At 44.7% G+C, this 110205-nt stretch overlaps 1 protein-coding gene and 1 long non-coding RNA gene across 3 annotated transcripts; both read left to right on the top strand.

Moving 5' to 3' along the window:
* The first annotated feature begins 2154 nt into the window (after positions 1–2154).
* On the top strand, positions 2155–8761 carry LOC134929388 (uncharacterized). 2 transcript variants are annotated; one of them, XR_010178531.1, is made up of 4 exons: positions 2155–2357; positions 3485–3627; positions 7649–7739; positions 8489–8761. It is a non-coding gene; the product is annotated as an uncharacterized LOC134929388 (long non-coding RNA). The 2 variants fall into 2 exon arrangements; XR_010178530.1 differs by lacking the exon at positions 7649–7739.
* A 4944-nt stretch (positions 8762–13705) lies between these two features.
* Positions 13706–88613, top strand: LOC134928375 (carbonic anhydrase 3-like). The gene is made up of 7 exons (XM_063924050.1): positions 13706–13868; positions 24687–24884; positions 39505–39623; positions 63746–63838; positions 66097–66159; positions 82504–82659; positions 88434–88613. Exons 1-7 carry the CDS (start codon positions 13829–13831, stop codon positions 88551–88553), a joined length of 789 nt encoding a protein of 262 aa, XP_063780120.1. The 5' UTR covers positions 13706–13828; the 3' UTR covers positions 88554–88613.
* Positions 88614–110205: the final 21592 nt, after the last annotated feature.

The following is a 110205-nucleotide window of genomic DNA, read 5'->3' as shown; positions in this document are numbered from 1 at the left end:
ATTACCGGAAAGAAGTACAGCGGCAACTCTCTGATCAAAACACATACAAAAAGTTGACTTTTGACCCCACCACTAAATTTCAAAAAGAACTTGGAGTCGTGCTACAAGAAGCTGTTAATTCAAAATTGATTGATCAACCCCTACAGGCAGCCTTAACACAAGCGGATCCTATCATCCCAATATTATATACAATTCCAAAGATTCATAAACGCTTGGTGGACCCGCCTGGGCGCCCAATAATATCAGCACGGGGCAGCCTATACCAACCGGTCTCTCAATATTTGGACATGTTACTCCAACCACTCATTGTCAATCAACCTACACACTTGAAAGACACCACAAATTTCCTCAATTTACTTCTTAACTTCAAAGACATTTCGGAAGACACCATTATGTGTGTGATGGATGTGGAGAGTTTGTATACCTCCATACCCCACGATGATGGCCTATTGGCAATGAGAGAATTCCTGGCACAATATATTTCAGAATTAGAAATGGATGTTGATTTGTTTCTGAGACTATTGGAACTTATTTTAAATCGGAATTATTTTATGTTTGACGGCTACTTCTATTTACAACAAGCCGGCTGTGCCATGGGATCAGCGGTCTCTCCGTCATATGCCAACATTTACATGTTTAAACAAGAGAATCGTATGTTTTTCTCCGGGCAGTATGCAAACAACATTCGGTTATTTTGCCGGTACATAGATGATCTGTTCATGCTGTGGGATGGGGGCCCTGAATTGTTCATCTCCATGATGCAAGAGATCAATAAGATGGCTAATCCGATTAAATTTACATACAGATGGAACAATCAAACTATCTCCTTCCTGGATGTAACAGTTAAGATCTTTAACAAACAGATATCTACCACAGTTCACAGTAAAGATACTGATCGCAACACCCTTCTTCTAGCCAGCAGCCACCATCCGCCTCCTCTAAAAAATGGTCTTCCATACTCGCAGATGTTGCGAATTGCACGTATTTGCAGCGATACCCAAGAACTTTCACAACAATTAGATCAAGTCCTCTACAAGTTCCGGGATAGAGGATACAACTTGAATAAACTCCAACAGACCAAGAATCGAGTTATGGCTCTCAATAGATCTGATTTATTACAAAGCACCATGAAAGAACCAAGAACAGACGTTTTTCCATGGATCACCACATTCGATACAGCAAGTGCCCTTATTCCAAAAGCCTGCAAAGCGCTTTGGCCTATTGTATCCACGGATCAAACGTTAAGAACCTTCAAAGAAGTACGACCGATGACCTGCTATCGCAGGGGACGCAATTTACGGGACCTTTTGGTCCATACCGACATAACCAGTTCTCCCAAACGCTCCAATTATGGCAAAATGGGCTGCTTTAGATGTCCAAAGTGTGAAACATGTAAATTTCTCCTTACAGGTTCCATCTTTAAACACCCGCATAATTCTACAGAATACAGAATCAGACACCATTTGTCCTGTGATTCTCGGTTTGTAGTTTATGTGCTTATTTGTCCGTGTAAGCTATACTACGTAGGTATGACTACACGTAAATTCAAGGAGCGAATGGCTTTACACCGTTCTGCCATTAAAGCCGCTATAAATGGCAAGCCTAACGATCAACCTGTTGCTACTCACTTCAGAGATCATCATCATCCTTTGTCAAGCCTAACATATATGATCATCGATCAAATCCCTCCACCCAACAGGGGAGGGGACCGTACCAAGACACTTTTACGTCGTGAAGCCTCGTGGATTTTCCGTCTCAACACGGTAGCCCCCAACGGCCTAAATGAAAGAATTATGTGGAACTCTTTAACATAAATGTATTGATGTTATTTCATTACCATAGTTTGCACACTTAGCTCGTTACCCACAGGTCACGGTCCAGCGAGGGGGTGCTCCCCTATATTAATTTTAATACACGCCTTATAATCTTGTTGGATACACCTGTGGGTTTCAAATAGATGTGAGCTTTTTTCCTCAGTGCATGAATACATAATTACTTTTCTCCCTAGGAATCATTGGCGGTCATAATATCCACTGGCCTTTGCTACTCATGTCACGTTTTTTCATGTTGTGTTTTATGTAGTTTTAAATGTTTTTCTATTGTCACTGGGTGTATGTTTATGTCTATTCTCCCCACCAATGTCTCTTACAGAACACGCCGATCACAGGGACTCGCATCAGAGCGGCGCCTAGCAACCATAGGATGTGTATGGGGGTTGCCTAGCAACCGCAGGGACATGTGGAGCTGACGTCACACATATGCGACACGCCCCTTCCGTCCCGCTGACGGCGCCCCGGCTTCGGCGTGCATCTGGAAATGAGGAGGAGGGGGAGATATGGACGATTCAGGGATATAAGGTAAGCCCTTCACATGTCACTGTTTGTATGATATTTTCCTGACGACGGGACTTTGGGTCCCGAAACGTTGAATTAAACTTCAGCTATTTGAAAACCCTGCAGTGCCGTGTTTTGCTCTCTCTGCCAGGAGAGTATCTAGAGGACTATATATATATATATATATATATATATATATATATATACCGTATATATATATATATATATATATATAAAATATTTAATTAATGTAAAGAATCAACTGCTATATATCACTGTAATTTAGTCCATATTTATCCAGATTATAAAACAACATTTTTGGTCAAGCAGATTAGTCTCATCACTCAGTGTCCGTGTTAGTAAGCTTATTTGTAATTAGCATGGTGAAGTCCAGTCTTTAATAGAACTTGGTTAGTATAGTGTTAGGCAGATTAGTCTCCACCGTAACATACCATATTATGGCATCTAATATCCAGCTATCTGAGTGTTGACATTCTGAATGTATAACGTGGTCTCTACCTGTGCTTCCTGGATTTGGTACCGAATGCTGTTTATTGATTTAACCTTGGCTTTGATATTGACAACTTTTGTATGCTGCTTGCCCTGACCAAGGAATTGTTATTGGACAGCACAATTTGTCTTTATCGCTTACACTGCAGTTCCTCTTAGAACCATCGCAGACATAAGGCCTGATTCAAAGATGGAGGCATGTTGAGACTGTTTCGAGAGAATGTTATTTATGCCATTACTGAATGCCTTTGAATTATTGCACTAATAGGTCTTCATTGTGTTTGCTGATATATGATATTGTTATATTAAGTGTATAACGGCCACAGAGTGTGTTGCTATTGGGCTTTACAGTTATGTGACCAATTATTCTGGGTGTACGTACAGTATCATAGTTACCTATATAGTGTACAGTATCAAGAGTATTTATTATTGGAAAGTATTTTGAATATTGTATCTTTGGAACTGCACAGCTTATCTAACAATGCCCCATAGGGTTGCCCATAACAGAGGCCTAGATCTAAATTATTTCAGAATTACAGTAACTGTGGCCTATACGAAGTTACAAAATTGTAATATTGTTTTATTATAAACATAATATTATTTTATTAAACATTTGCTAATTACTCCTTTACCTTAAACAGTTACAGTGACTCAGTGCTGCAACTGAATCAATTTAAATGTCACTTCATTTACTGGTGTCTACTGTATATCTGGGATTTGGGGTTCTCTGTTCCTCTGCCATGCTGTGACAGGAAGACGACCAAGAAGAGCCTTCTAAGATCAGGTACGTTCCACTCTATATTCAGCACTCACCACTAGGGGTGTCACTGTATTATTGCCTAGTATATTTTATTATAGACCTGATTAGTGTCCTGATTACTCTCTCAATAATACAACACACATTGAAGTCCTGACGGCATCCAACTACTGATAAGCAGAGAAAGCTTTAACATAGTTACAGTAATAGATCTGGGCTCTCCTGCCTTTACAGTACAATGGGGGTAATTCTGAGTTGATCGCAGCAGCAAGTTTGTTAGCAATTGAGCAAAACCATGTGCACTGCAGGGGGGCAGATATAACATGTATATAGAGAGTTAGATTTGGGTGGCATGTGTTCAACCTGAAATCTAAATTGCAGCGTAAATATAAAGCAGCCAGTATTTACCCTGCACAGAAAAAAAATAACCCACGCAAATCTAACTCTCTCTGCAAATGTATATCTGCCACACCTGCAGTGCACATGGTTTTGCCCAACTGCTAACAAATTTGCTGCTGCGATCAACTCAGAATTACCCCCAATGTCCATTATTCAATATTAGACCCTTAGGGGTGTATTTACTAATGGTCGATTTTGAAAGTCTTTTATTGATTTCAAATTGATGGAAAACAATCTAAACTGATGTTATGTTCCACACATTTAAAAATGGGATGCGACAGCCAGAATATTGACAGTGGGATCTCGACAGTCAGAATCCCAAAGGAACCCGCTGGTAAGTACGGGAGTTAGGGTTAGGCACTAGGGGGAGGGTTAGACTGCGGTAGTGGGGGAGGTTAGGGTTAGGCTGCGGGGGGGGAGGATGGCTATGGTTAGGCTGCGGGAGCGGACGGTTAGGGCTGTGGTGGTGGGGTAGATTAGGATTAGGCTGTGGGAGGGGATGGTTAGGGTTAGGCTGCGGGGGGAAGGAAGGCTAGGGTTAGGCTGCGGGAGTGGACGGTAAGGGTTAGGCTGTGGTGGTGGGGGAGGTTAGGATTAGGCTGCGGTGATGGGGGAGGTTAGAATTAGGCCACTGGAGGGGAAGGTTAGGGTAAGGCTGCGGTGGTGGGAGAGGTTAGGATTAGGCTGCGGGAGGGGACGGTTAGGATTAGGCTGCGGTGGTGGGGGAGGTTAGGATTAGGCCGCAGGAGGGGAAAGTTAGAGCTAGGCTGCAGGGGGAGGAAGGCTAGGGTTAGGCTGCGAGAGGGGATATTAGGGTTAGGGTATATTGGTGGTGGAGGTTAGGATTAGGCCACGGGAGGGGACGGTTAGGGTTAGGCTGCTGTGGTGGGGGAGGTTAGGATTAGGCTGCGGGAGGGGACAGTTAGGATTAGGCTGTGGTGGTGGGGGAGGTTAAGATTAGGCTGCGGGGGGAGAACAGCTCTGGTTAGGCTGCAGGAGGGGAAGGCTAGGGTTAGACTGCGGGGGGAGGAAGGCTAGGATTAGACTGCGGGATGGGACAGTTAGGGTTAGGCTGTGGTGGTAAGGGAGGTAAGTGTTAGGCTGTGGGGGGAGGAAGGCTAGGGTTAAGCTGCGGAAGGGGACACTTAGGGTTAGGCTGTGGTGGATGCGGAGGTTAGGGTTAGGCTGCGGGGGGAGGAACGCTAGGGTTAGGCTGCGGGAGGGTACAGTTAGGGTTAGGCTGCGGTGGAGGGGGAGGTTAGGGTTAGGCTGCAGGGGGAGGAAGGCTAGGGTTAGGCTGCGGGGGGAGGAATGCTGGGGTTAGGCTGCAGGAGGGGACAGTTAGGGTTAGGCTGCGGTGGTATGGAAGGTTAGGGTGAGGCTGCAGGGGGAGGACGGCTATGGTTAGGCTGCAGGAGGGGAATGCTAGGGTTAGGCTGGGGAGGGAGGAAGGCTAGGATTAGGCTGCGGGATGGGACAGTTAGGGTTAGGCTGCGGTGGTAAGGGAGGTAAGGGTTAGGCTGCGGGAGGGGACGATTAGGGTTAGGTTGCGGTGGATGGGGAGGTTAGGGTTAGGCTGCGTGGGGAGGAAGGCTAGGGTTAGGCTGTGGGAGGGGACAGTTAGGGTTAGGCTGTGGTGGAGGGGATGTTAGTGTTAGGCTGCGGGGGGAAGAAGGCTGGGGTTAGGCTGCTGAAGGGGACAGTTAGGGTCAGGTTGCGGTGGCATGGGAGGTTAAGGTGAGGCTGCAGGAGGGATGGGTTTGGGATAGGCTTTAAATAATTACTGGGATCCGTCTGGATTTTGACTCTTGGGATGCTGCTGTCGGCATTCTGACTATCGAGATACTGACTGCTGTGATTTCATACCCAAGTAAATATACCCCTTACAGTACAAATAACCTTACTCTGTATATAACAAACAATTGTAATTACTGTTGTTATTTTCTGGACTTAGTAAGTTAATATTAATTAAATTAATATTAAAATGCTAAATATGTCTATGTTTACTGAACATGTTGTGATAGAATTATAGTGTCAAATATTCAAGAAAGACCCCTTCACATAATGGACCTGATTCTGATTTGGGAGTAAAGCAAATCAAACAAGTTACTTTGTCTCTGGAACAAACCATGGCCCTCATTCCGAGTTGTTCGCTCGCAAGCTGCTTTTAGCAGCATTGCACACGCTAAGCCGCCGCCTACTGGGAGTGAATCTTAGCTTAGCAGAATTGCGAATGAAAGATTCTCAAAATTGCGAATAGAAATTTCTTTGCAGTTTCTGAGTAGCTCGACACTTACTCTGCCACTGCGATCAGTTCAGTCAGTTTCGTTCCTGGTTTGACGTCACAAACACACCCAGCGTTCACCCAGACACTCCCCCGTTTCTCCAGCCACTCCCGCGTTTTTCCCAGAAACAGCAGCGTTTTTACACACACACCCATAAAACGGCCAGTTTCCGCCCAGAAACACCCACTTCCTGTCAATCACACTCCGATCACCAGAACGAAGGAAAAACCTCGTAATGCCGTGAGTAAAATACCAAACTTCTTAGCAAATTTACTTGACGCAGCCGCAGTGCGAACATTGCGCATGCGCAGTTAGCGGAAAATCGCACCGATGCGAAGAAAAATAACGAGCAAACAACTCGGAATGAGGGCCCATGTTGTAATGCAAGGGGAGCAAATACATTTATATATGTTCGGTGCAGGATAAATACCTGCTGCTTTTGCATGTAGCCTACAAACGTCACACAGCTTTATTTTTATACTGCAATTTAGATTTTGGTTTTGACACACCCCACCCAAATCTAAATGTCTCTGCACATGTTACATCTGCCCCACCTGTAGTGCAGCATGGTTTTGCCCAGGTGCACATTACTTGCTTTTCTTTTGGCCTTGCTTCCAAATCAGAATCAGGCCCAACACATCTACTCAGTTGTCTCTGGAAATGACTTTGAAGTGTTGACAACTCTGAGTATAAACTGACATAATGGCCCTCATTCCGAGTTGTTCGCTCGCTAGCTGCTTTTAGCAGCTTTGCACACGCTAAGCCGCCGCCCTCTGGGAGTGTTTCTTAGCTTAGCAGAATTGCGAACAAAAGATTAGCAGAATTGCGAATAGAAATTTCTTAGCAGTTTCTGAGTAGCTCCAGACTTACTCCTACAGTGCGATCAGCTCAGGCCGTTTCGTTCCTGATTTGACGTCACAAACACACCCAGCGTTCGCCCAGACACTCCCCCGTTTCTCCAGCCACTCCCGCGTTTTTCCCTGAAACGCCTGCGTTTTTCCGCACACTCCCATAAAACGGCCAGTTTCCGCCCAGAAACACCCACTTCCTGTCAATCACACTCCGATCACCAGAACTATGAAAAATCTTCGTTAGGCCGTGAGTAAAATACCAAACTTTTGTGCTAATTTACTTGGCGCAGGCGCACTGCGAACATTGCGCATGCGCAGTTTGCGATAAATCGCTCCGTTGCGAAAAAAACTAACGAGCGAACAACTCGGAATGACCCCCAATGTTGGGATTTTCCACACTTTCAATTAAAATTTTGACAAAATTTGTCTTTTTTTAAGAAAGTATAAGATTGAACAATTTCAAAGAAAAATTAGTTTATTTATTAATTACAAAATGTAAACTTATTTCCCCAGACAAACATTGACTACAAAACAGCTGCAGCCCAAACCAGCAATAACTTATCTGGGGGTATTACAGTGAATCTCTGTGACGTTGGAATGTCTAGTTAAGTACCAACTTGGCAGCTGTTCACTAACTGCTCGAATTCCATCCCAAAACTATTCTACACTAAGTCAATGGCTTGATGAGTTTATTCCTAGTAAAGCCATCATCGTCTGCTATATGTCACCAAACATAGTGATGTTCTTGTTTCTAGAATTCCTCCCTGTACAGAGGAGCCAACATGTCTGCCTCATTGCCTCACTGGACATGGGTGCATGGGCTGGATTATAACCCAAATCCCCCTGAATACCATGCTTTGGTTTAACATATAACCAATTTGTAAACAGTAGCTTTTCAACACCTACAGTAAAGCTAAAGTAAAGAAGTATAAACCAAATGATTATAGACCAAATCCAGTATATATTTGTGTTCCTAAAAGCAGAGCAGCAAAAATAAAAGCTTATCAGGATATATTTAGAACTAAAGCCTAAATAAGGCTAGATTGTGTATGATATTTATATTCTGATGCTCTATGCAGTATTCAGCTCAACTATATAATTCATTACTTTTTGCCATGAATGATAGTTTTCTGTCTGACAAATGCTCAAGTGTCCTTGAGCAATTCAATTTGTGGGAAGGGGAACTTCTGCCTGACAAATGCTAAAGAGAGCAATTCAATTTGTGGGAAGGGGCTCTTCTGTCTGGCAAATGCTCAAGTGAGCAATTCAATTTGTGGGAAGGGGCATCTCATATGCGGAGTTATTTGGCCACATGCAGGTAATGGATTACCAGAACTACATTAATGTTTACAGACGGAGGCGACAAGGGGAGAGGGCCAGTGGTGGATTCAAAAGGACTCACAAGCTGAATAAACCTGCTGCGGTGGTGCCTAGGCCAGATTCAGCCTGGGACACTGTTGCTTTTCTAAAAAGCTAGCCCACCGCAACCCTGATTCATGGTGAGAGACATTTTTTCCATTTGCACATTCACCTTCTAACTGGTCCAGCCCCACAGATGCACTTTATTTGTGTATGTTCATGTCAGTATTTTGTGTTTTAATAAAAGTTTGTACATTTTAACTTTTATTTGGCCTATTGGTTTGTTGGCCGGGAAATCCCTCTAAACAAAAAGGGATACATCTTTTAATATTTAGCGCCAGTGCAAACTACACCATTTTCACTTGCTTTTCGGTATATGGAATTTATGTGTTTTTTCCCTGGTGTGTAGAAGCAGGGCTGCTTATATTTATTTGCTGCGCAACATTGCGGTTGTACACCCATCTTCTTTTGCCAGAACTACATTAATAAAAATAATTATGAGATAGAGTTATCTGATTTAGCATTTAGCATTTAGTGCTATAATAAAAGTAAAGCAAATAAGCTAATGACCATTAATAATAATGTATAATTAATATTATTAGTTAAGCAGAGATACCGTACTGTATCTGCTATGACTGTTTATTTTCAACCATAAACGCAGTCCCTATAGGCTTCTAAGGGGACTGCAAAATTGGCAAATTTTCAGACCTTGGCCTCATTTACTAATGGCATCTTTAGATGGCATTAGCCAGTGTAGCCTATAGGGTACATAAATGCATTTTTTTCAGAGAGAGATCTGAAAGGTCTTGCCTTTACCAGTATGGGCTCTTATTAGAGCCTGTGCTGGTAGCGGCATGGCCTTTCAGACCTCTCTGAAAAGCGGCATTATGTACCCAATATGTACCCCTCAACAGTAGTAAATTGCACTGAAAAACAATACCAAATTGCCTTGGTACATGGGGGGTCATTCCGAGTTGATCGCTCGCTAGCTGTTTTTAGCAGCCGTGCAAACACTATGCCGCCTCCCACTGGGAGTGTATTTTAGCTTAGCCCCTGTCCCCCTGCTGTAGCCTAATTGTATCCCCCCACCACCACCCACAATGCCTAACCATAACCTCCTGACGACGCCTAATCCTAACCATCCACATTTCACACGACAGCATTTCAAAGGTTGACAATGTGGGCATATCGACATTCCCAGGATGTTAACATGGTGCCTGCTGACGTGTTGAACCATGTAATAGGTTTTTTTTTTTACTAGAGATGTAAAAAAAGAAGAAAGAATACTAAATCTTTTTCTGGGGCACACTTTATGAATATTTTGTTTGAATAATTATAAAATTAAAACAAATTTTATTAATGAAAACAAATTTAAAATACAAGGCTTAGTGCGACATATCTTGATAAGCCTGGCTAAACGGCCAATATTTATGCGAAAATATAAATCAATATTAATATCCGGTTACCCCTTACATTTAATCTGCATACACCAATAAATCAATTTGGGGGGAGGGGGGGGGGGGGGGGGATCTGGTCGCTCAATTCACCACCACTCAAAAAAGCAACATATATAAATTAATGTTGGAGTTTACATGTTGAATTACTGACTCATAATTTAACGTTTCACAAACGCATGTAGATATCAAAAGAAAGCATGCATTGTTCCTGATATTATGTCACAAAAATTACAACATGATATGTATATCAGCCTTGACTCAGACAATCATTATTGCCTGAATTATCTGTGCCAATAGCTGAAACGTGATAGACAATTATCACTTTGCATAAATGTCCCTCTTATATATTTCCCAAGATAAAAGTATTATACTTCATTCAATACCCCAACATAAGCCGTTTTGCTATAGGTATTCCGTATAGATATGAATTTAATAGGTATGCATGTTGTCATTCAAAACCAACCCCGTTGATCGTATTGTTGCAGAAATTCAGTATCGATAAAAAATTGATTCAAATGGTATCCAGTATAAACTGGAGTGGAATAGCAAAGAACGGGATGCAAGGGAGTAAAGGGTCTTCTGCTGTCCTGTATCTGTTGCCACATCTAATACAGGATGAGAGAGACACCTGAAATCCCACCCTGATGTGAAAAAATAGAGAAGAGCTTGCCTCTGCTGTTTCTTTGGCTGCACAGGGAACCCTGATACCAAATATTGTGGTAGCGCAGGGTATCCCGGCTGCCGAAATGAGAGAGCCCGCTTACATCTCTAGTAAAAAAAAAACCCTATTGCATAGTCTTTTGACTATTTATCTGGGAGCACCACCAACCAAGCGCGTTTGCAGAAATTGAATAGCCAAACAGCCTTATGTTGGTTTATAATTATATGACACTTTATCTTTTCCAGTGCTGTTTTCAAAATCCCCCCTTTTTTTGCTGACGTGTTGAACCATGTTGACATTCTAGTGTCCATATTGTGAATGTCAACATGGTAATTGTTGACAATGTGACCAAATATACCTTATGTGGATGTGCTGCTCACTTACAGTATATAGTACTACTTGGTACTACTGCTTCCTACCCTAGGAGTGCTAAATGCCATTTGCATCCAATGCCATCTTTTGGTAATAAAAGTTGGTGTTTTGCCCACCTGTATCCATTATTGCAAACATCTTCTCTGCTACATACAGTATTTGCGGATACCCATCTTGTGTGAATCATTTGCGTCCAATGCCATCTCCTAGTATTAGGAAATGCTGGTCCCTCTGTATCATTTTTGGACACTGCCACTGCTCACAATGCTCCTGATTTAGGGTTGGACCTACAGATGTATCATTTTCATTTCAATGTGCCTTCATACACATTATGCAACCATAAGTCTGGCATATAAAAATTTCTGCCCCAAAAATGCTAAACTTGTCATCATCAACACCAAGCTTTGCACACAATTCATCTAGATCATGGGTTTTGAAACTTGGTCCTCAGGACTCCAAAAAGTTCATGTTTTCTGGTCTCCTCACAGATTCACAAGTGAAATAATCAGCTCCACCTGTGGATCTTTTAAAATGTATCAGTGAGTAATGACTACACCTGCTGGGTGACCTGGAAAATGTGAACTGTGTGGGGTCCTGAGGACCGAGTTTGAGAACCACTGATCTAGATGCAAAATTAGCATTTCATAGCTAATATGCTTCATGACGACACATGTAACACAAAATAAGATGCTCTCAAAGGGGACTGCATCACCTGCTCCACCCTCCCAATAACTAGTACCCTTTTCACACCGCAAAAATAAATAACCCAGTATCAACATGGTATATTGCCGGGTCAACATGGGTCGCTGTGCGGTGTGAAAGGGGACCCAATCACTGCATAGGGAGAGGCAGTGCAGAGATGATGTCATCTCCCAGCACCACCTCCCCACCCGCCCCTGATGCCAGCTCCGCCCCTTCCCGCGATATCAACAGTGCAGGCAGGGGCAGTGTGATGCTGGGTCCCACCAGGGAAGGACCCATTTCCAATTCCCAGGTGGGACCCGGCATTGCGGTGTGAAAGGGGCATAGGTGTTGTAAGTGTATGATACTGTATATGCAAACCTGCACAGGGGCAGTACTGGTATATCAGTTTTGCAGCAGCAGCACGGATATATACTGTAAGTGGAGGTACACTAATGTGCAAGCCTAAATGAGACTTGGAGGGCGGGGGGGGGGGGGGGTTATAATAGGGTGTGAGAATCAAGAAGTGAGAGATCTTGTGAGAAGAGATTTTGTGAGAGTTCTCCTGTTTATTTATACCCCTTTTCCACTAAAGCACGGGTCGCAGCCGTGTCGCCTGACACGGCTGCGACCTGTGCTACAGCCCCTTTTGAACAGCACTCACCAACCCGGCATATTGCCAGGTTGGTGACGCTGCTACTGACGCGGCAGGGGCGGCGCTGGGAGATCACATGATCTCCCAGCGCCGCCCTCCCTAAACACTGTGAACGGGAGCCGTGCCGCCTCGACACGGCACCCGTTCACACTAGACAGCTAGCCGGGTTGAACACGTGTTCTACCCGGGTAGGATTCCGGGAATTTGCCGGGGAACCCTTTTCCACTAGGGCAAAACACGGGTAAATGTGCGCCCCCGCACATTTACTCGTGTTTCTAAGAGCTAGTGGAAAAGGGGTATTAGTGGCAATCTCTCAGTTCCAGATTCTCACACCTTATTTCATTCCCCCCAATGTCAATATAGTAATTGAGAGGTCATTTTTATAGAAATATTGAAATAAATACAAATTTTAAAAAGCACAAAATAACATGATTTTTTTTAGCCTTTTTTTTTAGCCATTTTTTAACAAATTACCTTTTTCTATTTCATGTGAACCATATGCAACACAATAGCCTATTGAAAATTACTGCTGCTAAATTTGCGCAGCTAATTGAATAGTAAAAAAAAAACTAGCGGGCCAGCCATGTTGACTTGCTTTGCTAATTGAATATGCTCCTATATAAACATAGAAACATAGAATTTGACGGCAGATAAGAACCACTTGGCCCATCTAGTCTGCCCCTTTTTTATTTTATCCTTTAGGCAATCTCAACCCTTTTTTAACCTTAATTCTTTGTAAGGATATTCATATGCCTGTCCCAAGCATGTTTAAATTGCCCTACAGTCTTAGCCTCTACCACCTCTGATGGGAGGCTATTTACTGTACCTATTAGTAAATGTTACATTGTGTCATTTAATATTGAATAAATGAGTACATAAGTTTAGTGTCCCTTTAATTATATTGACACGTTTCATTGTCCACATTGTGAGGGCTCAGTTAACATAGCTACAACAAGCAAATGTTATTCCACAATGGTCACCTGGAATCCAGCCAGCCAATTGTTATTCTCTGGAATATACAGTATAATGCTGGTTCCTATCTGATGCATGCATTCTGGTTCTAGTTCACCCTTTATAATGACAAGATAACCTTATAAAAGTTCTAATCATGTAAGTGCTAAGCACTTATAGTATTATCTGCTTGGGTGAGACATTCTATCACATCAACTGCGACGGTTCAGTTACTGTCGGAATGTCAGTGTCCGTGCCTGAATGTGGCTGGCTCAGTGATGTACACTTGTGATCAGATTAGCTTTACATCTTCTGCTCTATTCAAATGTGAGAAGGGATCAGCATATCTTGAACTTCATCCCACAGGGCACGAGGGCTTGTTAGTTAGGATAACATTGTCATTCTCTGATCTGCAACCAGCAAATAAGGGAGGGAGGCTGGATAACCCCAGTTTTAGCAACAAGGGGTGGTAGGAGTCTATAAATGGCACAGGAGACAGAGCAGGGAAACAATCAGTACATGATTTAATACTTGTAACAAGGAGACGAAGAAAAGTGATGTCACGAAGACATGAATGGGGATACGCCATGTGCAATGGTGAGTACTGTACATCACAACGTCTTAGGTTCACTTAACTGGCATGGTCAGATTTCATGCAACTGCGCAGTCCCACCCTGTCCCCCCGTTTTTGACGAGGAGATCCGTTCTGCAGATGTGCATAATATAATGTTTAAATATTTCAAAAAATACTTTTTCAACTTTATTAAATAAAATACATTTTAAAAAACAATGTTGTTAACGCTTTTGAAGGGAAAAATCGTCAGTTAAGTGGTTTTAATACACTTTGGGGGAGATTCAAATGTTTGAAAAGTCAGTTGGTAGTCTGTTATTTTCCTATCTAATAGACAGGAAAAAACAGACACCCAGCCGACTTTTCAAACATTTGAATCTCCCCCTTTAACTCAGTCAAGATTTACTTTACGGCAATTTACTAATACTTGCTTCTTGCGTAAACTTGAGCAAGAGCGTAAATCCAATAAACACACTGGGCTAGATGCGTCATTGCTTGAAGAGTGATAAAATAGAGAGAAAAAAAGTACCAACCCGTCAGCTCCTAACTGCCATGTTGCAGGCTGTGGGGCAGCCTGGAGAAAGTGATAAAGCAGTGATAAGTGGAAGGTGATAACGCACCAGCCAATCAGCTCCTACAGTAAATGTCATTTTTCAAACCCATAATGATTGGCTGGTGTGTTTATTACCTTATACTTATCACTGCTTTATCACTTCCTCAGGTTTAATACATCTGCCCCTGTATTTGAAAAATGACATGAACTGACTGGCTGCTACTTTTTATCCTCTAAAGCTACACTTTATCTCTCTCCAAGGGGTCTATTCATGAAGCAGTGGGGAAAAAAAATGAGCCTGTGGAGAAGTTGCCCATGGCAACCAATAAGCTGCACCATAAAACTGCATAGTATGCAAATTATACATGTTACCGCAACACTGATTGGTTGACTTTGGCAACTTCTCCACAGGCTCACTTCTCCACACTTTTCACTGCTTCATGAATAGACCCCCAAGTGATGACACATCTAGCCCACTATGACACATGTGTGAAACATTTGTTCATTGCTAATAATGTCACATTCATTTTGCAGTTTATGTATAATCCGTTTCTATCATAGATATATTATTACATCTGTTTAAGGCCCTCTCTTATTTTAAAAACACAGCCATTACTGTTACTTGCTGATTCCTCAATCCCTGCAACGTCAATGCTAATAGATGGTAGTATTATTACAAGGCCGCCTACTGCTCTCTAGCTCGGCCATATCTATGGTACTGTTTATAATGCTGATTTTCCAGGTTTTACCTTCTTTGCATGTTGATTTAATAATTTCAAAATGTAAAAAGCAGTGTAGGTTTGACATAGGTTATGCTAGTACCTCCCTTGGGGGAGATGTATCAAAGCTTGGAGAGAGAGAATGTTTAGAGAAATAAAGTACCAACCAATCAGCTCCTAATTCATTGTTCAAACAGCCTGTAAAGTGACAGTAAAGCTAGGTACACACTATACAATTATCTGTCAGATAATCTGCCAGATCTAGCTGGTTGGAATGAAAATCTGGTAATGGATGAGAGCAAATGACAAGCTATCATTTGTTCCCAAACACTGCAAAACTGTCAAAAACAGTCGTTCATCCAAGTTGGTTAAATTTGTATTTAACCAATTTTCTCTTACGTCCTAGAGGATGCTGGGGTCCACATTAGTACCATGGGGTATAGACAGGTCCACTAGGAGCCATTGGCATTTTAAGAGTTTGAGAGTGTGGGATGGCTCCTCCCCCTATGCCCCTCCTACCAGACTCAGTTTAGAAAATGTGCCCGGAGAAGCCGGTCACAGCTAGGGTCTACAGAGTTTCTCTGCTAAAGTTTATTTTAGATTTTATTATTTTACAGGGAGGCTGCTGGCAACAGCCTCCCTGCTTCGTGGGACTAAGGAAGGGAGTAGTGTCTGCCCTGCGGGGTCTGAGCCACTATCTCCGTTGACAGGACACTGAGCTCCTGAGGGGATAGATCATTCCCCACCACAGGGGATCGGTCACCACAGCAGCATGCCGCCACCCCCTTACAGAGCTGAAGATTTGTGGCGAGTGAGTCACCGACACCCCCTAGCAAGCGGGGAGCCAGTGTGAAGATGGCGGCATCAGGGTAGGAGCACAGTATTAACTGCACTCTGGAGGCTCAGCGGTACATAGTGCGGCGCTGTGAAGGGCGCCCTGAGACAGCGCCTACACCCTACACTGGTCACACAGCCTGTCGGGGTCCCCGGATTTCAGCCAGCATCAATTCTCAGGCCAGTATAATCCTAAAAAGAGCGGGAAGACAGCGCCATTTTGAGGGCGGAGCTTCTCCTCAGAGCAGACCCAGCAGTGTTCAGCTCCATTTTCCTGCCTGCACAACGCTGTCAGTGAAGAGCAAGTCCCTCCACAGCAACTCCAGCTATCTATCACGGTACCAGGGGGTTGTAGAAGGGGGATGGGGAGGCTGCAAAACGACTGTGCAACCTATTAAGGTGCACAGTCAGTGCTGATAGGGGGTCTCCCTTTATATTAAAAGCGCTGTGTGTGGGTTGGCTTCAATCTCTGTGTCTCTCTTTCCATTCTTGGGGGTGAAACTCTGTATGTCCTCCCATGTATGTGTGTGGAGTGTCTGTGGTCTCCATTAAGCAATGTCCAGGGACTCTGTGTCATATGCTGCAGAGGATATGTCCTCTCAGGATGATCCCATTCCATGTAATCAGGATTGCACTGGTTTAGCACAGATTCCAGCAAGGGAGCCTGACTGGTTATCCTCTATCAAATCTATGATTTCTCAGATTTCAAATAGGGTTGCACAAAATTAATCTGCAACTCAGGCTTTACAGAACTCTATGGCAGTCTGGCCCAGTTCTGGTACATCAGGGCTCCCCCGCTGTATATTCACATAAGCGTGCTCCTGCTCAGATCATGCAGGATGATACCGATACCGATTATGATACTGCAGAAGGTGATGGGGATGTGTTGCGGGGGGCTGCATCGCTTGCAAAAGGGGTGCAATTGATGATAGAGGCTATTAGGGATGTGTTGAATATTGCTGATACAACACCCGAGCAGGTTGAGGAGGCTTACTTCACTGTAAATAAGAAAGCCTAGCTAACCTTCCCTGCGTCAAAGGAATTAAATGCTATATTTGAAAAGGCTTGGGAAAACCCGGATAAAAAAGTGTTTCCTTTCCTGGTAGAGGATAGGAAAAAATGGGAAAACCCGCCTATTGTTGATGCGTCAGTATCCAGACTCTCAAAAAAGGTTGTTTTACCTGTTCCAGGATCTACCACCTTGAAAGAGCCAGCTGATCGTAAAATTGATAATACATTCAAATCCATGTACACGGCTTCTGGGGCAATCCTACGTCCCACTATTGCCAGTACTTGGATTGCCAAAGCTATAGTAAAGTGGTCAGGCACGTTACTTGAGGACTTGGATACTATGGGGAAATGTGATGTTGAATTGTTTTTACGTAACATTCAGGATTCGGCAGGATTTCTGGTAGAATCCATGAAAGACCTGGGTTCCATGGCTGCAGGGATTTCCTCCATGTCAGTATCAGCTCGTCGAGGACTGTGGTTGCGCCAGTGGTCTGCCGACGTGGAATCCAGGAGAAGTGTGGAGACCCTATGTGATAGGACGGTCCCGTACGAAAGCACTCGCCGCTTTCGCGTCCCGTCTCCTGCGCACAGATTGGAAGGTTAGGTCACACGAGGCCTGACCACATAGGGGATTCCCGCTTACCGTCAGTAACCGCCTGTTACTGACTCCACCCACTGCGCTGTGGGCGGGTTTATGCTGCCACCACCAAACTCCTAACCTGCCGTGGCGTTTGGAACCACGGTTCTGCTCTGTATGTGCCGACGCACTGCCTTACCACACCTGTGTGGTGTTGACGAATCCCCACTAGCCACTTGCTAGGCCTCTACCGGTAGCTGGCGGAAGGCGGAACTTGGAGACGTTAGGTGCTTCCCTGGACAGCCGGAGGACGGGGCTATGGTTGGCATAACCCTGTAGGTCACAAGATGAAGCAATCTTCTTGAGGCAATGATGTTTTATTTGCTCAATAGTTCTAAAGAGAACTCTTCCCTATTGCTAGGGGCAACAGCATACAGCAAGATGTTCCAGCAGAATAAGATGATACAACTACAACCTGGAGGCACACAGGCCTCCTTTTTATGTCAATTTTCCACACAGTACCACAGGGGGGTAAGCCCTCCCTGTCTTCTCCAACCAATCAGGTTATTTTACAAAATACCAATAAATAAATTACATTTCAAAAGGAGATAAGTGCAATAAAACAATATCCTCCTTCCTGTCACCCTGACAACGTTTGGTATCAGATTAACATTCACTATTGATAAATTTATCACATAGCTTCAAAATACAAATGTTTCTGTCTCATTCACATCTCCAGGCAAACCCAGTGTTTGAGATTACAACAGGAAAGGCTACAATACAAACAAACAGTCTTCCTTCCTGCATCTGCCATTCAGGGTTCGTATATCAATTAAATCAGGTACATGAAACAGGTCCAAAGCCCATAGACCCCGTGATTAGCATCTTTACACATCAAAAGGTTTTGTCATTCACACCTCTCTGCTAGGACAGGTCCATTAGCATGCCACTTCCTACTGACAGGAGATGATTATTCAGACATCTATAGTAAGTGCATTTTAAAACCAACACAGCTTACACATTCCTTCTAAGTGCTGGCATTTGCATTAAATATAACATTGGTGAAAACACAGTAGTAAATATATTTTTAAATACCCGGTGCCTAGCACCCACACTACATTTAAAGATGGCGTTTAGCACGAGTGCACAGTTTAAAAGTGGCGCCAAGCGCCCATTGTCCTTGAATATGGCGCCGGTCACTGAGGGTTAACCCCTTCAGTGCCGCGCCGCCATTGTCCACGTGGGCTGGAGTCTCTCCGGCCACACTCTACCCTACACAGGTCAGGCTCTCTTTGGGGAAGCATTAGATGCGTGGATCTCCACGGCTACGGCTGGTAAGTCACCCTTTCTTCCCTCAGCTACACCAGCTCCGTAGAAACCCCTATTATTCAGTTACATCACAGCCCTTTCAGTCTAACAAGCCCAGAAAGGATAAGCCGTCCAATACCTTCTTTTTTGGGGGGTGGTCGGCCCAAGTTCAAGAAACCTGCCGCAGCAGGTTCCCAGGAACAGAAACCTGCTTCAGGTACATCAAAGTTTTCCGCATGACGGTGGACTGCACGCCCCGGAGGTGGGGCCGGTGGGAGCGAGACTCAGACATTTCAGTCATGTCTGGGTGTCCTCTGGCCTGGACCCCTGGGTGCGAGATATTGTGTCCAAGGGGTAGCGGCTGGAATTTCAAAATCTCCCTCCTCACCGATTTTTCAGATCAAGCTTGCCAGCTCCGCTGGCAGAAAGGACTGTCCTGCAAGAAGCCATCCAGAAGTTGGTGGAGGCACAAGTTATTGTACCAGTACCACCTCATATGCAAAACAAAGGTTACTATTCAAGCCTTTTCGTGGTACCAAAACCCGGTGGTTCGGTCAGGCCCATTCTGAACTTAAAATCACTAAACCCCTTTCTGAGGGAGTTCAAGTTCAAAATGGAGTCTCTAAGGGCAGTGATTTCAGGTCTGGAGGAGGGGGAATTCCTAGTATCCCTGGATATCAAGGATGCGTACCTCCACATTCTGATTTGGCTGCCGCATCAAGCTTATCTTTGATTCACTTTGTTGGACTGTCACTTTCAGTTCCAGGCCCTGCCATTCGGGCTTTCCACAGCACCGAGGGTATTCACCAAGGTGATGGCGGAAATGATGATTCTCCTCCGCAGACAGGGGGTGAACATAATTCCGTATCTGGACAATCTGCTGATAAAGGCATCGTCCAAGGAGAAGCTATTACGGTCCATAACACTCACGACCCAGCTTCTCAGGGAACATGGTTGGATCCTGAATCTTCCAAAATCACAATTGGAACCAACCAGGTGGTTGTCTTTTCTGGGAATGATCCTCGACACGGAGGTGCAGAGGGTGTTTCTCCCAGAGGAAAAAGTGTTGGTGATTCAAGGGGAAGATGGTGGCCTCTTACGAGGCTCTGCAATATGGGAGGTTTCAAGCTCGGCCCTTCCAACTGGATCTCCTGGACAAGTGGCCAAGATCCCATCTACACATGCACCAGAGAATACGTCTGTCGCCAAAGGCCAGGATTTCACTCCTCTGGTGGCTGCAATTACCTCACCTTCTGGAGGGCCGCAGTTTCGAGATTCAGGACTGGACCCTTCTAACCACGGATGCAAGTCTCTGGGGCTGGGGCGCAGTCACTCAAGGGGAAACCTTACAAGGAAGGTGGTCAAGTCTGGAAGTCTGCCTGCCGAAAAACATTCTGGAACTAAGAGCCATCTACAACGGTTTTCTCCAAGTAGCCCATCTTCTGAGGAATCAGGCCATTCAAGTGCAGTCGGACAATATGATGACAGTGGCTTACATAAACTGACAGGGCGGAACGAAGAGCAGAGCTGCAATGGCAGAGGTTACAAGAATCATCCTCTGGGCAGAAAAGCATGCATTGGCGCTGTCAGCAATCTTCATTCCGGGAGTAGACAACTGTTATGCACACCAGTGCCTGCAGGAATGTACTGGTGTCTGAACGGTTATGCACACCAGTGCCTGCAGGAATGTACTGGTGTCTGAACTGTTATGCACACCAGTGCCTGCAGGAATGTACTGGTGTCTGAACGGATAGGGATGCAAAACAAATGAACTCACAGACAGACTGGGGAATATGACATTACGTACACAGAAGGTGATAGGGTAACAAAATAAACACAAAGTGAATAGAGAAGCCCAGAGGCTAAGAAACTGGGTGTCTCCCTATTATTAGGAATGCTCAGATGAAAAAAGCAAGATGTTGTGTTTTAATACGTAGAGAACCCGAAATGCTGTTGCTAAGGGCAACAGCAAAACCCTAAAGGGTTACCAACGGGTGTGGCAGTAAACTCCTTGGTCAGAGATGGAATGATAGACACAAGGAGAGTCTCCACAATCCTAATCCTCACTTGCAGTGCACAGGTTCAGCTTACTGCCACTAAACTGAATACCTGAACACCTTGCACAGTGAGACAGGATTTAGGCAGGCAGTCTGAGAATACAGCCGCAAACCTGCTAAGTTCACAGAGTAGCAAAAGAACCCCAGCAGGTTAAACGACTGACTCCAGTCTTACTGCTAGGTCTGGATTGGCAGAGTGTAGTACCAAATCCCCAGGCCTATTTGCAGTAAGCAACAACAAATACAAAGCTACACAGTACTGGCTAACTTTCAGGAACTGACTAACCAACAAAGATTCAGCAGCATCTGCTTAACCTAAGAAGAGGCCTTATAAAGCAGGTGCTGTCCACGCCCCACTCAGACCTCACAGACTGTGAGCACAAAAACCAGCACCGGATCCCCTGCCGTGCACAGAGCCTGTAACCACTGCACAGCAAAAGACCCGAACCGGAGTATCAGCTGCGCTCAGGTTACTCCGCTAGCACTTGTCTCCCGGTTGCCATGACGACGTGGCAGCACAGGGCAGGAGACCCTAACAACAACTGGGAAGCGGACTTCCTCAGCAGACATGATCTCCATCCAGGGGAGTGGGGTCTCCATCCTGTGGTGTTCAAGGAGGTGACAGATCTTTGGGGCATATCCCAGATCGACATGATGGCCGCTCGTCTCAACAAGAAGCTTCGGCGGTATTGTTCCAGGTCGAGGGACCCACAAGCAGTGGTGGTGGATGACTTAGTGACTCCATGGGTGTTCCAGTCGGTGTACGTGTTTCCTCCACTTCCACTCATCCCAAGAGTTCTAAAGCTTATAAGGAGAACAAAGGTTCAAGTGATCCTCATTGCTCCAGACTGGCCAAGAAGGGCTTGGTACATGGATCTTCTGGATCTAGAAAAGCTGAGGCCTCTTCCTCTTTGGGAGGACCTGCTGCAGCAGGGGCCGTTCGCCTATCAAGACTTACCGCGGCTACGTTTGACGGCATGGAGGTTGAACGCCTGATATTAGCTCAGAAGGGCATTCTGAACAAGGTTATTCCTACCCTTATACAGTAACGTTTAAACATTACCATCGTATTTTGAAAATATATGCATCTAGGTGTGAGTCCAAGAAATTTCCTGTGGCAGAGTTTCAACTGTGATGATTTCTCCTCTTCCTACAAGCTGGTGTGGATGTGGGACTGAAGTTGGGATCTGTGAAGGTCCAGATTTCGGCCCTATCCATTTTCTTCCAGAAACAATTGGCTACCCTCCCTGAGGTTCAGACCTTTTTGAGGGGAGTTCTGCACATCCAACCTCCCTTTGTACCACCTGCGGCGCCTTGGTACCTTAACGTGGTGTTGCAGTTCCTCCAATCGGACTGGTTCAAGCCTCTACAGGAGGTTGAGGTCAAATTTCTTACGTGGAAGGCTGTCACGTTGTTGGCCTTAGCTTCTGCTACACGTGTGTCGGAGTTGGGGGCTTTGTCCTGTAAAAGCCCATACTTGATCTTCCACGAAGATAGATCTGAGCACCGGACACGTCAGCAGTTTCTTCCGAAGGTTATGTCGGCATTTCATATCAACCAACCTATTGTGGTGCCAGTGGCTACTGACTCCTCAGTTTCATCAAAGTCCTTGGATGTTGTAAGGGCTCAGAAAATCTATGTGAAGAGGATTGCTCGTCACAGGAAATTGGACTCTCTGTTTGTCCTATATGATCCCAAGAAAATTACCCCTAAGCAGACGATCTCTCGATGGATCAGGTTCACTATCCAACATGCGTATTCTAAGGCAGGCTTGCCGTGTACTACGTCTGTCAAGGCCCACTCTACTCGTAAAGTGGGTTCTTCCTGGGTGGCTCCCCGGGGTGTCTCGACGTTACAACTTTGCCGAGCTGCAACTTGGTCTGGGTCGAACTCGTTTGCAAAGTTCTACAAGTTCGATACTTTGGCCTCTGATAATCTGAAGTTCAGTCAATCAGTTCTGCAGGAGCCTCCGCGCTCTCCCTCCCATTCTGGGAGCTTTGGTACATCCCCATGGTACTAATGTGGACCCCTGCATCCTCTAGGACTTAAGAGAAAATAGGATTTTGGTTACCTACCGGTAAATCCTTTTCTCGTAGTTCGTAGAGGATGCTGAGCGCCCGCCCAGTGCTTCGTTTTCCTGCAATTGTTATCTAGTTCAGTACAACTTTGTTGTTAGTTGAGTACTGAATTGTTACTTGGTAAGTAATGTTTCAGCGGTTGCTGAGTTTTCAAGCTAAGTTAGCTTGATGTGCCTTGTATGTGTGAGCTGGTATGAATCTCGCCACTATCTGTGTTAAATCCTTCTCTCAAAGATGTCCGTCTCCTCGGGCACAGTTTTTAGACTGAGTCTGGTAGGAGGGGCAAAGGGGGAGGAGCCAGCCCACACTCTCAAACTCTTAAAGTGCCAATGGCTCCTGGTGGACCTGTCTATACCCCATGGTACTAATGTGGACCCCAGAATCCTCTATGGACTACGAGAAAAGGATTTACCAGTAGGTAACCAAAATCCTATTTTTATGAACAACAGGTTTTGTTCGTTTTACAGTGTTTGGGAACAAATGATAGATTGTAATTTGCTCTCATCCATTACCAGATTTTCATTCCAACCAGCTAGATCTGGCAGATTATATTTGACAGATAATTGTATAGTGTGTACCTAGCTTCAGACACTCATTGGCTAGTAATTTATTAATCTCTTATTATCTCTTTCGCTCGCTAGCTGCTTTTAGCAGCATTGCAAACGCTAGGCCGCCGCCCTCTGGGAGTGTATCTTAGCTTAGCAGAATAGCGAACGAAAGATTAGCAGAACTGCTACTAAATAATTTGCTGCAGTTTCTGAGTAGCTCCAGACCTTCTCCTAGATTGCGATCACCTCAGTCCGTTTAGTTCCTGGTTTGACATCACAAACACGCCCTGCGTGGCATGCCTGCGTTTTTTAGCACACCCCCTGAAAACAGCCAGTTTCCGCCCAGAAACACCCACTTCCTGTCAATCACACTACGATCACTCGAGCGATGAAAAAACGTCGCTCGAGCTTGTGTAAATCTACAAAGTTTTGTGTGAAAGTACTTAGCGCATGCACGCTGCGTACCATGCGCATGCGCATTTTTGCCGTTTTTTCACTTAATCGCTGCACTGCGAAAATCGTCAGCGAGCGAACAACTCGGAATGACCACCTGTGTCATAATCCCTTCATGTTACTTTGGTTGAATTTTCCTCATCTTAATTAGTCTGCAGTTCTCTCTGTTCTCTTTTGGTATTCTCTGGAGAGTCCATCCATAGACCTTATGTTTGGTACCCTTGTAGTATTCTATATATTTTTTTCTCCTGTTACTCCTTATGATTGTCTGAGGAATGTGAGCATTATTGTGTCTTTCACTTGTTTTGTACCTTTCCTTTCCCTTTTTTCTTTTTCTGTACCCCATACTTCCCTGTTTGAAAACCTTCATGATAATGTAAAAATCTTATTTAGAACTAGAGTTAACTGCAAAACTCTTGAGTCTATAATTATCCAGCATTAGTCAAGTAGGCTGACCATATTATCCCTTGAACCTGGGACACTCATGAATTACACAGGTTTTGTGGCTGGCTGACTACAAGCCTGCATTTCACCTGGTTTTAAGCAGCCACAGAACCTGTGTAATTCATGTGTCCCAGGTTAAAGGCATTATTTGGTCAGCCTAAATCAAGCAACATACAAAGGTATGGCCCATGTCTTAATTTTCATTTTGTTATTTAGAAGTGCTGTCCTCAGTCAGATTAAATATTTTTTTTTATATTTTTAGGTCCAGACATGTGGCCTGACTACTTCCCATGTGCTAAAGGAGAGCGTCAATCCCCTATTGAACTTCACACCCAGTATATTAAACATGACGGCAGACTGCGACCATGGACTTCCACCTATGTCCCTTCCTCATCTTTAACTATTGTCAATGATGGCGTCACTGTTAGGGTGATGTTTGATGATTCTTCAAATAAATCAGGTGACCATTTTATTGTGTTCTATAATAAGGATCTTGGAAAAATATACATTTGGGATAGTGGAAAGAAACACAAAACAGATTTTCCCCACCACACCAAGAGTCATTAGCAATACGATTTGAAAAACTACATGGTAGTAGATAATTCAGAGATCTTAGTTATATTTGCAACAATATGGTTAGCCTCCAGGCCAACGTCAAGGCTTCTCTGATACTGGGGGTCCATACTCTGCATGATAACAGTCCCTACATCCCCGCTGCCTCTGTCCCTGCTGCCTCTCTCTGTTCCTACTGCCTCTGTCCCTAAATCCCTGTTGCCTCTCTTTGTCCCTACTGTATGTCCTTGCTGCCTCTAGGAGGGCACTAGAGCGAGAAACTTACAGCTTTCACGGCAAGTAGAGTGACAATTTTTTTTTATAAGACTTGAGGGATGGGATTAGGAGATTAATGTTATCTGTAGTACAGTATGGTGGTCACTAATGCTGCCTGAAGTGTATAGGTTCACTAATACTGTCTATAGTATATGACGGTAACTAATGCTTTCTATAGTATATGACAGTCACTAGCCCTGCCCCTTCCAACACAAGACCACACATATTTTCTGGGCACGTGCAAAGAGTCCCTCATTTGGGATTTGGGGTTGGGGACCAGGGGACCAAGGTATACTGTTGCACCTGGACCCCCCACTCACTAGTTCTGCCACTAGGGTCAGGGATGTAGAGTAGGGTATAGAGGGGACAGTTAAAATACTAATCCCAAGTACTTAGTACACCATTATTGAATTAAGATGCAAAATACAGGAAAAAGTAGGCAATCTAGGTAAAAAAAAGAGAAAGAAAAAAGGTCAGAGATTCAATTGCTCCACTTGGTCTAGAACTGGCCCAGCATCTCCCCTACCGATATGTACCTTTGCCCATTGTCTCACCAAGTGTGCCTCTGAACTCCCTCCCTGTGACTGCCTCTAACCCCCCTCCCCATGACTGCCTCTGTCCCTGCCTCCCCATGTGCACCTCTCATCTCCCCTTCCCATATGTACCTCTGCCCCTTGCCTCACTAAGCGTGCCTTTGACCACCTCCCCATGAGTGCCTCTGACTCCTACTTCCCCATGTGCACCTATCATCTCCTCTCCTCCCTATGTACCTCTGCACCCCCTCCCGATGAGTGCCCCTGACCACTGCCTCCCCATATGTGCCTCTGACCTTCCCCAAGCATGTCTCTGAATCCCTTCTCCATATGCTCCTCTGATACCATTTTTCCATGTGTTCCTCTGCGGTACTGCGCAGGAGCGGTGTCTATGCGTGTCTTCTTAGTCTGTTCTCTGTGTCGAGAGGATGTGCCTGAGTATCTAGGCCACATACCAGAGACTGGGTTGTGTGCCAGGGACTGTGCTATATACCGGAGGTATTACAACCCCACTGTGTCACCACCGATTACTATTTAAGGGTCACTGCCACTAATATATATATATATATATATATATATATACAAACAGAAAGTTCAGCAGTCACCAAAGCAAGCTCACTTATTTTCACAACATCAATAAATAAATGATGGGGGTTTAGTTAGTGAATTGGCCAATGCACGGAAGCCTGCAAACCGAGCGGTTTGCAGGCTTCCGTGCATTGGCCAATTCACTAACTAACCCCCCATCATTTATTTATTGATGTTGTGAAAATAAGTGAGCTTGCTTTGGTGAGTGCTGAACTTTCTGTTTGTATATTTTTAAGTAGGTGGCCATGGGCTACATGCACCCCACCCTATGAGTGGTGAGTGCAGACACTGCACCCCGCTTCTGGGGTGGTGAGTGCTGTGGTTTTATATTTGTTGGTATATTGTAGGGTTTAATCTTTGGTTAACTCATATTAACTGTGGCCACAAGCTTTGTTCATGCACCCCTATGCAAGCCCAATTATCTTAAACCTGAGTCAGCTGTTCTTTAGTAATTTATCAGCCAGTGTCAGTTGACTAGTGTACCTTTAAAAGCCATGGAGTATTTGGCAGATACACAATAAACCAAGTGGGCATATTTGCAGTTATATTATGTGTGATACAGTTGCTAAGTTTTAATTTTTGAGACTCTGTGATAGTGTAGTGTGATGCCCAGTATCTGCCCCCTGACTCCTGCTGGCAAAACCTGCAGCTAGGGGCATCTTTAGGGCATCAGCAACCCAGGACTGTGAGGGTTAAGGGACTGCCCTGGTGCCCAACAACCACGCTGACGGAGCAAATACATGGAGGGCACTAGGACCCCGTTTTACAGGGAACAGGTCCTGCTGTGTGGGGGGGCCTGGAAATGCGGGGATTGGCCACAGGGAAGAGCGGGAAGAGAGGAGGCGGGACTGGCGCCAAGGGGAGAGAGACGGCGCGGCTACAACGGGAGAGAGCCGGTGGAACAGCGTGGAAGCTGTCAGTGACGGGTCGTGCCGGGCGCCCTGAACCTGTCCCCAACTTTGCCCACCGTCGCGAGGAGCGTGTGACTGCCACTGAGGGCCGGAAGGAACCGCCCGCAAGAGACGGAGCCTCGCGCCGCTTACCACCGCCGACATCAGCGGAGACCAGGAGGCGCGGGTGCGAGCGCCGGAAAGGAGAGAGGCACCGGGCAGCTTATGTGCAGGGACGTGCACTGCTGCAGCCGGCCGATCCGAGGGGAGAGAGAGCTGTACACGGGTGCCGAGGAGAGAGCGGAGCTGGGACAACAACATTGGCAGCAACAGGTACTTTCTTCTCCCTGGTCCCACAAGAAATATAGTATAGGGATACAGGGACCCTATTCCAAGCCAGTGTGTACCCCAGCAGCCTGTGCCCTGCCAGCCGTCCCTTGCCACCTGAGAGACGTTGTACCACTCCAAGATTATCCCCGCTGCAGCATCAGGAATTTCGTAGCAAGTCAATCCCTAGCCCGCATTCCCTTTGATATATGCCCCGATACTTTGGCCTATCACTGGAGTTGCCGACTGGGACAGTGTCACAAACCACAGCAGACCCCAAGTAAAGGCAAGGTGTGCCCATCCTGTCCCCTCACTGAGCCCTAACAGGGGGTGTTTCAGCCGGACTGCCCGTACCCTTACGTACTTTCTAATTGGAACCTTCCACCCTATTGTTCAGCCAGTTGAAAGGCAAAAGCTTCCCTCCTTGAGTTACCTTACTGGGCGGACTTGCATTTGGACTTCTCCGGATGATATATATATATATTGGGCCAGCGACCCGCTTTATTGAGTTCATAGTGCCACCTAGTGGCGTGTTCAACGTACTGCCTGTGTATTCACGAAACCTTCTGTTCTAAAGGCCCTTTTGGGGACGTTAGAGTTCTGAAATGTATTTGTGTCATTATTATGCCATGTTCATATTACTGTTGTGCATGATATGTGAGAAATGGTAAAGATCTTAACTGAAAGGTATTAGGGTCACCAACCAAAAATCCCGTTTCCCTGAACGGGGAGTAGCCGTTGTTATAATAAATCTTTGTTACCGCATCCCACCGTAGTGATCCTTACACACTTGGGGTTGTCCGTACTGGGGTATCTCCGTCCTTCTGCCCAGGTCCCGTACAGGTGTCCCCCGCAGATTCCAACAGGCTCCGCCCGAGCAGGAACTGGACAACCGGGCCAGCAGCAACAGGACCGACACAAGACTTCAGGTACGCTTCACCACACATCACACTAGGACATGCATGTACCTTGGCGAGCGGTTTGCAGGCTTCCGTGCACTGGCCAATTCACTAACTAAACCCCCATCATTTATTTATTGATGTTGTGAAAATAAGTGAGCTTGCTTTGGTGAGTGCTGAACTTTCTGTTTGTATATTTTTAAGTAGGTGGCCATGGGCTACATGCACCCCACCCTATGAGTGGTGAGTACAGACACTGCACCCCGCTTCTGGGGTGGTGAGTGCTGTGGTTTTATATTTGTTGGGGTATATATATTGTGACAAGAACACTGGGATAGTGTTTGAGGGCAGGTATGTTTGTCCCAGGTTCTTGTCTTACATGTATTAGAAAAATGAAAACTTCTAGGAATATGTTTTGTTTTGTTAGAACCTTTTCAGTTTGTTGGAAAATCTGGGTAAGGGCCCTGAAAGAGAGATGGGGCAAGTTACAGACATTGGGCCCAGTTCGGGTCTTTGGCCTCACAGAAGGCTAATCAGGCTTTCAGCTGTGTAAGAGTGTTATAGAGCTGCTGGCCTGATTAGGGTGTGCAGACTGCCTGGGAAGACTGCAGGATCTCTGTGAGAGAAACACGCTCCTGATACAAGTAAGCTATACAGTGCTTACTGGAGAACTCTGTGGGTTTTTTGTTTAGTGATAGTTAGGAACATCTTGTGTTTAGTTAGTGCCGGACAGGCAAGGTATTTTCTTTTGGTGTTTGTTTTATTTTCTGTATAATAAAACTGGCTGGGGCCAGTTGTACCAGAACCTGGACTTGTGTTGTTCCTCAGCTGCTGCGTGCTGCCATATACCCCAGGAAACGGCACCTTGCACCCTTACAGTGTTACAACTTGGTGGAGAATGCGAGCATGCCGTTCTGCGCATAAGTGAAAGCAGCAGCTTTGTGAGGCCTGCAGAAAATGGTGGTTTATGCAGATACAGCCCAGTGTGAAGTTACTGAGACTCGCCCTGAGGATTTGATATATGTCCTGGGTGAAAGCAGCTACAAAGCCACCTGAAAAATCTGTTGACATGGAGGAACTGCTTAAAGCCTTGCTGCAAGCTACAGCGGCTCAGCAAGAGGCCAACAGACAGCAGCAGGTGGCAATGGAGGAAAATTGGAGACAGCAGCAGGTGGCAATGGAGGAAAATAGGAGACAACAGCAGGCAGCTGTTGACGAACTTTACAGGCAACAGCGTCAGGATAGAGAGGCCTTAACAAAAGTGGTGCAGAGCCTTGCTGCCCGGATTGGAGATGTGGCCGTCAGTGCTCCGACCAGCTCTAGTTCTATACGGGCCAGTCACTTCCTGCAGAAAATGACAGAGGCTGATGATGTGGAGGCCTACCTGACCACGTTTGAAAGGACTGCCGAGCATGAGAACTGGCCGAAAGCACAGTGGGCCAGCCTGCTGGCACCTTTTCTGTCAGGTGAGCCCCAAAAAGCGTACTTTGATTTAAGCCCTGCTGAGGCTCGGGACTATGATAAACTAAAGACTGAGATCCTGACCCGCCTGGGAGTCACACTGTCAGTACGAGCACAACGGGTGCACTGTTGGGTATACGCCATGGAGAAGCCGCCTCGCTCCCAGATGCACGACCTTATTCAGCTAACAAAAAAATGGTTACAGCCAGAGACATTAACTGGTCCCCAGATGGTTGAAAGAATCGTCATGGACCGCTACTTGAGATCTTTGCCCATGGTCCTGCGCAAGTGGGTGAGCCATGGAGACCCGGGTACTGCTGACCAATTAGTGGACATGGTAGAGAGGTATTTGGCAGCAGAGGAACTACTGATGACCACCCAGCAACCCATAGATCCTCGACAGCGCCCTTCAGTAAAGACTGGTAAGACTGTTCCGTGGGAAAATGTTGCTGGGCGGTTAAGAGAACGCAAGGCTGGAGAGACTGTAAACACTGGCCCTGGAGACAGGCCAATGGGGCTAGAATGGTCTATGCTGCCCAAACGGGTTGATAATCATGTGGTTAAATGTTTTAGGTGTGGTATGCCAGGTCATGTTATTGCCAATTGCCCAGTCACGCAAGAACCCATGCAATGTGATGCTGCCTTTGAATGTCGCAGAATGTCTTTCTTTGCTAGGTTAGCCTGTACTGTGGTACCTTCACCTGAGCTGGAAAAACAAATGTGTGATGTGTTCTTAGAGGGTAACCGGGTAGAGGCCTTACTAGATTCAGGAAGTTTAGTTACCCTCGTGAAAGCGGGGTTAGTGAACCCCTTAAAGGTCCAGCAAATACCTATTGGGGTAACTTGCATACATGGGGACAGCCAACATTATGTCACTGCTGAAGTGAATATAGAAACTTGTTGTGGGTCAGCAATTGTTAAAGTAGGACTGGTCCCCACCTTGGTGCATGAGGCCATAATATGGAGGGATTTTCCTAATTTTTGGAAACTGTGGGAATCACGTTTATCAACAGATGTGAGAAGTAAAGAGCCAGTTGATAATACTGGTGATTTCATGGATGTACGTTTGTCTTCGGAACTTTCTGACCCTTTGCCTTTTGCTAGTTTGGTTGGGTAAGGGACAGATGGGGAATCCAGTGAAGACTCTCTTGCTGGGAACAGAGACATAGTAGTAGAACTGAAAGCATGCCTGACCTGGAGGTAAAGAAGGATCTGTTTGCGTCTTAACAATTAAAGGATCCTACCTTAATAAAGGCTAGAGAGAATGTTAAGGTTGTTAATGGAGGACCTGTGGTACCAGGTGACAGGGTTACGTATCCCCACATGGCCATCTGTAATGAGCTCTTGTACCACATTGTCAAAAGGGGTGAGGATGTGGTGGAACAGCTGGTAGTTCCCCAGCCTTATCAGAGAACGGTACTAGATTTAGCTCATAGTCACGTTACCGACTTTTTTTACAAAGGTTCTTTTGGCCAGGGGTTTATAAAGAAGTGTCTGAATATTGTCCTGAATGCCAGTATCATGCCCCTAGACCCCATTTCAGGAGCCCACTAGTTCCCATGCCTATTATAGAGGTCCCGTTTGACAGAATAGTCATGAATCTCGTGGGGCCCTTGTTAAAGTCTGCTCGGGGCCATCAGTATATTCTGGTAATTATGGACTATGCCACTCGATATCCTGAGGCTGTCCCTTTACGCACTATCACAACCAAGGCGATAGCTAGGGAGCTGGTGCAGGTTTTTAGTAGAGTGGGAATACCAAAAGAAATTTTGACTGACCAAGGTACTCCATTTATGCCAAGGATCATGAAAGAATTGTGCAAATTATTTAAGGTCACTCACCTCAGGACGTCCATCTTCCATCCCCAAACTGACGAGTTGGTGTAAAGGTTTAATAAAACATTAAAAAGTATGTTAAAAAAGGTTGTTGAGAGAGATGGGAAAAACTGGGATTGTTTGTTGCCCTACTTGTTAATGGCCGTCAGAGAAGTTCCTCAGTCCTCTACGGGGTTTTCTCCATTTGATTTGTTGTATGGTAGACACCCCAGAGGGTTGTTGGACATTGCCAAAGAGATGTGGGAAGGACAGCCCACTCCTTATAGAAGCGTTATTGAACATGTAACACAAATGCAGGATAGGATTGCAGCCGTGGTACCTATTGTCAGAGAGCACATGGAACAGGCCCAAAGTGCTCAACAGAGGGTATATAACCGGAGTGCCAAGATACGGGAATTTGCTCCTGGAGATAGAGTTCTTGTTTTGGTACCCACTGTGGAAAGCAAATTCCTAGCTAAATGGCAGGGCCCATTTGAGATTAGGGAAAAAGTGAATGAGGTTAATTACAAAGTGTACCAGCCAGGAAAGAGAAAACCCGAACAAATCTACCATGTTAACTTAATCAAACCCTGGAAAGATAGGTTGTCTCTGTCAGCGGAGCCTTGCCCTTCGGTGTCTTCACCTCGGTTGCTTCCTGCAGTAAAGGTGTCAGAGACATTATCAGCTCATCAGAACAATCAGGTTAAATAATTTCTCATCCAAAATAGGGAGATATTTTCAGAGCTCCCTGGCCGAACGACCATAATAAAACATGACATTGTCACAGAACCAGGGGTCAGGGTTCATTTAAAGCCATATAGGATTCCTGAAGCTCAGCGAGAAGCTGTTTCTAAAGAAGTTAAAACCATGTTAGAACTTGGAGTCATAGAGGAATCTAACAGTGAGTGGTCCAGTCCCATAGTTCTCATCCCGAAGCCCGATGGTAGCATACGCTTCTGTAATGACTTTCGTAAGTTAAATGAGGTGCCCAAGTTTGACGCGTACCCCATGCCCCGTGTGGATGAGCTTATAGAAAGGCTGGGAACAGCCAGGTTTCTCACCACATTGGACCTGACCAAAGGTTACTGGCAAATACCTTTGTCTGATAGCGCCAAAGAAAAAACAGCCTTTTTGGTTCCGGAGGGGCTGTACCAGTATAAGATGTTACCCTTTAGGTTGCATGGGGCTCCAGCAACCTTTCAACGGGCGATGGATAAAATTTTGAGCCCCCATAGAAAATATGCAGCTGCCTATTTGGATGATGTGGTAATTCACAGTACAGACTGGGGGTCCCATTTGGTTAAAGTACAAGCAGTACTGGACTCAAACAGAGAGGCAGGGTTAACTGCTAACCCAAAGAAGTGCTGCCTCGCAATGGAGGAGGTCAAATACTTGGGCTTCACCATAGGCAGAGGTCTAATTAGGCCCCAATTGAATAAAATTGATGCTATTCAAAACTGGCCTCATCCAGTGAATAAAAAACAGGTAAGGGCTTTTTTGGGAATAACTGGGTACTATAGACGATTTATTCCCAATTTTGCGACCACAGCGGTGCCGTTGTCAGACCTTACCAAAGGGAAGCAGTCAAATATGGTGAAATAGAACCCTGATGCAGAAAAAGCGTACCAAGCGTTAAAAGTGGCTTTGTGTTCACAACCGGTATTGATAACATCAGATTTTTCAAAAGAATTTGTGGTACAGACAAATGCCTCAGAGGTAGGGATAGGCGCTGTGCTGTCCCAAACCAGAGATGGGGACGAACACCCTATCATTTATTTGAGTAGGAAACTCAATGAGCATGAAAAAAGGTATGCCATTGTGGAAAAGGAGGCTTTGGCCATTAAGTGGGCACTAGATACCTTGAGATATTAACTCTTGGGTAGACAATTCAGACTAGTGACGGATCATGCCCCTTTAAAATGGATGTATGTAAATAGAGGCAAGAATGCTCGTGTAACTAGATGGTTTCTAGCGTTGCAGGATTTTAAGTTTACTGTCGAACATAGACCGGGTACACAATTGGCCAACGCAGATGCATTGTCCCGCATCTTCTGTTTGGGGGCTACAAGAGTTCCGGCCCCTAGGACGAAACAGGGGAGGGGGATATGTGACAAGAGCACTGGGATAGTGTTTGAGGGCAGGTATGTTTGTCCCAGGTTCTTGTCTTACATGTATTAGAAAAATGAAAACTTCTAGGAATATGTTTTGTTTTGTTAGAACCTTTTCAGTTTGTTGGAAAAGCTGGGTAAGGGCCCTGACAGAGAGATGGGGCAAGTTCCAGACATTGGGCCCAGTTCGGGTCTTTGGCCTCACAGAAGGCTAATCAGGCTTTCAGCTGTGTAAGAGTGTTATAGAGCTGCTGGCCTGATTAGGGTGTGCAGACTGCCTGGGAAGACTGCAGGATCTCTGTGAGAGAAACACGCTCCTGATACAAGTAAGCTATACAGTGCTTACTGGAGAACTCTGTGGGTTTTTTGTTTAGTGACAGTTAGGAACATCTTGTGTTTAGTTAGTGCCGGACAGGCAAGGTATTTTCTTTTGGTGTTTGTTTTATTTTCTGTATAATAAAACTGGCTGGGGCCAGTTGTACCAGAACCTGGACTTGTGTTGTTCCTCAGCTGTTGCGTGCTGCCATATACCCCAGGAAATGGCACCTTGCACCCTTACATTGTTACAACTTATATATATATAAAGTTCCTGTATAGAGTGCACTCACCAGACGGATACTGTAGCCAACAGGATTTTATTGGGACATCATACACATTTTCATGCCATGAAAATGTGTATGATGTCCCAATAAAATCCTGTTGGCTACAGTATCCGTCTGGTGAGTGCACTCTATACAGGAACTTTATATATTCATGGAACAAGGAATGCTTCTTTTGATCCAATGAAATATTGAGTGACACCCCAGCAATTATTATTCTGAATTGTGAGTGCAGACAACTTCAATTTTTCTATATATATATATATATATATATATATATATATATATATACAAGTGTGTGTTACTGTATCTACGCACACCACCTGCATTAACCCTAAAGCTACTGGCTAGATCTGCCTTCTTGTTGTATGTGCATGCCTGATTTTACCCTCTGTTACTTTACATCCTATTGTCTGCAGGTTAATGAACCAACAAGCCTGGTTAAGTTATCTGCCATGTGGATTGACTGCCAATGCACACTGCTGACACTTATTAATGTTAGTAGATGGTGCGCTCTGTGCCTGTCTCCTTCTACAATAGGATCCTATGAGTGCATCCCCTAGTGTTTGTCCCCTAGTGCCAGTGTCTCTCGGAGGTGGAGCTTAGTGCATGATCTGATCCTCCATCTTAGTGACAGTGTGTGCAGTGCTGAGACCAGGAGCAGAGTTCAGTGAGAGAGACTTACAGTGTTCCTGCATGTACCGCAGCTTTGGAGCTATCACAGAGCCGGGCGCCACACCTTCTCTACAGTGGGAGTCAGACTGCACGGCTCTGCAGTCCTCCATCCCTTTTCACTGCAGACAACTTCTGCTGAGATACCATAGCCACACAAACAGACTAAGTACCGCTACCACTGCTGAGTTTCCTCATATGATATAAAGGGGCCAATTACCTATATCAATAATACATCCAAGTCACCTGTGTGTTTACTGAATAAACCTGCATTACTGTTTAAGTTCATTAAGTGTGTGGACTGACGTCACTACACCAGGCAATTTGCTATACTCTACCAACAGGTTATGGGCCCAGTCCCGTGTTCCAGACCCATGTGCCCAGATTTGTGTGCCTAAAGATTAACCCCTGAGTGCTTTTGAATAATCATACAGATACAGTTTAAAGTGACATTTTATACAAGTGCAGAAAGGATGTATAACACAGGACACAGTAAGAACTTTGGTAAATTGAAAGCTTCAGAGAACTATGCTACTGTACATGGAAATTTGCCATGGAAAAGCAGCTTAAGCGGGAAAAGTTGTGGAAGGTCACCATAGACCCAGGAGCAGGTCCAAAGCCAGATGACGTAGATAGAGCCATCGGGACAATAGGTTTAGCTGTGGAGCAGCATGTCTATTCAGTAGTCAGTGGGAACGCATCAGCTAAGGACATGTGGACAGCCCTGCAAAATGCATATGAAGACAAAGGTCTAATGAGAAGGATAAATTTGAGACGTATGCTATATGGAACGAAATTGAGTGCCTGCAAGGACATGAATGATTACATCGATAAGTTATTGTCGATAACTCAGCGGTTGGCATCTGTGGGGGAACATGTGGATGAGGAAGAAGTGGCAATTGCTATGTTACAGAATCTGATGCCAGAATTTGATTTTTTTGGTGGTTGCTTTAGAGTCAAATTACACTAAGCTGACAATGGAGATTGTAAGGGCCAAGTTGCTGCAGTTCCAAGAATGTATTCCCATCGAGAGACCATAGCTAAGGGTTCTGCCTTGATCACAAAGGGCACAAAGTCCAAAAAGCAAAAATTTAAATGTTTTGTATGTCACAAGATAGGACATAAAGCTTCAGATTGCAGAATTAAAAATTCCAGTGGTGCACAGAAGCAGCATGACAAGGCAAATGAGTCAGCACTAAATGTAGCAGACAATCACAGGAAGTATTGCTGGTACATGGACCACTAGACATTTCAGTTGCAATAAGCATTGGTTCAATTCTTTAACATCGTGTGTACCCACTACAGTTACAGGGATTGTAAAGAAGGTCCTTATTGCATCACAATCTGGGACAATCACAGTACGTTTAAGAATTGAAGGAGAAATAGTTGTTACAGATATCCAAGATGTGTTGTACGTGCCTGATTTAGGAAGTAATCTCATTGCAATCAGTGTCCTAGAGAAGAAAGGCTATAGAGTCCAATTTCAGAAGGGCAAATGTATGGCGCAAAATGAAAGAGGGACTGTTATTGCTTCAGCAACCCGGTGAAACCAACTATATGTTCTGGTCACTGTGTACTGCAATGATGGATACTGATGAAATACAGCCAGTGGTGCTGTGGCACAAATGCTTGGGTCATCTGGGATATGACAACGTCCAGAAACTGCTAGATGGAATGGTAACATGGATCACTGTGAACAACGCTGAAAGACCCATATGTGAGAGTTGCATAAAAGGCTAGCAAGCCCGCAACCCATTTCCAAAGTTAGTCAGTAGAGCAGAAACACCGTTAGCTCTAGTGCACACAGTCATTTATTAGGTATGAAAATTGTACAAAACCTGCAAGAAGGGTCTGTCACAATTGACCAACAAACATAAATTGAAGCAATAATTTCCAAATACGAATTGACAGATGTAAAACCAGTAAGTACTCCCATTGACAAAAGTTTAAAGATGGTCAAGGCCATGTCACCAAGCAGCAAAGGGGAGATAGAGGAAATGCAAGAAATCCCTTATCAAAATGCTGTTGGTAGTTTGATGTATGCAAGTATTGGGATACATCCTGACATCAAACATGCAGTGAGTCAGACAAACCAGTGTGCAAACAATCCTGGGAGACAACATGGGATTTCAGTAAAGAGAATTCTAAGGTACCTCAAAGGTACAAGTTCACTAAAGCTGAGAATTCCAAAATCAACAGACACCAGCTTAAAAGTATTCTGTGATGCCGACTGGGGGTCAGATGATGATGACAGACGTTCCTATACTGGATACCTGTGTGCAGTAGCAGGTGCAGCCATAAACTGGACAAATAGGAAACACCCACAGTTGCTCTTTTCTATGACAGAGGCAGAGTACATGGTGCTCACAGAAACTTAAAAAGAAGCGCTTTGGATAAAAGTGACTTTATGTGAGTTAGGTCTTCTTTATCACAGTGAGATCATCAACATAAAGTGTGATAACAAGGGAGCAATTGATCTTTCTTGTAGCACAAAGCATCATGGACGGTCTAAGCACATTGCTATAAGACATCACTTCATTTGTGAACTAGTGAAAAACAAGTCCATCAATGTGGAATATGTTGCAAGTGAAGAAAACATTGCCGACATGTTAGCAAAAATGACTGTTATCACACTTTTTACATGTATTCCTGAAGGAATGTGGACTGGAATATGTTTAATGTTGATTTATTCTTACTGTTTTTGCTCACATTTATGTTTTTGGTTACAGGTATGACTTTTTTGAAGTATTTGATAAAATGTCATGTTCTTTTAAATATGTGACTGGAGACAGTCTTAAGTGAGGGGGAGTGTTAGTTCCCTTTAGGGGATGGGGCTTGAGTGTCGCATCATTGGGTCCCTCTCCTGCAAGAAAATTACAGTGATTCACATGTCTGCGATCAATGACTTAATGAAGTGAATTGTGTCATTAAGTCCTGCTTCCAACATACGGTGCATCGATTATGGTGATTTTCTCCCAGTCCCCACCCTGCCCGCTTCACTACTCTTCCACGGGTATGGGAGACTACCTGAAAAACCATGATTGTCCCACAACTTCTTGGAGAGTATGCAAGTATGGTACAGACATGAATGTGACTGTCATCTCAGAACCTCACATTAATAAGCTCACAGAAAACATGGAAACATATTACCAAACCTCTCCTATACAGGGCTGTTTCTAGACAATTTGGCTCCAGGTGCGAGCTTTAAAAAAATGCCCCCTCCCCCCATAGACATTAAAAAATGTGCCCCACCCCCCTTAGACAAAAAAGAAATGAGGGGTTTCATGTGCTGGGTGTCATGCTTGTTACCAGGGGCTTCACATGCTGGGTATCATGCTTGTTACCAGGGGCTTCACGCGCTGGGTATCATGCTTGTTGCCAGGGGTTTCATGCTCTGGGATCCATGCTCATTGCCAAGGGTAATGCTCGTTGCCAAGAGGAATGCTCGTTGGCAAGGGAAATGCTTGTTGCAAAGGGGGTGGAAGTATATTAGCTGGCGGGCACCCGATCTCCCACTCCCCATCCTCCCTATTCCCGCTTTAGGGGGTGGAAATTTTGCAGATTGATGCAACTGCATCTGGTTGGCTGGTACTTTATCTCCGTGCACTTTAAATCCATCCAAGGCTAAATAGACCCCTAAAATTTGAATCTTGCTTGTTTTGGATGACATGTACTGTAAGTTGCTCCCTCATGATTTTAGGTGCCATTTCACCCTGGAAATGACTGGAAATTAATGTTACGGATGTTAATAATAAATATAATAGAGGAAGAAAAATAGTCTCAAATTACATGATTTAACTGTATTTATCAATTTTTAAGAAATCCAGATTCAATATTAAAAACCAAGACTAAAACACTTGAGGATGGTTTTGCCAAAGCCAGAACATGACCATGATTTAAAACCAAAACTAAACCACGGGGTCTGTGCACATCTCTAGTTCAATGCAAGTGTGCTTGAGATCCGGTATGAAATAAGAGCGGTCGAGATCCCGGTGGTCAGAAGGCCGATGCCGGAATCCCGACAGCCGGAATCCCAATGTCAAGCGCAATGAGTGCCCTCATGGGCTCGCTGCGCTTGCCACACTTCGGGTCCGGTGACGAGCTTCACTAGCCACACTATTATAATCCCCCTTGGGTGGTGGCGTGGACCGCTATCGGGATTCTGGCATCGACATCCTGAACCCCCGGGATGCCGACAGCCGCTAAATTGCCTGCATCCCTGTGCAGGCACACTATAGCATGTATGCAAAAGGACATCTTTTAGGTCCAACTATAATTCACCACTATACTGTATATTCAATGCTAACACTAATAATCATCACGAAAATGCAATTCTAATTTATTCTTCTTGTGTTCATTAGTAATCAGAGATGGACCGTTGATTGGAATGTACAGACTTCGCCAGTTGCAGTTTCACTGGGGTTCCTCTGATGACCACGGCTCTGAGCATGTTATAGATGGACTGAAATATTCCGGAGAAGTACTGAAAATAACTCCTATATCTTTTTGTTCTGCTTCTGTGCCTTTCTGCAAGCCTATATATCAGTCACATTTCCCTTAAACGGGTGTAGTATGGTTTGCTGGCGGTCGGGGTCCCGGCAACCAGCATACCGGCGCTGGAATCTCGACCGCCGGCATACCGACAGCTGGGTGAGCGCAAATTAGCCCCTTGTGGGCTCGCTGTGCTCGGCACACTGCGGGCACGGTGGCGTGCTATGCACGCCACGCTATCTATTCTCACTCCGGTATGCCGGCGGTGGGGATTCCGGCGCCGGTATGGTGGTCGCCGGGAGGCCGGCCGCCGGCAACCTGAAGACCACCCCCTTAAACACAGCTCTGAACTTCTGTTATACTCCATGTTGTATATACTGTAGTATCCTCACCGCAGTTCTCACATACAAAAAAATGAATAGGTGCATAAGTGAAAAACAACCGAGGAAGGATGAATATTTAATGAGGTTTCTCTATCGTCCTAGTGGATGCTGGGGTTCCTGAAAGGACCATGGGGGGGTAGCGGCTCCGCAGGAGACAGGGCACAAAAAGTAAAGCTTTTTCCGATCAGGTGGTGTGCACTGGCTCCTCCCCCTATGACCCTCCTCCAGACTCCAGTTAGATTTTTGTGCCCGGCCGAGAAGGGTGCAATCTAGGTGGCTCTCCTAAAGAGCTGCTTAGAAAAAGTTTAGCTAGGTTTTTTATTTTACAGTGATTCCTGCTGGCAACAGGATCACTGCAGCGAGGGACTGAGGGGAGAAGGAGTCAACTCACCTGCGTGCAGGATGGATTGGCTTCTTGGCTACTGGACATCAAGCTCCAGAGGGACGATCACAGGTACAGCCTGGATGGTCACCGGAGCCACGCCGCCGGCCCCCTTGCAGATGCTGAAGACAGAAGAGGTCCAGAATCGGCGGCTGAAGACTCCTGCAGTCTTCAAAAGGTAGCGCACAGCACTGCAGCTGTGCGCCATTTTCCTCTCAGCACACTTCACACGGCAGTCACTGAGGGTGCAGGGCGCTGGGAGGGGGGCGCCCTGGGAGGCAAAATGATTACCTATAAAGGCTAAAAATACCTCACATATAGCCCTAGAGGCTATATGGAGATATTTAACCCCTGCCTGATTTCTCTAAATAGCGGGAGACGAGCCCGCCAGAAAAGGGGCGGGGCCTATCTCCTCAGCACACGGCGCCATTTCCTCTCACAGTTCCGCTGGTCAGGACGGCTCCCAAGTCTCTCCCCTGCACTGCACTACAGAAACAGGGTAAAACAGAGAGGGGGGGGCACATTTATGGCGATAATTTGATATAACAAAGCAGCTATAAGGGAGCACTTATTATAAGGCTATCCCTGATATATATATATAGCGCTTTTGGTGTGTGCTGGCAAACTCTCCCTCTGTCTCCCCAAAGGGCTAGTGGGTCCTGTCTTCGTTAGGAGCATTCCCTGTGTGTCTGCTGTGTGTCGGTACGTGTGTGTCGACATGTATGAGGACGATATTGGTGTGGAGGCGGAGCAATTGCCAAATATGAGGATGTCACCCCCTAGGGAGTCGACACCGGAATGGATGCCTTTATTTATGGAACTACGGGATAGTGTCAACACGCTAAAGCAGTCGTTTGACGACATGAGGCGGCCGGACAATCAATTAGTGCCTGTCCAGGCGACTCAAACACCGTCAGGGGCTGTGAAACGCCCTTTGCCTCAGTCGGTCGACACAGACCCAGACACAGGCGATGACTCCAGTGGTGACGGTGACGAATCAACCGTATTTTCCAGTAGGGCCACACGTTATATGATTTTGGCAATGAAGGAGGCGTTACATTTAGCTGATACTACAGGTACCACTAAACAGGGTATTATGTGGGGTGTGAAAAAACTACCTATAGTTTTTCCTGAATCAGAAGAATTAAATGACGTGTGTGATGAAGCGTGGGTTGCCCCTGATAAAAAACTGATAATTTCAAAGAAATTATTGACATTATACCCTTTCCCGCCAGAGGTTAGGGAGCGCTGGGAAACACCTCCTAGGGTGGACAAGGCGCTAACACGCTTATCTAAACAAGTGGCGTTACCCTCTCCTGAGACGGCCGCACTTAAAGATCCATCAGATAGGAGGATGGAAAATATCCAAAAAAGTATATACACACATGCAGGTGTTATACTACGACCAGCTGTAGCGACTGCCTGGATGGGCAGTGCTGGGGTAGTTTGGTCAGAGTCCCTGATTGAAAATATTGATACCCTGGACAGGGACAATATTTTACTGTCGTTAGAACAAATAAAGGATGCATTTCTTTATATGCGTGATGCACAGAGGGATATCTGCACACTGGCATCACGGGTAAGTGCTATGTCCATTTCGGCCAGAAGAGCTTTATGGACGCGACAGTGGTCAGGTGATGCGGATTCAAAACGGCATATGGAAGTTTTGCCGTATAAAGGGGAGGAGTTATTTGGAGTCGGTCTATCAGATTTGGTGGCCACGGCTACAGCCGGGAAATCCACCTTTCTACCTCAAGTCACTCCCCCACAGAAAAAGGCACCGACTTTTCAACCGCAGCCCTTTCGTTCCTTTAAAAATAAGAGAGCAAAGGGCTATTCATATCTGCCACGAGGCAAAGGTCGAGGGAAGAGACAGCAACACGCAGCTCCTTCCCAGGAACAGAAGCCCTCCCCGGCTTCTACAAAAGCCTCAGCATGACGCTCGGGCTCCTCAAGCGGACTCGGGGAAGGTGGGCGGTCGTCTCAAAAATTACAGCGCGCAGTGGGCTCACTCGCAGGTAGATCCCTGGATCCTGCAGATAATATCTCAAGGGTACAGGTTGGAATTAGAGACGGATCCACCTCGCCGTTTCCTGAAGTCTGCTTTACCAACGTCCCCCTCCGAAAGGGAGACGGTTTTGGAAGCCATTCACAAGCTGTACTCTCAGCAGGTGATAGTCAAGGTACCTCTTCTACAACAAGGGAAGGGGTATTATTCCACTCTTTTTGTGGTTCCGAAGCCGGATGGCTCGGTAAGGCCTATTCTAAATCTGAAGTCCTTGAACCTGTACATAAAGAAGTTCAAGTTCAAAATGGAGTCACTCAGAGCAGTGATAGCGAACCTGGAAGAGGGGGACTTTATGGTATCCTTGGACATCAAGGATGCGTATCTCCACGTTCCAATTTACCCCTCACACCAGGGGTACCTCAGGTTCGTTGTACAAAACTGTCACTATCAGTTTCAGACGCTGCCGTTCGGATTGTCCACGGCACCTCGGATCTTTACAAAGGTAATGGCCGAGATGATGATTCTTCTTCGAAGAAAAGGCATATTAATTATCCCATACTTGGACGATCTCCTAATAAGGGCGAGGTCCAGAGAACAGCTAGAGATGGGATTAGCACTGTCTCAAGAAGTGCTAAAACAGCACGGGTGGATTCTGAATATTCCAAAATCCCAGTTAATGCCGACAACTCGTCTGCTGTTCCTAGGGATGATTCTGGACACGGTTCAGAAAAAGGTTTTTCTCCCGGAGGAAAAAGCCAAGGAGTTATCCGAGCTTGTCAGGAACCTCCTAAAACCAGGAAAGGTGTCTGTACATCAATGCACAAGAGTCCTGGGAAAAATGGTGGCTTCTTACGAAGCAATTCCATTCGGCAGATTCCACGCAAGAATTTTCCAAAGAGATCTGTTGGACAAATGGTCAGGGTCGCATCTTCAGATGCACCTACGGATAACCCTGTCTCCAAGGACAAGGGTGTCTCTTCTGTGGTGGTTGCAGAGTCCTCATCTATTGGAGGGCCGCAGATTCGGCATACAGGATTGGATCCTGGTGACCACGGACGCCAGCCTGAGAGGCTGGGGAGCAGTCACACAAGGAAGAAACTTCCAGGGAGTATGGACGAGCCTGGAAACGTCTCTTCACATAAACATTCTGGAACTAAGAGCAATATACAATGCTCTAAGCCAGGCAGAACCTCTGCTTCAGGGAAAACCGGTGTTGATCCAGTCGGACAACATCACGGCAGTCGCCCATGTGAACAGACAGGGCGGCACAAGAAGCAGGAGTGCAATGGCAGAAGCTGCAAGGATTCTTCGCTGGGCAGAGAATCATGTGATAGCGCTATCAGCAGTGTTCATCCCGGGAGTGGACAACTGGGAAGCAGACTTCCTCAGCAGACACGATCTTCACCCGGGAGAGTGGGGACTTCATCCAGAAGTCTTCCACATGCTGGTAACCCGTTGGGAAAGACCAATGGTGGACATGATGGCGTCTCGCCTCAACAAAAAACTGGACAGGTATTGCGCCAGGTCAAGAGATCCGCAGGCAATAGCTGTGGACGCGCTGGTAACGCCTTGGGTGTACCAGTCGGTGTATGTGTTTCCTCCTCTGCCTCTCATACCAAAAGTATTGAGAATTATACGGCAAAGAGGCGTAAGAATGATACTAGTGGTTCCGGATTGGCCAAGAAGGACTTGGTACCCGGAACTTCAAGAGATGATCACGGAAGATCCGTGGCCTCTACCTCTAAGGAGGGACTTGCTTCAGCAGGGTCCCTGTCTGTTTCAAGACTTACCGCGGCTGCGTTTGACGGCATGGCGGTTGAACGCCGGATCCTAATGGAAAAAGGCATGCCGGAAGAAGTCATTCCTACTTTGATTAAAGCAAGGAAAGAAGTAACCGTGCAACATTATCACCGAATTTGGCGAAAATATGTTGCGTGGTGCGAAGATCGGAGTGCTCCGACGGAGGAATTTCAACTGGGTCGATTCCTACATTTCCTGCAATCAGGATTGTCTATGGGTCTTAAATTGGGATCTATTAAGGTTCAAATTTCGGCCCTGTCGATTTTCTTTCAAAAAGAATTGGCTTCAGTCCCTGAAGTCCAGACCTTTGTGAAGGGAGTGCTGCATATACAGCCTCCTGTGGTGCCTCCAGTGGCACCGTGGGATCTCAATGTAGTTTTGGATTTTCTAAAATCTCATTGGTTTGAACCACTAAATAAGGTGGATTTGAAATATCTCACTTGGAAAGTGACCATGCTTCTAGCCCTGGCTTCTGCCAGGAGAGTGTCAGAATTGGCAGCTTTATCTTACAAAAGCCCATATCTGATTTTCCATTCGGACAGGGCAGAACTGCGGACTCGTCCGCATTTTCTCCCTAAGGTGGTGTCAGCATTTCATCTGAACCAGCCTATTGTAGTGCCTGCGGCTACAAGTGACTTGGAGGACTCCAAGTTACTGGACGTTGTCAGAGCATTAAAAATATATATTGCAAGAACAGCTGGAGTCAGAAAATCTGACTCGTTGTTTATATTGTATGCACCCAACAAGATGGGTGCTCCTGCGTCTAAGCAGACGATTGCTCGTTGGATCTGTAGCACAATCCAACTGGCACATTCTGTGGCAGGCCTGCCACAGCCTAAATCTGTAAAGGCCCACTCCACAATGAAGGTGGGCTCATCTTGGGCGGCTGCCCGAGTGGTCTCGGCATTACAACTTTGCCGAGCAGCTACGTGGTCAGGGGAGAACACGTTTGTAAAATTTTACAAATTTGATACTCTGGCTAAGGAGGACCTGGAGTTCTCTCATTCGGTGCTGCAGAGTCATCCGCACTCTCCCGCCCGTTTGGGAGCTTTGGTATAATCCCCATGGTCCTTTCAGGAACCCCAGCATCCACTAGGACGATAGAGAAAATAAGATTTTACTTACCGATAAATCTATTTCTCGGAGTCCGTAGTGGATGCTGGGCGCCCATCCCAAGTGCGGATTATCTGCATAAATTGTACATAGTTATTGTTAACTTATTCGGGTTATTGTTGTAGGAAGCCATCTTTCAGAGGCTCCGCTGTTATCATACTGTTAACTGGGTTTATATCACAAGTTGTACGGTGTGATTGGTGTGGCTGGTATGAGTCTTACCCGGGATTCAAAATCCTCCCTTATTGTGTACGCTCGTCCGGGCACAGTACCTAACTGGAGTCTGGAGGAGGGTCATAGGGGGAGGAGCCAGTGCACACCACCTGATCGGAAAAAGCTTTACTTTTTGTGCCCTGTCTCCTGCGGAGCCGCTACCCCCCCATGGTCCTTTCAGGAACCCCAGCATCCACTACGGACTCCGAGAAATAGATTTATCGGTAAGTAAAATCTTATTTTTAGGAGTAAAAAGGCAATACATAAAAGACTGAAGTCAGCCAGCCTTTCAAGTGATGTCATTACATAACTTATGCTTACTAGAACAGATCGAAATAAAGTAATTCTTACATATGGATAACTAGCAGGGAACAGATGTGTAACTGCTCCATATTTCTTACTCTGCTATTCTGAGAATGTACGGGGCCAATACAAATGTAATGGAGTGCCATTAGAGCTTTCAGTGCCATCACGGTGGAACTGGAAACCCAAATGGGGTTTCACTGCACGTGCAACAGACCCAGTGCTTGCTCAAAAGAGCGGAAGGTGACACTAGGTGCCTAGAGGTGAAGCTAGAGCACAGGTTCTCAAACTCGGTCCTCAGGACCCCACACGGTTCATGTTTTGCAGATTTTTTTGTGACAGTTGGTGATACACAGTGCACCTGCTGAGTGACATGGAAAACGTGAACCGTGTGGGGTCCTGAGGACCGAGGTTGAGAGTCACGGAGCTAGAGAATGGTTGTACGAAGTGCTAGCTCCCGGACTTGTGTGTGTTCTTTGGGGCACAGACTTGACATAGAGGCACTGTCATGACCTCAACATACTTCAGTGTTGTTTCAACTTTACCAATATGGCCATGCCCCCTTGTACTGAGGTCCGGCTTTTTTTAATGGTTGGAGTAGATGCCTGCTTATTGCTGGGTGCCACTTCCCTGCCTGGTTCCAGAGCAGCTGCACATGGATATATCCAGTTTTTTCTTATTGGCTCTCCAAAATGCGTGACAGCCGGATAGCCAATAAGATGCCGTTTTGAGATAAGAGTAAATCCGAACCCGCACATCTTTATTAAAAATAGATTTTTTTCAATTAGTTTTTATCAGACATTTTATGTGCAAAAAGCAGATGGTTATGTGTAGAGATGAGCGGGTTCGGTTCGCCGAGAACCAAACCCCCCCGAACTCCACATGGTTTACACGGGTCCGAGGCAGACTCGGTTCTTACCGCCTGACTCGGAAAACCCGAATGAGGCAAAACGTCATCATCCCGGTGTTGGATTCTCGCGAGATTCGGATTCCATATAAAGAGCCGCGCGTCGCCGCCATTTTCACTCGTGCATTGTAGAGAGAGCAGAGAGGACGTGGCTACGTTCTCTCAGTGGCAAATCTCAATATCAGTGCTCAGTATCAGTGCTTACTTATTGCTGCTCAGTAATATTAGTAGTGTGTCTCTCTTGTGCTGCATCTTGCTGCTCAGTGTCAGTTCTCAGTAGTATCCTCATCAGTGCTCAGTATCACTGCTCATTGTCTTGTGCTGCATTGTGGTGCTCAGTATACTACAGTACATTACTAATATACTAGTCCAGTGTCTTGTGCTGCATCTTGCTGCTCAGTGTCAGTTCTCATTATTATCCTCATCAGTGCTCAGTATCACTGCTCATTGTCTTGTGCTGCATTGCGGTGCTTAGTAATACTACAGTACATTACTAATATACTAGTCCAGTGTGTTGTGCTGCATCTTGCTGCTCAGTGTCAGTTCTCAGTATTATCACCATCAGTGCTCAGTATCACTGCTCATTGTCTTGTGCTGCATTGTGGTGCTCAGTAATACTACAGTACATTACTAATATATACTAGTCCAGTGTCTTGTGCTGCATCCTGCTGCTCAGTGTCAGTTCTCAGTAGTATCATCGTCATCAGTGCTCAGTATCACTGCTCATTGTATTGTGCTGCATTGTGGTGCTCAATAATACTACTGTACATTACCAATATATATATATATATATATATAATGCAGTTAAAATGCCGGCTGTTGAGATTCCAGCGTTCAGGAGACCGACACCTGAACACGCCCCCAACCGAGTGTGAATATGACCTGTATTGAGTGAAGCAAGCCACCGGATCCGAAGCGTGGCAAACACAGGGAGCCAGCGAGGGGATTCACTGCTTCACTTCCGACAGATGGGAATACTGACAGCTGGCATCCCGTGTGGCGGTAAAACATGTACACACACAGATATACATATATATATATATACACACGTATGTATACAAATATATATATATATATATACACAACGTATATACAGGGCCGGTGCAAGGTTTCTCGACACCCTAGGCAAAAGTTTAGCTTACTGCCTGCCTGCCCCCTGCTAGCACAGGGCATCCAGATATGGCCACTGCTACCCATAACTCCATGGTGGCCGGCCCCTTATGTATCTGGGTGACATCCATGGACTGCGTCCCAACCACATTGCATCTGTGTCACCTAGCAGCACAGCACCCCACCCTGTGTCACCCGGCACATCAAACCCCCCCTTCCCCCCGTGTCCACCCTGCATCACCCAGCACGGCACCCCACTCTAAGTCACACAGCACAGCACCCCACCCGTGTCACCAAGTACAGCTCCCCACCCAGTGTCCCCAACACAGCACCCCACCCTGTCATCCAGCACATCAATCCCCATGTCCCCCAGCACATCCCACCCCGTGTCCACCGTGTCACACAGCACAGCACCCCACCCGTGTGTCACACAGCACAGCTCCCCACCCTGTGTAACACAGCACAGTTCCCAACCCTGTGTCACACAGCACATCAATCCCCGTGTCACCCAGCACATTAAACCCCCCTCATGTCCACCCTGTATCACCCAGCACAGCACCCCACGCTGTGTCACCCAGCACAGCACCCTACCCGTGTCGCCCAGCACAGCATCCATCACCCAGCACAGCTCCCCACCCAGTGTTTCCCAGCACAGCACCCCGCCCTGTGTCAACCAACACCATACCCTGTCACCCAGCACAGCTGCCCTTTGTGAAATACTGCACACCAAGTGTCTCCCACCCACTACCATTACAGTATCCCACCATGGCAGCCTGTGCTGGTAGCAATTAAAATAAACCGGCTTCTCCCCATTTTAAAAGGACCCTACAGTTAAGATTCGTGTCCCTGTGGTAGAAGCTCAGGCCCATCGATATGTATCTTTAGCTGATGTGACTCTCAGGCCAAGTAACATGCGCCTCAACACCTGCGATGGTGCTGTGTGCACAGACATCTTCATGGCTCCTCTTACCTGTGCAAACACCGGACACCTCTCTCCCGGTCTCTGCTGCTGCTTCAGTGCGACGTTAATTTGTCTAGGCTCCGCCCCCAAAACTTCCTGACCGCACATGCGCACTAGGGATTCGAGAAGAGGCAGTGGGTAATCCGCCACCTCCTCTGCTCCTCACCGTCTCCATCCAGAGAAGCTGCGCCCCGGCATCCTCTGAGCCCGTCACTTTTGCACACAGCAGCAGCACGCTTAGCTCTGCTGCTGCCGCCGCCGCTGCCACCTCCTCCGCTCCCAGACAAACAGCAGAGCAGCCTCCAGATGACAAAAAATATTATTTTAGCGGGACTCGGGAGCGTGCCGTCCTCCTGTGTTAGGCGCCCTTAGGCAGCTGCCTAAAGCTGCCTAATGGTGGCGCCGGCCCTGCGTATATACATACACAAACAAACACACATACCTACAAATATATTATACCAAAAAAGAAAACACAAAATTGGGCGCTAGTGTTTAAATTGGATGTTAGCCGCACGTTCCTGGAGCTTGGTTCCTCTGCCACCACTTTAATAGAACAAGAAAAAACAGACTGGAACTGTGCTTAATATCCAATTAAAGATTTTATTCACTCTAATACGAATTAATATATTTATACAATCACCGGCCGGATTTTATAAATTTGCACATAACATAAATATACTAATAGAAACCTTCAACGCTTCTATAGCACGTAATTAGTACATAATTAACATAATTAAAAAACATATATTAAAAACTTAATGCACACATAGTCGTGTTACTGACTATACCACTGCTCATAGGTGACTCCTATAACCTTGCAGGCGTCCCTGCAATATATAGCATTATGTCTACTATCCGTGTTATTTAATTTTATAGCAGCAAAGGATTGAAATATTCTTGTAACACCCCTTTGTCTGCAGGGTTAGACTGAATGTCCGTCATCAGTTATATCTGTCCCATGAGCCTTAGGTCAGCAAAGCGATGTTAATAATGCGGTTATAGCAAGCTTCTAAATGTCCTTCACTTTAGCACTATGATACCAAGGCTGTCTCTGAATGCAATTTAGGCTGTAATATAACTCAGGTCTGGGAGCACACTCCCTATTCCCCCTTAGCACTGGGGTCCGGATGTCCGGATGTCGAGCTTATTAGTTGGTTAGTAAGCCGTCATGCAGAGTATGCCTAGCAATCACTTGATAATTAACTTAGCCGGCCGGCTAGAAACTCACTTATCCACTCCTCCACATACGCGTTTCACCGCCTCGATGTATCGGCGGCGGCTTCTTCAGTGTGTATGGAGCCTCTCCGTGCTTGCCCGGCTTATATGCCGGGTTCGTATTTCCGTTCTCCTCACTTCCCCGCACACACGTCGTGCGCCGCGTTTCAAGCCTCGTTCTCACTACACATGTAGCACGGAAAGTCAGTACCTTTGATACCTGTTTAAATCAAGCCTCGTTATTAGTATCGAAAGTGACTCATATTCCAAATTCCTCTTAGAACATTGTTAGAAACTTTATATGCATTTGGTTTAAAGAGTCACCTATATGGATACCTGTATGTGTGCACTTGATTACTCAGCGAACCTTAAAAACATACTTTAAACTCACAATTTAACATGTGCCTAAACACACACACAAATATAAAACTTTTATTTCCCCCTTATGCTCTTCCAAGCATCCTAAGATTTCTACTTTAGTGTTGGTATCCATCTCCTAAAAAGGAGAACATGTATATTTTCTATATATAGTTACATATATTAGGTCTCTTCAATATTAACCATCCATCAATTTGTATACTTATATAGTTCAGTTCCCCCTATTTTCCATCTACTCTTAATTAGATAATGATCTTACTCCCTATCCTACCTCTAACAAATTTATAGATAAATAGGCCTATAGTGAACATTTCAATGAGAATTAGAATCCAATAGAGCACACACAGAACCCCCCCCAAAAAATACTAGTCCCAATCCACGATGACACAAGAAGGCGACAATTAGACATAATATTGGACCATACCATCTTATGGTCCCACTCACTCCTAAATCCCATTTAACTCCACGGTATCATTAAGTCCATTTGGCAACATCGTATCCAACTGAAAAATCCAGTAAGCTTCACGCCTACATAATAACCCATATCTATTTCTCCCCCGTTTAGTCTGCCTAATTTGTTCTATGGCTATTATAGTAATCCCCTCAAAATTTCCTTTACGACACCGAGTTATATGATTCGCTACTGGATGTTGAGCATTTTTCCTTACATTACGTCTATGCTCCATAAAGCGTACATGCAATGTTCGTGTAGTGCGACCTACGTATTGTCTGCCGCAAACACACGTGTATTGTCGCCTTCTTGTGTCATCGTGGATTGGGACTAGTATTTTTTGGGGGGGGGTTCTGTGTGTGCTCGATTGGAATTCTAATTCTCATTGAAATGTTCACTATAGGCCTATTTATCTATAAATTTGTTAGAGGTAGGATAGGGAGTAAGATCATTATCTAATTAAGAGTAGATGGAAAATAGGGGGAACTGAACTATATAAGTATACAAATTGATGGATGGTTAATATTGAAGAGACCTAATATATGTAACTATATATAGAAAATATACATGTTCTCCTTTTTAGGAGATGGATACCAACACTAAAGTAGAAATCTTAGGATGCTTGGAAGAGCATAAGGGGGAAATAAAAGTTTTATATTTGTGTGTGTGTTTAGGCACATGTTAAATTGTGAGTTTAAAGCATGTTTTTAAGGTTCGCTGATTAATCAAGTGCACACATAGAGGTGTCCATATAGGTGAATCCTTAAACCAAATGCATATAAAGTTTCTAACAATGTTCTAAGAGGAATTTGGAATATGAGTCACTTTCGATACTGATAACGAGGCTTGATTTAAACAGGTATCAAAGGTACTGACTTTCCGCGCTACATGTGTAGTGAGAACGAGGCTTGGAGCGCGGCGCATGACGTGTGTGCGGGGAAGTGAGGAGAACGGAAATACGAACCCGGCATATAAGCCGGGCAAGCACGGAGAGGCTCCATACACACTGAAGAAGCCGCCGCCGATACATCGAGGCGGTGAAACGCGTATGTGGAGGAGTGGATAAGTGAGTTTCTAGCCGGCCGGCTAAGTTAATTATCAAGTGATTGCTAGGCATACTCTGCATGATGGCTTACTAACCAACTAATCAGCTCGACATCCGGACCCCAGTGCTAAGGGGGAATAGAGAGTGTGCTCCCAGACCTGAGTTATATTACAGCCTAAATTACATTCAGAGACAGCCTTGGTATCATAGTGCTAAAGTGAAGGACATTTACAAGCTTGCTATAACCGCATTATTAACATCGCTTTGCTGACCTAAGGCTCATGGGACAGATATAACTGATGACGGACATTCAGTCTAACCCTGCAGACAAAGGGGTGTTACAAGAATATTTCAATCCTTTGCTGCTATAAAATTAAATAACACGGATAGTAGACATAATGCTATATATTGCAGGGACGCCTGCAAGGTTATAGGAGTCACCTATGAGCAGTGGTATAGTCAGTAACACGACTATGTGTGCATTAAGTTTTTAATATATGTTTTTTAATTATGTTAATTATGTACTAATTACGTGCTATAGAAGCGTTGAAGGTTTCTATTAGTATATTTATGTTATGTGCAAATTTATAAAATCCGGCCGGTGATTGTATAAATATATTAATTCGTATTAGAGTGAATAAAATCTTTAATTGGATATTAAGCGCAGTTCCAGTCTGTTTTTTCCTAAACCTACAAATACATACATACACACACTTCATATAAAGTTTACATATTACATATGTTGTGGTATACATACCACCAGGGGATGCGAGGCAGGAGCAGACTGGCGACATGCTCAGCCACAGCAGCTCCCCCGGGCTTTCATTATGCAGAGAGCTACGTAGCTCTCTGCTGCTGCTGCTCCATCGTATTTGCGGCTTTTGCTGAGACAGATACACTGCTGTCTCCGTCTCAAAACTAACACATTTGGCTCATCGGGGGGAAGGGGGTTTCCAGGTTCTCTGACCCCCCCCTTGCGGGCGCTACTATTAACCCATCACCAACTTGCACAGGTGTTGGGGAGACAAAATACATAGAAGGACGATCTCCAAGCACTGCTATACAAAATTCGTATCCGTATGTCACAGTTCGGAGACATACGGATCCAAATTTTATATAGCAGCACTTGGAGATCGTCCTTCTGTGTATTTTGTATCTAGGAAGGAGTGGTGTTCTTTTGAATGAATGCTAAGCTGCAGCTAGGGCGCAAGTTACCGTTTCACCTTCTTTGAGGTGTTGGGGAGAGTCCTGGGAAGAGCCATTTTTTTTTAGAGGCATGAATTGGGATTTCTGCTGAACAGGTTGCGGCTGTTTTAATATAAAGTAAAAATCTAATCTTATTTCCAGCACTGCACCATTCCTTATCTGTAGTTTGCTAGGAAGGCTCTCACTCTGCCCAGCTTCTCCCTTCTGCCTGGGCAAACTTTTAAGCCCCCCACACACTAGAATGATTGTCGGGCCAATGCGCACAATATAGATATGTTGGATAAATATATCTTTAGTGAAAGTGCAAATTGTCTGCATTTCACTAACGATAACGATCCGATGCACGGTCCCAGAGCTGGCCTTAGCTAAAGGCAGGCTAAGCATTTGCCTAGGGCATCCATGCATGTCTAGATGCATCCAAGCATGTCCCTGCAATAGCTCATGCTGGGAGGGACAGTCTGCAAACTAACTGTTACTTTCCAAATGTATTCAATCAGTACTTGTATACACTGATGTGTACATTTGTCAAATAGAATGCACACTATCCCTTAAAGTTCCTCATGCTGGGAGGGACAGTCTGCAAACTAACTGGTACTTTCCAAATGTATTTAATCAGTACTTCTATACACTGCTGTTTACATTTGTCAAATAGAATGCACACTGTCCCTTAAAGTTCGTTAAACTCCCTCTGACATGCTTGAATGCCCCTGACTTGTAAGACAACAGCAGAAGCCTTGCAACTCTAATTCCTGGACATGTGAAATTTTCACTGACTATATAAGGTTATTACTGGATGGCTCCTTATGATACCACATGTGTATTTTTGACGACTGCTTCACATAAATCTGACATCACTTATATATTGCTTGTGCACATGGGGGAGGGGAACACTGCCATCATGTGTGTGTCCCTTATCCCTGTGCATACCCCAGGTGTCTGCAGGGACATAACACGGGTAGTGTTCTCCCCACACTTAATTTCTTAGTCAGTCCATGCTGTAATCCAGTACTGTAATCCAGTCCACTGCCATCCAGTACTGTAACGTGGTCAGTAAGTTGCGTTGCGCTATTTCTATATGAAACATCAGTGCAGCGTGACTTTCAGACACGTCAGACTGGAGGGAAGAGCATATCGTTCCCACAGTATAAAATAAAGGGCATGCAGTTGCCGGGAGTAACACACCAGCAAACACACTGAACAGTGAAGAGAATGGACAGTTGCTACATGTTTGATAGTGGTCTTTTTGTATAATCAGCAAGCATCTGGACATTGCTGCTATTTGTTTCCAATGAGCAAGTGAAAATAAAGGGTGAGTCTTGCAAATGATGGCATACCCTGTGAGGTCACATCCCTTGTACGGGTGCCCCTTTAACGGGTGCAAGCGCAAGCACGCACCCACCCATCCTGCCATGCCCATCTCACAAAACGCAGTCATAAGTTTTATTTTAAAAAAAGCTACTTGCATTACTAATGTGGGGCATATGTGTCAGGTGCATTATTGTGTGGAATTATGTGTATTATGGGCATTAATAATGTGTGGAATATGTGTAGGATGGCATTATTAATGTGGGCCATATGTGTAAGGTGCATTACATTGTGGAATTATGTGTATTATGGGCATTACTGTGTGGCATTATGCAGGGTTGAACTGGCCTACAGGGTAACCACCCAGTGGGCGCCATTGCCTGAGTGTCGCTGGGTCAGATGCAGAACTAGCAGCGGTGCTAGGGGGCATCAGACAAAATTTTGCTTATGGCATCAAATTGGCTTTGCACGGCCCCCAGGTCACTTGATGCAGATATTCCCTGCTGCAGAGAAGATCTGAAGCTATCGTTAGGGACTGCATGCTCCTGGATGTTGCCACTCCTAGATCTTTTGCAAGATCTTTAAGATATATCTTATGTGTATTGCACTATATGGGGTCTATTCAATTCATCCGACAAGCCAGAAAAACTACTTTTTCCGACTTTTTTAGGTCAAATCTGGATTCGACCTATTCAAGTCCGTTGCCGTTTTTCCAACTTGTTGGAAAACACGTTGATCGGCGGATTAGCTTCAGATCCACGTTTTTCGTCGGATTAGCGGGCGTTTCCAACAGCTTTTTAGCCTGTTTTCAACAATGCCGATTCTACTTAAAAAAAAGTTGGATCTGCATTGTTGAAACCGGGCAAAAATCTGTCGGAAATGCCGGCAAAATGAATACTGCCCTATAATGAGCCCGGGACTGCAGGGGAGCTGCCGACGAGTTCTGCAAGTCCTTCTAGTATGTGGCCACTTTTACTCTTCGGCAGATATGGCCATCTTGCGCCACACTCGTTGCACTGTGACAGAACACTGCATTAAACAAATTAAGGTGCAGACTAGGGGGTAAATTTACTAAGATGGGAGTTCTATTTAAGATGGGATGTTGCCCTTAGCAACCAATCAGATTCTACTTCTCATTTATTCAGCACCTTCTAGAAGATAATACCTGGAATCTGATTGGTTGCTATGGGCAACATCTAATCTTAAATAGAACTGCCATCTTAGTAAAAACACCCCTCGGTCTTAAGTTGCATTTGTGCTATGCAGCTGCCGTTTTGCACTTTAAAAATGACCTCCACTAGGTTTGCACTATGGAGCTGGTGCTTAGTTTTTTTTTTTTTTTTAAGACCGAGGTGCATGGCTTCATCAACCAGTGGTCTGTGCAAAAACCGTGCTCCAAAAGGAGAAGGGCCCCGTTACTACCCAAACCCTCAGAGCCAAAAGGCCTACTGAGGGAAAAAGGGTATGCAGGTCCCCCCTTGCCGAAGCGCAGAGGGACCACCTCCGGTGGAGGCAGACATTTTACATGGTGAACCAATAGTTAAATGATAGTGCAATACATCACAAAGTCATATTGACCTACACTCTTAGAATATCAGGGAGATCCATGAATTTTGGGTGAATCTCCCATACTCACTAGAGAGTTGGCCATCCATTGATATGCAGCCTTTGCGCCCTGCCCCTGCTGTACAAAACCATAACTATGCAGCAATACTAGCCCAGCCCTCAAAGTGTCTGTCTCCAATGCAGGGCCGGATTAAGACCTTTAAAGGCCGTAAACACGTAAAAAAATGTGGTGCCCCCATATAGATATAATTCAAAAATATAAACAATAATTAACCTTAAATAAAAAATTATTAATTTTTAATTAAAAAAATTTGGACAATAATGTTTATTTTTGTATACTTCCACTTTATTTGTATTTGAAAAGTTTTCTCCTACTTTTTCTAATTGCAAAGTCTTTGAGCAGGTCCTCAAAACTAATCTTACTTAGCACATTTTCTTATATACTTAGTATGAGTGTTCTAATTTTGTGATATTCCCAAGATTAAGATATCATGAATCTCTATTATTACTATTTTATTATTATTTTTATTATTATGGTATATAGTTACAGATGGGTCCTCGCACATCATTGCTACAGTCATACCAAATAGCCCCTTTTAGCAAGCCAGGTCCCGCGAGACTCCGCTAGCGTTGGTCGTCTTAGACACAATGCGATGTGGCTTGGATGCACCAGGAGACTGTGCTTATTAATTTGAAATGCAACACTTGTATATCTGTGAGTGACTGAGTTTCTGAATCCGAATATGAAATGCTAAAATATAGCAGAATACATACGGTATCCTGGCGGTTGGGATGCCGGCAGTCAAAATACTGAGTAAACAGTGAAGTACCTAACCCTAATGACCCTAACCCTCCCTCCCCGTAGCCTAAACCTAACCCCCCCCCACCCGCAGCCTAAACCTAACCCTGCCCTACCCGCAGCCTAACCCTTACCCTCCCCGGTGGTGTTTAACCCAACCCCCCCCCTTCGAACAGGCTAAACATAACCCTCCCTCCCACACAGCCTAGCCCTCCTCTGGGCTGCCTAACCTCCGCTCCGCCTAACCCTAGCCCTCCCACCCCCCGCAGCCTAACCCTAACCCTCCCCAGTGGTGTTTAACCCAAAACCACCTTCCCACAGGCTAAACCTAACCCTCCCTCCCCGCAGCCTAACCCTAACCCTCCTCTGGGCTGCCTAACTTCGCCTCCCCGCAGCCTAGTCCTAAGCCCTAACCCTCCCACCCCCGCAGCCTATCCCCAACCCTTCCCAGTGGTGTTTAACCCAACCCCCCCCCCCTCCCTCCCTTCCGACAGGCTAAACCTAACCCTCTTTCCCCCGCAGCCTAACCCTAACCCTCCTCTATGCTGCCTAACCTCCCTCCGTGGCTTACCTCTCCTAAGTGGCAGCAGTTTCTCATTTGGGATCCCAGCATCAGCTCCAGCATTGTAATCCATGTCGGGATCCCGGTGTCGGTATTCCAAGCTGTGTCGGGCCCCCGGCATCGGTATTCCGAATGCAGGGATCCTGACTGCATCCCAGTGCAGTGTAGCAGCTGCAGCTTTTTCCAATATAAGTTACATTGTACTCCGTATACAGACTTAATCACACACACTATACAAGTGTTGCATATCAAATTAATCAGCATAGTCTCCTGGTGCATCCTGGTCTCATTGTGTATTGAGGCTATGTACATGCATGTACTTTTTGCTTTTTTGTGGAACCTGGTTCAGCTGCGCCATTTTCAGTTTTGCGCCATATGGTCCATGGTAAATCCAGCAATGGAACATTTCTGTGGTGCCTCATCCCTTGATGCCCTAAGCATGTGCTTATTTTGCTGAATGACTTATCCAGACCTGCTGCAATGTACACATAAAGGACAGGTACACTTTTATAAAGTTTTACTGCTTCAAATTTTAGTATTTCTGGACTCTATCACTGGTATCTGTTCTCAATACATTTTCTCTAACGTCCTAGTGGATGCTGGGGACTCCGAAAGGACCATGGGGAATAGCGGCTCCGCAGGAGACTGGGCACAAAGTAAAAGCTTTAGGACTAGCTGGTGTGCACTGGCTCCTCCCCCTATGACCCTCCTCCAAGCCTCAGTTAGATTTTGTGCCCGAACGAGAAGGGTGCAATCTAGGTGGCTCTCCTGAGCTGCTTAGAGTAAAAGTTTAAATAGGTTTTTTATTTTCAGTGAGACCTGCTGGCAACAGGCTCACTGCATCGAGGGACTTAGGGGAGAGAAACGAACTCACCTGCGTGCAGAGTGGATTGGGTTTCTTAGGCTACTGGACATTAGCTCCAGAGGGACGATCACAGGCCCAGCCATGGATGGGTCCCGGAGCCGCGCCGCCGGCCCCCTTACAGATGCTGAAGCAAGAAGAGGTCCATAAATCGGCGGCAGAAGACTTTCCTTTCTTCATAAGGTAGCGCACAGCACTGCAGCTGTGCGCCATTGCTCTCAGCACACTTCACACTCCGGTCACTGAGGGTGCAGGACGCTGGGGGGGGGCGTCCTGGGAAGCAATGAATTTACCTTAGTTGGCGAAAAATACATCACATATAGCTCCTGGGCTATATGGATGTATTTAACCCCTGCCAGTTTTCCAGAAAAAAAGCGGGAGAAGAGCCCGCCGTGAAGGGGGCGGGGCCTATCTCCTCAGCACACAGCGCCATTTTTCCCACACAGCTCCGCTGGTAGGAAGGCTCCCAGAATCTCCCCTGCATCCTGCAACTACAGAAACAGGGTAAAAAAGAGAGGGGGGCACTTATTTGGCAAAATAACAGATATAAGCAGCTATAAGGGATAGACACTTATTGTAAGGTTGTCCCTATACATATATAGCGCTCTGGTGTGTGCTGGCAAACTCTCCCTCTGTCTCCCCAAAGGGCTAAGTGGGTCCTGTCCTCTATCAGAGCATTCCCTGTGTGTGTGCTGGGTGTCGGTACGTGTGTGTCGACATGTATGAGGAGGAAAATGATGTGGAGGCGGAGAAATTGCCTATAATGGTGATGTCACCCCCTAGGGAGTCGACACCTGAATGGATGGCCGTTATTAAGGAATTACGTGACAGTGTCGGCACGTTACAGAAAACTGTTGACGACATGAGACAGCCGGCAGCTCAGTTAGTGCCTGTCCAGGCGTCTCAAACACCGTCAGGGGCTATTAAACGCCCGTTACCTCAGTGGGTCGACACGGACCCAGACACAGACACTGACTCCAGTGTCGACGGTGAAGAAACAAACGTATTTTCCAGTAGGGCCACACGTTACATGATCACGGCAATGAAGGAGGTTTTGCACATCTCTGATACTGCAAGTACCACAAAAAGGGGTATTATGTGGGGTGTGAAAAAACTACCCGTAGTTTTTCCTGAATCAGATGAATTGAATGAAGTGTGTGATGAAGCGTGGGTTACCCCCGACAGAAAACTGCTAATTTCTAAAAAATTATTGGCACTATATCCCTTCCCACCAGAGGTTAGGGCTCGTTGGGAAACACCCCCTAGGGTGGATAAGGCGCTCACACGCTTATCAAAACAAGTGGCGTTACCGTCTCCAGAAACGGCCGCCCTTAAGGAGCCAGCAGATAGGAGGCTGGAAAATATCCTTAAAAGTATATACACACATACTGGTGTTATACTGCGACCAGCAATCGCCTCAGCCTGGATGTGCAGTGCTGGGGTGGCTTGGTCGGATTCCCTGACTGAAAATATTGATACCCTGGACAGGGACAATATATATATGCGAGATGCACAGAGAGACATTTGCACTCTGGCATCAAGAGTAAGTGCGATGTCCATTTCTGCCAGAAGAGGATTATGGACGCGACAGTGGTCAGGGGATGCGGATTCCAAACGGCATATGGAAGTATTGCCGTATAAAGGGGAGGAGTTATTTGGGGGCGGTCTATCGGACCTGGTGGCCACGGCAACGGCTGGGAAATCCACCTTTTTACCCCAAGTCACCTCGCAGCAGAAAAAGATACCGCCTTTTCAGGCTCAGTCCTTTCGTCCCCATAAGGGCAAGCGGGCAAAAGGCCACTCATATCTGCCCCGGGGCAGAGGAAGGGCAAAAAGACTACAACAGACAGCTTCTTCCCATGACCAGAAGCCCTCCCCCGCTTCTGCCAAGTCCTCAGCATGACGCTGGGGCCTTACAAGCGGACTCAGGCACGGTGGGGGCCCGTCTCAAGAATTTCAGCGCGCAGTGGGCTCACTCGCAAGTGGACCCCTGGATCCTGCAGGTAGTATCTCAGGGGTACAAATTGGAATTCGAGACGTCTCCCCCTCGCCGGTTCTTGAAGTCTGCTTTACCAACGTCTACCCCCGACAGGGAGGCGGTATTGGAAGCCATTCACAAGCTGTATTCCCAGCAAGTGATAATCAAGGTACCCCTCCTACAACAGGGAAAGGGGTATTACTCCACGCTGTTTGTGGTACCGAAGCCGGACGGCTCGGTGAGACCCATTTTAAATCTGAAAACCTTGAACACTTACATAAAAAGGTTCAAGTTCAAGATGGAGTCACTCAGAGCAGTGATAGCGAACCTGGAAGAAGGGGACTACATGGTGTCTCTGGACATCAAGGATGCTTACCTCCATGTCCCAATTTGCCCTTCTCACCAAGGGTACCTCAGGTTTGTGGTACAGAACTGTCACTCTCAGTTTCAGACGCTGCCGTTTGGATTGTCCACGGCACCCCGGGTCTTTACCAAGGTAATGGCCGAAATGATGATTCTTCTTCGAAGAAAAGGCGTCTTAATTATCCCTTACTTGGACGATCTCCTGATAAGGGCACGGTCCAGAGAACAGTTAGAGGTCGGAGTAGCACTATCGCAAATAGTACTACGACAGCACGGATGGATTCTAAATATTCCAAAATCGCAGCTGATTCCGACGACACGTCTGCTGTTCCTAGGGATGATTCTGGACACAGTACAGAAAAAGGTGTTTCTCCCGGAAGAGAAAGCCAGGGAGTTATCCGACCTAGTCAGGAAACTCCTAAGACCAGGCCAGGTGTCAGTGCATCAGTGCACAAGGGTCCTGGGAAAGATGGTGGCTTCTTACGAAGCGATTCCATTCGGCAGATTCCACGCAAGAACTTTTCAGTTGGATCTGCTAGACAAATGGTCCGGATCGCATCTTCAAATGCATCAGCGGATAACCCTGTCTCCAAGGACAAGGGTGTCTCTCCTGTGGTGGTTACAGAGTGCTCATCTCCTAGAGGGCCGCAGATTCGGCATTCAGGATTGGGTCCTGGTGACCACGGATGCCAGCCTGAGAGGCTGGGGAGCAGTCACACAGGGAAAAAATTTCCAGGGCTTGTGGTCAAGCATGGAAACGTCACTTCACATAAATATCCTGGAACTAAGGGCAATTTACAATGCCCTAAGTCAGGCAAGGCCTCTGCTTCAGGGTCAGCCAGTATTGATCCAGTCGGACAACATCACGGCAGTCGCCCACGTAAACAGACAGGGCGGCACAAGAAGCAGGAGGGCAATGACGGAAGTGGCAAGGATTCTTCGCTGGGCGGAAAATCATGTGATAGCACTGTCAGCAGTGTTCATTCCGGGAGTGGACAACTGGGAAGCAGACTTCCTCAGCAGACACGATCTTCACCCGGGGGAGTGGGGACTTCACCCGGAAGTCTTCCACATGATTGTAAACCGTTGGGAAAAACCAAAGGTGGACATGATGGCGTCTCGCCTCAACAAAAAACTGGACAGATATTGTTCCAGGTCAAGGGACCCTCAGGCAATAGCTGTGGACGCTCTGATAACACCGTGGGTGTACCGGTCAGTGTATGTGTTCCCTCCTCTTCCTCTCATACCAAAAGTACTGAGAATCATAAGAAGGAGAGGAGTAAAGACTATACTCGTGGCTCCGGATTGGCCAAGAAGGACTTGGTACCCGGAAATTCAAGAGATGCTCACGGAAGACCCGTGGCCTCTACCTCTAAGACAGGACCTGCTCCAGCAGGGACCATGTCTGTTCCAAGACTTACCGCGGCTGCGTTTGACGGCATGGCGGTTGAACGCCGGATCCTGAAGGAAAAAGGCATTCCGGATGAAGTCATCCCTACCCTGATCAAAGCCAGGAAGGATGTAACCGTACAACATTATCACCGTATTTGGCGTAAATATGTTGCGTGGTGCGAGGCCAGGAAGGCCCCTACGGAGGAATTTCAACTGGGTCGATTCCTGCATTTCCTGCAAACAGGACTGTCTATGGGCCTCAAATTAGGGTCCATTAAGGTTCAAATTTCGGCCCTGTCGATATTCTTCCAAAAAGAACTAGCTTCTGTACCTGAAGTTCAGACGTTTGTCAAGGGAGTACTGCATATACAGCCTCCTTTTGTGCCTCCAGTGGCACCTTGGGATCTCAATGTAGTGTTGGGATTCCTAAAATCACATTGGTTTGAACCACTCACCACTGTGGACTTGAAGTATCTCACTTGGAAAGTGGTAATGCTGTTAGCCCTGGCTTCAGCCAGGCGTGTATCAGAATTGGCGGCTTTATCCTATAAAAGCCCTTACCTAATTTTTCATACGGACAGGGCAGAATTGAGGACTCGTCCTCAATTTCTCCCTAAGGTGGTTTCAGCATTTCACTTAAACCAACCTATCGTGGTGCCTGCGGCTACTAGGGACTTGGAGGATTCCAAGTTGCTGGACGTAGTCAGGGCCCTGAAAATATATGTTTCCAGGACGGCTGGAGTCAGAAAATCTGACTCGCTGTTTATCCTGTATGCACCCAACAAGCTGGGTGCTCCTGCTTCTAAGCAGACGATTGCTCGTTGGATTTGTAGTACAATTCAGCTTGCACATTCTGTGGCAGGCCTGCCAAAGCCAAAATCTATAAAAGCCCATTCCACACGGAAAGTGGGCTCATCTTGGGCGGCTGCCCGAGGGGTCTCGGCTTTACAACTTTGCCGAGCAGCTACTTGGTCAGGGGCAAACACGTTTGCTAAATTCTACAAATTTGATACCCTGGCTGAGGAGGACCTGGAGTTCTCTCATTCGGTGCTGCAGAGTCATCCACACTCTCCCGCCCGTTTGGGAGCTTTGGTATAATCCCCATGGTCCTTTCGGAGTCCCCAGCATCCACTAGGACGTTAGAGAAAATAAGAATTTACTTACCGATAATTCTATTTCTCATAGTCCGTAGTGGATGCTGGGCGCCCATCCCAAGTGCGGATTGTCTGCATTACTTGTACATAGTTATTGTTACAAAAATCGGGTTATTGTTGTTGTGAGCCATCTTTTCAGAGGCTCCTTCTGTTATCATGCTGTTAACTGGGTTCAGATCACAAGTTGTACGGTGTGATTGGTGTGGCTGGTAATGAGTCTTACCCGGGATTCAAAATCCTTCCTTATTGTGTACGCTCGTCCGGGCACAGTATCCTAACTGAGGCTTGGAGGAGGGTCATAGGGGGAGGAGCCAGTGCACACCAGCTAGTCCTAAAGCTTTTACTTTGTGCCCAGTCTCCTGCGGAGCCGCTATTCCCCATGGTCCTTTCGGAGTCCCCAGCATCCACTACGGACTATGAGAAATAGAATTATCGGTAAGTAAATTCTTATTATTACTTTTTAAATAAAGTAGAATTGTATTATTATTGTATAAATATGATGTGGATTGTTGCACCAATGTTCTCCTTTAGATTACATTTCTATGCCTCTTACATACTGTACTGCATGTTTTCCTTCTACAGGGTTCAATTTTTTGCTAACGTACTAATTGGATAATGTATTTGTAAAATTGAAACAGATATTTTGGTATTTTAGATTCAATTTATTCACTGGAACTCAAGGTATGACAATATAACGGAAGCAAAGAAACACCCAGATGGAGTGGCTATAATCTCTGTGTTCTTAAAAGTAAGTGTTAGTTCTTGCATAACACTGATACATTTTGCACTACATATAAAGCAATCAACAAATGCTCTAGCCTATATAGATCAGTATCATTAAGTCCTAAGATGCTTCCTATTAGATTATTTGCCTTTAATGTACAGTAAATCTGCAACAAAATTAGGGTTATGGCCAGCCCAGAAATATTATTTTCCTAGAGCTGGATACATACATACTGCCGCATTGCTCATATTGTAGAATATATGCACCCAAGACAAGCATGATGCCTAATACAGGTTGAGTATCCCATATCCAAATATTCCGAAATACGGAATATTCCGAAATACGGACTTTTTTGAGCGAGAGTGAGATAGTGAAATCTTTATTTTTTGATGGCTCAATGTACACAAACTTTGTTTAATACACAAAGTTATTAAAAATATTATATTACATGACCTTCAGGCTGTGTGTATAAGGCGTATATGAAACATAAATGAATTGTGTGAATGTAGACACACTTTGTTTAATGCACAAAGTTATAAAAAATATTGGCTAAAATGACCTTCAGGCTGTGTGTATAAGGTGTATATGAAACATAAATGCATTCTGTGCTTAGATTTAGGTCCCATCACCATGATATCTCATTATGGTATGCAATTATTCCAAAATACGGAAAAATCCCATATCCAAATTACCTCTGGTCCCGAGCATTTTGGATAAGGGAGACTCAACCTGTAATAACACTTCCCGACATTTAAATAATCTCCTCTGAAAAATCCTGGTGAGAAGATCTAGTTGGGAGGAGATGGGGACATGGCACCATCATGACCGTGGTCCCTGCTGTCCAATGCCGGTATTTGTTACATTGAGAGGCAGTGGTAGGGTCACAATGACTTAATTCCCTACAAATTGCATAATTAGATCCCAGGACCATAAAACTTCACTGGGAAAGTGGACGGGATCTGGAGGACTGATCTACATTACTTTACCTGGAGTTTGAGAGAGTTCTCCGAAATTTGGTAGTCTACTGGAAATTCTGGAAGAGCAGACAAGTCTGTTGATAATTATCCATTTAAAGTCAGTTATATTAATAACAGGCAAGAAACAATGGTCGTGCTGGGGCTGATGTTTTTGGCACATTCAGACCACTCTTTTGAGCCTCAGTGATACCAGAACTGATCTAAACTAGTTCCCATTCCAACAGCCCAGACCTGAAGCTAGGCACTTGCACTTCTGACTCAACTGTTTGCTCTGTTTTAGGGCCAGACAATCTGATGTGTAATGTGGAGGCAGGTTATACCCCTTTTACATCAAGCCGAAAACCCGGGTTATTGCCGGGTCGACCTGGGTCAGCCATCAGTGTATACGGCTCCAAAAAAAAATAACCGGGGTTGATTTACCTGGCAATCCTACCTGGGTTTCGACAGGGGCTGAACACGGGTAGAATCTGTGTTCAGGGGCAGTGTAAAAGGTAACCTGGGACAACTGACCTGGGTCCCGTTTACAGCAATGAGAGAGCCCATACCTCCCAACCGCAGCATCCAACGTGCGGTCTGAAGGTCGGGGGACAGAGCTTATGCAGTCTTTGTTGGGGAGAGGGTGAATGGATGCAGCATGCATGAGTGCAGTGGCAACTGACCGCACAGACGGAGGCTGGGGGCAGTCCAGCAGCAACTTCCAGAGTGCTGGGCTTGTCCCCACTGTGACATAGGCACCCCAGGGGTCCCATTTTACAGATTTCACAGCTTGGAGAAGATGTTATCTCCAAGCACCAGCTTTAAAGACACTGCACCCGTGGTCAGCTCCGCAATGTAAACAGGGTAAATCCCGGGTCCGACCAAGATTGGAAACATGTATCAAATCCTGGGTCGGGTCCAGGATTTTGGTATAAAAGGAGTATTAGATATTTTGCTCTCCTCGGCTAAGCAATAAGGTGGAAGACCCTTCCATTTGACTCTACCTTTTTCCCGTGTGACCATTACTGTTCCCAAGATGTGCACCCACCAAACATTGCAACCTGCAGAACTCACGGATGATCATTAGCAAGCATTGAAGGATTGGTGTCTAAGTACTGTTCTGCATATACTATTAGTGTTGTCCAGTTGACAACATACTAAACTGGAAGCACGGTCATTAGCACATCTTGTGTTGTCACTTTCAGGTTACCCAAATGTAACAGGCACAGGGTGCTTCCAGCTCAACCACATTGAGAACCAATTTCCCTGCATCTCAGACAACAGTGTCATTACTTTGCTAAGTAAATTTTATTTCTTGTTTTTCAACAGATCGGGAAAGCCAAGCAAAATCTAAACTTGATATTAGACGCCCTGGACTGTATAAAGAACAAAGTATGTAATAAAATAAACTCATTGGACATAAAGCATAAACATTGAAGCTATTATAAAATTGTTGCTATGCATGACAGACTGACATCGCTGTGTGAGACATGAGGGGAAGATATTCTCGGCTCCAGGGAATGATAGGCATAGTACAATTATCCAGGGTCCAACCATTTTCATTTATGCAATTTCTTAACAAAATCAGAAACCAGACAGGGGCACATTCAAGGGGTAGAGGTGCCATACTTTTTAGATAGGAAACAAAGATTTCCATGTATCATTTACATAAAGACAGATATTTAATGCACCAGGACAGCATTGATTAATGACAACACTAAGGGCGATTTTACTTCCGCGTTTACATTCTGAATAGAGCACACATATAGAGGAAAGCAGCGTGGAATATTTAGCACTCCTAGTGACCCTATGGTGACCCAGTTTCCATGGCCAAGCAGCGTAAATAATGCATCAAAAAGAGAAGACATTTTGGAATATGCATTCTTGTTGGATTGTAAGTAAAGGATCTCATGTGCCCCATATCACAATCTCCATAAGTTCTATAGATGAAACAGTCCAAGCAAAAACTTCAGGGATGCCTATTTCTGGCTGTGACGCACCCATTGTACCATGTAATGCAACTTGTTTTGAACCATTTTGAATCAACAATCTTTACCACAAATGATTCACTTTCTCTATCAACTCTTACTGGATCAGGTCCAGGGAAACAATTTTCCCAACTAGGTTTCAATACAGTAGAGCACAAAACTTGAAGCAACTTTGTGGAAATACTGTACGGAATTTCATATGAAAAGTCACCGTGTATATATGTATTGTGATCTCAAGGGCCGAGGAAAGTCTTGACCAACTTTGAATATGGAATCTGTGGGCTTGGTTTGAAGGCCCTCATCATTATCAGCAAAGGATCATCTGAAAACAGGCGTAATAATATGTAAGCCTGCAATTCTGTCAACACACCCTCAATGAACATGCTTACAGTATGTAAGAACATCCTGTTACATCTCAGTTCTGCCCCTTCAATTGCAGGTAGAGATGCAATTGCATCACCCACAATTTTCAATACATAACAATGATAATGTCAGACCACATAAACCTATCAATTGCAGCCTGTGGGACCACAGTGTTATGAGGCGCTGCTGCGGCTAATTTCTGTTTGTATTTCTGGGTGTCTCCTAGCAACCTGGAAGTTGGCTACACTGTATAGCAACACACCTGTTTGGAAATGCTTTGTTACCTAACTCCAGCCTGTTTCTAGTGAAAGTCAGGAGCCTGGTGGATGTGCAGCAGCACATCTGCAGAGAGTTGAAAATTAGGGGAGGCTGACTGTGCTATGACTCTCATTGTCTCTTGTCTCCTATATATGTGTTGTCTGTCTCTTACTCCTTGCTGGTCATAGTTCCTGGTTGCAGCAGGACCCTTTGTCTCTAGGTCCTTGTTCTAGTCATGTAAATCTTTGTCTGGTTATTCTTTTACTGTCCTCTGCAGTATTCCTGTGTTCAGTTCTGTGTCAGTTACAGTGCCTTGCTAACGTATTCACTCCCCTTTGCATTTTTCATGTTTTGTTGCCTCATAACCTGGAATTAAAATGGATTGTTTGAAGGTTTGCATCATTTCATTCACAGAACATGTCTACAATGTTGAAGATTTTTTTTTATTGTGAAGCAAGCAACAAATAGGACATAATAAGAGAAAACTTTAGCGTGCATAACTATTCACCCCCCTAAAGTCAGTACTTTGTAGAGCTACCTTTTGCAGCAATTGCAGCTGCAAGTCACTTTGAATAAGTCTCTATGAGCTTGACACATCTTGCCACTGGGATTTTTGCCCATTCTTCAAGGCAAAACTGCACCATCTCCTTCATGTTTGATGGTTTCCGCTTGTAAACAGCAATCTTCAAGTCTGACCACAGATTCTCAATTGGATTGAGATCTGGGCTTTGACTAGGCCATTCCAACACATTTAAATGTTTCCCCTTAAACCACTTGAGTGTTGCTTTAGCAGTATGCTTTGGGTCATTGTCCTGCTGGATGGTGAACCTCTGACCCAGGCTCAAATCACAGGCAGACTGAAAAAGGTATTGCTCAAGAATATCCCTGTATTTGGCACCATCCATCTTTCCCTCAACTCAAAACAGTTTTCCAGTCCCTGCTGCTGAAAAACATCCCAACAGCATGATGCTGCCACCATCATGTTTCACTGTGGGGATGATGTTCATGGGGTGATGGGATGTGTAGGGTTTGCGCCAGACATAGTAATTTCCTTGGTGGCTGAAAAGTTCAATTTAAGTCTCATCTGACCAGAGCACCTTCCTCCATACATTTAGGGAGTCTTCCACATGCCTTTTGGCAAACTCAAAACGTGTCTTCTTATTTTTAATACTAAGTAATGGCTTTTTTCTGGCCACTCTTCCATAAAGAAAAAAGGAAAGACCTCCACACAAGTAGCGCACACAGATAATACTTAGGTGAATAGGCTGATTCAATCTTAGGGTACAGATTTTTCAATGGACCAAAGGACCTCAAAAAGAAATAGATAAAACACAATAGTGTAGTAACATCACATCATTTTCAAAAGAGTATTTTCTAAGGGAAACTCGTACACATCAGAATGTCTACCAGATTAATGAAAGACCAAATGCACTCATGGAAACCAGGATAACTGTAAATTCCTCCAATGGATATCCTTCTCCCATCTTCTCTCACAATGTCTTCTTCGGAATTACATGTGGGTATAAGAAATCACCACCATAGTGTAAAACCACGATAAAATGTTATTGTACAAACACAAGTAAAATTAGCCTCCCACCATAATAGGTGGTCTACTAAACACAAGTAGACAAATACAGCTCAAAAATGGCCCAGATGGTGCACAGGAAACATAAGGACTCCTACCAGATGAAATGGTCTACCATGTAATGTAGACAAAAGCACAGGATTATTGGAAAACCTCAGGCGTCCCCGGGAACAGTTCCTCAGTCCTGGATAGTAGTCCTCAGTCTGTAGGGCCCCTCCTCACCAACGCGTTTCGATACACACAGGTATCTTTGTTAAGGTATGAGGAGGAAGTACTCTCACAGGGAATTTATACTCTTCTCATAAGACCTCTAAAAATCCCTAAAACTAGACATGGACCTCCTGCACTTTCCCTATTCCTATATCGATATTGTACACATCTACTCCTCAACATCCGTTCCAGATTACATAGAGAACATTGTTTTCCCACTCTCCCGACTCCATTGATTTTGAAAGAAAATCTTTTACCGGAAGTGACGTTCAGAGACTCCCGCGACGTCATATCCTGTCCGGCAATAGAGCGCATAGCGGAGAAACTCTCCCCCAAGTTCAGTAGCACAATCACTATAGATCCCTTTCCCAGAAATACTTCTCCTCATCAAATAAATGAATGAAGGGGCACTTGTATGATAAAGCAATGTCCTCAGGAGGGATCTTTCTAGACGCCATCTTTGATAGGTCTTATGTACTGGAGATCCTATTGATCGTGACAACTTCCTTTTTATCACCAAAAGTGTTTTTCACATTCTTACAGCCTATGCAACCTGCGCACCTATAAACACCTCTTGATAATACTGAGGATGTTTTAGGTGAAATGGGGTGAAGGCTCCTTACCAACTCTGTTTTTAAATTAGGTGCCCTGCGAAATATACAGACTGGTGAATCAGGAAGATCATCACCAATTATGGGATCTTTTTTTAAAAAGTTGCCAATGTTTTTTTAAGATCCTTTCCACTTTCTTATGTTGTGATGTATACTGGGTAAAGAATGCCCATTTAAACTTAGCATTTTCTATCTTTAAAACGTCCCTATTACTCCAAAACAAAAAGGTATCAAAGACAGAAACATAAGAAAGTGGAGAGGATCTTAAAAAAACATTGGCAACTTTAAAAAAAAGATCCCATAACTAGTGATGATCTTTCTGATTCACCAGTCTGTATATTTCGCATATATTTCGTGTTTTATTATTTCTTTTTGAGGTCCTTTGTTCCATTGAAAAATCTGTACCCTAAGATTGAATCAGCCTATTCACGTAAGTATTATCTGTATGCGCTATTTGTGTGGAGGTCTTTCCTTTTTTCTTTGTCTGTTCTTGTGGAGTATTGGTGGAACTCCATTACTTCACTAAGAGTAGCAGCCACGTGTGCGCAGTTGTGACTTTCTATCCTTGTGGTTTGCACTCTTCCATAATGCCCAGCTCTATGGAGTGTACGGCTTATTGTGGTCACATGCACAGATACACCAGTCTCTGTTGTGGAACTCTGCAGCTACTTCAGGGTTACCTTTGGTCTCAGTGCTGCCTCTCTGATTAATGCCCTCCTTGCCCGGTCTGTGAGTTTTGGTGGCCGGCCCTCTCTTGGCAGGTTTGTTATAGTACCATGTTCTTTCCATTTGAAGATTTGATGGTGGTCCGGGGGATCATCAAAGATTTGGATAAACCCTGACTTGTACTTATCAACAACTTTGTCCCTGACTTGTTTGGAGAGCTCCTTGGTCTTCATGGTGTGAAGCCTCTTGCTTAGTGGTGTTGCAGCTTCTGGGGCCTTTCAGAAAAGGTGTTTTTATACTGACAGATCATGTGACACTTAGATTTCACACAGGTGGACTTCATTTCACTAATTATGTGACTTCTGAAGGTAATTGGTTGCACCAGAATTTATGAAGGGCTTCATAGCAAAGGGGGTGAATACATATGCACATGCCAATTTTCAATTTTTTATTTATAAAAATAATTTTTTATATACATTTTTCTCATTTCTCTTCACCAAGTTAGACTATTTTGTGCATATCCATCACATAAAATTCAGATAAAAAAAAAATGTAAATTACATGTTGTAATGTAACAAAATAGGTAAAAAGCCAAGGGAGTTAAATACTTTAACAAGCCACTGTATGTAATTATCAGCATCCAACTCAGTCATACGTGTGTCTAGCACTGTGTAATTATCAGTATCCAACTCAGTATTCCTGTGGCCAGCCCTGTGTCAGTACATAATCATAAGCATCCTACTCTGGGTCAGTTGCATTATCTGTCTTTATTGCTTTAGTTATTTCTGCTTATAGTACTCCTTGTCTTCTTGCTATACTGTCTTGTTTATCTTTAGTTATCCATCTCGCCTGCATACCCTCAGCACTCCTTATGCCAGTGGCTCTGTTTTGTTTTGGTCTAACTTCTCCCTGTGTTGTATTGTCTGTGTATGTACTTTATGTTCTCTCCTCACCTGAAAGCTGTCCATAGTTTGGGAGAGTTATGTGTTTAAGTGTCCATTGTTTGTTCTCCAGTCCCTTGTCTAAAGGCCCATACACACTTGACGATGCACACGTCGTTAACGACCGTCGTTAACGACTTCCCTTGAACTTCCCTTGAACAACTGAGCAAACGACATGAGCATACACACTACCAATGACCAAAGACCAAAGACCAAAGACCATTCATCGTTGAAGCATCCAAGCTGAACAGTTTATTAAAATAATGAGCTGGGAACAGGGCTGGTGAACAGTGGCTTGGTCGTTGGTCGTTCACACCATACACATTCAACGACGTCTCTGGTTGGTAACGACCATAGTGGAAATTGAGCATACATGCTCCACAGATAAGCGAGGGTCGTTAACGTCCCGCGGGGCCGCGCATCGGTGGTCATCGGATGCATACACACTTGACGATATAATGAGCGACGTCGTTGATGAGGGCTGAAATGAACGACGTCGCTCATTTTATCATCAAGTGTGTATGGGCCTTTAGAGTAGCTCCTATCCTCTTTTGGTCTTTCGCTCCATCTGCATTGATTTAGGTCACTCAGGGGTTGAGCTCATACTACTGCCAGTGGCGTAAATCCTGGTGGGCATCCCAGTACCGGTAGGCACATCTAGCCTTATGGGAAAAGCTGCTCTTATAGGCATGTAGACCTGCTGGTAGCTTCTATGAGTCTCAACCCCGGATGTAAAGGGGTCACTGCACAGAAGACCTCTATGAGCTCTGCCCTCCTTGTAAGGAGAACCGTCGCTAGCTGTAACATTATGACCAGCCAAAACATACTGGAGAATAGCAGGTTAGATTCAGCTTCTCAGAATCCAGTACAGACTTCCTGCTCCAGCCGGTATTCAGAGTATCCGGTTCAGGTACTGTTCAGCAGACTGAGGGTCTTTGAAGATATGCAAAATCTCACTTCACAAGCATTCCTAGGGCTGTCTATTCGTGTGACACATAGTGGAGTTTCCACAACCACTCCCCACAATGAGTCTACTAATATAAATTGTCCCACGCTTGCACAGTCACAGTATCAATCTCAAAGTCCATGCAAATCTCATTAAGAATTAAGATAGATATATAAATGTAGAAGGCTCTTAATTCTCGTAATTCAATTTTCTGTATAGTGGACAGGATCCAAATTCCTTATTTGTAACTTCAGGCTTAATTGCAATCCCTTTTCCTATTGTATATTGGGGGTCATTCCGAGTTGATCGCTCGCTAGCTAGTTTTAGCAGCCGTGCAAACGCTATGCCGCCGCCACCCACTGGGGAGTGTATTTTAGCTTAGCAGAAGTGTGAATGCATGTGCAGCCGAGCTCTGCAAAAAAAGTTTGTGCAGTTTCAGAGTAGCTCTGAACCTACTCAGCGCTTGCGATGACTTCAGCCTATTCGTGTCCGGATTTGACGTCATACACCCACCCAGCCACGCCTGCGTTTATTCAGACACGCCTGCATTTTTGCAAACACTCCCTTCCTGTCAATCTTCTTGCGGTCGTCAGTGCGAAGGAAAACTTTGCTACAACCTGTGCACAACCACAACGAGCTTTGTACATGTACGACGCACATGCGCATTGCGGCCCATACGCATGTGCATATTAGCCGTTTTTCCACCTGATCGCTGCGCTGCAAAAATCGGCAGCGAGCGATCAACTCGGAATGACCCCCATTGATCTTCTGAATCACTCCCAATGAGAAAAAAACTTCTTATCTCAAATGCAAACAGAAGACAGGGAAAAAAGTGCAATATTGCCAGATATACAGTATGTTTAAGATTTATTAGTACATTAAACTCACATGATAAACAATGATAACAGCATGTATCCACATTCAGTGAGTATGGGGGTCACTTTCAGAACAAAATGTCCTTCTTCAGAAGCATACAGACTGATTTGCTTCTACAATTATTTATACCTATACATAAACAATTAATTCCCCCAGGTGGATCTTAATTTTCCCACTGTTCGTCTTTACTGCTGTGACCGGAAATGATGCATCATCCAAAACCGGAAGAGAATGGCTCCATTGTATCTTTTATTCACATTTTCCAAATGATAGTAAAATCTCCAAAAGTCCATCACAAATGCAAATACATAGATAAATAAAACCTAAGAAAAGACAAAATATAGTACATGCATTTGTGGCAGCCATATTCGTCCAGTTCCAGCTAAAAGATCAGTGAAACACACAGTGGATTGCATATCGCCATCCTCTTCCGATTTTGGATGATGCATAATTTCCAGTTGCGGTAGTAACTGCACATGGCGGGAAAATGAAAAGCCACCTGGGGGGAATTAATTGTTTATGTATAGGTATAAATTAAATACGTGTAGTAGCCAACCAGTCTGTATGCTTTTGAAGATGGATGTTTTGTTCCAAAACATTAAGCTACCGACTGTTTTTTGGGGAGAATGCTTTGGAACAACCTTTGCCTGGAAGTGGAGCTTTTGTTTGTCGGACTTTGGAGCACCTACCCTGGAAGTGGAGCACAGGTTTCTACGACTTTGGAGCTCTTTACCATGGAAGTAGAGCTTGAGTTTGTCTGACTTTGGAGCTCCTACCCTGGAAGTGGAGCACAAGATTCTCGGACTTTGGAGCTCCTATCCTGGTAGTGGAGAACAAGTTTCTTGGACCTTGGAGCTCCTAATCTTGAACTGAAGCATGAGTTTCTCGGACTTTGGAGCTTCTACCCTGGAAGTGGAGCACGAGTTTCTCGGACTTTGGAGCTCCTAACCTATTTTATCTGTGAGGGTAAATGACTGAGACCAGAGTAAGAGTGATCCCCATACTCACTGATTGTGGTTACATGCTTTTATCATTGTTTATCATGCGAGCTTGATAAACTTATCCATTTATCTGGCAATATTGTACTATTTTTCCTGTCTTCTGTTTGCCTTTGAGATTAGACTAGGCGTGATTCAGAAGATCAATATATAATAGGAAAAAGGATTGCAATTAAGCCTGCAGTTACAAATAAGGAATTTGGATCATGTCCACCATACAGAAAATGGAATTACAAGAAGTAAGAGCCTTCTACATTTATATATCTATCTTAATATGTGGACTTTGAGCCTGATTCTGTGTCTGCACCAGTGTGGGACAATTTATATATCTAGTCATCACCGGTAATTTGTTGGGAAAGATGTGTATGCAGGTGTTGTTATTTGAGCGTTATATAGACACACACAGAGCAGATGACTCAAGATATGATGAGCCCAGTTACTTAACCAGTGATGTTGGTTTATTGAAGTATAACAGGAGCAGCCATACTCAGTGGTGTATACTCACTGGTGGTGATGGCAGAGCTTGAGCGACGTGGAGTTGTATACAGCTCCCCAGTCAGTGAGTGCTGCTTGTAGGCAGTGATGCAGGATGCTGGTACAGCTTCATGCAGGCAATCACTGGGGTCTCTCACATGCTATGCAACAGAGTTCTGTCACCTGCCCTGTAACTTCTCACACAGTCTTACACAGTATTAAGTAAGGATCTACAAGATGGTTGCAGTCATATGGTGCAGTGGTATATCAGATTTGAAGACAGACCTCCCTGGGTCCTAGTGCCCAGCATGTATGCACAGTAAGAAGGCCGTGCATTAGTGCACTGCTTTTTAACATAATTGTGTATACTGGGTAATGAAACAATGCACACAGAGAAAACCCACAAGATACGCTGCACAAATGGAATTGCAATCAACTTCACAAAGTACAGTTGGTTATGCAATGACCAGGTGTACACATATCGTCATCCAGTTTTAGAGAATTTTTGAGTGGCAGGATATATATATAATTCTTAGACTGGAGGTATAATGCAACTGTACATTGTGTCTCAGTTTTTCTATTATGAATTCTTTTATCAATACTAAGGCTTAATATAATCATCCAAATTATTTGTGCTCTCAATGACTCAGTCATCCTCACCTTTTATTTGTCTCTGTGCAGAAGCATTCAATGTAGTGTCATCAACTGACAGAATTAAGCTGTGTCCTCCCAGGTAGGGAGTTGCCAAGAGGGTGTCAGCTGAGGTGCAACAATTTTTATCATAAACCACACCCTGAACTGGCCAACTATGGCCAAGATCTGGCAAGCAAAGTCCCATTTGTTGCAGATAAGCCTCTCCCCAATCTGACAGACCGCAGATTCTATACTTTTAAACTTGGTACAGACTTGTCCAATTCTCATCCAATCCAACCTCAGACTGAGTAGTTGGTCAAACTTTGTCAAAGATTGTACACTCACAAGACCTCTGGTTTCATCTAGTCGTGGTCGTCTGGTCTTGTCAAAAGCTTTATAAATCTGCTGAAAAATTTAGGAGACCCAATTGCCAATCACCAGACCAGTTTAGAAGTGTCTGGCTCATCCAATTCTTTTCCCAATTTATCCCTGTGAGTGACAATTGGTCTTCCAAAGAGTGTGTACAGTGACACAATTATTTCATCAGATGCAGAACGGAGATCTACAACACAATTGGGCAGGTGTGTACACAAGATTGAATGCAGAATCTGTGACCAGGTCTCTAGTAGGATTGTATAAACAGTCTGATCTGGAGTTGGACCCCCAGAGGATTGGACAAGGGTGTACCCCTGCTTTAGGTTTATACATTTGTGGAATTTGAAAAATCAAACCAGGAAACAGACTGATACCAAGTAGCTACAGAACCTGTATAGTTTGTACAGTATCTCACAAACAGGGGCTGTCTGGGCAGGAGGGCAAGGTGCCATCTGCCCCTTCCCCCCAGGCCATTGCAATTTAAGTGTTCCAGGGCCACCTGACTGCAAATTCCCTATGAAAAGCTGGGCTGCTTGTTTGAGTCTGCCCCCCAGGCTGAAAGTTGCCAGCCAGCCCGTGCTCACAAATTAATAGAATAAATAGGTACAGTACTGTAACTGTCTATGTGTACTGTACAAACATAGGCACATGTCCAGTTATAAACATATATCACACCACCAGGGAGAGGGACCGAGAGGAGGAGGAAGAAAAAACAGTGGGAGAAAGGGGGAAGAGGGGGAGAAACAGACAGGGGGATGAGACAGGCGCTATTGGTAAGATATATTGGATATGTAGACAGATTTGCTGCAGTGGAACTTGCAGGTAAATTAAGTATAGGAGACACACTATACACTGAACCAGTGGTTCTCTAACTTTTCTCTATCGTCCTAGTGGATGCTGGGGTTCCTGAAAGGACCATGGGGAATAGCGGCTCCGCAGGAGACAGGGCACAAAAAGTAAAGCTTTAGGATCAGGTGGTGTGCACTGGCTCCTCCCCCTATGACCCTCCTCCAAGCCAGTTAGATTTTTGTGCCCGGCCGAGAAGGGTGCAATCTAGGTGGCTCTCCTAAAGAGCTGCTTAGGAAAGTTTAGCTTAGGTTTTTTATTTTACAGTGAGTCCTGCTGGCAACAGGATCACTGCAACGAGGGACTTAGGGGAGAAGAAGTGAACTCACCTGCGTGCAGGATGGATTGGCTTCTTGGCTACTGGACATCAGCTCCAGAGGGACGATCACAGGTACAGCCTGGATGGTCACCGGAGCCTTGCCGCCGGCCCCCTTGCAGATGCTGAAGTAAGAAGAGGTCCAGAATCGGCGGCAGAAGACTCCTCAGTCTTCTAAAGGTAGCGCACAGCACTGCAGCTGTGCGCCATTTTCCTCTCAGCACACTTCACACGGCAGTCACTGAGGGTGCAGGGCGCTGGGAGGGGGGCGCCCTGGGAGGCAAATGAATACCTATTTTGGCTAAAAATACCTCACATATAGCCTCCGGAGGCTATATGGAGATATTTAACCCCTGCCAGAATCCGTTAAGAGCGGGAGACGAGGCCGCCGAAAAAGGGGCGGGGCCTATCTCCTCAGCACACAGCGCCATTTTCCCTCACAGAAAGGCTGGAGGGAAGGCTCCCAGGCTCTCCCCTGCACTGCACTACAGAAACAGGGTTAAAACAGAGAGGGGGGGCACTAATTTGGCGATATGCTTATATATATATTAAGATGCTATAAGGGAAAACACTTATATAAGGTTGTCACTATATAATTATAGCGTTTTGGTGTGTGCTGGCAAACTCTCCCTCTGTCTCTCCAAAGGGCTAGTGGGTCCTGTCCTCTATCAGAGCATTCCCTGTGTGTGTGCTGTGTGTCGGTACGTGTGTGTCGACAGGTAGGAGGACGATGTTGGTGAGGAGGCGGAGCAATTGCCTGTAATGGTGATGTCACTCTCTAGGGAGTCGACACCGGAATGGATGGCTTATTTAGGAAATTACGTGATAATGTCAACACGCTGCAAGGTCGGTTGACGACATGAGACGGCCGACAAACAATTAGTACGGTCCAGACGTCTCAAAAACACCGTCAAGGGTTTTAAAACGCCCGTTTACTTTAGTCGGTCGACACAGACACAGACAGGGACACTGAATCCAGTGTCGACGGTGAATAAACAAACGTATTCCTTATTAGGGCCACACGTTAAAGGCAATGAAGGAGGTGTTACGTATTTCTGATACTACAAGTACCACAAAAGAGGGTATTATGTGGGATGTGAAAAAACTACCATAGTTTTTCCTGAATCAGATAAATTAAATAAAGTGTGTGATGATGCGTGGGTTCCCCCCGATAGAAAATTATGGGCGGTATACCCTTTCCCGCCAGAAGTTAGGGCGCGTTGGGAAACACCCTTTAAGGTGGATAAGGCGCTCACACGCTTATCAAAACAAGTGGCGGTACCGTCTATAGATAGGGCCGTCCTCAAGGACCAGCTGACAAGGCTGGAAAATATAATAAAAAGTATATACACACATACTGGTGTTATACTGCGGCCAGCGATCGCCTCAGCCTGGATGTGCAGAGCTAGGGTGGCTTGGTCGGATTCCCTGACTAAAAATATTGATACCCTTGACAGGGACAGTATTTTATTGACTATAGAGCATTTCTATATATGCGAGATGCACAGAGGGATATTTGCACTCTGGCATCATGAATAAACGCGATGTCCATAACTGCCAGAAGATGTTATGGACACGACAGTGGTCAGGTGATGCAGATTCCAAACGGCACAGTATGGCCGTATACAGGAAGAGGACTTGTTTGGGGTCGGTCCATCGGACCTGGTGGTCACGGCAACTGCTGGAAAATCCACCGTTTTTTACCCTAAGTCACATCTCTGCAGAAAAAGACACCGTCTTTTCAGCCTCAGTCCTCTCGTCCCTATAAGATCATATCTGCCCAGGGATAGAGGAAAGGGAAGAAGACTGCAGCATGCAGCCCATTCCCAGGAACAGAAGCGTTCCACCGCGTCTGACAAGTTCTCAGCATGGCGCTGAGACCGTACAGGACCCCTGGATCCTACAAGTAGTATCCCGGGGGTACAGATGGGAATGTCGAGACGTTTCCCCTTCGCAGGCTCCTGAAGTCTGCTTTACCAAGTCTCCCTCCGACAAGGAGGTAGTATGGGAAAAAATTCACAAGCTGTATTCCCAGCAGGTGATAATTAAATTACCCCTCCTACTACAGAAAAGGGGTATTATTCCACACTATATTGTGGTACTGAAGCCAGAAGGCTAGGTGAGACTTATTCTAAAAAATTTTTTTGAACACTTACAAAGGTTCAAATTAAGATGAAGTCACTCAGAGCAGTGATAACGAACCAGGAATAAGGGGACTATATAGTGTCCCGGGACATCAGGGATGCTTACCTCTATGTCCCAAATTTGCCCTTCTCACTAAGGGTACCTCAGGTTCGTGGTGCAGAACTGTCACTATCAGTTTCAGACGCTGCCGTTTGGATTGTCCACGGCACCCTGGGGTCTTTACCAAGGTAATGGCCGAATTGATGATTCTTCTTCGAAGAAAAGGCGTCTTAATTATCCCTTACTTGGACGATCTCCTGATAGGGGCATAGTCCAGGGAACAGTTGGAGGTCGGAGTAGCACTATCTCGGATACTGCTACAATCAGCACGGGTGGATTCTAAATATTCCAAAATCGCAGCTGATCCCGACGACACGTCTGCTGTGCCTAGGGATGATTCTGGACACAGTCCAGAAAAAGGTGTTTCTCCCGGAAGAGAAAGCCAGGGAGTTATCCGAGCAAGTCAGGAACCTCCTAAAAACAGTGCATCATTGCACAAGGGTCCTGGTAAAAATGGTGGCTTCCTACGAAGCAATTCCATTCGGCAGATTTCACGTAAGAACTTTTCAGTGGGATCTGCTGGACAAATGGTCCGGATCGCATCTTCAGATGCATCAGCGGATAACCCAATATCCAAGGACAAGGGTGTCTCTCCTGTGGTGGTTATAGAGTGCTCATCTTCTAGAGGGCAGCAGATTCGGCATTCAGGATTGGATGCTGGTAACCACGGAGCCCAGCCTGAGAGGCTGGGGAGCAGTCACACAAGGAAAAAATTTCCAGGGAGTGTGATCAAGTATGGAGACTTTTCTCCACATAAATATACTGGAGCTAAGGGTAAATTTATAATGCTCTAAGCTTAGCAAGACCTCTGCTTCAAGGTCAGCCGGTATTGATCCAGTGGGAAAAACATCACGGCAGTCGCCCACGTAAACAGACAGGGCGACACAAGAAGCAGGAGGGCAATGGCAGAAACTGCAAGGACTTTTCGCTGGGCGGAAAATCATGTGATAACACTGTCAGCAGTTTTTCATCCCGGGAATGGAAACTGGGAAGCAGACTTCCTCAGCACGACCTCCACCCGGGAGAGTGGAAACTTCATTGAGAAGTTTTTTTCCACATGATTGTAAACCGTTGGGAAATACCAAAGGTGGACATGATGGCGTCCCGTCTGAACAAAAAACGGGACAGGTATTGCACCAGGTCAAGAGACCCTCAGGCAATAGATGTGGACATTCTGGTAACACCGTGGGTGTACCAGTCGGTGTATGTGTTCCCTCCTCTGCTTCTCATACCTAAGGTGCTGAGAATTATAAGACGTAGAGGAGTAAGAACTATACTCATGGCTCCGGATTGGCCAAGAAGGACTTGGTACCCGGAACTTCAAGAGATGCTTACAGAGGTCTTATGGCCTCTGCCGCTAAGAAGGGACTTGCTTCAGCAAGTACCATGTCTGTTCCAAGACTTACCGCAGCTGCGTTTGTCGGCATGGCGATGGAAAGCCGGATCCTAAGGGAAAAAAGGCATTCCGGAAGAGGTCATTCCTACCCTGGTCAAAGCCAGAAAGGAGGTGACCGCACAACATTATCACCACGTGTGGCGAAAATATGTTGCGTGGTGTGAGGCCAGGAAGGCCCACAAAGAAATTTCAACTCGGTCGTTTCCTGCATTTCCTGAAAACAGGAGTGTCTATGGGCCTCAAATTGGGGTCCATTAAGGTTCAAATTCGGCCCTGTAAATTTTCTTCCAGAAAGAATTGGCTTCAGTTCCTGAAGTCCAGAAGTTTGTCAAGGGAGTATTGCATATACAAACCCCTTTTTTGTGCCTCCAGTGGCACTGTGGGATCTCAACGTAGTTCTGGGATTCCTCAAATCACATTGGTTTAAAACCAGTCAAATCTGTGGATTTGAAGCATCTCACATAAAAAGTGACCATGCTCTTGGCCCTGGCCTGGACCAGGCGAGTGTCAAATTGGTGGTTTTTTCTCAAAAAAGCCCATATCTGTTTGTCCATTCGGACAGGGCAGAGCTGCGGACTCGTCCCCAGTTCTCTCCCTAAGGTGGTGTCAGTGTTTCACCTGAACCAGCTTATTGTGGTGCCTTGCACCTACTAGGGACTTGGAGGACTCCAAGTTGCTAGGAGTTGTCAGGGCCCTGAAAATATGTTCCAGGACAGCTGGAGTCAGAAAATCTGACTCGCTGTTTATACTGTATGCACCCAACAAGTTGGGTGCGCCTGCTTCTAAGCAGGCGATTGCTCGTTGGATTTGTAACACAATTCAACTTGCACATTCTGAGGCAGGCCTGCCACAGTCTAAATCGGTTAAGGCCCATTCCACAAGGAAGGTGGGCTCATCTTGGGCGGCTGCCCGAGAGGTCTCGGCATTACAACTCTGCCGAGCAGCTACGTGGTCAGGGGAAAACACGTTTGTAAAATTCTACAAATTTGATATCCTGGCAAAAGAGGACCTGGAGTTCTCTCATTCGGTGCTGCAGAGTCATCCGCACTCTCCCGCCCGTTTGGGAGCTTTGGTATAATCCCCATGGTCCTTTCAGGAACCCCAGCATCCACTAGGACGATAGAGAAAATAAGAATTTACTTACCGATAATTCTATTTCTCGGAGTCCGTAGTGGATGCTGGGCGCCCATCCCAAGTGCGGATTATCTGCAATACTTGTACATAGTTACAAAAATCGGGTTATTATTGTTGTGAGCCATCTTTTCAGAGGCTCCGCTGTTATCATACTGTTAACTGGGTTTAGATCACAAGTTGTACGGTGTGATTGGTGTGGCTGGTATGAGTCTTACCCGGGATTCAAAATTCCTCCCTTATTGTGTACGCTCGTCCGGGCACAGTACCTAACTGGCTTGGAGGAGGGTCATAGGGGGAGGAGCCAGTGCACACCACCTGATCCTAAAGCTTTACTTTTTGTGCCCTGTCTCCTGCGGAGCCGCTATTCCCCATGGTCCTTTCAGGAACCCCAGCATCCACTACGGACTCCGAGAAATAGAATTATCGGTAAGTAAATTCTTATTTTTTGAATCATGATGCCCCACAGTATCAGAACTTTTTTCACAGCACCCATATGCTAAAAGTTTCTTCCTGAGAAATTTAGAAAGAAATATTAAAGTAAGTAAATTGTGTGTCATCCTTAGGTTCAGTTATGTGGTGAGGAACAAGATTTGTTTCTGTTTGTCCACATATTTTATGATTGACAGCTACCAGCACTGGTTTTGCCTATTATATTGACCATAAATCATTTGAATTGGTCCTGGACCACCAACCCAGGTCACCACTGCAAGTGTGCTGACTGATGCACCCCAGGGTGCCATGGCACACAGTTTGAGAACCACTTCACTAATCAGTTAAGGCTAAAGTGTATTTGTCTAGTATTAATAGAATTTTCAGAAACAGCATTGTTATTCTCTGAGTGATTTCACAGTGAGAACGTATTCATTTCATCTTTAGGGAAAGAAAGCTCATTTCACAGATTTTGACCCTACAATTCTGTTCCCTGCATCCCGGGATTACTGGACATATCAAGGCTCTTTCACGACTCCTCCATGTGAGGAATGTGTAACCTGGCTGCTCTTGAGGGAACCAATCACAGTCAGCCCGGAACAGGTAGAATGTCAAAGTATTTACTTGTGGTGTTAATTTTCTACAACGTTTTTGAAAACAGACCAGTTACAGTGTACTTATATATACTATATATACAGACAAGATAGAAAACATACTGCACATGTACTGACTAGAAACAACAAATACATTTAAGATATCTCACCAAGCGTAGCTGCGCACCTCGTTAGGTCATGCCCCCACATCAGCCAGGAATCTTAGAGACCCCCAGCCTGAGATTGTATTGAGGATCTGCTGTGCAGTGCAACCCTGCTTTTTAACACTATAATTTACAGAAATGTGTGTCTGTACTAAAATAATCTTTGAATAGAAGTCACTATTACATCACTATTACATCCCTTTTACACCAAAATCCTAGATCCAACCCGAGATTTGGAACACGGTTCCAATCTGGGTCAGACCCAGGATTTACCCCATTTACACTTCTGGGCTGCTCCCAGCCTCTGTCTCTGCAGTGAAAGGACGTCACACTCACGTGCATGGTATCAATTCACCTTCACCCTAGCACCACTGCTGTCTGCATAGCAGTGAAGATAGCAGCGGAGACTGCATGCACCCTGTCCCCCCAACCTCCAAACTGCCCGCAGGACGCCGCCGTTGGGAGGCATGGGCTCTCCCATTGCTGTTTACACTGCCCCTCAACACGGGTCCTACCCGTGTTCAATCCTGGTCGAATCCCGGGTAGGATTGCTGGGTCACAGGACCCAGGGTTTGTTTTTTTGGAGCCGTTTACACTAAGGCCAAACCAGGGTTGACCCGGCAATAACCTGGGATTTCGAGTTAGTGTAAAAAGGGGGTAAGAATGCTAGTTAAATTAGAAAATTATTAGAAATGCCATGGAATTTCCACTGGTTCAATGGCAATGAACATGTGGTGCCACTATCATAAAGCCCTGATTCAAATGTATGGTTTGAAATTTCCATCTCTGGCTTACCATTCACAATATGCCCTTGACAGCTGACACTTTAGGTTTGCCGTCCTGCTGAACCGACACATTTTAAAACTGATTCGCTGAATAGGATCAAGAATCAATGCAAGGCTGTTTCAGCATCTTTAGAGGACACACGTCCTTAATATGCCATAGGTCACAGATGATAACGTTTCCAGATGCAATAAAGATGAACCTTTCATGTCTGCTTTTAACCAATAACAGTTCACTCATTAATTTGTATATGTAATTGTGTCCAGTGTTAAATAGCTGCCCGAGCAGTTCTAACAAAATCACATGTGGATTACATTTAAGAGGAACAATTTTTATTTATTTGTGTGTTTCGTACTTTTTACGGCTCCTTCACACTGTATGCCATTCAAGATCAATTATTCTTAAAAGTGTAGCCATAACCATTTGCTTTGTCACTGCCTGTAACAGAGGGTTTCCAGTAGTGATGTGCACCGGAAATTTTTCGGGTTTTGTGTTTTGGTTTTGGATTCGGTTCCACGGGCGTGTTTTGGATTCGGACGCGTTTTGGCAAAACCTCCCTGAAATTTTTTTGTCGGATTCGGGTGTTTTTTTACAAAAACCCCTCAAAAACAGCTTAAATCATAGAATTTGGGGGTCATTTTGATCCCATAGTATTATTAACCTCAATAACCATAAACTAATTTCCAGTCTATTCTGAACACCTCACACCTCACAATATTATTTTTAGTCCCAAAATTTGCACTGAGGTCGCTGGATGGCTAAGCTAAGCAACCCAAGTGGCCGACACAAACACCTGGCCCATCTAGGAGTGGCACTGCAGTGTCAGACAGGATGGCAGATTTAAAATAGTCCCCAAACAGCACATGATGCAAAGAAAAAAAGAGGTGCAATGAGGTAGCTGTGTGGCTAAGCTAAGCGACCCAAGTGGCCGACACAAACACCTGGCCCATCTAGGAGTGGCACTGCAGTGTCAGACAGGATGGCAGATTTAAGAAATAGTCCCCAAACAGCACATGATGCAAAGAAAAAAAGAGGTGCAATGAGGTAGCTGTGTAACTAAGCTAAGCGACCAAAGTGGCCGACACAAACACCTGGCCCATCTAGGAGTGGCACTGCAGTGTCAGACAGGATGGCAGATTTAAAAAATAGTCCCCAAACAGCACATGATGCAAAGAAAAAAAGAGGTGCAATGAGGTAGCTGTGTGGCTAAGCTAAGCGACCCAAGTGGCCGACACAAACACCTGGCCCATCTAGGAGTGGCACTGCAGTGTCAGACAGGATGGCAGATTTAAAAAATAGTCCCCAAACAACACATAATGCAAAGAAAAAAAGAGGTGCAATGAGGTAGCTGTGTGGCTAAGCTAAGCGACCCAAGTGGCCGACACAAACACCTGGCCCATCTAGGAGTGGCACTGCAGTGTCAGACAGGATGGCAGATTTAAAAAATAGTCCCCAAACAGCACATGATGCAAAGAAAAAAAGAGGTGCAATGAGGTAGCTGTGTAACTAAGCTAAGCGACCCAAGTGGCCGACACAAACACCTGGCCCATCTAGGAGTGGCACTGCAGTGTCAGACAGGATGGCAGATTTAAAAAATAGACCCCAAACAGCACATGATGCAAAGAAAAAAAGAGGTGCAATGAGGTAGCTGTGTGGCTAAGCTAAGCAACCCAAGTGGCCGACACAAACACCTGGCCCATCTAGGAGTGGCACAGCAGTTTTCTAGCGAGAGGATGAGTGCTTCCATCCTCATGTGAATCTGAACCACTAGCCATGAATATAGGCCAGGGCCTCAGCCGTTCCTTGCCACTCCGTGTCGTAAATGGCATATTGGCAAGTTTACGCTTCTCATCAGACGCTTTTAATTTTGATTTTTGGCTCATTTTACTGAACTTTTGTAGTATACTTGACGACACAGAGGTAGAGCAGTTGACTACTGCACCGTACTCCTATATATACTGGTGGTCACAGCAACATTCTGCACTGTCCCCTCCTACTATATACTGCGCACAACTAAAATACAGCACAGGTATGGATGCATAGTATACTTGGCGACACAGAGGTAGAGCAGTGGACTACTGTACCGTACTGCTATATATATATATTTACTGGTAATCACAGCAACATTCTGCACTGTCCCCTCCTACTATATACTGCGCACAACTAAAATGCAGCACAGGTATGGATGCATAGTATACTTGACGACACAGAGGTAGAGCAGTGGACTTCTGTACCGTACTGCTATATATACTGGTGGTCTCAGCAACATTCTGCACTGTCCTCCTACTATATACTACAATGCAGCACAGATATGGAGCGTTTTCAGGCAGAGAACGTAGATATTTTCAGCACACGGAGCACAGATATTTGCAAGCACACTGAGCACAGATATTTGCAGCACACTGAGCACAGATATTTGCAGCACACTGAGCACAGATATTTGCAGCACACTGAGCACAGATATTTGCAGCACACTGAACACAGAAACTGAGAGAACGCAGCCACGTCCTCTCGCTATCATCTCCAATGCACGAGTGAAAATGGCGGCGACGCGCGGCTCCTTATATAGAATACGAATCTCACGAGAATCCGACAGCGGGATGATGACGTTCGGGCGCGCTCGGGTTAACCGAGCAAGGCGGAAAGATCCGAGGCTGCCTCGGAAACGAGTAAAATGGGTGAAGTTCGAGGGGGTTTGGATCACTAGTTTCCAGCATTTTCCGTCCCACAGTACAGTATAGTGTGTACCAGGTAATTAATGATCCCTCCGATATCACTGTTTTCCCATACTGCATTGTACCGAGCATTGTTGGTACTGCAGACAGTGGGCCTAATATAGACTTGATCTTAGATGTGCTAAATTTAGCACATCTACGATCAGTCACACAGACATGCAGAGGGGCCGCCCAGCACACGCCTAGTTCGCCCCGCATACCAGGCCCGACACCCCCCCCCCCCCCGCACAAGTGCAAAAGCAGCGCACAGCGGCGATGCTGTGAGGGTCGCTGCTGCTGCGTGTGACATCACGCAGCCGCCGCGGCCCGCCCCCTGCATGGTCTGGCCACGCCTGCATTGCCCGGACTGCGCCCCTAAAACGGCGGGCAAATGCCGCCGGCCCGCCCTTTCCCACTCAGCGAACGCCTCTGCCTGACAATCAGGCAGAGGTGATCGCAGGGCTGAGATGGCCATTGGCTGTCTTGCATGCGCTGGCACACCACGGCACCTGAGCATGCGCAGTTCAGACCTGATCGGCTGCTGTGCGAAAATGCACAGCACTGATCAGGTCTGAATTAGGCCCAGTGTCAGGTAATACACAGCGAAGGGAAAGCTTGTGAGTAGTTTACCCTCCCATCCCATCCCCGGATTATTGTATCACAGAGCCATAAGAGGAATGGCAGCAGGCCACCCCCTTCATCTGCTGAGGGTGGTCATCTTTAGGGTGCTACTTTTAAGGATGGAGCATGCACAAAAGAACACAAACATTCCAACACAGGGGGTCATTCCGAGTTGATTGTAGCTGTGCTAAATTTAGCACAGCTACGATCATGTTCCCTGACATGCGGGGGGACGCCCAGCATGGGGCTAGTCCGCCTCGCATGTCGGTTCGCCCCCCCCGCAGAAGTGCAAAGACATCGCACAGCGGTGATGCCTTTGCACTTCAGGAGTAGCTTCCAACCAGCGCAGATTTACCGTGCTGGCCGGGACCTACTCCTCGCTCCCTGGCCCGCAGTGGCTGCGTATGACGTCACGCAGCCGCTGCTGCCCGCCCCCCGTTCGGTCCGGCCACGCCTGCGTTGGCCGGACCGTGTCTATTAAACGGCAGCCAAACGCCGCCGTTTCACCCCTTCTTTCAATCAGGCAGAGGCGATCGCTGTCCCGCACTACGGCGCCGGCGCATGCGCAGCAGGGACCCGTTCGCTCTGCTGCGTTAAAATGCAGCGAGCGAACGGGTCGGAATGACCCCCACAGTGCCTCCTGCACCTGCACCATCTTTAAGAATATGAGATGTATTTTATAAGCCTTGGAGAGAGATAAAGTGGATGGTATAAAGTACCAGACAATCAGCTCCTAGCTACCATGATACAGGCTGTGTTTGAAAAATGACAGTTAGGAGCTAATTGGCTGGTACTTTATCTCCGTCCACTTTATCTCTCTCTAAGGCTTAGTAAATAGACCCTATATCACTGAAAGATATCCGCTGACAGTAAGTATGGGGGAACCGGTGCTTAGCACACAGTGGGCTTTATTGCAGATGCAGCGTGTATATGGCACACCCCTTGACTAGAGATGAGCGGGTTCGGATTTACTCGGTTCTTTACGCCATAATTATCGCCATTTATTATTTTCTGGATTTCTCTTATTGGCTAACCAAAACACGTGATGTCCGATAGGAGATTCGGGTAAATCCGAGTAAATCCGAGTAAAACCGAACCTACTCATCTCTACCCTTGACCATACTTGACTACTTTAAAATTCTCCTCGCCAGGAGTAGCCAAGAGAGAAGACACAGGTCATTGGGTCACCACCCCCTCTGTAAAATGCCGGAAATTGCGCATATATGTATAGTGGGTGTGGCCAAAATTACACAATTAGCATAGAATTGCACCCCTGGACCCCGCTTCACCTATTCTGCCCTAAACTACCTCTGTTCCACATGCTTGAAACTATCCTTGTACTAGGACAGGGGTGATAGTACAAACAGAATGAGGAAGAATTTGTCTCACATTATTGCATGCAGAAGATCATTTTCAATCAAGCGAGGTAGGATAGCAGTGTATACAGGCAGCATGCTGTATTTAACTTGTCTCTTTCCCTGCTCATTACATTACTGTGGCAGATGGAGAAATTCCGGAGTATTTTCTCAACTATGGAATGTGAGGTTCCCGTGCACTTGATAAACAACTATCGGCCCACGCAGCCTCTGAATGGGAGAGATGTCAGAGCATCCTTCGACTAGACTCAGCGTGTGACTTGTAAAAACTGTTTTTGCCATGTCTGAAATAAAGTGCTGAAATGATTTGCAGGCTCTGCTGTAAAGGGTCATTTACAAAGGTGATAAGTATTGGATTGCAGTGCGAATGCACTTATATCAAGTCACGTGGCAAATTTGGGCAAATGTAGCCAATTTTATGGACAGCACATAGGGCCTGATTCAGAGATGGATGCAGAGCCGACCTTAGCTATAGGCAGGCTAAGCATTTGCATAGGGCATCCAAGCATGTCTAGGGGCATCAAAGGATGGCCCTGCAGTATCTAATGCTAGTAGGGACAGTCTGTAAGCTATCTATTACTTTCCAAATGTATTCAATCAGTACTTGTATACACTGCTGATTACATTTGTCAAATAGAATGCAGACAGTCCCTTAAACTCCCTCCGACATGCTTGAATGCCCCTAACTTGTGAGACCTCAGACAGCAGAAGCCCGGTAACTGCAATTCCCGGAGCTGTGACATTTTCACTGACCTTATAAGATTAGTACTGGATGGCTCCTTATGATACCACATATGTATTTTGGAAGACTGCTCCACATAAATCTGACATCACCTATACTGCTTGTGCATGGGGGGGTGCCCTGCCATCCTGTGTGTGTCCCTTATCCCCCTGTGCAAACCCCAGGTGTCTGCAGGGACATAACATGGGCAGTGTTCTCCCCACACTTTATTTCTCAGTCAGTCCATGCTGTAAAATTCCCCAGCACTGTAACGTGGTCAGTAAGTTGCGTTCTGCTATTTCTATATGAAATGTCAGTGTAGCGTGACTTTCGGACGTGTCAGACTGGAGAGCAGAGCATATCACTCCCGCAGTATAAAATAGGGGCATGCAGTTGCTGGGAGTAACAAACACCAGCAAACACACTAAACAGTGAAGAGAATGGACAGTTGCTACATGTTTGATACTAGTCTTTTTGTATAACCAGCAAGTATGGCAGTATCTGGACATTGCTGCTATCTGTGTCCATCCAGCAAGCGAATATAAAGGGTGAGGCTTGCAAAGGACAGAATACCCTGTGAGGTCACATCCCTTGTACAGGTGCCCCTTTAACGGGTGCGAGCGCAAGCACTCACCCACCCTGCCACCCCCATCTCACAAAACGCAGTCAAGGATCTAGGGAGCTGCATGGGCGCACACACTGACTGCATTACTAATGTGGAGTATATGTGTAAGGTGCATTACTGTGTGGCATTATGTGTATTATGGCCATCACTGTGCAGCATTATGCAGGGTTGAACTGGCCCACAGGGGCACAGGCTAATCCCCCGGTGGGCCCCACTGGCTGAGTGTTGCTGGGTCAGATGCAGAACTAGTGGCGGTGCTAGTGGGCACCAGCCAAAATTTTGACATCAAATTGGCTAGGGACGGCTCTGGATGGATGGGACGCCAATGTTTGAGCAGCTGAGACAGTTGTCCTGTAAATGTGTCAGTCGTGCTGTGTATGTGTGGTGATTGATTAGCAACTGCGGATGCAGCAATGATTTATTCACAAAGTGGGTCACAGGTAGTTAACCTTTGTGGGAGGTAAGAGGGTGTGGCTTGTCAAATGCCGGCATGTCGCAGCTGTTTTGGCAGTGTGTCTGAGCCTGCGACTACATCATCATACGCAGTTGTAAGGGCTCCAGCGGCTTACTTGCAGCTCACATTGGGACTGATTCTGATTTGGAACTGTTTACATAGGCATACCATGTTGCCCTGCAGGTGGGGCAGATGTAACATGTGCAGAGATTTAGAGGTATTAATAAGGTGTAGGTTTATAGTAGAGATGTGCGGCGGACACTTTTTGTGTTTTGTGTTTTGGTTCTAATTCCATGCTCATGTTTTGATTTTGGATTGGTTTTGCCAAAACCACCCTTTCGTGTTTTTGTTTTGGATCTGAAAGATTTTTTTAAAAAAACATAAAAACAGCTAAAATCACAGAATTTGGGGGTAATGTTGATCCTACGGTATTATTAACCTCAATAACATTAATTTCCAGTCTATTCTGAACACCTCACAATATTATATGATATAAGTTTTTAGGCCAAAAGGTTGCACCGAGGTGGCTGTATGACTAAGGGGGTCATTCCGAGTTGTTCGCTCGCTAGTTGTTTTTAGCAGCCGTGCAAACGCTATGCCGCCTCCCACTAGGAGTTTATTTTAGCTTAGCAGAAGTGCGAACGAAAGGATCGCAGAGCAGCGGCAAAGTTTTTTTGTGCAGTTTTAGAGTAGCTCAAAACCTACTCAGCGCTTGCGATCACTTCAGACTATTCAGTTCCTGTTTTGACGTCACGAATACGCCCTGTGTTCGCCCAGCCACGCCTGCGTTTTTTCAAATACTACCTGAAAACGTCCAGTTGACACCCAGAAACGCCCACTTCATGTCAATCACTCTGCGGCAACCAGTGCAAAACTGCATCGTTCGTTATGCCCGTACGCCGTGCTTGCGCATTGCGCCGCATACCCATGCGCAGAACTGCCGTTTTTTAGCCTGATCGCTGTGCAGCGAACAAATGCAGCTAGCGATCAACTTGGAATTACCCCCTAAGCTAAGCGACACAAGTGTGCGGCACAAACACATATCCCATCTAGGAGTGGCACTGCAGTGTCAGACAGGCAGATATAAAAAAACGCCCCAAAAAGCACATCATGCAAAGACCAAAAAGAGGTACAATGAGGTAGCTCTATGACTAAGCTAAGCGACACAAACAATTGGCCCATCTAGGAGGGGCATTGCAGTGTCAGACAGGATGGCACTTAAAAAAAAATAGTACCCAAACAGTACATCATGCGAAGAAGTAAAAGAGGGCAATGAGGTAGCTGTATGACTAAGCTAAGCGACACAAGTGTGCGGCACAAACACCTGGCTTATCTAGGGTTGGCACTGCAGTCCCACTGCACTAGTGGCGGATACCGGACGCACGTCTAACACCAGCATAGTTGTTATGGTCTCAGTAATCCGCTTTGCAACAAGGTATATATATACGGCTGTATCACTGGACATATACGGCAGTACCGCTGGACAAATATAGCAGTATCACTAGACTGGACTTATACGCCATAAGCTTTACATAGCAAAGGGCTTTTTATGTCTACAAATAGCACTGAGGGGTCTATTCATGAAGCAGTGAAAAGGGTGGAGAAGTGAGCCTGTGGAGAAGTTGCCCATGGCAACCAACCAGCTGCTCTGTACAATTGTATAGTATGCAAATTATAATATAATTTATAATATAAATGTTACTTCAATGCTGATTGGTTGCCATGCGCACTTCTCCACTGGCTCACTTCTCCACACTTTTCACTGCTTCATGAATAGACCCCTATAATTCAAATTTGCTGAAATAGCACCAAATAGCCCCATTTGGTGTTTCATGGACTTTGTGACTAAGCCATTCCAATGCATGTCTGCTCCTTAAGGGGTCTATTCATGAATCAATAGAAAGAGTGAAGAAGTGAGCCTGTGGAGAAGTAGCCAATGGCAACTAATCAGCTGCTCCGTACAATTGTATAGCATGCAAATTATAAATGTTACCTCAGTGCCGATTGGTTGCCATAGGCAACTTCTCCACACTTTTCACTGCTTCATGAATGTACCCCTAAATATGCATCTTAGTCACATTGCTAATGGGACAAAAATACAATGCAAGGCATACTTACCTACTTTAATGGTCTCCTTTCTGGGAGAAGCCCGGAGAGGAGACACTGCAGGACACTTCGAGGGCCGAGGCCAGGCTGTCTCCTCACTAAGCACAGCGGGAGTTTCAGCCACAACTTGCGGGAGAGTAGGCAAGTATGATGCAAGGGTACGTGACAATACCATGTACTTCTGGGTGCGACTAAGTCACAAATTTGGACAAAAGGCAAAAACAGGGTTCCAATACGAGTGACGTGCCATGACCCCCAATGCACTCACTATGCTTAGGGGTCTATTTACTAAGCCTTGGATGGAGATAAAGTCGCTGGAGATAAAGTACCAGCCAATCAGCTCCTAACTGTCATGCCACAGGCTGTTTGAAAAATTTACTTTATCTCCATCCAAGGCTTAGTAAATAGACAGATAAATCTGCTAAATTCTACACTTTATACCAATTCCAAAGTACTCATCTAGCATCCCTGGTACACCGTTGCCCTACAATGGGACTAAGATGCATAATTTCTGGAATAGTATTTTTGCACCAACGGTGGAGCATTTAAGTCACTCCAAGGTTTACAAGCCACATGGTTCAAAGGCGCTGGGTGACTGAGGACACACCTGTACATAAAGGGAAGACATTGCCAGTGTTCTCTCACTGATTCATTACAGACATAAATTATGCATACTTGCCTACTTTTGAAAAGTAGTTTCAGGGTGATTGTAGATGTTAGCAGAATGTGTGGCATGCCATTGAGTGGGCGTGTCATGTTCCACCCAAGGGGCGTGTCTAGCTCCACCTATGGGCGTATCTATTTCCATTCAGGGATGTGTCCTGCAGTGGCAGGTGAAAACTAAATTACGAAGAGCAACATACAATCAGAGCAGGTATGTGTATGTGTTGCAAACTTCCAGAAGTTGTACAGTCGAAGATGGCAATCATGTATCATGTGATATTCCAGGGCTGGCTCCATGCCTACTAGCACCCTGAGTGAAAAAATTTCGAAGCCCCCCCATGCGCGCGCCAAAGGTGCGTGTGCTCCTGGAAAAGTGGGCGTGGCCTCGCAACTTTATATTATCAATCAATAAATAAATAAATATATTTTCACATATTTTAGGTGCCGGTCAGCGAGCCAATCAAAGATCGCAGTTCGGCAGCCAATCAGGAGCCTTAGCTGCCGGTGCACGAGCTCTGATTGGCTCATGGGCCGGCGCAGCTTACATGGGGGCTGCTGTGGGATACAGTGGGAGGCAGGCCGCTGGACGGATGTTGCTACAGGGACCTGGCTCCAGGGCAGGCTCCAATATGGCGGTGAGAGCTTCAGTTGCAGTTTTGCTAAATTAGCAACACTGCAACTGGCTAGAATCGCATGCTGGGGGCTGCTCAGCACAGGGCAAGGCCACCGAGCATGCTAATGGCAGCCAGCTAGTCGGGCCACCACTATTTTCTTTGTTGCAGCGTATGACGTCACGCGGCCTCCCCTGAAACAGCCCTGGCCTGTCCCAATTTTCACTGTAACGCCCCTGCAATGCCAGTTCGCCGCCCACGACTACACTCAATCAGGCTGAAGCGTCCGCATTACTGAGATGCAATCACATCTCCCTGCTTGCGCACATGCAGAATGAGCCCTGCTGTCACTGACCTGGGTTGAGAGCGTTGAGAACCAGACATCCGGATAATTCCTGGAGATACTGCATCACCTGGCCCTGTGCCGCCTCCTGACTCTGAACTCGGGAAGCCAAGTTTTGGATGGCGCTTGACTCTGGGTTCCGATCCCCCGGGTCCATGAGGCCTGAGTATACTGTCACTGACCTGGGTAGAGAGTGTTGAGAACTCGGGGGTTCTTCCGATGATCGGGAAGAGGAACCACAGCTGGGCCGGAGTAGAGATGGCCGGATATAGGTTTTCCTCATGCAGAACTTAGCAGTTATAATTGGTGTATAATGCTAAAGAACTTGTTGTGACAAAGGTTTGAAAGCAATGCTGAAGCACACAGAAGAATGAAGACTTTGTGAGCGATGCTGAAGAAATCGATGTGACGAGGTTTGGGAGCGATGTTGAAGCACACTGGAGGATGAAGAACTTGTGAGTGATGCTGAAGAAATCGATGTGTGAAGATCTGGAAACGATGTTGAAGCACACAGAAGAAATGAAGAACTTGTGAGCGATGCTGAAGAAATCTGTTCGACGGAGAAGCACGCTGAACACTGGAAGCACTGGAGACGTTCAGCTTTGAGACTAACTGAATGCTGGAAGCACAGGAGATGTTCAGCTTAGAGACAACTGAAAGGCTGGAAGCACAGGAGACGTTTTACTTAGGGATAACCTGTAATGCAGAAAGCATAGGAGACATTCAGCCTGGAGACACGCTGAACGCTGTTACTTTCGGTCACCCGCTGACCACAAAGTTCCCACCATTGGTTACAATGGAGCGCATAGGCGCTACATTGTAACACTGCCGGGTGCCGCCTGTCATACAGTACAGGAGCACACAGCCAATCAGGAGGGTGCCACAATGTGGCGCTCCCTGATTGGCTGATGGAACCCTCTTAGACATAAGTCAGAGGGGGTTCCTGGCATTCGGGGAAAGGGGTCCCATGTGAAAACATGGGTCCCCTTTCAGTGCGAGGTCGGGTGTCCGTTTTTTTTATTTTGACAAGTACCTGGATTACAAATGGATTACAAGAAGAAGAGCCTTCTACCCTGGATTTTGTGAGTATAATTTTTTCCACAGGTACACCATGGATTCTACATGGAGAAGAGGACCGACCCTCGTGTGAACATAAGGTAAGCATGTGTATATGGAGGTGTGTATGTATGCATTAAAGTTATACTTTCAAGGTGTGTGTCTTATGTTTTTATTGGGGTATTTTTTTAGTAGTAGTACTACAGGTACCAGCGGGCCCGGTTTTCCTCCGCATGCTGGTACTTGTGGTTCTCCAAGTACCAGCTTGCGGGGAAGGCTTGCTGGGACTTGTAGTACTGCTACTAAAAACAATATTCATTTTTTTACACAACGGCTATCAGCCTCCCATCCGCAGCACTTGGATGGGGGGGACAGCCTCGGGCTTCACCCCTGGTCCTTGGGTGGCTGGAGGGGGGGGACCCCTTGATTGAAGGGGTCCCCACTCCTCCAGGGTACCCCGGCCAGGGGTGACTAGTTGGTTATGTAATGCCAGGGCCGCGGGGAGCTATATAAAAGTGTCCCCCGGCTGTGGCATTATGTATCTGACTAGTGGAGCCCGGTGCTGGTTTCAAAAATACGGGTGACCCCTACGCTTTTTGTCTCCCGTATTTTTGGAACCAGGACCAGGCGCAGAGCCCGGTGCTGGTTGTTTAAATATGGGGGAACCTCTATCATTTTTCCCCCATATTTTTGCAACCTGGACCGGCTCAAATAGCCCGAGGCTGGTTTGGCTTAGGAGGGGGGACCCCACGCAATTTTTTTTTTAAAAAAAAAAAACACTTTCCCATCCCCTTCCCACTGATAAACATGCACGGATCTCATGGATCCCTGCATGCCTATCCAAACACGGGATAAAAAAGCAGGTCTGGTTTTTTTAGCACTTTTTCACGAATTGTATTTCTGCACGGCAGTGTTTGGCTATTGTCGGCAGTGTTTGTGATTTGCACTTTTTAGTAAATTCCTGATTTCAACCAAATTGCAGGCGTATTTGACCGATGGTGTATTGATTCGTGATTTTTTCCTAGGACTTCCAAAATATTACGAATGCCCTCATCACTGCCGAGATTTTTGCTTAGTAAATTACCGAAATGACACTTTGAAGAAAAAACGGCATCTCGGTCAAAATCGGGACCTTAGTAAATATACCCCAGTATCTTTTATTAATCAATATTTTTCCATATATATTTCACATCATTTTAATTGACTGATATTAAAAGTTATATTTTAGATTGATCAATTTCTTCTTTTCTTTGTGCGCCAACCAAGAGACAATCTTCTCTATCCTCTTTTTTGTCTGGGTACTCTTAGACAAAGATTGCGGGTAGAGAGCCATACCCGGTCGCCAACTTTGTATTGAGGAGCTGCCCGCCGTTTTTTGTCCGCAAAGAATTTGTATCGGGCTAGAGACTTTCTTGAGATTAGCATGAATCCTACTCCAGATTTGGCTGAAGTGCCGTAGAGTGGAAGTTACAGCAGGAACATCCTCCGAAGGAAGGAGTGGTAATTCTGGAACTCGTGTATAGAATCGATAATTAAAGAAGAATGGGGACTCGCCAGTGGAGGAGTGATATAGATGATTATGGGCAAACTCAGCCCAGGGTAACAGTTCTACCCAGTCGTCCTGTGAAGGAGAGAGGTAAACGTGGAGAAAAGTCTCTAAATCCTGGTTGACACGTTCGGTTTGCCCATTGGTTTGTGGATGGTAAGCAGACGAGAACTTGAGTTTTATTTGTAAGGCTGAGCAGAGAGCCCTCCAAAATCTTGCAGTGAACTGTACCCCTCGATCAGAGACTATTTCCTGAGGTAACCCGTGCAGGCGGAAGTGTTCTCGGATAAATAGTAACGCCAACTTGGGAGCTGTTGGTAGACCGGTCAACGGAACGAAATGTGCTATTTTCGAAAAGCGGTCAATATATATATATATATATATATATGAGAAAAATGTATACTGTAGATTGAATCTATGTGTAAGACTCTAATTACTACACTATACAGCGAATATTCCTATTCCCCTGTCTATAGACCCTGATGCCTTATTAGGATCAAGGAAAAGGAATTGATATACATTGAAACCAAATCATACTCTGGTACACAGTTTAATTAATTGCGCATCCTTATTGTTCTGGGGAGAACTACTACACCATAGGCGCTTGTTTTTCTGTTTTGATCGTATATACATACCTCCCAACATGATCCTCTCCAGGAGGGACACAATGCTCTGCTTCTGAACTTTTCTCTTAATGTATGATTGTCGTCACCTGTGTTAAAAAGGTTAATGGATTAGAAAGGTGTTTCACCACAGGTGAGGGCAATCATACATTAAGAGGGAAGTCCAGGAGCAGAGCATTCTGTCCCTCCTGGAGAGGGTCATGTTGGGAGGTATGTATATATATATATATATATATATATATACTTTTATATATATATATATATATATATATATACACATATATATACTGTGTCTATATATATATATATATATATATATACACACATATATATATATATATATATATATACTGTGTCTATATATATATATATATATATATATTTAAAAGAAAGCATGGCCTCCCAGTTAGGTTACCACCTCATCCCTTCAATACTGGACACATTAATTACACAGGTTCTGTGGCTGATTAAAACCAGGTGAAATGGAGTCTTGAAGTCAGCCAGCAACAGAACCTGTGTATTAATATGTGTCCGGAATTAAAGGGGTGAGGAGGTAACCCTATCTCTCAGGTCCTTCTATATATACTTACAACTGGATACAAACAGGAAGTAGGCCTCAGCCCACCTCCCTAGGCCGGATATGAAGTCGCTATGGCCTGTGGATGATAAGCAAACATGTATTGGCATGTAAGCAATATTGGCATATAAACACTAGGTGCCCACTGAGTGCCAATCCTGCTATGTTCAGAGGAAGTGTGCATATGGATACTACAGCCAGGGGCTTCAACTAGTTACATTATCACAGTATACTAGGGTGTTGATTTATCGATGAGTTTTAAAATTAGTTGTTTACAATAAATGGTGCTCCAGCCAATCAGCTCCCAACTGTCTCCCCCCCCAAACACATGACAGTTATGGGCTGATTGGCTGGAGCACCATTTATCTTATGCAATGGGTTTTAAAACTTATTCTGTATGATAAAACTTGTTGATAAATCAGCCCCTAGGTTACCATATATGTTAGTCACCTCATCTACTCTGAGGCTGACCTTGTGATTACACTGCACAACTGCTGTACTTCCAAGTGTCTCAGCAGCAGCTGGAGGCTTGTCCGGGTACTTCCGGTCTATGGAACGCATCACATGCACTGTGAAGCGCAAACCAGAAATCCTCAATAGCACAATCCATTGTCCTACAGGGGCATATTGCTGTATACTGTAATTACACTAATGCTATTACAAGCAGCTGATATACAAAGGGGTGTGATGGTGTCCCATTATACTAAGTGTACTGTATCTACTGCCGCACATTTGGAAACATATGAGTACATTTTTGCAGAAATTACCCAATCTCTGGTTCAGACTGGTCACAAAGCGGCGTGTTGTAATGCATTGTGTGAATAGCTCATTGGGATGGTTTGGGTAATTGCACTCTTAGCAACAACATACAGTAATATACAGTAAATACTGCAGTGTTTATGTGAAACAACTATTGATTTATTTATTTTTTAAAACACTGTGGCAGTCTCCATATGTGTATACATGGTCGGCGGCACTCATGGCTTTCCATAAAATAACGACAGAAAAAAAAATATTTAACTGTATAATGACATTAAAAGTGGATCACCATCTGTATACTACATACCCTAAGGTCATGTAACAATAAAGAATCCCCTCATATCGAGCACAGATATAATAGGATCTTTACTCTCACCATAATAAACCATGGCCAATATTTACTAAAAATTCGAGTATGTCCGATTTGTGTTTTTTTTTTCTAAGTCCCAATCCGGGAATTCACTAAGCACCAATCTCGGCAGTGTTTGGACTATTCGTAATGGTTTGAATAACAACGTTCATAAATACGAATGAATAGACCATCGGTCAAACGCGGCTGTTATTTCATAGAATACGGGCATTCACTATTCATTCGTATTTGTGTGTTAGTTTCTGAGTGCCCAATTGCGGTCGTATTTTTTTGCGATTCAGTAAAAAAAGCGGCAAAAAAATAGACCTGCTTTTTTCAGCCGTGTTTACATGTGTTGACACTTACAAATCATTCTAACCTGAATTAGGATGCTTATAAAAGGGACACAAACTTCTCTCATGCAAAATAATTTATTTCCTTATGTTTGCAGCCCAAAACTTGTAGATTTGTAAGGCAATACACATTTTTCAACATATATCCATTATTACACACATTTGTGTTCAACTTTCAAATATTTCAAATGTTGTTGTTTCTGCATCATGTTTTTAAATCTGATTACTTATTTTTAACACACACAAACATGGCACAACAATAATGTCAGTCATTTTCGGACTGAATTATCTAAATATTATACCCAACATATTGGGACACTTTTAGCCAACTCAATTGTGTTTTTTTTTGTCAATTCATCTCGAGAAGAAATGTTAAACAGTTACAATTCACATTGTAAATTGTATTGGTCATGGATGAATCTGCCTGGCTGCCAATTAGTCTATCTGCTGGCTCAAAGAATGATTAGAATCTAGAAAGAGTAATGATTAGAAAAAAATCAAGTGGTCTGCTTTCTGCCTGCTTAAGACAATCTGCCTGGCTGCCAATTAGTCTGTCTGCTGGCTCAAAGAATGATTAGAATCTAGAAAGAGTAATGATTACAAAAAAATCAAGTGGTCTGCTTTCTGCCTGCTTAAGACAATCTGCCTGGCTGCCAATTAGTCTGTCTTCTGGCTCAAATATTGACTAGAATCTAGAAAGAGTAATGATTAGAAAAAAATCAAGTGGTCTGCTTTTTGCCTGCTTAAGACAATCTGCCTGGCTGCCAATTAGTCTGTCTGCTTGTTCAAAGAATGATTAGAATCTAGAAAGGGTAATGATTAGAAAAAAATCAAGTGTTCTGCTTTCTGCCTGCTTAAGACAATCTGCCTGGCTGCCAATTAGTCTGTCTGCTGGCTCAAAGAACGATTAGAATCTAGAAAGAGTAATGATTAGAAAAAAATCAAGTTGTCTGCTCTCTGCCTGCTTAAGACAATCTACCTGGCTGCCAATTAGTCTGTCTGCTGACTCAAAGAATGATTAGAATCTAGAAAGAGTAATGATTAGAAAAAAATCAAGTGGTCTGCTTTCTGCCTGCTTAAGACAATCTGCCTGGCTGCCAATTAGTCTGTCTGCTGGCTCAAAGAATGATTAGAATCTAGAAAGAGTAATGATTAGAAAAAAATCAAGTGGTCTGCTTTCTGCATGCTAACATCTATGTGCAGCTCAAACAACAGTTTCCTGCTAACAAAAAATACAAAGATGATAAAGAAGAAATTTGCAAACAAAATTCCTGTTGTTGTTTGTACCAGTTATAATTAATGATGTTGTACAAATTGTCAAGGAGCTAAGTGTTATATATATTCTGTTAATCATACACTTGGTAAGTGTTTTGTTTGTCTTCTCTTTAAAGAAATGGGTGTTTTTTTTTTTAATGTTTATTTGGGTGGTTGCTTGTCCTGGCCTTTGCCTTTACCACTGTCGTGTTGGCGTGCTCTGGTGGAGCGCCTTGGTGGTGATGACACTGGCGTTACATTTGGAGTAGTCATACCAGAACTGCTGCTTGTTTGCTGTTGCTGCAGGGATCTGAGTGTTTCATTGAGGTCAGTGAGGGTGGCATTGAGTTCACGTGTTGCAGCATTTTGATTGTCTACAATTCTGGACATGGATTCATTGTTCATTTGATTGCTTTCTAAAATGTTGATATAGCTTTGCTGTTGTCTGTGCTGTTCTTTCATTATGTGCTGTAAGTTGCCCATGACATGTGTAATGTCTGCATGCATGATTTCCATGGTATTTGCAATTCTTGTGTTTGTTTAATTTTGTCTACTCAGAATTCTGCTGATTCGTCTGAGGTGAGATGGTAGGCTTGCAAACATTTGGGTCTTCCTACGCAGGCAATCTTCATTAGTGGCCTGCTGTCTAGCCCAAATGGTCCAGAACACTTGATCAGGGCCTTGTGTTACTGGTGTTGTTGGGCTGTGTTGGGGTGGTGGTGTGCTTTGCTGTGGTGGAGTACTCACAGGTGCTGGGGGGCTGATTCCTTCGATTACTGGATGCATTTCTAACATGATTGTGTCATCCATGTCACTGTGTTGCTGTTGTTGCGGAGGGATGCTGGTACCAGGACTAGAAGCTGAAATTAAAAACATTTATCCGTTACTTATCCATATGTTTAATACATTGGTACAATGCACTAAACATGGAACACATGAAATGGACTGGTGCTTTCAGATATCCGGCCTAGCAACTCATCACTCATTACTTAAATACATACATACAGTATGCCTGTTTGTGGCAAATGTGTCTGGTCACTTCATTCTGAAAGCAAACACATGAGTAGTATGGTACATCAGACATACTCCTGACTAAAAACACATTGTAATCCATAATGTGTTGCCTTATAGTGTCTCCAACCAAAACATAGTAATGTTTTTGTATGCAGTTTGCAATGTTAGGACAAACACACATGTGTAAATGATTCTAAACACTTACTATTTGCAAAGCTTACACATGAGTTTATGTTGCAGCATCTTCCACACATTGTGCTACTGTTTGGCTGATGTGGACATACATATCTTTACTGGATGTTGTGAAGGCCATTTTGTTAGGTTTCCATTTCATGTTTTACTGACATGGGTAAGTATAGCAGATTTTGATGGGTATTTACTTAATGAGTTTAAGTAAATGGTTTTTTAAAGATCTGACATTTTTAATTGTTATCATAGTTTGTTACTCACAATCAAGATGAGGGGAGTGTGGTTGGCGTCTTGGAGGTGTGTCCAAAATTTGGAGTGGGGGCACCGAACAAACAGTAGATAATCTTCGTGGCGGGGTAGCCTGCTGTGGTTGGCCCTGGACATCAGACCTTGCTTTCTTTGCTGGCAGATGTTTTTTGTGGTGTATTCCAGAAGTGCGCCTTCTGCTGCTTAAGACTTCTTTGGATGGACCTAGTATTGAAAGTGGCATTTTGTTATGGCCATTCATTTACAAACCTAACCTATACTACAATGGACACTTTACCTGCTTCCGCAGCGTCATCATCATCAGATGTGATGGGAGTGACTGTAGGACGACCAGTACTGCTTTTTTTCAACACTGTAAATCCAAAAAAACAAAAACAAAAAAATCATGCTATTGTTAATACATCCACCCATTATGCTTATAAACATTACATCTTTAAAAAATGGATGTTTTATTATGAATTTAAAAATAAGGACATTAAACACAAAAAGCACAACATCAAACCCAAAACAACGTCCAATAGCCATATGCACTATGGAAAGTGCAACACAGGGAATCATATACAGGACACAGACATAGGACACAATTCCAAAAACATACACTAACAAGTCAAAACACACACAGCTTCATTTTCTAAAAAAAGGAAAAAAATTACAGATGCAATATAGAAATAGGTCTGTGATGTGGCACTCCAAACACACATTACCACAATATGAGGCCAACAAATAAAATAAAAAAAATAAAATAAAAAAAAACAGTAAGGTAACGAAGTCTGCAGTTGTGTCAGTGTACAAATACAGACTCAAAATGAACCAGCAAATAGTGGCCTTGACTTAAACAATATTACATTGAGTACTAATGAAATTACACATGTAACTGCCTTCAAAGACACTTTGCACTACTCCAGCCTCTAACATATCAACCACTGATTTGGAAACATTGCACATGGATAACTGAAATAAAAAAAACATATTCCAACTTTCAAAATGTACAATGTGCAAAAGGAAAACATTATTGCGGGACAATTCAATGACACACCAAGTCCAAACTACACATGCAAAATGTACTGTCCAAAAACCACATGACATACAAGCAAGTAAGACGTTACATTGACTTTTGAATAAAACATGACCCAAAACAATGTATTTGATGACGCACACTTGAAGATGGGCGTAATATGCAACGTCACATGACACACATTTAAAACATACAGTAAGCCAGAAGTAATGTCATAGAATGTTAAGGCAAATACACATGCTCACCATCCTTCCTGAGGCGATCGGAATCCCGGACATGGGTTGCAGACACTACTTCTGGAGGGATTATAGTCCGCATGGGCTCTTCATAGTCCAGATATGTGGCAATAAAGGGCGGACCACCACCGGTTTTGCGAGCCGACTTCGCCTCCTTGGCCATTTTGGACTTGACACGTCGCTTTATGTCATAGTACCGTTTGCGGCACGTGTCCTCCTTCCGCTTCACCACCCCCTCACTATTTACAGCAGCAACTACTTTCGCCCACAACACCGTCTTCCTCCGTGTTGGCACCTTGGCTGACTCAGGCCCAAATAGCTGGCGCTGATACTTTATCAGCTCCCGCACCAATGCCACATTTTCTGCATAACTAAACTTTACATTCCGCCCAGTCTTAGTAGTGGTGCGTGGCTGCGGAGCTCTCTGACTGTCACTATCACTTGAGGCTGCTGCAGCAACCTCACCCACCTCCTCCACCTCACTAACCTCACTCACACTCACCTTCTCCACCTGACCGACCTCCTCCCCCTCACTCACACCCTCCACCTCACCCACCTCTGAGTCACACATAATTGTGTGTCTAAACACTAAACACAGAAAAAGAAAAAGACAAACAACACACTCCTCCACTACCACTGCACAAATCACACACATACACACACACACACACACACACACACACACACACACACACACAGTGACAAGGGACTTTAAAAAAAATTACTTGGACCAAAAATTAGACAAAACCACAAAATACAAGACTACAAGAATGACAAGACTACTTTCAAACACAATACTACACTCAGAAATCGCCCAAAAAACTCACCAAACCAACTACTCACTAACCTCCACAGCACAACCTCCCTCCTCACCACTAACAAAACCCACGAGGTGCGGACGGTCTGGGGTGTATTTATATGGTTGCGCACAGACACTCCTACCATCTGAAACACAACCAATCACGAACGGGGATGAAAGTCGAAACTAAAAGTGAAAATGCGGCCGCGGGAAAAAAAAACCCTGCCGCTTTTAACTTAGAAAAGAACACAGCAAAAACAACAAAAACACGTACGCAAACGACAATGACGGCCGCAAATGTGCCAAAAAAAACCGACTGGCATCGACATCGGAAAACACGAAAACAATAAACTCGAATGCTTAGTAACTTTGCGTATATGGATTCAAAAAGTTGCATGAAAATGCACCCGATACAAAACGAGTTTAAACACTACACAAACCGAATCAAACACGAATATTAGTAAATATTTCCCCATGAGTCATAGATACCTAAATGCACCCTGTATTCTAGTGTGAGAAAAGTATCCATGAGTCAATATTGAGAAACATCTCAATAAACATACTCAATAAATATTAAGAAATATAGTATTCTCCTAGCAGAATGTTACTCATAGTGATATTGCACAAATCCATTTGCTACCCATAAAATACCCACTATAATATCCAAATATGAAAGAGCTGCTATACAATATATATAAAAAACGAAACATCTAACATTGTATCTATTACAGAAAACATGAAAAACCTGAATGTTCATTTAAGCCTTTTGGTGAAAGTGCATCCAAAAGGAATATCCATTTGGATTCTGCTTTTAATAGGAGCAAGCCACGATTACCACCACGGGCTAAAGGGGGTATGTGATCAATTATACGATGTTTAAGCACTGCCAGCGAGTGGCGGGCATTAAGAAAATGTCGGGTAACCGGTTGGTCACTGTGCCCTGTCGTTAAGACAGCTCTAATAGAAGCCCTGTGTCCTGCCATCCTCTCTTTAAAAGTTAATTCAGTCTTCCCGACATAGTGGAGACCACACAGACAGCTTAAAAGATATATGACAAATTTAGTAGAGCAAGTGACTCGGTGTCTAATTTTGAAACATTTTCCAGTATAAGGATGGTGAAAAGTATCACTAGATATCATATGGCTGCACGTCATGCATCCAAGGCAACAGAAGCAGCCAGGCTTAGAAGTACTAAGGAATCCACCTAAGGCCGTACTTTTTGAATCAGGTTACTGAATGTTTGTTTTAACTAAATGATCTCGGAGGTTTTTGCCCCATTTGTATGCTGGCATTAGTCGAGTATTGGATAGTGTTGCAAGATGTTTATCTGCCTGTAAAATGGGCCAGAATTTTTTTATTGAGGTGATTAATATTTTTGCTTTGGGTATTAAATTTGTTGACCCAAATCAACTTATCTTGGTCACTCTTTTTTGCCAAATTCTGTAAGGTTTTGGAGCGAGGTATACGCATTACCTTTTGTTTCAAATTTTGTAAATCACTAGAAAAATATCCTCTCTCCAAAAATTTGGTAATTAAGGAATCTAATCTAGACTCCAACTTAGATTCATCACTTACAATATGTCTTACTCTCAACATTTGAGAATATGGGAGACCTTTGCGTGGCCATAAAGGATGATGGCTAGATGCATGAAGAACATTGTTCCTGTCTGTCAATTTAGAAAATAAATCAGTATGGATTTTATTATTAATTACTTCAATATGAACATCCAGAAAATCCACCATAACAGGATTCAAGTTATAGGTCAATTTAACTGGAGACAATGAATTATTATGTTCTTCCAATAGATGCTCCACAGTCTCCTGTGTGCCTGTCCAAAAAATAAGTAAATCATCTATATAACGAAAATAAAGTAAAATATTGGAACTAATTTCTGTAGTAGAAAAAAATAACTGTTCCTCAACTTTAAACATAAATGAATTAGCGAATGAAGGTGACACATTACTCCCCATAGAACATCCTTGAAGCTGTAAATAAAAATTATTGTTAAACATAAAATAATTACGTTGAAGGGTCAATTGTAATAATTGTAAATACAGATCAATATCTGGACCACAGTAAGCATCATTATTAGATATTAGAAATCTCACCGCCTGTATTCCCTCATCATGGGGGATACAGGTGTAGAGATTACATACATCAATAGTGGCTAGTATACAACCTGTTAGAACGAAATCAATAGCTGACAGACAATTCAATAAAGTTGTAGTATCTTTTAGATAAGATTTTTTGAACTGCACACAAGGTTGCAAAAAGTGGTCCAGATAAATGGAAACATATTGATATATGGAACCCCTAGCAGATTTTATAGGTCTAGATGGGGGAATCTCACTATTCTTGTGAATTTTCGGGAGAGAGTACAGTATGGGAATTATAGGAAACGCTGTGGTAAGGGCATCAAAGGCTACTTGGGTGAGTTTATTATCCAATAAAGCTGTTTTCAAAATGGCATGAAGTTCTTTATTAAACTCCTGAGTAGGATCCATAGGCAATTTCCGATATGTTGATATGTCAGCAAGTTGTCAGTCAAGTTCCTTAACATAATCGGCTGTATTTTGTATGACAATGGCTCCACCCTTATCTGCCGGGCGGATAACCACGTCATCATATTTGGAGAGCTTAATTAGTGCCTCCCATTCCTGCTTCGATAGATTAGAAGCATGCTCAGAATGTTGTTTATCATCCTTGCGGACTTGATAATCTATGGTGTTACAGTAGGTTTTAATGGCCTGATTATGTGATGTTGGATCAAATTTAGATTTTGATTTCAAGGCCAGTGGGATGGACTCAGATGTTTTTTTGGCAGAGGTAGATAGATGTAAACTAAAGTGTTCTTTAAGTCTCAGTTGTCGACCAAGTTTGAATTGTTCAATTTTCCACTCAAATGAATTTAATCTCGTAGCAGGGACGAAATTCAATCCCATAGATAGTATTCTGTTTTCCAATGGGGGATAAGAGCGGTCAGATTAATTGAATTTCACTTCCGTCTGGAGTAAGGATGTTGTTTTACATTTCGACCTCTGCCCCTGGCCCCCCCGCCTCGTATACTACCTTTGGGGTCGGCTAGTTGGGCTCTGGTGCGAATCCCTACAGGGGGTTGGCCTATGATGTTCTCCTGAAGGTCTACATCACTTGCCGATGTTGCCCCCTCTGTAGAAGACTCGGTATCCAATTGTGCGGTATTAAAACGGTTAAATGGACATCTTCTGGATATTTTTTGGGTATTACTCATACCGGATAGCCATGGATAAACTTGCCTTTTAGCATAGTCATTGTTAACTTTATCCAATTTGTTGCGCTTATATTGGATAAGATCTTTCTTATACTTGTCTATTTGAATAGACATTTTTTCAAGCCAATTGTTAGAAGTATCTGTTTCCAAAGTAATTTTGTGAGTCGTTTCAAAGATATCAATCTGAGAACATATATTGGCCAATTCCCGACTAACCTCTTCTATAACTAAGAGAATGAGGTCATAGGAGCATTTGTTAAGGATTAAAATCCATTTTTTGCAAAATGCGGCATTGAATCGTCCAGTAGTGGGAATGTTTTTAATTCTAAAACTGCAGGGTATTTTGCCCTCACGGTATTAATCCGACAGGGTAACCCCATGGTAGTAATAGTCCTGCTCCTTCCTTTTAAGTTTCAAAAGCTCACGAAACAAGTGTAAATTATCAAGGTTTTCACCAGTGGTATTGAGATTTTCTTTAAATCGGATATTAGTAGCATTAGAATCAGAATAACTGAATGTTTCACCTTGTGTCAATTCAAAAGCTGCTAGAAGTGCCTCCAGATCTGTGTCATTCGACATAGACATGATTGCTACTATGTAGCCATTGTATACAAATAGACAGGTGGTGGTCCGACAATAAAACACCCCATTGAAAGTGAGAGTTCCAGGCGAAAGATATTTACAATATACGGTGGGTGCCTTCAATATAGCAGACAGTTCTGTGCATGAACTGTGTAGCAATAACAGTTAACCCCAGTCAGCGGCACTCCGTTCCAAAGATGATAAAGTCAAAATGGCCGGTGCCCTCCGTAGATGACTAAGTAGTCTCCATATGTATATACACGGTCGGCAGCACTCACGGCTTTCCATAAAATAATGACAGACCACTGTCAGATATGTCAACATTTCTATGTTTTTAGCAACATAATAACCACCCCACAATACAAAAAAAATATTTAAATGTATAATGACATTAGAAGCGGATCACTATCTGTAAACTACATACCCTAAGATCATGTAACAATAGAGGATCCCCTCATATCGAGCAGAGATATAATAGGATATTTAATCTAACCATAAAAAACCATGAGTCATAGATACCTAAATGCACCCTGTATTCTAGTGTGAGAAAAGGATCCATGAGTTAATATTGAGACACATGTCTCAATAAACATACTCAATAAATATTAAGAAATATAGTATTTTCCTAGCAGAATGTTACTCATAGTGATATTGTACAAAGCCATTTTCTACCCATAAAATTAGATTGAAAGCGGGCAATACCCACTATAATATCCAAATATGAAAGAGTTACTATACAATATATCAAAATATGAAACATCTAACATTGTATCTATTACAGAAAACACGAAAAACCTGAATGTTCATTTAAGCTTTTTGGTGAAAGTGTATCCAAAAGGAATATCCATTTGGATTCTGCTTTTAATAGGAGCAAGCCACGATTACCACCACGGGCTAAAGGGGGTATGTAATCAATTATACGATGTTTAAGCACCGCCAGTGAGTGGTGGGCATTAAGAAAATGTCAAGCAACCGGTTGGTCACTGTGCCCTGTCGCATCCTCTCTTTAAAAGTGCATTCGGTCTTCCCGACATAGGGGGTAATTCCAAGTTGATCGCAGCAGGATTTTTGATAGCAATTGGGCAAAACCATGTGCACTGCAGGGGAGGCAGATATAACATGTGCAGAAAGAGTTAGATTTGGGTGGGTTATTTTATTTCTGTGCAGGGTAAATATTGGCTGCTTTATTTTTACACTGCAAATTAGATTGCAGATTGAACACACCACACCCAAATCTAACTCTCTCTGCACATGTTATATCTGCCTCCCCTGCAGTGCACATGGTTTTGGCCAATTGCTAACAAAAATCCTGCTGCGATCAACTTGGAATTACCCCCATAGTGGAGACCACACGGACAGCTTATAAGATATATGACAAATTTAGTAGAGCGAGTGACTCAGTGTCTAATTTTTAAACTTTTTCCATTATAAAGATGGTGAAAAGTATCACCAGATATTTGGCTGCAAGTCGTGCATCCAAAGCAACAAAAGCAGCCAGGCTTAGAAGTACTAAGGAATCCACCTGAAGCCGTACTTTTGATGCAGGGTTTGTTTTAATTAGAGATGTGCACCGGAAATTTTTTGGGTTTTGTGTTTTGGTTTTGGATTCGGTTTCGCGGCCTTGTTTTGGATTCGGACGCGTTTTTGCAAAACCTCCCTGAAATTTTTTTGTCGGATTCTGGTGTGTTTTGGATTCGGGTGTTTTTTTTCAAAAACCCCTCAAAAACAGCTTAAATCATAGAATTTGGGGGTAATTTTGATCCTATAGTATTATTAACCTCAATAACCACAATTTCCACTCATTTCCAGTCTATTCTGAACACCTCATACCTCACAATACTATTTTTAGTCCTAAAATTTGCGCCGAGGTCGCTGGATGACTAAGCAAAGCGACCCAAGAGGGCGGCACAAACACCTGGCCCATCTAGGAGTGGCACTGCAGTGTCAGACAGGATGGCACTTCAAAAAATTGGCCCCAAACAGCACATGATGCAAAGAAAAGAGAAAAAGAGGTGCACTGTGGTCGCTGGACGGCTAAGCTAAGCGACACAAACACCTCAATATCACAGGAATTATTCGTACTAATCAATGGTATTATTGGTCCAAATCACTGGAAGAAAATGAAAAAATCACTGGAATTATTCGTTCTAATAATAAATGGTATTATTGGTCCAAATCACTGGAAGAAAATGGAATGGATGGATACTTGCAGTGACACAGAGCTGCAAGATACAGCAATGGCCTACTGTACAACTATATACTGTTAGTCACCAAAATGCTGCAATGTAATACTAGAAGCTATAGAAAAGTATATATATTATTGTATATATCGGTACAGAGCAGTGTATCTGTGACCATGTGTCCTGACAAACAGTATAGAAGCTATAGAAAAGTATATATAATATTACTGTATATCAGTACAGAGCAGTGTAACTGTGACCCATGTGTCCTGACAAGCAGTATAGAAGCTATAGAAAATAAGTATATATATTATTGTATATATCA

Source organism: Pseudophryne corroboree, chromosome 5 (genome assembly GCF_028390025.1).
Source record: "Pseudophryne corroboree isolate aPseCor3 chromosome 5, aPseCor3.hap2, whole genome shotgun sequence".
In the NCBI taxonomy this organism is placed as follows: domain Eukaryota; kingdom Metazoa; phylum Chordata; class Amphibia; order Anura; family Myobatrachidae; genus Pseudophryne; species Pseudophryne corroboree.
The sequence above is the reverse complement of the archived record's forward strand: the minus strand, read 5'-3'. Positions and strand labels throughout refer to the sequence as shown.

Bases quoted from the DNA above. Each gene is read 5' to 3' on its own strand.
- LOC134928375 (XM_063924050.1), top strand. From the start codon at position 13,829: ATGTCACGAAGACATGAATGGGGATACGCCATGTGCAATG. The intron at 13,869-24,686 runs GTGAGTACTGTA...TTATATTTTTAG, and splicing joins GGGATACGCCATGTGCAATG to GTCCAGACATGTGGCCTGAC. The intron at 24,885-39,504 runs GTGACCATTTTA...TGTGTTCATTAG, and splicing joins TGATTCTTCAAATAAATCAG to TAATCAGAGATGGACCGTTG.